The 143,816-nt window shown below is 46.8% G+C and overlaps 1 protein-coding gene across 4 annotated transcripts; it reads left to right on the plus strand.

Annotated features, from left to right (window-relative positions):
* Positions 1-22,653: 22,653 nt before the first annotated feature.
* Positions 22,654-88,175, plus strand: ETS1 (ETS proto-oncogene 1, transcription factor). Of its 4 annotated transcripts, none has more exons than XM_036353289.1 (8): positions 22,654-22,735; positions 54,665-54,784; positions 56,547-56,747; positions 60,138-60,215; positions 61,193-61,441; positions 65,685-65,945; positions 83,025-83,143; positions 84,267-88,175. In XM_036353289.1, the coding sequence occupies exons 1-8, from the start codon at positions 22,654-22,656 to the stop codon at positions 84,480-84,482; spliced, it is 1,326 nt and encodes a 441-aa protein (XP_036209182.1). In that variant the 3' UTR covers positions 84,483-88,175. The 4 variants fall into 4 exon arrangements, with proteins under 4 accessions (XP_036209182.1, XP_036209185.1, XP_036209184.1 ...); XM_036353291.1 differs by lacking the exon at positions 22,654-22,735 and adding an exon at positions 23,555-23,733 and having other exon boundaries at positions 84,267-84,482; XM_036353290.1 differs by lacking the exon at positions 22,654-22,735 and adding an exon at positions 46,358-46,385 and having other exon boundaries at positions 84,267-84,482.
* The last annotated feature ends 55,641 nt before the right edge of the window (positions 88,176-143,816 follow it).

Consider the following 143,816-nt stretch of genomic DNA (forward strand, 5'->3'; position numbering starts at 1 on the left):
GGGGATTTACCTCTCCCCCCAAATACTTTTCCAGGATATTTCGGAGGTAGTTTTAAGTGATGTTTAAACATTCGTATTATCCTTCTGCTTCTATTATACAAGACAAAAATTTCAAAAACTGTTTTAAGGAAACTTCTAGGTCATGTTTTAGGAAATGGCCAATTGGAAGAGAGCAGGTCAGCTACGAAAATTAAGCCATCGACTTTGAAAATAATCTTCTACTTCTGCTTTGGTGAGTGAGGCAGAAGGGGCCTCAGGTGAGGCATGCTGATAGGAGTAATCGACCAACAAGACTTGGGGGCCAAGGATAGAGCGTTTGAAATATTAATCTGCACCTTCTCCCATTGCTATTGGTCACTTTCTCTTTTCACTTCCTAAATTCCCATGTCTGCCTGAGTGGGCAGGTGGAAATTAGTCATTCCTCCCTCCCCCTAACAGAAGTGAAAGGTCTGCTGGTAAGGCAAGGGAATCTATGTTGTTTTTGTTGCATTATTTTTATTTTATTATTTTAAAATATATTTATATTGTTGAGAATGTTAAGGTGTCCCCATTTTCACCTCTTTGCCCCCCTCCGCCAGGCTCCCGCCCCACCCCAGGCCCTCCCTGCACTGTTGTCTGTGTTCATGGGCTATGCATATATGCATACAAGATCTCTTACCCTTTGAGATAGCATGGATAGACCTGCAGAGTGTTACGTTAAGTTCAATAAGCCAGGCAGAGAAAGACAATACCACATGATCTCACTTATATGTGGGATCTAGTGAACAAAATAAAGCGACAAACAAAATAGGTCCAGAGACATGAAAGCATATGGAACAGACTGACAGATCTGGGGGTGGGGGAGGGCAGGGCAGGAAGGGAGGGAGGTGGTGGGAAGAGTTTTGGCTGCTTTAGAACACATAATCCGCCCTAGCCGGCTTGGCTCAGTGGATAGAGCGTCAGTCTGTGGACTGAAGGGTTCCTGGTTCCATTCTGGCCGAGGACACGTGCCTGGGTTGCAGGCTCCATCCCCAGTAGGGGGTGTGCAGAAGGCAGCCTATTAATGATTCTCTCTCATCATTGATGTTTCTATCTCTCTCTCCTTCTCCCTTTCTCTCTGAAATCAATAAAGAAATATATTTTTTTAAAAACGTGTCTAACAATATGCTTTAAAAAAAAAAGAACACATAATCTTTCCCCTTTCTGGCTGTATCCTGGTTCTTTACCATATGTTTATATGTCATGTTTTGATTACTTTTTTGTAATCATTATAGACATATCTCTTTAAAGGAAAATTGTAAATTAAAGAATGGTTGGGGGAAAGGCAGTTTGGTCTCCTCATTTACTGGTTAGAGCATTGAGGTCTCGTCCATGGATATTTTTCTGTGAGTAGTTCACCTGGATATCACACAAACACCTCAAAGTTACACCTGAGCTCATCACTTTGCCCTTCTTCCGCAGCCTAGTCTTTGCCCTCTATTCTGTCTCGATGAATGACACCATCATCTACCAATCACCAGGCTAGGAAACTGGAAGTTACTATTCACTCCCTTCCTTCTGCCTTTAGGTTGCTTAAGGCCCTTTTAATTCGGAAGTGGCAGACATCTGGCTCAACCAGTTTAAGTTTAAGAAGGGAATTTGTGGACCTACAGAACTGACAAGTCCAACAGCACTCCGCTAGGACAATGAGGGCCTGATGGATAAACAAAGTAGGATTGTTCAATGCACCCCTCTAGATGGCTGTGAGAACTAGCAAGATTTGGAAATCAGCTAAGAAATTACTAAAATTCAAAACAACAACAACCAAACCCTCCAAATCCTTCAGAGCAAAGTTCAAACAATTGGTCCAGAAGGCTGTGTTCTGTTTCCTCTCACTCTAAGGCCAAGGGACTTTGCTATTTATTCCTATGTCCCCGTTGTGTGGCCAATGCTTTCCCCAGATCGGAGGATGTGATAACTATCTATATCCGGACTGTCCAAATTTGGCACAGCTCATGGAGGGGTGTCTGGTATCTTGGTCCTCAATTAGATCCCAGGTAATTCAAGGTGTTCGACTAGTTTTAGATCCTGGTTACATTAGAGCACCTTTCTTCTGTCCCTCCTCAGTGAACACATTTATTGAGCCTTTATTCTGCATGGTATAGGGGGTCCCAAAGTAGGTGTCCCACTTGTGCTCAAGTAGTATCAGCATAACTGTAAGGGAGCTGAGAGAGACAGAACCACGATGGGCAGTCAGGAGAACTCCAAGAGAGTGGGGGTGAAGGGAGACCAAAGCAACAAGGTTTCTCCCATGTCCTCTTTCTAAACGGTGTGAACGTGCATGAAGGCGGAGGGAGTTTGCCTGGAGAGGCACTCCCTTGTCCAAACTTGGGGAGCAGGATGAGGGACAGAGCCTTAGCTTTGCACAGGGGCAATTTTACTGCTGTTTAGAATGTGGTCACTCTTGCTCTGCTTTATGTATCCTCGTTCAATGTTATTCTTTCCGTATGTACCCTGTGTTGATGTTCACCTCCCTGACCCCAGGCTGGCCCCGTGTGGGCCTGCCTGCCTGCCTTTCAGAGGTGAGTGTAGACTTGGCTCATGCCTCCCAACCTGCGTGAAATGTTCCATTCGCCGCTCTGCCGCGACTCACTTCATTAGCTGGCCTGGTGTTTACAGAGCCAGGAGATAATATTTTTAGGTTCCATTTGGAGTTTCCTGGGCAGCTTCTCTCTAAGCCACTTAGGAAGTTTAGAAAAGGAGGTCATGGAAATGTTAGACGTTTTTCCACTGAACTTGGGTTAAGCAAATGGTCTTAAGATGATGTCCGTAGGCTCCACTGGGCAGACGTTACTGGATGATAGGAAATTCCTTCTTCTTTCTCTTTTATTTGTCTTGCCTTCACCTCTGAAAAGCAGAGGGGCTATTTTTTTTTTAAACAACTTTACTGAGATAACCTTTATTGATATAGAGTTCACATACTATACAATTAACCCATAAAGTGTACAAGTTAAAGTTTGTATATATATATTCACAGTACTGCACAACCATCACCACAATTGAATTCTAAAACATTTGTCCCTCCTAAAAGAAATCCTATGTACCCATTAGGAATCAATTCCATTTTCTCTCATCCCTCGCACTCCTATGCCCTAGTACCACTGGTGGAATTTTTGTCTATAAATTTACCCATTCTGGATTTCTCTTACAGATGGAGTCATACATTATGTAGCTTTTTGCCACGGTCTTCTTTCACTATTTTCAAGGCTCATCCATTTTGTAGCATATATCAGTACTTTATTCCTTTTTATCATCAAACTAGAGGCCTGATGCACAAAAATTCATGCAAGAGTAGGCCTTCCTTCCCCCGGTTGCTGGCACTGGCTTCCCTCCGGCACCCAGGACCCGGTCTTCCCTCCTCTGGCTGCCCACAGGCATCGGGACCTGGGCTGGCTTCCCTCCGCCCCGGCTTTGTCAGAAAGGACACCCAGAATGACGTCCGGAAGATGTCTGGTCTAATTAGCATATTATCCTTTTATTATTTTAGATAATATCCCATTAAATGGATATGCCACATTTTATTTATCCATCATTTGATGGACTTTTGTGTCTATTATAAATAATGCTGCTATGAGCATTCCTATATAAGTTTTTGTGTGAACATATGTTTTTTTTCTCTTGTAGAAGTGGAATTGTTGGGTCATATGGTAACACTATAGTTAACTGTTTGTGGAAGTGACAGGCAGGTTTCCAAAGTGGCTACATCATTTTAGATTCCTCATACAGCAATGCCTGAGGGTTCCAATTTCTACATGTCCTCACCAACACTTGTCATTGGGTGTCTTTCTGATAGTTCCCCTAGTGAATGCGGAGTAGGATCTCATTGTGGTTTTGATTCATATTTCCTTAAAGATTAAGGATGTTGAACATGTTTTTTTCATATGTTTATTGGCCATTTGTATATCTTCTTTGGAGAACTGTCTCTTTAAATCTTTGCCCTGTTTGAAATTGGGTTGTCATTTTACTATTGAGTTCTAAGAGTTATTTTTTTTTTTAGTCTAGATAGTTTTTTTGTTTGTTTATTTATATATATTTTTAATTGATTTCAGAGAGGAAGGGAGGGGGAGAGAGAGAGATAGAAACATCAATGATGAGAGAGAATTGTTGATTGCCTGCCTCCTGTGCACCCCTGCCCTCCCCTCCCCCCACTGGGGAGTGAGCCCACAATCCAGGCATGTGTCCTTGGCTGGAATCGAACCTGGGACCCTTCAGCCCAGTCCACAGGCTGATGCTCTATCCACTGAGCCAAACCAGCGAGGGCTGGATATAAGTTGTTGTTTTTTTTTTTATCAGATATATGATTTGCAAATATTTTCTTCCCCAATGAGTTGTCTTTCTACTTTTTTGATATAGTTTGCAATACAAAAGTTTTTAGGTTTAATTAGCCCAATTTACCTACTTTTTCTTTTGTTTCTAGTGCTTTTGGTGTTATAACTAAGAAATCATTTGCCTACCCCAAGATTATGAAGATTTACTCTTGTAAATATTGTTTCTTATAAGAGTTTATAGCTCTAGCTGTAACATTTAGGTCTGTGACCCACTTGGACTTAATTTTTGTACTTGGTGAGAAGGGGTCTTTCCTTTGTATATGAATATCTTGTTGTCCCAGTACCACTTGTTAAAAAGACCTTGAATTGAGGTCAGATCAGCTCGACTCCTGTGCTGGGCCTTGAGCAACTTATGTGAAATAATAGTAGCCAGGAAAAAACAATAGAAAGCAGCCATGATTTGTGCAACTTGTGAAGAATGCAAAAATCTGAAAATCTAGTAATGCCAATTGGTTATCAATTTCCTCATCTCCAAATAGGAACATAATTCCTTCCCCTTAGTTCCTGAATTACAATAAACCACAGCATATTTAATTTTTAATTTGCTTCAGTGTATTTTAACTCCAAGGAAAAAAATCAGCAGACTTACCTAGGAAAATGTCATCAAAATGTTATGAATTATTTGTATACATCTCATTTAATGCAAGTTTATTTGTCCAAGGCATTAATATTGATGCTATAGTTCTTTTTTTTCTTATTTTTGATAGTTTTAAAGAAGGTCACTAACAGTTGTCTGCAAGCATCTTGAAAGTATAGAGTTTGCCATAGATAAGACTCTTTCTTTTTTTTAAAAAAAATTGATATTAGAGAGAGAAAAGGGGGGAAGAGAGAGAAAGAGAGAGAAACATGGATATGAGAGAGAAACATTGATCTATTGCCTCCTGAATGTACCCTGACCCGGGATTGAACCCCAAAGTTGGGTATGTGCCCTGACCGGGAATCAAACCCACCACCCTTTGGTGTACTGGACCATGCTCCAACCAACTGAGTGACACTGGCCCGGACAACATCAATAAGGCTGTAATAGGATTAATATATTCAATTAGGGCCTCTTAAAGGAACAGCCACTATGAAGCCAGAGGAAGCAGAAATACCTCCTGTATTGGAGGTGTGGGTACGCATTATACCCAAATCAACCCCTTGGGTCCTCTTACCTTCTTTTCCTCTTTCTCCCTCTGTCAGGGGCTCAGTTGGCCTTTGGGGAAGAACTTGAGATATGTGACTTTAGGACAATGAGACCTTTCCCAGAATGTATTGTTCATGCATCTGTAATGCCATGTCCTACTCTACAGGAACACACTACTATATCATCCCAGGATACATGCAGGAGAGGAAAAAAATTAGAACTCTGTGTCTGTGACCAGCTGCTCTTATTTGTAATGCTTCCCAACATCTTCCCACTGCAGCTGCGAGGGAGCTGTGCGGCAGACACTGACCCTTTGGACCACAGGGGTGACTCCATGTCGGTTTCCCTCGCCCCTTAGTTCCCAGGGGAAGAAAGCTGAGTCCTTCCTCCCCTTTCCCTTAATCCCCAGCCCTGATTTCATTCCTTCTCTGGTTCATCCTTGAGCTCAGGCAGATGCATCGCTTCGCATCCTACTGTATCCACCTCCCAATGAGAACTTCGCTTACTGTTCCCTGTTTCGAGTGGAGATGGGTGAGAATTAATGCATCAACACTCTCTTCCCACCATCATGCCTTCCCTCCATCTCCCGCTTTCTTAGTGGGAAAATAATGACTCCGAAGGTTTATGGTACACAAGTGATCAAAGGTCTAATGAGAAATCCAACAAATGATGACAAAAGACTTGGCAGGAGAAAACCACAGTTAAAGGTCTCTGAGTGGCAGGTGAGAGATTTGGGACTTAGGAATAATTTGAAAGAGTCCAGCCAATGCGTGTCTTCAGTGTTGTGTGCAGCTGACTCGGACCAGAGTTGTGCAAAGCACTGGAGAATCTCTGCACCTTTGGACAGACATGCAGGCCGAGGGCTGGGGTCCTCCTGAACATTTCTCAGAGGGGCTGGGAGATGCCATAGAGCAGCGGTTCTCGACCTGTGGGTCGTGACCTTTGGGGGTCGAACAACCCTTTCACAGGGGTCGCCTAAGACCATCAGAAAACACATATATAATTACATATTGTTTTTGTGATTCATCCCTATGCTTTCATTATGTTCAATTTGTAACAATGAAAATACATCCTGCCTATCAGATATTTACATGACGATTCATAACAGTAGCAACATTACAGTTATGAAGTAGCCACGAAAATAATTTTAGAGTTGGGGGTCACCACAACATGAGGAACTGTATGAAAGGGTCGCGGCATTAGGAAGGTTGAGCCCCACTGCCGTGGAAGGACCTGCTTCGTGACCTTCCAGGCCAGACAAGGTAACTCACTGCTGTTATTTCAATCACAGGAAAGGAGCTGTGCACGCTCACATTTAGTTCTAAGGTTTGGCACATAAAGGTTTTAAAATGACCCACACTGAAGAACAATATAAACGAACAAACAGAACAGAAACAGACTCATAGATACAGAGAGCAGACTGGTGACCACAGAGCGGGGGGCGGGGGGAGGGAGGGTGTTAGGAAACCAGGTGGAAAAGGTGAAGGGATTAAGAAGTAAAATTTGGCAGTTATAAAACAGTCACGGGGATGTAAAGGACAACGTAGGGAGTATAGTGAATAATATTGTAATTACTATGTATGGGGCCAGGTGGGCACTGGAAATATGGGGGGGGGGGGGTGGGCGGACGGGAAACGCTTTGTAAAGTATCTGATCGTCTAAGCCAGCCGTGGACAAACTACGGCCCACTGGCCGGATCCGACCCGTTTGAAATGAATAAAACTAAAAAAAAAAAAAGACCGTACCCTTATATGTAATGATGTTTACTTTGAATTTATATTAGTTCACACAAACACTCCATCCATGCTTTTGTTCCGGCCCTCCGGTCCAGTTTAAGAACCCATTGTGGCCCTCGAGTCAAAAAGTTTGCCCACCCCTGGAAGCACTATGCTATACACCTGAAACCGATACAAAATAATATTGAATGCAAACTATAATTAAAAAGCAAAATAAAATAAACTTAAAAAATAAAATGACCCAACTCTATGAAGATCGCACGTAATGGATATCTCTTAACCTCTCTTCTAAGGAATCCCATTTGCAGAACTACCTGGCCAGCTTACCCTGAAGCCATTGGTTAACTATAACCTGCTAACTGGAATGTATTGCCATGAACTATCCACAGGGCTGCTCCGTAGAGCAATTTCCTCTTCCTAATGAGACGTGTCTTGTGTGTCTTGATTTGTTTCTATTATGCCTTTTGACATTACTCAAAACTTCAACTGGTTTGAAAGCAGCTATTTCTATCTCACCTGAAGTTATGCAACCTTCTAAGACCCTAATAATATTGTTTACCCCGTGTACTTAATTCTTGTACCCAATAACTCCACGACAGTGCTCACATTTGCATGTTTCTTATCTTATGTTCCTGCTCTTTGAAGATTATATGCATGTGATATTTCTGTTGGATCAATATGACATTCACACTTACATCCGTTTCCAGCCGCTCTGCTCTTTCTGCCATGTTTTCTACTTATCTTTGCTGGAACAGGCTATTCCTGCCATGTAGTTTATTTGATCTGTCCTTGCTGATTTAACAGGTGTGACTTTTACACGCTCCATGCTCAATGGCTGCTTTGTATTCACACATTGTCTTCATGTATTATCCTATTTTCTACACATCTTCGAGGTGTTGGGCGAGCCTGCCTTAAGGCAAGATGTTAGAATGGAGGCCCACTGTGGTGAAGGCAAGTAATACAGAGCTTCTTGCTAAGCAGAATTTAATTTTACAGCCTTCAATCCATTATGATCATTGTAAAGTGGGCATTCCTAGCAAGTTGGGGGGCTTGCCAGAGCGAAGTCACTGCCAAATGAATGGCAGTGTTTTCTCCCCGGTCTCTGGTTGGAGGTTATAAACGCTTTTGCTGATATGATGACTTATTACTGTGATGGCTACTGCATGATCATGGAATTGTCTCTGTGTCTTTCTGCCTTGATTTATCTCTCTACATTGCAGGCACCCTCAAATATAAGAAAAACACATCTCTTGAAAGTTGCAATTGTGGTGGCAAAATAACAAGGAAAGAAATGACCCCAAATGACACCATGCACAGAAATGAATTTATACAAGAGTCATCAGACATATACAAGACTTTATGATTTAGGGATTGGAATCATTCAATGACTTTGGCTTTTTTTAAAAAAAATGTTTAGGGATTTGGCAGAGTTCAAATTCTGTTTTGCCAAGTGCTTTAATTTTTTTTTTTAATGCTAATTTTGAGACCCATGATTATTTCATGGAAAATTTAAATTGAATGGGATTTCTTTGTAGTTTAGTCATTCCCTCAACAATGTAGACATCCACACAGATTGGTGAGGCTTCTTAAAACACTTGGACAGAAAGGTTTGTATGGTTTAAATATAATTAAGTTAGAGCCCTCAAAGACTGGAGTTGGTTTGAAAAGTTAAGTTCTCGAACTATTAAAAAAGATTTATAAAATGGCTGGCCTGGTCTTCAATTTTATTATTAAAAAATTGTATCTAGCCTGAGCCAGTTTAGCTCAATGGATAGAGCGTCAGCCTGCAGACTAAAGGGTCCCAGGTTCGATTCCTGTCAAGGGCACATGCCTGGGTTATGGCTTCAATCCCCAGTAGGGGGCGGACAGGAGGCAGCCGATCAATGATTCTCTCTCATCATTGATATTTCTGTTTCTGTCTCTCCCTCTCCCTTCCCCTCTGAAATCAATACAAATATATTTTTTAAAAATTGTATCTAAAAAGTGTGTGTATGTGTGTGCATGTGCATGAGATGGGACACTTTCAAATGGAGAGAACCATGTCTTAAAATACTAATATTCTTTTCCAAGGGCACAGGCCATCAGCAGGGAGGCTGGCCATAGGCCTGCTTTTACTATCTCAGGTCACATGGAACATCAAATGGTCATTTTCGTCATCCATCCTTTTATTCATTATTTCATTCACTTACTCCTTTATCTATTCTTTCAACACCGATTAAAGCAGTGACGATGTTACTATGGTGAAGTCACTGTGTTTTAAGCTGGAAATGAAAATGTGGATGGAATGTGGTTCCTGCCTTTGAAGGGCTGAGATTTCTGAGCCGTGGAGAGAATGCTCGCTCAGTCAGGGCCTTGTGCGCTGATTTGAAGCTATTTGTCCTGAGAACAGAGGAGGTTGGGGCAGGAGGGCAGGACTGTGTCCAGGAAGGGTCTGGAAATCTTCATGGGATAGGGGGCAGGGGGTGCTGTTTGCTGCAGTGTCGTGACAGATGAGTGGGACAGGTCGTCTAGGGCAGTGATGGTGAACCTTTTGAGCTCGGCGTGTCAGCATTTTGAAAAACCCTAACTTAACTCTGGTGCCGTGTCACATATAGAATTTTTTTGATATGTGCAACCATAGTAAAACAAAGACTTATATTTTTGATATTTATTTTATATACTTAAATGCCATTTAACAAGAAAAATCAACCAAAAAAATGAGTTCGCGTGTCACCTCTGACACGCATGTCATAGGTTCGCCATCACTGGTCTAGGGCTTTCCAGTGAGGCAAAGGCCTGCAAAAAGCGCACCCAAGGGTGAAGCAGTAGGGTGTGTTCAAGGGCCTGAACAAGTCCCCACTGTTGGAGTGCAGGGTCCCTCAGTGGGAAATAAGTGAGCCATGCTTGAAAGAAGGTAGACACCAATGTTGGCCTCTTGGGCTCGGCTAGGATTCTATTTGATGGGCAAGAAGACGTCTTTGGAGGGATTCATGTCTCCGTCATATTTAGAAAGTTGTGGTTGCCACGTGGTCTCTGATTTCTGCTTTCCTGTCTGATACCCGCCCGAGAAGCCCTCCCTTCCCAAGATCTGAGGGCTGCCCCTGCCCAGGACAGAGACCTGCCTGCAGCTGTGCTGTCTGCATCCCCCAGACTCTGAGGCTTCAGCAGGGAGTCTTTCAGAAAGGCTCCCCTCTGGCGGGAATGCAGCTCTTGCAAACTCATTTGGCTGGATTCTCACCAAAGATTTTTATGTGGTAACAGAAAAATTTCCTTCCCAAATAGTTTATTCATTTTTATTTTTTAATCCTCACCTGAGGATATGTCCATTAATTTTTAGAAAGAGTGGAAGGGGGGGGGGAGAGAGAGAGAGAGAGAGAGAGAGAGAGAGAGAGAGAGAGAGAGAAACATCAATGTAAGAGACACACATCCATTGGTTGCCTGCCACAGGCTTCCAGACCAGGGCTGGGGATGGAGCCTGCAACCGAGGTACATGCCCTTGACCGGAATCAAACCTGGGGCCCTTCAGTCTGTGGGCCGATGCTCTATCCACTGAGCCAACCGGCTAGAGCCCAATTCGTTTATTTTTAAAATAATATAAATTTCATCCATTCAATGAGACCGGAGGTAACTGAAGTCTGAGCTGGGATTGACGATGTGCATGCAGCATGCTCCAAGGATGCCATCTTGATGAGATGGCTTTTCAAAGGCTCCCTGCTGCTGGGAGCTGGTGAGAAGTGGAACATTGGCTTGTCTATCTCTAGGCGCTTTGCGGAGCTTTTGGACCAAGGCTAGCTCATCAGGAGACCTGCATGGGGGAGAGAGGCGTGTTATTTAATTAGCTTCACAATGGGCTGACTTGAAGGCACGTGGTGGTTTTAATGGAGGGAGATAGATGTCCTTTTTTGCAGGGCTAATTGTTGGGGAAAAGCAGGGTCTTTGTTCAGGCCCAGCATGAGGGCTCTGATCCTTTGGAGCCTAGGGCTGCCCCTGCTTATAATTTTAGACAGAGCTATTCAAGGCTGCCCTGTAGAGCAAAGAGGAACAAGAACAGCATTGTGTGTGCAGGATCCGTGCCCAAACCTCCCCAAAGTCACTAGGAAAAAAGAGAGAATGGGAGGACCCGGCCATGTGCATGTCGGAGTATTTCCCCATCATTCATTTGCTACGCTTGTTGGAAAAGGGCAAAGCGACACTTTAATCCACTTGGATTTGAGGCGGGGTGACTTAACTAAGCACCCCCAGAAAACCAATTAAGTTCACTCTCCCCCTGGGAGGGCGTTCATCTTGCCAAAACGGAACGAGCAACCAGTGTGGAGACTGATGTATATTTCATGCTGCCAGCTTCGGTGGCTGGGTGCCAGGCACTGGTCGTGCCAGAATGCAAATTGTGTAGCTGGTGCCTCTAAATAGCGCAATCTGTGTTGCTAGAGGGCAACATAAGAGCAGGGATGTGCTGACGGGTGGCGTGGGAGAGGCAAGGAGAATACCTTTCCCTGGGGCGCTGTTGGGCAATTAGTCAGCACAGGTACTTCATCAGAATTGTGGGTAGCCAGTCCAAGCTCGGAGGGAGTGCTACATGGGCCCAGCATTCTGTAACCGAATGCATGTGTGTAGCCCAACTAGAAATGGTTAGAAATCCAGGTTTGAGTACAACTTGTTAGAAAACTTTTGGCGGTCAGACAAAAGATTAGGTAAGGAAAATCTAAGATGGGATAATACAGTAAAGGGCTTTAATGAAGTGAAGGCAATGGTGCTCTGCCTAAAGGGGGTTCATATGGAGGAGGCCTCAGCCACATGGACTAGAGTAGGTACTGCACCGTGTATAAGATTCTGCTAACTCTCTGACCACCTTAAAAGCCAAATGGCGAGGCCATTTGCGTAAGATCTTATTTTGCTCAGGTGGTACAAACCACTGAGTGGGTATCAAACCTGCAACAAGAATCCAATAGTGGAAGGAATCCGAGAGGGTGCCTATACTCCTTTTTGCTGCTAACATGTAACGTAGCTGTGAACACATGATTAGAACTTCGCATCTCACGTCTATATAATCATAATCAACCGCTTTCATACAAGGGTTTGGTGTCAAGATTTGTGCAGAGTTGCAGACTCAGGCCTAAAATTAGCTTTATGACGATGTCATGATTTTAATAGCACACACCAGGGTGGGCCGCCATGTTGGAGAACATCGTACACCACAGTTTGGATGAACTTCCATGAAAATGTCATACTCACTGCATTTCATTGGTCACAAGCTTGTTTTCCAGTGAAAAACGACAGCGAAGGGATGCTGAGCACACGCTCTAGATCCGACACCGTGCAAGTCCTTGGCACACTGTTCCTTCCACACTCAGTTCAGCCCTGCGCAGTGGGCTCCGTGATCGGCTCCATTCCACAGGTGAAGAAACGGAGTCTTCCTGAGGCCAAAGGACTGGCAGCTGGGGACTGGCAGCTGGGGACTGGCAGGGCTAACCCCCAAGTGCTGCCTATCTCCTGCCGGGGCCTGTGCTCCCAATCTCTTACTTTGCCTCCTCGGTTGCTTCAGGGTTGAAGTACCTTCTCTGCAGTTAGGAAAGCAAAGCCCCTCGATAGAGGATTTAGCAAGAAACTGCAGGGCTTTGTATGGGCTATTTGGAAACTGCAGATGTTTGCAGGGGGCATTTACTTAGACATGTCTCCTTACCTCCACACTTTAGTCAATTCAGTTCAATTAAAAAAACCCAAAAAACAAACAAAACCTGCTCTCCACAACAGAACATGCTCGCTCCCTGAGACTGAGGAATGTGCTGGTCCTCTCCTGGATCTGCAGGGATTGCTGCCAGCCATCTGGTCCCCCAATGCTGTGGAATTCCCTGAAAGAAGGGCCCAGCATCTTTTTGATTTTTCAAAATTCTCAGCATGAGTTAGAAGGTCTAATTCCTGGAAAGGGATCTCTCTTGGGAACTTGCCCTGGGAGAGCTGCCTGCCCTGTGCTTCCCCCCACAGTCTGCTCAGGTCCCCGCCCTCTGCACCTCACCCTTCCACTCCCTCACCCCCCCACCCCCCCACCCCATACTCCCAGGGCATCCCTGTGGCACTTCCCACCCAGGGCCTTTCTGGGATGAAGTCTTTCAAGATGGTTTCCCAGTCTGGGGAAAACACGTGTTTCTGATCAATCTGATGAAATCCGTTTCCACGTGGAAGGAACCTCTATACTTTCTCCTGTCTTCATGTTCCGCATTGCCTCCATCACTTATGATGTCGAGCCCCGGACCCTTGAAAGGGCCGCACAGGCCAGACTGATTAAAGGGCGCCTTCTTGCAGGTTCCACACGTCAGACTTGCTTCTCTGCTCTTTACCAGCTTGAAGGAAGAAAGGTTTTTGTTGCGTAGGAGGCCATCCAGATAGATGATGTGCGCCGGGGGCTGTTCCACCCCACGCGTCATTGACAGGCTCCCTCGCAAGGGAGATGCAGATGTGGAGCGAGCACAGCTGGCTTCCTGTCAATTCAAGAGGCTTCCTCTCTTTTCGGCCCTTAAGAACAGAGACTTAAATGTGAGCTGGAATCCCAGAGAAGTTGACATATCCTTTCTTGAGGCTGTTTTTCAACCGTCAGCTTTCACTCAGTGGCATAGTTGCTGCTCAGTAAATTCGAAGTCTGAATCGTTACCTTGTTGTTTTAATGGATTTATCTTCCTGCGTTATTGATGAAACTCAGATTCTGGGCACATTTTTTCAGGATAATACATATAAAAAGAGGTCTGTCACAGCAAGATCTGTAACATCAAATGAGATCTCTGTTACTAGATTCAGCATTGGCAAAGGTAGGATTTGTATTGACTCATTAGAACCCAATAACATTGTACGGTGAAGGATGCTAAAGGTAAGATAGAAATAGATTCCTGTGTGCGGTGTTTGTAGGTGACTGCAATGTTGTACTCTCAAAGAACGTTAGATTTATGGGCTAGTAAGACATACTTACTCCATCTTTTCTTGGGCCTGTTACATGAACCGAGGTCTGGAGGAAGGGATACAAAATCATGTGTGTTCATGATCACCATCACAGCTCAGTGGCAATGGTAGACCCTAACCAAACCCATTATTTCTTTGGTTTCTATGGCTTAAGATCAGTCTGGTTTCCCATGGACACAACTCCATTGTCCATTAGCAGATATAACTAAGCGTGGAGAGGGGTAGGCTGGCACAGTCCAGCCAGCAAGAGGCTCAGGCCTTCTTTATGTGTTTCTGCACCACCTGTGAGGGGGCAGTGGCTTAGCTAACTCACCCTCCCCTCTCCATTCCTAGTCCCATGATCAGACCATCCTCTCCCTGGGGGATGCCTGCAGTATGTCCAAAGGATTCCAAAAATGCAATGCTTCTGGGACCCGACCAGTGACAGTAAAGTTGAGAAGGTGCAGAGGATTCATAACAGGCACGGGGCTCCCTATAAAATGTCTGACGCTTGATTCTTCCTCACAAAGATGGAGAAAACTGGGGTCCTTTTATGTATTCTCTTATCTTACAAATAGTGAATTCGGCGAGCACCTCTGACCTTCATGACAACCACGAAACAAAAGATTCCACTCAAAGTTCAGAAATTCCTGAAGACTGTTTCTAAGTAGCAGTCTGAGACTCTGAACGGTACGCTGTGCAAAAGTTCAGACCAACAACAGAACAGCTAGCTTGCTTTGTGGTGAGCCAAATGCCACTTTGCACTAATGATACCCAGAAATACTCAGATGAAAAAAAAACAAATATGGTGACTTCAGGTAACATTTTCCTTTACGGGGCTGGGGGGTGGGAGATGAGAGGAGCAGAGTAAAAGTTTACAAGGCCCTTTTCCGTTAGAAGAGAGTCCCTTGGTTATCTCTTTAGTTTTCAGCTTTGAGGAACTTGAAGTCTCCCAAAAAAACACAAGACAGATATCGGAGTTCAAGATCTACCTTTGGATATTAGAAAGTTATCTGTTCATTCATTAAATAATCAACATAGTTTATTGAGCTCCTCCCCTTCTTGGCTGAGCACCTTAGTTTATAATGAGGACTGGAGCTAGCCCCTGCCTTTAGGCCAGTGGTTCCCAACCTTTTTTTGGCCGTGCCTCACCTAAGCATCTCTAAAATCCTGAACAACCCCCCCCCCCCCCCCGCCCTCTGACATAGAATTCTTATTATTCAAAAAGTGAGCTCCTATTCACGTGCAGGAAGCCTAAAAGGCCACTAACTTGGTCTAAACAAGCTTCCAAAGAACATGACATCCATGAAAGAGAAAAATAAAAGAACGAAAGGACAGTTGAAGGACTGAGGAAGAAACCACTAAGAAATTGTTAAAGTAATCATATGAAGTGACATGAAAAAATAGCAAATAAAGTTTCAAAACATATAAGAGAGAACTGAAATGCATAAATTGGTCACAATATATATCTATATGCTATATAGGAGGCCCCAAGAACCATAAGAAATGCAAACAATTCACTGTGAATAACTCTTTCTTGAATTGCCCCCACTTAAAAATCAAATTGCCCCCCTGTGGGTCGTGTGCCCCAGGTTGGGAACCACTGCTTTAGGCCATGTGGGAGGCAGACTCGCAGGTTCAAATAAGCCCTGGGGGTGTGCTCAGGCTGCTGAGCACAAAGGGGGCACCTCTGGGGACGGGGAGGGGGATTCTGGAATTCTTTGCGTGCAGCAAGTGTTCATGTGGGGAAAGGCTGAGAAAGGGCCTCTGTGTTCAGTGTAGATTTTTGGCTTGACCTTCCCTTGCAGCTCCTGTGACCTGCTGAGACCCTGTCACTTCCATTCCACTCTGTATCGTTTGCCCGGTACCAGACAGAGGGCCTCCTATTGACTTGGCTCATTGTCCTTCCATCACCACTGGCCATGCAGGACAATTAAACTGGCTCTGTGAAGTATTGCATGTATCACCAGTCCTTCATTTCATTTTGGAATCGTGGGGACAAGGACACAGAATTTCTGTGACTCTACCGCCTCTTCCGGTCCCACCCTCCCCTTCCTTCTGGCCCCCGACTTCTCCTTCCACTGTTCTCAGAGGAGGTCCCTTCTACTGCTTCCGCCTACACCATGGTCCCTCTTCCTCTCAGGGACATTTCTTCTCCCAGTGCTGTCTGCTCCCTCCGCCTGGCCTCCAGCATCAAGAACAGGATGAAGAAACCCCCCACCCCACCTCCGCTCCTTCATCTCTAGGGTGGTAAATGCTAGTCCTTTGGGGCCAACAACTTGGCATTTCTAAATGAAAGGGAGAGGAGAAGGGTGAGGGGGAAGATTCCACAATAAAATTATCTTCATTTAAGATTCAGGCCACAACTGCACAGAACATCTGTTTTGAAGTCTGGTGTTGTCTGTAACCAAGAGGCGAGCAGGGTAAGATCAGGGGAGGCCTTGGCCTTCCAGCGGCAAAAACACCTGCATCCTGGGGAGGGGCCAGGATCCCGTTCCCAGGGGTGCAGCGAAGCACCATGCTAGCAGCCTGGTTCCCTGCCTCTGCCCAGTTATTTAAGAACATCGGTCCTCCTGCCATCTACGCTAATGCCATCATCCCTCTCACTCCCCCAGAGGCCAATTTAGGACAACTTACATTGGAATCCAAATTACACAATCCCCAAAGGCTCATGGGGCAGCATGCATTCTGCATGATCCCTGCCCAAGAGGGAGCAACATTCCTGGGAAATCTGCTCAGGCCCTTGCAGGAGAGCAAGCTGATGCTGGGTGTGGGGGAGCCTTGGAACCCAGTGGCTTTGCCTGGCAGCTCCCCGCCTCTTTGTGTGCGATGAGGGTACGTGATGTCTAAACTGGTAGATTCTAAAATGTCTCCTGGCCTGGTTATGGGGCCAATCCATCCCACATTGTTGGGGCTGCAGATGCAGCTGAATGGCTCATAATTACAGTCTAAGGAAACTGCAGACAGCGAGAGAGCCAACCCAGACCCCTATTCTCCTGCCAGCCCACGCCAAGCTGTCTTCCACAGGGAATGACAGTGGTTGTCCTGTCATGTGCTCGCCCAGCGACAGCACATGCGGTGCCCAGAAGACGGTTATATTTCTAGAAGCCGAGTCTGATCCTCGGCCTGTTCCTGTGCACATTGCATCCCTGCTTCGTGTCTCAACAGTGTCCGGTAACAGACCAAGCCGATTGGCAGTGGCTTCTCCGGAGGATGTGATATCTGTAAATGCAAGGAGCCCCCTGGAGAGAATTTCAATCAGGGGGTTCCTGTTTTAGTCCTGGTGTTGCCTTTTTTTCAGGCTGTGTGGCTTGGGCCGAATGGCTTACCCTCTCAAACACACACACACACACACACCCTGGTAAACAGGAGGGCTGGCCTTGCCTCTCCCTAAGAGACCCTCCCCTAGTTCTAATGTGTGACAAAGCGGACACCTAAGGTTTTATCTCCAAAGAGCCACCACAAACGTGACCTTCCTTCTTGAATGTGGACCACAGCTTTTCCGTGACTCTTAAAACCAACACCAACCTGCAGACTTCTCTCCCTCTCAGATAGGGTGGCGTTTCCCAACTGAGACCCACCCTGGTGAGTTCCCAGATCGGGAAGCGAGGAGCAGGCGTGGGGAGGACTTTAAATGAAATGTGGTCATTCAACCTGAGGGTCCTGGCTTCTCTCCAAGCCCCCCCCCCCACCCCCTCCGAGAGATTTAATGTGATTTCTCAAATATTCTACCTTATGCTGGAGCTTAATAGCAATCACAGTGATTTAATAATAACTGAGCACTCGTTCTGACCTATGGCTTTGCACGCATTTTCTCATTGAATCTTCCAAACAACCCAAAAAGGTGGGGGGTATTGTCATCCCTGCTTCTCACAGGGAGGGACTGGGGTTCAGGACTGGGGGCCTGATGTGGGCCGGCTAACTCAGCTGGTTAGGTGGGGGAGCTGGAGTTTGAACCTGAGTCTTATTCCAGAGCTTACACCACTCGTTTTTTCGTCTTGGTTTTACTATGGAGAGCTTTCCCGGCCAACAAGCCCGCCCCCTCCCCCAGTCCTCCCCTGGCCTGCCCATCCCTCTGGCCGCTTCCCTCCCAACTGCAGCTCCTCTTATCCTCATTGTTTATTGTACCATCTAAACAATAGCTAATGAGTCCGTATTACATGGCGGGGAGAGCCAGGGCTGGTTTTATCCCCTGGAACAGAGATGAGGTTGTGACACAGGAAGGTTAAGTGGCTTTGGTGAGGTCACAGAGCCAGCCTGCAGTCAGTTCTGGGTCCCCCACTCGGGTTCTTGGGTTGACCCCAAGGCCCTTTGACATCAGAGTTTAATTAAGAGAGTTATTCTCCCCCCCTCCCCTCCCCCCCAATCTCTGATTTTCCATTTTATTGCCGCTTGATGGTGGTGGACGGGGAGCCCCAGGCATCTTTCTTCCCCGGGTGCTTTTAAAGGGCTCAACTTATCAGAGAAACCACTTGCCTTCCAGTTAAGCCTTAGGAGCCTGTTTCTGTGTCAGAAGCTGTTGCCTGTTCTCAAAGAAAAACAACCACAAACTCAGGTTGTTAATCGAGGAGTTTTTCTCTCTCTCTCTCTCTCTTTTTTTTAATCTTACACTTAAACCGGTAAATTAACATCTGTGAGTCATCAGCTTGTTCTGGATTAGCCGTTAGTGGTCTGAATGTTTTTGTATTTACCTCTAATAAAGCGTACTTTAGCTGGAAACTCAAGAGATCCTTTGGTTTGTCGAAGTTCAACATTCAGGAAATTGACGACTTATTCTCGCACACTTCTGGAGAGGGGCGCCAGTCTGCTGTGTTTGAAATTAGGTGAATTTTCATATTTCTTTTAGTTCAATTTGGGGTGGAGTTGAAGGAGGACTATAAGTGACAGAGTTTATGGTTTTTTTTTTCTTTTTACATACTTCATGTTTTTTGAGGGAATTCATGTAAAAATGTGACTATTTTTTTTCTTGTACAATAATGTCTAGTTCCACACCCTTGTCCCTCAACTCCTGCAGCCTTTTTTTTTTTTTTTTTTTTTTTTTAAATCTTACTGGCATGATGTTCCTGGCTTAAACAGCTGCAGCACTTGCTGGATGTAATTCCCTAAGTCTAAGGAATGTTTAAAAATATACTTCTGTTTTCTCCCAACTGAGGGAGCAACAGAACGCCAGAGGACAGGCACAAGCTACTAGTAAAAAGTATGTCCTCTGCTGATTTGTCTTGAATGCCTTAGCAATCAGATATAATCTAGGAACAATTAGCCAAGCGGACGGCAAGGTTCAGCCGATTTTGTTTTGCTGGTGGGGAAACTGAGGCACAAATGACCTGGAGTGACATGGGGACTGGAGAACAGATGCTCCCCCCTGCCCTATGGGAGAACGGGCAGACCTGGGTGCGAAGTCACTGCCATTTTTCAAGTTCATCTTCACAGCCATAGCAGACCAAACTCACTCGATCTTTAAATTAGAGAGAGTTGGTGGCAAGCTGACGCCCACATGACCAGGAAGTTGATAATTCATCATTCAACACATATTTATGGAGTATCTGCAGTGTGTCAGGCACCGGGCCAGGCATTGTCTTTAAGGACATGGCAAGACAGAAATGGCATCTGAAGTTCATAAGGAACATTTAGGAAAATCTACTTCTGTTCTAAAGAGCATAAAATTTTCGCCCAGCTGATGTGGCTCAGTAATTGAGCCTGGACTTATGAACCAGGGGGTCATGGTTCCATTCCCAGTCAGGGCACACACCTGAGCTAAGGGCTCAATCCCCAGTAGGGGGCATGCAGGAGGCAACCGGTCAATGATTCTCTCTCATCATTGATGTTTCTCTCTCTCTCTCCCTCTCCCTTCCTCTCTGAAATCAATAAAAAAATATTTTTTAAAAAAGAAGAAAATGTTCATTAATCAAATTTGATTGGGTTAATCACATTGACACTTGGAATGTTTTAACTTGTCTGTACTAGTGCTCCTTGTCCCAAGTGAAGTTTCAACCAGAGGGTTCGATGCATAACTTCTGATAACACTGATATGATATTTATGATCAGCTCCCATAGAGATAACTTTCTGGGAGGTCTGTGGGGGCTCCTGGCTATCTCCCCAACCTGGCCATCTCCCCAACCCCATTCCTTGACTGGGATCCTCAAACATTTCGAGTTTCTGTGCTTCCGGTCTGGCTAGGTTAGAAAAGGGTGAGGACACGTTGAGTTGAAGAACTGAAGGACTAAACCTCCCTGCTGCTGGAGTGGGAAGTGTTTACAGTTTAACCAGGAAGGATTCTTAGCGAAGAGGGGGTTTGGAGGGTATTAGCAGCGGTGTTTAGGCTAGCCTGGAGAAGAAAGCTAAGGACCCCACTGGGGAAGAGAGAAAGGACGTGTTCTGAGGAAGCTGCTTTTGAAAAAAGCCAAGTACTCATACTAGAATTAACACAAAACCCAACATTTTCTTAAGATAACATCAATGAGAGAAAATTCCTCCAAGCAACACTTGATTTGCTCAGTTCTTCTGCTAATGTATTCACAGTGGGTACGGCAGGGCTGGTTTCCGATCCTTTTCTTTGGGGCTCATCTGGATGTGTGAATGCACAATTCATCCATCAGCTGTTTCCCCGGCTTTTCCCAGGATCAGAACTGCCTGTTTTTGTCATCTGGGGGCCAGCATTGTTTTCCTGTACCTTTTGGAGACACAGCTGGATGACAACAATCCTTCACAAATGAGGATTATTCCGTACAAATATTTTCCCCCCTGGTTTACTGAAGGAGGGGCATGATCTGCAGTGTGAACCGGAAGTTCAAGATTTATTTTCTATTCCTAGTTCCTTCCCTCATTTGCTGTGGGAAGCCTGCGAGTTAGAAGGCTGCAAGGAGACGAACCTGGGGTTAGAGGAAAGAAAGCAGGTGTGTTAAAACTCATGCGAGGCAGACGTTACAGCGACAGGCAAAGCTGTGGGAGTTCAACGTATGCTTAGAAATCAGGCAACAGCACTTAGTAAAAATAGCTTTCTCCGAGGTTGCTCAGAAGTTTATATTTCATCTTTTAGTGACTGAAAGAGAGCTCTGAACGTCTGGCCCTAGCTGTCTCTATGTAGGAGTAGATGTACGTACTGCTGTATCTTCTGGTTGCTAAGACCAACGATCTCCATTTATGATAAGCAATATACCAGGGGCAAATCATTAATTATTCGGGATCACGTTGGGGTGTCCGAAGTGTCTGGCATTCTCAAGTGGATGATGTCACGGGTGATGGCTCCAGAAATTCACAGCCACAGAGACACCCGGTGGCCTCTTTGGTGGTGATGGTGGTAGAGTGGGGTGGTCAGTTTCATCTCCCAGAGGAGAGCCTGTGAAAGGGACAATGGGGACATAGTTAGGGACGGAACGGTAACTTCCCCTTCGGAGTCAGCGCTGCTCTAAGTAAAATGAAGCTTATGGAAGCCCAGGACTGATTCTAGTTTGGGGGCCCTGTTCTGGACTCTCCCAATAAAACAGCAGCATGTGAGCCTCTGTTTTGGGGTGCCCAGTAGGCTGCCTTGGGCTTGAGGCTTATCCAGGGCAGGTTGGTTTTTTCTTGATTGCACGGGTGGGTTCTGAAAAGCCTATAAACAGTCCTGCTCCCTGGCTCACTAAGCAGAGGGAGCCCACTATTCCTACAGCCCTTGTGGGGACACCCGCTCGCGAGGCTCCTGCGTCTGCTCACACGCACGCCCTCCACCCGCATGCCTCACGTCCTGTGTGTCAGTCTTTGTGAATGAATGATGTACACGCACTTCCAAAACTATGCTGCCACCGGGAGGGGGCCGGAGCGGGTGACCAAGCCCTCAAGAATGCGTGGAGAATCAGGGGGACTTTCCCGAAGGTCGGGGAGACTCTGCACGCAGCCTGCTCCCCGCGGCCCCGCGCATCCGTGCCCAGGGTCCCCCCCCGCCCCGACCCGCCCGAGGCGCACCCAGCTCCACGCCTACCCCTTGGCGGCCTGACCCGGGGTCCGGGGTGCGGGGCGGGGCGCCGGCTGCCAGGAGCCCCGCCCACCTTCCTTTCACTTTGGGCGGCCGCTTCCGATTGGCTGGGAGTCCGGGCCCAGCCGCTGCCGGCCCCGCCCCGCGCCCCGCCCGCGCTCCCCCCCGCGGAGGTCCTGGGGGATGCGGTGCGGGGGGGGCGCAGACCCGGCGCCCGGCTCCGCGCGGAGAGAAACGCCCTGAAGAGGAGGGAAGAGCGCGCGCGGGAGGGAGGACCGGCGAGCGGCTCCGGGGAGCGGCGACGAGCGGAGGCAGCCGGCGGCCCAGAGGAGGGAGCGGGCGCGGGCGAGCCTGGGACCCGAGCGCGCGACTTTCCCCGCCAAGTGCCAACTTCGCCGGGAGCACCGGGCGCGCACCTTCTGCGCGCGGGAGGGGGAAAGCCGGCGGGCATTTGAGACTTTAGGGAAGAAAATCGGATTGCCCCCGTCCCTTCTCCCCTCCCCGAGACGAATCCCCATTAAAAAGCAAAAACAACAAGAATAACAGCAAACTTGCTATTATCCTGTCCGCCCTCCACTCTTGGCACCATGAAGGCGGCCGTCGATCTCAAACCGACCCTCACCATCATCAAGACGGAAAAAGTGGATCTGGAGCTTTTTCCCTCCCCGGGTGAGTGGTGACGGCCCAGACGCGCACCCCAGCTCTGGGTCGGGGTCTCCTCCACGTCTCCCCTCACGCCTGGCAATTTCCTTGCAGGCTGCGCGTTTGTGCCTGAGCGGGCGATGCTGGTGGCAGCTGGAGAGGGGCAGGGAGGAGGACTGTTGGTGGCCTGAGACCCTGGTTTGGGGGTGGTATTTATTTTCACAGCTGTGTTTTCGTGAAGAGTGGGAAACAGTTTATCGAACGTCCAGCACCCCATTCTCGCTTCTTCATTTTTTTTCCAAATGAGCAAGAACCCTCTGGCTTTTTTTTCCCTTCACGTTTGGGGAATGGACACCCTCAGCGGACATCCTTCCCCTGACTTTGCATCCCCTAGAAATGGACCTGGATGGAGGGCCTGGGCCAGCAGAGGGGGAAAGGTGTCTAACTGGCCGGCTCTCCAGGGCTTGCGTTCAAATGTCCTGCTTTCCTGAGCTCCCCTGTCACAGGTCGCTTAGCTTTCTAGCGCCTCTTTTCTGGGTGAAGGACAAGGAGATGGGAGGAGCGCTGAAATGGGCATTTTAATGTCGGGAAACACGCTGATGCTTTTCATGCAGATTACTCACTTTGGCCATTTTTCTCATCTGCCCTCGGGGACTACAGATGCCTTAGAAGAGGGCAAACATCCGAACACCCCGCTTTGGGTCTTTGGTTAGTTAGTGGGTGGTGGTGTCCTCCTCTTTGATTTGAAGGACTTGAAGAAGAAAGGGGTGGGAAAGAAATTTCATGTTGCCTTAGGCACAGTTTTTTTTTTTTTTTTTTTTTTTTTTTTTTTTTGGTGTTAAGCAGTTTCATGGAGTCTGACATTCCATTATTCCTGGAATAAATGCCGTTTAAGAAGAAAAGATGATTGCTTTTAGGATAAGGCACTGCCAGCTATCCTTTGAGATTTGTGATTTTGGAGGTGAAGTTAGCAAGATACCGAGAAAAGGCGATGCTTTCTGGAAAATAATGAACTGCAATCATGTGTAAGTGTGCATCAGCTTCTCCATTAGTTTAGCTGCTGCTCCCTGTGGCTTACCCTTCCTCGCCTCTGCCAGAAGGATTAGTTGTGCATTTTAACTCTTTCTAAATCTGCTTAAACTTTCGACACAAGCCAAGCCCATGTTTTGTCGCTTGGAGGGTCCTTTATAGATGCCAGTGAAGACAGGGCACGTCCTCCCCTCTCAGACCCCCTAACCCAGTGGTTCTCAACCTTCTGGCCTTTTAAATACAGTTCCTCATGCTGTGACCCAACCATCAAATTATTTTCGTTGCTACTTCATAACTGTAATGTTGCTACTGTTATGAATCGTAATGTAAATATCTGATATGCAGGATGGTCTTAGGCGACCCCTGTGAAAGGGTCCTTCGACTGCCAAAGGGGTCGCGACCCACAGGTTGAGAACCGCTGCCCTAACCCTCAGCCCCAGTTTGGATCCCTGAGAAGTGCGCAGAGAAGGCTCTAGCTTGTGTGTCCTCAAAGGATGGCGGTGGATGTTGAGAGCAATGCTGAGAGCCACTAGAACCAGAGACATTTCAGGCACTTAGAGCTACCACTCAAAACTGGCGTCCCTATGACAGTTGCCTTGGGGGGGGGTCCAAGGAAGCCAGAATAAGTTAGTCACAGTTGATTCAAACCATAGAGGCAAGAAGTGACAGGGTAGTGCCCTACGGAGATATACACGCAACTAGTAGGTCTTTTCCTTTAGAGTGGCTTGTTGATACGCGTGTCCATAGATTGGGTCGTGTGGGAAATACGGTGTAGCTACCAGTATGTCAGTTCACACACCTACAGTGGAGCCCAGGTGCGGGGAACAGAAGAGTCCCTGGCAACCCAAGGTTTAGATCACAGTAAACAGCTGAAGCAACTTTTAAGTAATGAAATGTGACATTTTAGAGAGTTTAAGTAGATTATGCCGTTGGTTATTGATAAAAAAACAAACCCTGGGTACATAACTTCCCTTTGTTTTTCCATCTGTAAAATGGGTAGAATAAGGCCTAATGTTACAGTCACATCCATTCAAACGAACGTTTTTATAGGCCTCTATTTATTTATTCATTTTTTTTAAAGGTTCACAAACCATGTTAGCAACATTCAATACAATAACATTTCAGCTGGTCAAAGGGATTGGGCAGTTTTCTGCCATTCACTGTAATGAGGCTGGATTTCTGGAACTCTCTTGGGGGGGAACAAAGGGAGAAACTTGAAAACACATAGATAGATTATAATAACCAAGTGTTAGTGAATTTAATTCTGGGTGTTTAGAAACATGTGTGAACATTATACCAGTGCCCCATACAGGGCAGAGGGACAGAGAGGCCCGGAGAAGGTAAGTCACTCACCGAGAATATCTAGTGAGCCTGCGGCTGGAGTATAATGAAGCCCTGTTTCTAACTTCAGCGTCCACTGGCCTTGAGCAACACTGCCAGTTACCGTTCAAAGCTCAGCAAAGAACCTTCCGTTGCGACTTACACGTGCAGGTGCAGGGATGGAAAACACGCCGGCCTGGCCGCCTGCTTTGTTGTGGGAGGAGAAGACCCTGGCGGAGCAGGGATTTGCTTTGCCCATCAGACCGTACAAGACATGTGTTTAAAGTTTAACTTCTCGCAGCAGCGTGGCTTTGTGTCCACAGCTGTGACTTAAAATATTTGTCAGAATGAGTCTTTGGGTTGTTTAGTTGCTTACGTGTGGAGACGACTGGTTTGGGATCTTATCTGGTTTAAATAGTTAAACCAGGCCCCTCCACCCACCTCCCCCCCCCCCCCGCACCCCGTCCTCTGCTCCCATGGGAGAGCTAGAGACAAGCAGAAGGGAGGCGGGGGACTGGGAAGGGGGGTAAGGACAGGAGTCCTGGATTGTTTGCCTGTGTTTGTGAATAGGACTTGATCAGGAACCTTTATTCTAGAGATGGAGACCTCCCAGCATTTTTGACAGCTTTCGGGCCCGAATTGACATGCCTGTACTTTGAAATGACATTGGAATTGCATTTTCCTTCGTCGTGGGAAGATAGACCGTGTTGATGGCAGTGTGCGACGGGCGGGCTCTTCAGATCTTAAATGGGCTAAAACAGACAAAGCTATTGAGGGTCCATGGAGCTCCCTCCCGGTGGGGACCTTGCTGGGGACGGGGTGGAGGCTGGGTGCCAAAGCAAATACATTCCCAAGCTGCTTCAGTTTTTGTCTCCTTCCTTCTCCACCTTCTTGGGGAGGTGAGTGTAATTTCCAGAGAAGAGCGAGAGCCCTAATTCTGGACGTGTGCTTCTTTACAAGAGTAAAAGGTTCGCGCCCCGCTCCCCCCATTCCGAGCAGAGGATGTCCATCCATTGGGGACCTTAAAGATAGGAAGACACTTTGTCCCTCTCCCCATCTCTCTCATCAGTCTGTGTATCTTCATCAGTGTAGACAAGAAGGAGGCAGAGTTGCCAGGCTACCAGGATCCCTTGTTCACTGTGCTTCAAGACCCCCCTCCCCACTCCACGGACCACCCCATTAGTGACTAAGGACCCCAGTGGCTCAGAGCTGGGGCTCTGGAGCCAACCTGTCTGAGTTGGAATCCCAGCTCTGCTACTTCCCAGCTGTGTGACTTTGGGCAAATGACTGCATCTCTCTGTGCTCCCGCTCCTGCATCCATGAGTGTCCTAATTGTCCTACCTCACGGGTTGATATGAGAGTTAAATCTAGGAATGTGTGCAACCTCTTAAAACAGTGCCGGACCCATAATACATTCTCTTGAACAGTTAACTAGAAAACAAGTCAACAAAAAAGGGACCCTGATTGGGGTAGAATTTTCAGGGGCCCTTGAAATGTTGGATAGGGGCTACCGCTGCATTCTGTATCTCTTTAGGTAAGAGAAGAGTACAGTTAAAGGGACCGCCTTCTCCTGCTTAGTGGAGATCTCCAGAGGGCACACATGGAGATGGGTAACTTTCAGAGGGTCTCGAGGTCTCACCTGTCAGAGCTAAAGGCACAAGGGTCGGTTATTTACTTTGGGTGATGGGCTTTGTCAACACTACCTCAGACCCAAACAGCCACCAAGACTAGAGGCCACCAGGACCTTTGCAGGGCGGATGGAAAAGTAGGGTATTTCAATTATGCAGGCTTGAGAAATGCATCGTGTCCAGTTATTATAAAGTATCTCACATTTTATTTATTTATTTGGTTGGCAGAGCTTGCATTCCTGGCATTTTTGGTTAGTTAGTATTGCTGGGTTTTTTTTTTTTGTTTGTTGTTGTTGTTGTGTGTGTGTGTGTGTGTGTGTGTGTGTGTGTGTTTTGGTTTGTGCAACTTTTTTTCTTTCTTAAAGAGACCAGACCACCATGTAGGAGATCACCTCCTTCTAGGAGACAAACCAGCCCTGGTCAGCCTCCCAGAGCCAGCTTGCTCTGAGCTCCATCGGACTCTGTGCAAACCCAGAGCTGGTTAGTGCAGGTCAGGGCTTTTCAGCAAAGCCAGGCTCCCATTTCCAAGAGCCACAGGTAGAGGCTCGGTGGCAGCACAATTAGATGCCTCTCAGGTTTGCGGAATGGCCCGGGGCTGTGGTGGCATTCCATGAGTTTGTGTTGAAGGGAGATTCTTGCATTCACCCCTACCGGGGTCTTCCTGATACAGGTGGAGCCTGCATCATGTACGTGTCATGCTAACATACAATTGCTCTTTTGCATTCTGGGGTGGGGGAGGTCTTATTTTATCTCCTTTTCAGAGGAGGAAAATGATATACAGAGAGGTGCACAATTCACCCAAGGCCACACTGTTAGAAAATTGCAAACTGACCAGCTGTTGCAGGCATTTTATGCCTAAAAATAAAAACACTGTGTTGTTCTTAGAAGCTGTGGAAATTAGAAGAGGGCCCTAGCCTGTTTGGCTCAGTGGATAGAGCGGTGACCTGCGTACTGAAGGGTCCCGGGTTCGATTCCGATCAAGGGCACATGCCTGGGTTGTGATCCCTGGTGTGGGGTATGCAGGAGGCAGCCGATCAATGATTCTCACCATTGATGTTTCTCTCTCTCTCTCTCTCTCTCTCTCTCTCTCTCTCTCTCTCTCTCCCCCCTTTCCTCTCTGAAATCAGTAAAAATATATTTTAAAAAAATAAATAAAAGAGGGGGTGACGAGAAGGCAGTGATGGTTGGTGCTTTGGGGGTTTAAAAGGTGCAGGGGTCCCAGCCACCCTGCATGACTCCGCTGAGCCCGGGACAAGAGCCTGCCCAGGCACGGTCTCCAGACCTGGCAGTCAGCTGGGCTGCTTCTGGAAGATGCTGGAAGGTCCAGCAATGTTTGCCTCCGACCACCAAGCAGAGACCCAGGGCTCTTGTTTCCCCAGTGTAGTCACTGTCGCACAGGTGGGGAGGTGATTATGTTCACTTCCAAGGTCGCATCCTTCCCCAGGCTCCTGACTCGGCTTGTTCCCCCTCTTTCATCACGGACGCTGCCCTTCCCGGCATCTCACTTACACGCTGGGTGATGAGAGACAGACCAGCAATGAGTTCACTTTCTTTCTATGGTTTTCATTGCATTTTCCTGCTTGCAAAAGGCCAGAGGTACCTACCTTTGCTGTCTGCACAGCAAGAGTCTTTTGTGTGGGTTTTTTGGGGCCTAAAATTTAGTGCTTTTTCAAAGCCTAAAATGTAGTGTTTCAAGACCATTTCACGGGCCAGGGCACACTGTTTGCAATTATTCCAGCACAAGAGGGAAAGTGAGCCCTAGGATTCTACCTGCAGACCCGCCCGCCCTCCACAGCCCATGGCTGATGGAGAAGCAGCCAGACGCCAGGCTCCTTGTCTGAGCGGAAGGTATCGGCTCCTCTACCCCTGCCCGGCGGGGAGCATTTTCTCCAAATAATCAGCGTCCTCAGGCCCACGCGGTCATCACGGAGGAATCTGTGTGTTAACAACACAGTCGCCATGTTTTTATCTGGCTACTTAGAACCTCGGATGGGATTCACCTCTCTGTTCACCACCTTGTAGGTCTCTTCTTTGCTTCTCGCTGTTAAGCTTTTCTTAACTCAGGGGTAGGAATGCCAAGACAATGCCCAAATCTATCATCTCTTCTTGTCATGCATCTACAGCTACTTTTTGCAGCTGGATTAAAGATTCCCCCTTTTTTTTTCACCCTGTCAGTAGATGTTTTTCAAATTGCATAAACTGACTCTTCCTACTTGGCCCTCTTTCTGAAGCCCCGTGTCTAGCTGTGTTACCTTTTTAATTTAATTGGGCAGTTTAGAGTCTCCATGCAGATACAGAACGAGATCGGTCTGTAGCGTAGGTTGCAGGAGATCCGATTTCGCTGGCGCGGAGCCATGCTTACAGACACACTCAAAATGTTGTTGTTCGGGCCATAAATATTTATTGATTATTTGGCCAACTTCATTCTATTTTCCAGGTGCTTTCCAGTGTCTCCTGCTGGGGTGCCAGCCTTTCCCCCGGACCCTTGAAATATGGCTTCTTACTGCCTCATCAACTTCTTTCAGTTCTTTTCTGTAGCATTTAGTTCTTTCTCTGAAAATCGTAAACTGTAGATTGGACGGTCATATAATTTGCTATCTAAACCTGAACACTTTTGACGCTGTTACTAATTGCACCGGGGCAATAGACATGAACTGGAATTCTCCCAGCAATCGAGGGTCAACTACTTAGACACGGAATTTGAATGATAATATTCTTTTTAAATATCTATTCTGAGTTGTTAATCTTAGGGTTTAGACCAGCCAAAGTAAGCTGAGAGGACCAGATGAAGAGTTTGAGGCAATGTAAGTGCAGTGTGGTTTTTCTCCCCAACCCCATAGGTTATATTTTTAAATGTTTTTGACGCATAATATAATATTTCTCAGCGCCTGAGAAACAACTAAACATCAACCTCAAACAAGTTCATTTCAAGCATCTGCAACCTCTTGGTAGCTTTGGGTTGTGATACTAAGCTGTTCACTTTTGCTTTGCAAGGTTCTGCGGAGGGAGGGAGGGAGGTAGAGAGAGAGAGAGAGAGAGAGAGCTTTTGAGTAGGTGGTGGGGGGGGATGTCATCATTACACAAGTGAAGACAATTAAAGCTGTTGTTTTGTTTTAATTCTTAGCCAAGATGAGAAGTTCTACTGTTGGGATCAAATGGGGCCAAAAAATAGAGTTTTTGTACCACGAAAGTGGGTAACACTAAAATGTAAAAGCAAGCCCTCAATTCTTTAGGGAGGGAGGAAGGGAACGGTGGATTCAATTGCAACATCCCTTTTGGCTAAAGAAGGAGGAAGGAAGAGGAATGATAACAAGAAAACAGTAAGAAAGTATAAGCAAACGAATGCAACAACAAAAGGTCATAATGAGAAAAAGGGATGAAGGGTTGTACGTGATGTTTCGTCAACTTTTGGGAAAGTCCTCCTATGGGCCAAGCATTGCCCTTGGGTGGGTTTGCCGTCTCCGGCGACCAGGTCGGTCAGCGTGGGTGCCACTCTTTGTGTAATTATTTCTGGGTACCTGTCACCCATCCCACGTGGGGTGTGTGGCTGGTCAGGAGAACTCAGACCAACTAGTCCCGGTGTTCCAGATGCTTCCATGGCTAGAGGTGCAGGAGACCACTGTTGGAATTTATGGAAATATGTGGCCATCAATGAACACTCCTATTTTCTGTGCCAGTTGGGCCCCTTCTTCCAACAGTTCATGGGTTGGCTTCAGGGAGCACAGGGGTATTTCAGAAGCATTTGCAGGAGGCCTAAGAACAGAGATAGGATGGTGTTAGGTTTTAGATGCAGAAGACAGTGTAGGAAGGATGCCAAAAGTTTGGGGTGAAAGAAAGGCTTACATAAATATGAAGAAAAATATTGATGGTAGGAAGGAGAGAGAGGAGGAAGTGTGAGACATGACCTATGTGAGAGCATCTGGAACCCCAGGATGAATTTTGCCTTTGAAAGAAGGGAGATGTTTAAGGACAGAGTAGTGTTATGGAAGAGCCTTAGGCAAGAGGTGATTTTATTTTTTTTTTTGTAGTGTTACTTTACTTCACCCTCAAACTGTTAGTTGTTAAAACCTCTGTATCAGCTTATCAGGCTAAGCGTTAAACCTCAGAGATGATGACAGGATCAATCACGTACATATTTTCAAGGTACAAATGGAAAATAAAGAAACTAGGTCAGGCCAGGCTATTCCTAAGTCTGCTAAGTGTAGGCACCTGGGTTTTGAAGTATTTAGGAACTCCTGCTCACAATTGATGAGATTTTTATGCAATTACAGTTTTGTGCTAGGATCACTTATTAGTTGTCATGTACATTTCAAGTCAGAGTGTGTTGTTGAGTCTGATTCTAAAATTCCCTTCAGAAAATGCCTCCCAGGAGATTATTCAGTAGAATTCCCCTGTGAGGTCTTTAACACTTCTAGTGTTCCTACCGTTTTCCTATCTGTTTGACATTCTTCGCCTAAGATTTAAGTTTATTCTATACATTATGCATATGTTGTCTTCTATTCTCGAATAGCAAGTAGAGGCCTGGGGTGTCAGGAGAGTTCATGGGTGATAAGGGGAGACCCGCCCGCCTTGTAGGAATAAATACTGTGTACGGAATAAATAGGATGGCCACTCCGGGGGGCCTGCCACTATCTGGAGGCCTTGATTCCAGCCCTGGCTTTGCGACTGTTTATCCCTGTGACCTTGGACCTCATGTTCTTCATGAGTCAAAGAAATGAACTGGGGCCGATGGCCTATGAGGTTGCTCTGAGCACTGACATTTTATGACTCTCACATTGAAAATAATGAAGGCCTCCAGAGAGCAGGGACTGTCGTTCAAGTGGTTGGCAACATAACCTGCCTTCTCCCCCAAATTGTGTTCATCCCCCAATTCTTTTTCATCACGATTCCATCGCCTGGGGGAATTTTGAGTGGAGCCGTGAAGGTTGCTTTTCACAGAAAGAGACTTTTGACATTGTCTGTGGCCTTGCTTATAGTGACAGACGCCCAGACACCTGCACATTGTCTGGGGGTGACCCTGGGCCCGGGGTCAGACCTTCCTCTTGGTCGCCCTCCATGAAACAGCTTCCTTTCTCCATAGGCCTCTGCTACGGTTGCAGCGGAAGGCGGCTCCAGCGTGGGCTCTGATCTGGAGGAAGGAGGTGGAGGTTGGGGGTCCGGGAGGTGAGGCAGCCGGGCCCAGCTGCATCCTCAGGGCTGAGCCTGTGGTCTGCGCAGGGAGCTTATTTCATCGAATGCACTGCCCTGTACATCAGCAGTCCCTCCTGGTTCTGCTGAAAGCCTCCTCGTGCCTCTTCCTGACATCCCCACGGAGCCAGGTCCCTGCCTCCTGTCTGTCAGAGGGGAGGGCCCGGCCCCCCTGGTTTCTGGCGGCTTAGGGAATGGTGTCTGGACCCAGGCTGCCCGCAGAGCCTGGACAGACAGGCTACCCCTGCCTTGGGCTCCCTCGCCTTCTGTCTGTCTGCCCGGGAAGCTACACGTGTGTGTTGGGGGGCGGCAAGCTTTTCAAAGGCTGCTTTTGCAGCAGTGGGAGAGCATCATCCCTCGCACGCAGGCCTTATCTGAACATCATTTTCTTGATGTTATGTCTACATTTTGAGAAAGGCCCATCACGGTTACTCTTTTCTTTCAGAAGCAGAGACCTGAGATCAGCAGGCCCGTTTGGGGGAAAACTGCCCTTGATAGTAGGGGAGAGTTTACCTACGGGTACTTCTGTAGGCTCATCTCATACCCACTCATCTTTAGCTTTGTGTTTTGTTTCTTTCCCATGAATTATTGGGTGCTGTCTTTTGACTTCGTTAACTTACTAATTTGCCAAGAACCTTACCATTTTCTCCTAACAGTCCCATTTCACAGATGAAGAAATTGAGAGGTTAAACACCTTGCCCAAGGTCACACAGCTGGGTGCTTGTTGAATTTGGGCAAATGCTGAGATCCGTGGGTGCCGATTGTGTACCAGTTCACTTAAGGCTTGGCTGGAATCGGCAGCATTGTACCACTTGACACGAGACTGTGCCATATTCGAGCCCCCTGGTAATCCTTGGAGTTGTCAACAGTTTACAAGCAGGGGGATTGCAGAGCAGCTACGCTGCTGCTTTTCCGAGGTCACATGGTACATGGCAGAGCTAGACCATGAAGCTAGATTTCTCTACACCCCCCCGACATTTCCATTCTGCCACCCACATTTTAAACATTCCTTTGACTTGATGAGCACATGGTGCATTTACTTTAATAATAGTAATAATAATAAAAATAACAACAATAATAAGCATTAGCTTGAGATCAGGACTGTCAACCAGACATCCTTTCCTCTTTTGCTAGAGACAGATTTCCCTACTTATTTTATATGTAGTCCATCCCACGCACATTAACTGAGCTCTGAGTGGGCCGCGACATAGGACGAAGAAAATTCGCTGAGTTCTCCGTGATGCCAAGGCCCCGGCCAGCCTTTCAGTAAGATGGCAAGTTAGTTCCTTCTCAAGAAGTGAAAAAACATGCCTCACTTCGAGGGCTGCTCACAGATAGGCCATTTCCCTCTGGTGGAGGCTGCCCTTGGACTTTGAGACACGCATTCGTTTTAATCCTTCGCCTTTTGAAAAGAAGTTCTGGTCCCACCTCTGCTTTCTTACGTTGAAATATATGCGCGTGGTCTTCCGTGCCTCAGTTTACTCTTTTTAGCAAACGAGGTCCACTTTAATGACCGGGAGGACCTTCAAGTAACTGCAGGAGCAGATCAGGAAAAAGAAAAGCACCCCAAACCTTTGAATCTCATACTGCATGGTGTGGGAAAGAAGCATATAAGAATTAATGACATCTTAGATGCCTGAATTCCCCCCCACCCCCACCCCCCACCCGCCCCTTGTTCGTTTCTATTTGGAGTAGGGGCATTTGCTATGGCACCAGGTACCTACACAGAGTTTAGTAAAGTTGTATTAGATTATCCCTCGAATACAATGTGTCACTTCTTGCCGTAGCCGAAGCCCTCTCCCTGCTTGTTTGCTTCACTCTGGAAGCCAGAGCAGCCCAAGGCCAAACCCCAGGTTGTTACATTGAGCAGGATCCTGTTGGCACATTGCTGTTTCCATGGGAGTGAGTGTGAAGCAGTGCCCTTGGGGGCCTCTGGATTATTGGGGAACAGGAGGTGGAATCGGGAAGCAGAGGTGGGGTTCCTCTGATTGCAGCACAAATCTCCATCTCATAGGGTTAAGTGTGCATGTTTGTGTATGGGCACTAGCTTGGATGCCAGGAACATTTAGGCTTGTAAAGCACATCTTAGTGTGTCTCCTCACACGGGTATGCAGGTTCTGGCTCATGCCCCCCTCCCCCCCGCTCCCTCCCCCACTTGGGTATAGTTTGAACATTTTCTGGACTGACAGCCAGGCAGGCCCACCTATAGGCGGCCACCCTTTTTCCTTTTAGTGCCTGGGTGAGAATTAGGGCACCTGAGTCTGCTTCTGCTCTGAGCTGCCAGGTGATAGCTGCCTCTCCCAATCTTCTCTGTGTTCCTCTGGGAAAAGGGCGCTCCCCGTGAGCGAGCTGCCTTTCTTGGGAGACAGTGGGGGAGTTCATGCGTTCACGTGGAGAAAGCGCTCTGGAGTCGCTGGGTGATGCCAGGAGTGTTATTGGATTAGCGAGAGCTGTGATTCTGAGCACATACGGGCTCTCTGAGGGTGAGTCACGTGTGCCTGTGTGTGTGTGTGTGCGTGCACACACGCAGGAAATGCATCCTTGATTTCACAGAAGATCAAGAGTTCAATCTCACACCCTTCTCACCTCTTAATGGAAACCAAAATGCTCTTCAAAACTGCTGGGTGCTTGCTTTTGGTCTCTGTATACGTCTGTGTTCAGTTGGGGGGAGAGAGAACAGTGAAACATAAGAGCGCCTACTGTGTGCCAGGCACTGAGCAAGGCGTTTCACACAAACAATCGAATTCTTCAAACAACCCTGTAAAGATAAAGAGACTGGGTCTTGGAAAGGCTCTGGGAATTTTCCCAATCAGAGAGCTTTCGGGTCACAGGTGGGAACTTCGATCCTTCCATTTACAAAACCCTGCAAACGTAGACTCTGTTCCTAGAGGAAACTTGCCGGTATTCTCATCTGAGGCTTTGATTCTTGGAACATTCTTCTGTGTGGAGTGCCTTTTAGGCTACTCATGATGTGAGGACAGGGCAGAAAACATTCAGGATATCTATAAATATCGACCATTGGGATGTGTAATAGAGAGAGAGGTTCCTCGCTCACCCAAAAAATAAGTTCACATAATGTCTACTTTGCATTTCCAGTTTCAAAATGGACAAATGAAAAGTGGCTAACTAAATTGACTGATCTTGTGCACAGAATGGGCACGCGTTGGCCTCCATTGTCCAGATTGGGAAACTGAGGCATGAAGTCAGAGCTTCCACCGGGGCTTGAGAATTCTCCAAGGAGGGGCTATTCTGAGGGACGAGTCTAGGCCTTCAGGCCACTGGATGCAATAGGAATGTTTGCAGAAAAATAAACACACACGAATGAATGATTCCGTATCAACAGGGTGCACCTGGCGTTAACCTCTGATTGGAGATTTTTTTTTAAAAAAGTAGATGTGTATGTATTTATTTGTTTCTGGACTTCTGAAGGCTTCTCAGAGGCGCTTCCTGGCTCTCTCAGGCCCTAACCCATACTGTTCTGTGATGGATGGGCTGATGGGAGACCTTTGAAATTCCAGGCTGGTTGCATTGTCTCAGAGGATGTTGAGTGCTGGGTGAGCAACACAGTGGCTTCATTTGTGAAATGAGATTGGGCCCCGGCAGCTTGGCCTGGCTTCCCAGGGTCTGATCAGCTGTGTGGTGCTGCACAGACTCCTGCAGACAGCCAGGGAGGAGCAGAGAGGAGTCCTGCCTGTTCCCAACTGCCTGGCTTTGTACGAAGAGAATATTTTCAGCGTTTTTATGGGCGGACCTATGCCAAGGAATTGATACTTGAATTTCAAAAAGGCTGGTGCAAGACATATAGTAAGCTCCTCCTCTACAAACCAGCCATGAGTCTATTTGCCAACCTTCTCACAGTCCCTCTGCTAAGGGAGCCTAAAGTGCAACTGACCTTTTCCAGTAATCCGTACTTGGTTCTTATATTCATCTGGGGCATTTGTTTATGCCACACGTTTCTCTCTATAATCTTAAAATTTAGATAACAGGAGGCTTGGAAGTCCGAGGGAAGGGATTTGCATTGGGGGGTTGCTCCCTAGAAAGTAATCTTTGTCCCTGAATCACACAGCCTCTCATTCATTATTTTGGTTACAAGATATTCCTCGCTGCAGGCACCCGGGTGCCCTGGATGGGAAGCAGCTCTGGAGGGGACACAGCCCTGGGTTTGAAGTCCTGTGCTTGCTGATTTGTCCGTAGGTGAAGTATTTAACTCCCCAAAGCCTGCCTTTTTCTAATCCTTCGTAGCGAAGAGCTGGCAGGGTTCTTGTAAGGATCCGAGAGAATTCCTGTGAAATACGTTTGCACCACCACAGGGCACGGTATTTTTATCATTATCTTGTGGGCACCGTATTTTGTACAAACGTTCAGCTGACGGGGCTGTTATTACCTCGGTGGTTGTTAAAACTGTGGTTACTGTTAACCTGGTTACTGAAAATTTTCCACTTGACACCCCCATCACCACGCGGGCCAGAGCAGGCCCTGCGGCCAGGGTCACCATGGCTTCCTCTCACGCACCCTTAGCAGCCCTGAGCGAGAGGGGGCAGGTCTCGCTCCCAGCTCGAAAGCATCCCTGGCCGCGCCAACCAGGCCTTTTACTGGAATCTTCCTTATCTGGATGTAGTTGCCTAACCGCTCTCCTCTTTGCCCTGGAGCCCTTTCTTTCCTGGGAGTGACTTGGGCATCTGAGCTTTCGCAGGAAAACTCGACAGCTGAATACAGCGAGCCGGGACTGGAACTGTGTCCTCCCTCCTGTCCCTTCCTGAGCCAGGCTGCCGTCCATGGCCAGGCCAGTGCATCCGTTCGGACCTTCCTTGTTTTCTTCCCCACACCCCTGTCCCTTCTGGGCCCCGGCCAAGGCCCCTGAGACCCTCTCCGTCCCAGCAGACTTTCCCTGAAGCCCTTTGGGGCGGAAGGCGTCGGCAGGAACCCCGGGCACCGCCGGAGGATGCCCGTTGCCAATCGCAGGGGTTGATTTACAGCCAGAACCGGGCACCTCGAAAAGGGGATCCTGTGTCTTTAAACAGCTGTGCGCCAATGTGTGTAAATGTGCTTGCTAATCCGGTGACTAATTCAGTATATTATAAAGCAGCACTGAGCTGGCTGCCAAGGCAGGGCCGAATCCCAACTGGAGTGGCGTGTAAGGGAGGCTCAGAGATGGCGCTCTTGAATTCTGCCATACCCCCCGTCCCGGGTGCGTTCCCCGAACCGGAGTCAGCACTTGTCTTCCCTGTTCCCCGTCTCCGCCTGCCCCTCTTTCCTGCTCTCTCCAGCCACAGCCACACACCACCCCCCACCCCCACCCATTCCTTAGGTCAGTTTATAGTTTATTTCTGAGGGCGGAGCCCACTCCCTCTGAGTCAGGGCCAGGGAGCCAATGGGAACTGCTCTGGGGCATTCCAGGGGACAGAACTCATAACCCTTCTTGGGAAAGAATTTTCCAAAAGATCCCTTTGGTCACAGCGTGGTGACTGCACCTTTCCCGGCTCACGTCCAGGGAGCCTGGCCGAGTGTGTGTTTGCCGGGAGCCCTGTCCTACCTGCCCTTCCTTTGTCTTCCCCCAAGGGTTGGGCAAGAAACCTCTAGAAGGAGCCAGGTGTGTTGGGGACTTCTTTCTGAAAACGCAGTGTCGCTGTGAATCAGTGCTTGGCCTGCCTGCGTGGGGGACACCTTTGGGAAGGGGGTGTCTGGGGTATCCTGCTTGTCTCTTAGAATCTGTGCCCCGCTCATCCCCATATTCATGATCCCAGAAGTGGTAGCGACCAGGTGTCTGCCTCGGGGAATGGACTCGCCTTTGCCACCAGGCTTCCCCTCCCTGGTGACCCCTGACCCCTCCTCTCCTTCACCCTGTGCACTCAGGACACCCCCTCTCGTGCGGAACCCAGCGCACACTCTTCTCCATCTCGGAGCCTCCTGTCCTAGCAGCAGCAGGTGCGAGCCTGTGGCTCTTGTCTCTCCTTCGTTTCCCTCTGGAGGGAAATGCCCAAGTGCAGGGTCCCTGTCACCCAGGCACCACCCTATTCACACTGTTGGCCCATAGCCCGTGGCTCACTGGATCGGCTTTAAATGTATTTATTCTTATGGAGACGCAATTCACGTAACACAAGGTTCACCATTTGAAAGTGCGTACTCCGGTGGTTTTAGCCCATTCTCAGAGCTGTGCAGCCATCGCTGATGTCTAACTCCAGTACATTTGAATCTCTCCAACGAGACCCCACACCCACCAGCAGTCAGTAGCTCATTTTGAGGAAAGGAATGCCGGTGGGTGAGGCTGCGGAGCAGGGGGTGTGAGGAAGTGGACCTGACAGAGCCCAGCACTGGGCCTGAGGCCCCGAGCGATGCCTGGGGGAGCTCTCTGCATTGCCCCAGTCTCTATGGACCCTTTTCCACCCCCCTTCCCTCACCCACCCGCTCAGCTTTATCCGGTGGCTCCCTTGGTTAGGTGCCACTTGTAGTGAGCTCCTGTAAGTCTGGGCGGAGATAATGAGCGCTTTCCCCAGCTCTAAGCACCGTGTTCAGACCGGAGCTGGAGGCTGTGGCGGCTGCAATTTCCTAGTGGCTTCCTGATAGGCAGAGCCATTTACCGGGAGGAGGGGGGCTGCGCACCCCAGCCCCTGTCTTTCCCACCTGATGCAGGCTGGCAGGCGTACAGTGGCTTCTGCTCCCGCCTCCTTTGGCATCCAGTACTTGTTCTCTGCTCGCCACCATGGGCCTGTCAGCCACTGATTGGGACATTGGGACATTGGGTCTGCCCGGCCACTTCTCAGCCTCTGGGGTTTGCCGCTGGGGACGTGGGGACACTGTCCGCTCTGGGCCAGCGTGGGTCAGACCCTTCGCCACAGTGGGCCTGCGAGATGATCCCAATGTAGGTGTTAGGGGCCATGAGGAGAAGCCCATTCTGAAAGGAGAGAAATAAATCTGCAGAGTCCAAAGGAGCTCACAGCTAAGTATATCTTTCCTGGAACCCTTCGTTCCCTGACCTCTAAATGCATTCGCATGTAGACCCGAGCTGCCTGGGTAGCTTCGGGACATGGCCTTTTGGAGTTGCACCTATGGCCTCATTAGTTAGATAGGTCAGGTTCAACGTATAGGCCGATGCCAAGCATTTCATGTTCTGTCTTTGGTGGGGTTTGCGGGATCCCCTCAACCCTGTCACTGTGTCTCCGTTGCCCTACCTGCAGCACAGCTGGGACTGGGGTGGAAGTTACAGAACCTTTGAATGCTATGATGGCGATCTGTTCTCGCCATCAGTGCGTTTTAGACGAAGGTCAATAGATCACTGAAGTGTACTGCCGCCTTCACTCTTCCTGGATGGGTCGGAGAGCACCTCACACTTTAGAGCCCCTCACATTTGCACAGACTGGTGTCCTACAACTAGAGATTGCTGGCTTTACCACCCCTGGTATTCCACTGGCATCTCTGCTCAAAAGAAAGGTCCTCTGTAGAGCCTGATCTTCGTGACTGAAAACTGGTAACCTGGAATGGCACCAGGTGGCATCCGGGGGCTGAAAATTCCTGTCGTGTTTGTTAGATCTTAGGATGGGTCGTTTCTCTGTGGTTCTGATGAACTAGGGGAGGTGCGGTGTTTGTGCAGAATGAAGATCCAGAGCTCGATAGCAGTGAAGATACGTATAAGTAAACAAGGTGGCGTAGAGGAAAGAAAAAAACAGCAGACAGGTAGGCACGAAGTCTAGAATTAGTAACCATGTGGCCAAGGGCAAGCTGGTGTCACCCCCTTGAGCCTATTTTCTCTGTTGGTCAAAGGAAGGGTTTGAACGAGGTGATATCTCAATCCCTTGGGGGGGGGGTGGTGGTGGTGTGGGACCAGGGGCAGAGCTGGCTCCTCCCCCTCCCCAGGGAACCGACTCTTCATTCATCCTAGTAGCCAGGGGGGCTGGGGGCGGGGGGAGCACATCCCTCCAAGAAGTTGTTCAAGTTTCATAGAAAATTCTGTGAATTCCTCTTCCTGCTTTGGCTCTGGGGAGAGCATGGTGCATCCTCTGGCCATGGTGAGGGTAGCTCAGAGGAGCAGAGACCAGTGTGACGGGGTGATAGCTGCTGCTCAAGGCCATAAAAATGGCCAAAGATGAAGAGATGTAGGGGCCAAAATGACAGATTAGGTAGGTCTAGACAAACTTGGGAGTAGCCACCGAAGATAGGTTTAGCAGTAAACTTAATGGTTTAGGGAGAATACCCATAATCCCTTTGTGGCCATCTCTCTGCACCTAAGTACCTCCTTAGCAGCTCAGGAAATGTGAGCTGGGACTCTGAAACTATTACCTAAATCCCTTAAAGCAACAGGATTCCTGACTCCTCATTACGGACATGAGTTTGGATTTACTGAACGGAGTAGGGCCTTTATTTCATGAGTTACTGAGCATCTAGAGCCTGATGCCCTGAAGTCCAGCTGCTCCATGTTAGAGCAGGGCCATGGCTTTGTGGTGCACTGAGCTGGTGTGCAGGCGCTTTTGAAGACCCTGCTAGGTGCAGAGACGGGCTGACTCATGAACTTGCCAAACACTCTGGGTGGGAAGATTTGCATCTTTGACGTCAGCCTGGCTTCAGGGTGGCAGTGTGTGTCTCTGCCTTCTCCCTGCTCCTGCCATGTGGCTCCCACGTGGTTCCCAAGACTTACACTGGAGTGATTCAGCAGGGACCTTGGAAAGGGAGAGCTTAGCCTGTTGGAAGCAGAGGTTGGGGGTGGGGGGAGTCAAGGAAGCGGCATTTCTGGGAAGTACTGGACCAGGTGGGGTGGGCCGAGCACCCACTTGGACCCTCATAGTTTGGGGTATTCAGAAGGTTTTAGCCTCCACCATCTGCTTAGCACAGAAGATGCACAGGAGTGTCTGCTGGTGGTGGCCTTGCCCATCTTACCTCAGTTATGCTGGTGGTTCCGGTGCATGAGACCACCCTACAGAGGTGAGCCCTAAACATTTGACTCCTGCACTTGTGAAGTCAGTGAGAGAGTGTGGGGTGTGGAAGGGACACGGCACATCACTCTGAACCATTCCTTGGTCGCACTGGCCCCAGCCGTGTCCAGCACACGCATGCTCTGCGCTTAAGCTTTTAAACGATAAGACATGGAAGTGCCTGACTCTGGGTCCCTCTGAATGTGGTGCCATCGCCCGCCTAGTGTCATTGCAACACCACCAACGCTGTCTACATGGAAAGGAAGACAGTGATCGTGTGTAGGTTTCTCGCTGCCCACTTAGTGTTGCTTTTCCAGGAGCAGGCAGGGAAGTTGGTGCTAGGAACTTGTAGGCAGCAGATGTCTGTATTAAGCCCCGAGTGTCTTGCCTTTGGGGGACAGTGGGACGGGATCCAGGGGGTGCAGTTGTGGCTCTCTCGGTTGCCCAGTACAGCTGAGGGCGGTTGGTGGACACTCACAAGAAGGCAGGAGTGCATGCAGCAGATGACTGCCTGGAGGGCACACTCCTGTGTCCCCACGCCTGCTTCCTGGCCCTGGCCGGCTCCTTTTCAGTTTGGATGTCTCTCAGAGGTTTGTGTGGCCACTGCTGGCCCTGTTCAGTGAGGATTAAAAATATAAGTAACATAAAAATTGCTACTTAGAATAAAATTGCCCCCTTCCCAACTTTATGAAGGAACTGTCCAAAGGGGCTGAAATAAAGCGGAGACAGATCTTCCCCGAGACACGAGGCACAAAGTCTGTGCATTTCAGCTCTCAGCCCCTATGATACTCCACAGAAGTGGGGAGGAGGAACTTGCCCAGGGAAAAGCTCTTCCGTAGTGCCCTACACATGTGTAATCAATGGCCCTGTGAGACTGCTGTTTCAGGGGCCACAGCGTTGACTTCCATCTACTGCTGAGTCCCCTGACATCCCCACCTTCCTTTGACCTCTGTGGAGAAAGGTCTTCACAGCTTTGGGCTGGGCTGAGCAGTGGTTACTGTTCTGACCTCTGGTCTTCACAGTGGCTGCATTTTAGCAGCAGCCCAGCTAACGACTTGGCTGAAGAGATCCTGTAGACGAAGGAGAAACCCTGTGAGAAAGCGGGAGCCTATTCCTAAGCAGGCGGCGTTCCTGGTGACCTCATCTTCCTCCCAGCTCGAGTCCAGTTGGAGCTGTGTGTACAGGGCAGACTTCCAGTTCCTTCTGTCTGGGACCCACAGTGGCAGATATAAATAGACCAAGACTTCGACTGCGGCCATTGTTCTCTAAGCGCCCATTGTTTTTGGGAGCAGAGTGGCTGTAGCAGTTGAGTGTTAGGCATGCTCTCTCTCTCCTCTCGCTCCTTCCTCCCTCAGTCTCTCTCTGTCTCTCTCTCTCTGTCTCTCTCTCTCTCTGACACACACACACTATGCAGAGATCTGAATCCCAGCTCTGCTGTTTTCCTCAACTGTCTTGTAAGAAACTTGAGGGAAGAACAGGTTCCACGACTGGTAGACCAGCTGGCTCCAGTGAGGCTTCTGCCCAAGTCTCTCCATGATGTATTTGTGGCCAAGACGAGGCTGTGTGGATCCAATGATAGTCAAGCCAGGAGGATATGTAACTGGTTGAGCAGCTGTAGCCAAAGGGTCTTGATTAACGTTGGTGTCTGAATGATGCATGGTCTCTGGTATTACCTTATGGGGCTCAGAGCTTGGTCATTGCCTCTTTAACGTTTTTGTCAGGGGCTCTGATAAGAGAAGGATGCCAGAAGCTTACTTAGTAAGTGGCAGATGGTGCAAAGCTCATAGGACGAAGACAGATTCATGATATAAAAATGACCTCTACATGTGGAAACATGGGTCAGAACAAGGTGAAGTTTAATACAGATAAATGTAAAGCTCTACTTGAGGTTAATAGGATTCTGGTGGTGCCGACATGGCTCATTGGCAGTGCCTGAGCAGGGGCCTGGCATGCATGGTGCATGGGTGGCTTTTGGAGGGTGGCTGTTAGAAAAGTGAGTGTTCGTCTGCACCAACAGAAGTGGGCGGAGTAGGATGGTTACCCCCGTGGCCTCATTTCATTCCTGGGAAGGGTGGGGTTCACTTAGGATGTTCAGAGGCTCTTCTTAGGAACATAAGCTTACAGGATTGCTTGGGGGTGGGGGAATGGCCCAAACCATGCCATCATGAAGGAATCAAGGGATTTTATCACCTGGACAGAAGTGATAACAGAGGGATCAGTGAAAAAGGGTGAAAAGCTGGTAGATGAGGAAATATTAAAGTTGTACCATGCGGCTTCCACCAGTGGAACTCGGCCCGATGGCTAGAACTCATAAGAAGGCAGATCTGAACTCAGTGTGTGTCATTAACAATAAGTACTGCCGTCCATCAGGGACATTCAGTGGCTGGAAGAGCAGACAGCGACTGAACGTGTTAAGTGAGGAGTTGTGAGGAGAGACCTCGACAGGCCTTTCCGGAGAGTGTGGTGGTTGTGTCCCAGGTCCTGCCCTGCCTGGATTGTCATTACTCACTAGCAGGGAGTCCTTTGTGGACGTGGAAAGCTCGGGTGGGAGATGTTTGAGGAGTGTGTTGGTCTTTTGGGATTTGTCCCTGTGCTGGGAAAACGGGCTCCTCTGTTCTTACTTTTCATTGTGGTTTCCCCGGGTTGAAATCAGACAGTTGCCCCGTGCGAATGTGTGCGAGCGCGCGCTTCCTTCTCTCCCAGATTTATTTATTAAAAGGAAACACATCTGCATGAGAAGCCTCAGAACACAGGAAGAATGTCCACTTTGTTTTTCTTGCCGCAGCACCGAGACATGGGGTTCAGCTTCCTCCGAGGCGTTTTGAAGACTGGCTTTCATCTCCAACAAGGCTCTTTCCCATTGGAAAAAAAAAATGGCCCTTTTTTGGTTTAAAAAATTATTTGTATAGTGTATAAATAAATAAGAAAGTCGAGAGAGAATTTCCCTTCCAAATGGATGGGAAAATGCTACTTTCTGAACACACCATTCACTGGGAGTAGGTTGCTGGCTCTTCCAAGCCCCCTGTGCCCCTTTATTCTGGTTTGAAATGTTCTGATAGTCACTTCCCCTGCCATTTCCTTCCTTTCCCCATTTGCTGCTTTGCCATCCCTCCTTCCCTGGTCCTCACCCAGCTCTTCCCACCGTTGCCTCTCCCGGCTCCTACCTGCCGCCAGTGGACCCTGCCCATCACCAACTCCCTCCTTGCGCTTGACCTTGTCCTTCTGCTTTTCCCGGGCAGCCTTCAGCGATGGGAGCCACACTGAAGAGGCCCGTCTCTGTGTTTGTTTCCTGCGTGGGAGGGAGAGGCAGGCCTTGAGAAAACAGTTCAAAAGTGCAGAAAAACGGTGCCGCTTCCACTCCATTTGTTTGCCCACATTTTCTCTCGCCCTCCGCCTTGCCCAGCCCAGCCTGCCTGGTGACGCTCAGGAGCCCCCACCATGCCTATCTTGGCCCTGGACCAAGTGCCCATGTGGCCGGTGCTGGGTCCGAAGTGGGGTGGAGCCCTGAGCTCAGGTGTCGCAGCTCTGTCAGCAGAGAGTCTTGAGATTGAGGTGCTTCCGTTCTCCAGAGAGAACCTTCTCTGTAGTGAACATGACGGAGACAATGAAAAGAAATATTCCTGTGCTCATTGTGAGGATTAGACTAAATACCCATCAAGATGCCAAAGCCTACTACTACAACTGGTGCCCACTTGTTTCTGCTCCCCTGCTTTGAACTCTGCCAGCAGGTGTGGGTAGGAAACTCCTGGTTTCCTGTCTGAGGGTCTGGGTGGCTCATCTTGGTTAAACCATTGAAGTTACCTGTGTGTGCCTCAATATCTTCACGTCTGTGATGAAGACAGTCCCCAAACCTGGTTGTTGTTCAGGATCATATGAGAATATGGGAGAAAATATTTTCTGAAACATAAAGTTCTACTCAGACAGCAGGACTGAAAACTATAGCTGGGGATCCAGTGAAATGAAAATGAATCTGGTTCACCCAGTCACTCGCATCACCCATTGCGAGATCTCGGGGAGCGAGGCCTCAGACCTGCCATGCGAACTAGTTGGAAGGGGGCGCTTGGATAACAGCAAGATGTCAGATGTGTCCCGCGCTCTTCTTGCGTGGGGTATCCTGTGCCATGCTGGTAGCAAAAGCCTTTGACCTTGAGAGTGTTGTAGTTGCAGGCGGGCAGGGGCTTGCCTTCCCTCTGAGGCATAGGATCTGGAGAGGACCAATCGCATGCCCGTGGCTCTCTGCCAAGCGCTGGTGGTCAGGGCCCAGGCCTCGCTTTCCTCTGAGTAACCTGCAGGCCCGGCTCTGTGTTTTCATCACACTGCTCTGGGATGCCCGGTGTGGAGGGGGCCAACGGTGATCACCCATGCAGCCATGGTTGGAACCGTGGGAAGCACTCTGTAGAAGGCTCTGCATGGTCATTTCAGAACTGCAGCTTTTAAAGTGCTCTGTTGAGGTGGGCTTCGCCTGCGGGAATCCTAATCTCAGTAGTTAAAACCTCCTTTTAAATTGTGAGCGGTTATTCATTTAAGGGCACCCGAATGACTGGGGTACAAAGGCAGCTTGGGTCTTGGCAGTTCCAGGCCTAGAGAGAAAAGGTTGGAGTCCAACACTGTGGTTTTGTTTTGTGTCCTATTGAGTCCGCGATGGCACCCTTAGTAAGTTTTAAAAACCCAAAGGATCTCAGGCCCACTGGATCCTGTAGCTGTGAGGTGTCTTCATGGCAGAACAGAGGATGCAGAATCGGTAAGAAACTAGTTTGTTCTGTTAAAACAAAGACCCAGATTCAGGGGATGTCAGTTTCCACTTATGTCTCAGAATCTCCTTTTTTCTTTTTCTTTTCATTTTCTCCGTTGTACCTGGGGAAATGGCCAGATTCCTTCTTTTTGCTCTAAGCATTGTGAAATAAAATCTTACGGGGTTTTTTAAAAAATCTTTATGTTTTACAAGATGTGTTTCAGTTCAGTTCATCACCAGCAATTTATTGAGCACCTACTTACTATGTATTAGGCTTCGGCATTTTCACGTGCATTTAATTGAACCCTCGCTGCGGAGCAGGTACAGAATCCTAGAGGACAGCATGCCCCGTCTCGCTGATCTCTGAGACCCATCTTCTGCACCTTCCTAGCTGGGGCCGCTAAGGAACTCACATGGTGAGGAGTCCTTCTGGCAGGGTCATCCATTCATTCAAATGTTTCCTCTTTCGGGCCGTTCGTTCCGTGGTGAGGGTGGGAGGTTTGAACTGTTCCAAGGAAAGAACCAGAAAGTGTAGCTGCAGGACCCAGGGGGCAGTTGTGCTTTCTGGCTCCGCTCCTGGAACGGAAGAGCCTCGCTGGGTCCTCCCCGAACACCTGGGATTGATTTGGGCTTCGCTCTGACTTTGAAACATTTGCTGAGGTGGAGGATGGTGAAGGGGGTAGGAAAGAAATAAATCCAGTGATTAAAAATAGCTTTTGCATGTCAGGTGCCTGAACGAATTTGGGAACATGCCTGCAATCCCTTTTGTCTGGCAGGTCTGAACCCCGGCGCTGCCGAATTACAACCGCTTTCATTTGTTTTTCCTGCTCCCCGACCATGTAATGGTCAAGGGCTCATTGGAACCATGTGTGAGCCTGGTGAGTCACCAGATCCTCAGGACTTCAGTGGGAATAATGTGTTAAAACGCCTTTGGGGGGCTGGGGCGGGGGTGGGGGGAGGCGAAGGGAAAAAGGGAGAGGACTGAAGTCACTTCCTACAGATGTTGAGCGCCCAGCCTGTCTGCAGGCGTCTTTCCCAGGCCTGGCTGCAGGGCTGAGGCCGGCCTCCCGGGGCAGCTAGGAGCAGGCTTTGCCTTCCGGAGGGCCACGTCCTTTGTCCTGGGGCAGCTTCCCTCTGAGTAGAGGCATTTGTCTCCGAGTTGACAGGTTGTACCCAAGCAGCCTGCGTCCCCCAGGGACAGTGTGCAGGTAGCAGAACCCAGACGGTGTGATGGGAGACAGGCTTGCGCTTTCGGTCAATTCCCTGGAGGGTGAACTGGGGATTTTCTGTGCAGCTTCTTTCTCTTTCTTTGGTGTCATTTCCTATTGGCTGGTGATGTTCAGGGGGTGGGGTATTAAGAGAAGGGCAGCCCTACCCGGGTTGGGTCAGTGAATGGAGCACTGGCCTGCAGACTGAAGGGTCCCCGGTTTCATTATGGTCAAGGGCATGCACCTTGGTTGCAGGCTTGACCTGGGAGGCAACCAATCAATGTATCTCTTCCACATTGATGTTTCTCTCTGTCTCTCCCCCTCCCTTCCACTCTTTCTAAAAATCAATGGGAAAATATCCTCAGGGTGAGGATTAAAAAAGAAAGAAAGAATAAGGAAGAAGCCCAGGGGCATGTTTCCCTGACTGATAGGAGTCTCTTTGGGGGCTCATGGTGTCCCATTATTTGGGGTCATGATGGACTGTTTGGTTGGCCCATCGAGGGCAGTGAGCCATTTTTTGCTTAGGCCTTGCCCCAGCCAAGAGTCCCGCTTGTCCCTCGTTGCTCTGTCACATCATTAAGTTTATGAAACAGAGCTGAGGGGCTGAGGAGGGCCACGTCTTCTCTCCTTTGCATTAACCTCAGCCAGAAGCATTTGGATTGCGCTAGCTCCCTCCACTGCCAACTCTGCCTGCCACATTCCTGGGGCCTGAAACAGGATTTGGGATCAGGATGTAGGAGAAAGAGGACCCTTTTCTGGTCCCTTCATTCCTAGTTCCAACCCCGTTGAACAGGCAAGAGAGACTATTGCAGAGAGTCCCTTCACATCCTTCTGAGATGGTAGTGTTTTCACTGGGAAGGCCTCTTACAGACCAGTGCCAGCTGCCCAGGGCAGTCCATGCCGGAGTCAGTTAGCAGTCACTGGCCACAGCCCCTGTTCTGTTTCTATTGACCTGAATGAGTAAAGGCATCCTCTCTCCTCCACCGGGACTTGTTCTAGGCTGTTTGGCACCCGCCTTGGGGTACTTGACAGAATCCCAGCCTTTTTGCACACTCCTGGTGAGAGCTAAGGTTCCTGGGGACCGTGAGGGAGAATGATCCCTGGGTGTCAAAGGTAGCACTCACTACCCTCCCTTGAAATCCTGTCTCTCTCTCTCTCTCTCTCTCTCTCTCTCATCCAACTTCTCCACTTTCCAGATCATGGTAGGGTCGCTTCCCCTGTGGGCCTGTGTATGCGATGTAGAGCTAGATGTCAGCGCTGTGGAGAGGAGTCCAAAGCCTTCTTTTCTTTTTCCACGAGTTTATCTGCCTCTCCTAAGCTTTCCCATGATGACTCTCCTGTATCTCAGAGATATCCCCCTCCCCCCCACACCCCCACAATGAAATATCTGTGGGTGAAATGATGTGTTGTCTGGGATTGGCTTCACAGGTCGTCAGTGTGTGTGTGTGTGGAGGAGATAACATAAAAACTGTTAGGGTTGATCGATTTGGGGTAGAGATTCATTGTATTCTTCTCTCTGCTTTGGTATGTGTTTGAAAATTGACATAATGAAAAATTTGAAACCCTATGCGGGATGTAGACACTCCCTGTCCACAGACCTCTTTTTAGCAGGGTGCCGAGTGGCTCACCCGGCGTGATCGCATTAGTGGTAACCCGTGGCTTTTGACCAGCAAACCAAGTCAAGCCCAGGGCCCGTCCCAGCGGGTGCCTCTTCCTTGTCGTCAGAATCCTGCCTTTCCATCTGTGACAGGTGCTCTTTTATCCTCCCCCATGAACAAGCTTTCTTCTTGGTTTCCTTTCTCTTTAAGAAACACATTTCAGTGAGACTCTATGTAACTAACTCACTTTATAGTATGTGCTCGGCTGCCCATGGGGGTGACTTGGAGTGACCACGGACAGGGAAGGAGCCAGGTGGGTGTGTCACCTGTGTCTCTTTGTAGGGAAGGCTCATTACCCTCAGTCCCAAGAGGGGAAAAGGTTACAGATGATTCTGCATGGCTTTTATTTACGTCTTTATGGGACCAGCCATGTGAAATTCTGGCTTTCTTCAATCCAGGAGTGGTTTTAAGTTCTTAATTATTTCCTCAAATGTATTTAATTTTCAAATAAGAACTGAAGGTCCTGGTTTTTTTTTCTCTCAGCTGTAAACATTTTAGCCTGTTTGGATCTCGGGTCGATTCCTATTTGCAGCAGCAGTGGGAGAGTAGAACATTGGACCTAAGAGTTGAAAGGTTGGGTTCCAGCCCAGCCTGGACCCTCCCAGCCCTGGGACTTGAGGCCAAGTTCTTAAACTCTTAGGATCTTGGTTCCCTCATCTATGAAATGGAATCTTGTAATGAATACCTTCCCAGGCCCCTCGGAAGTTTCAGGTTGTGAGGGTATGTGGTGTAGTGTACGGGAAGGGCTTGGTGGACATAAAGCAGTTTTCAGAGGGAAAGAATATGATTTATGCTTGGCTTTTCTTTCATGCTGCCATTGCTTGGACAATCCCCAGCAGGCACCACTAGTATCGCCATGGTCATGGCGAGGGTTTGGCCAGCCCAGTGGTTGCCTAAGACTGAAACGCTGAAGCGTGCACCCGGTCCTTAGCTGTGTCCCTCAGTGCCTCACCCTCATCCCAGATGCTCCAGTCCTTCCTGCCACTTACTTGAGGATGGAGAGAGGACGACTCTCTCAGGTCAAGAAAGCCAGATGTCTTGAACCTCTCCCAGGACAAACCCCACTGCGAGCTCAGATTCTATGCAACCCTGTTGCTCTGTGAGCCGCTCAGGGCTGAGAAGTCACATGGAACGCCCCTGACATTGAACAGCCCTGCACTTTGAGTTCCATACAAGTGAATTGAAACCTTGTTCTACATGTGAGTTAAAACATCCACCGGGCATATAGGCTTTTGTTCAGGGTGAGGCCACAGTGAAAAATAAGCAGATGTTTCCCTGCATTGAAAAGGCCACGGGCTCATTATACGCCTACGGATTCAAGGAACGCTACCTGCTCGTTTCCGTCTCCGCACTGCAGCCGCGCTAAGGCTAAGGCGGCGGGGCCTGTGTTTATGCCCTCGCTGTGGTACAACTCCTCTCAGAAACTTAGGGTGATTCTTGTAAACACTAACTCCTATTTAGGGTCCTGAAAAGTGATGTCAGTAAGAAGTCTGATATACTTGTAATGCATATATGTTCCCAGGTTCTAGTGCACTCTGCTGGTTGGAACACCCCCCTGTATTGATATAGTCAGGTGTTCAGAATTTTGAGACAGATGTGTTATGTGAACTGAAGATATCACCATGACCGTGATGAACACAAAGGCAGTTTTCGTTCTTGTCCGTAAAATGCAATCAGTTGATTTCTGTGGAGGCATTGACTGAGTTCTCGGCGCTGCCCCTTCCATTAGAAATACTTAGTACCTAATGCAAAAGGATTATAATTAGACCTGAGAGCGAGTGTGGTGAGAATAGAGATGCCTGCTTAGGCTCCCCTGTGTCAGGTCCTCCACCTGCGTGATGACTTCATGACTGTTGCTGTTCCCTGTAACTGATGGACCCGCCAGAGTCATAAACTAGCAACTTAGAGGGAATTTTTTGCGTTCACATTTTGCATGAGAAGAGTTTAATATTCACATCAGTATCCACTGTTGAATGTGATTATTCATCATTATTTAAAGGCAGTGTCACTGCTACTGAAAAAGACAATCCCTTATAGAGGATGTTTGATTTAAAAAAAAACAAAACACAACACCAAAATTCCACCCTTTATAAAAACGGCGGATAACGTTCTGACTCCCCTGTCTGAATCCGTTGGGTCCCAGGGCCATGATATGCCCTCTCCTGAGCTCAAGTCCAAAGGCAGGTGTCCCAGATGTGCGGGGGCGGCTTCCATCACTGGGCTGGGAGCACTTTTCCAGGAGATCCAGCACTTTGAGCCTCAGCCGGGGGCAGAGCCGTGGGCCCTGTGCAGCTGCGGCCGCCCACATGTGGGCCAGGCTTTACAGCTGGCATTGAGGTGGACAGGCAGAAGTCATTCCAGCTGCTTCCCTCACAGAGAACAAGCGAGACTTGGAGAGGCTGGCTCCCCGACAGGAAGCAAAAACCTACACGGAGAGTTGTGAGCCCAGAGGGCCTGTCCAGAGCCTGCTGCCGGGGTAGGCGGGGTTACAGGGAGCAGGCTCCAGGAAACCGCTTCCTCAGGCTTTCTGCTGTCCTTGGCCTTCACATGGCCCTGGCATCAGGCTGCCCACGCTGCCCTGTGAGGAGGTGCCTGGGCCTCCTGGCCAGCCTCCTCCTTCAGGTCCAGTTTGCAGCAGAAGCCTGGCTGGTCCGTTTGGCCTGGCCTGTATTTTCCACATGTGTTGTCCTGGCCAATTTCCGCCATCAGCAAAGTCCTTTTCATCGCGTCATCAATCTAACGGAGGGAACAAACGCAAAACCCACAACCCACACAGTCGAAGTTCATGGATTTGTGTTGGATGGGAGTGAAGGGAAGGAAAGTTGATTCACATTAAGAAAACACGGTGCTCGCTGGACATTCGTTGACGGACTTGCGTGTTTTGCCCCCGTGCTAGGAGTTAGGGAGGCTGCCCTTGTCCCTTCTCTCAGATGACATGCTCTCGGTTAAATAGTCTCTTTTTCTAAAGCAAAACCGACTGCTCTAAGTGGAGACATTTCTGGACCTGCCACTTAGCTGTTCTAGGGCGTGTGGAGCAGGGACAAAGGGAGAGCCTTGATGTGTTTCTTAGTGACTCATTTGATGATGACACCATTGTTTGAAGGGTTGAATGTTACATAATCAACACTGTATCCCCTCCCCTCTCCTCCCCCCCTCTAACAATCTGGGATTTTCCATCATTTTGTCAACCTTCCTGCAGGCATGTTGATTTTTCCACTAGATTTTTTTGGGCACGTCCCAGGGCAACCCAAACTCTCCACTCCCCAGATCTTCAGATCCCCGCTCTCTGGAGGGCCTGGGAGCAGCTGAGTGAAGCTGCTGTGCCTCCAGGGCAGATGGACTCTGAACTGTGTCCTGACAGCCTGGCTCAAACCTCAAAGCTCAAAGCACAAAGCAGGCAGAGGGAAGGTGCTGGCTGCCCTTCTTTCTTGTAATGCAGTTCCCTTCACTTGGACGTTCAAAAGCAACATGTCTCCTCCTTTTTTTCAAAGGTCGCCCATTGTCATCGTTTCCCTTGTATGTTTCCATGTCATTCAGCCAAGAGCACATTGCGTGTGGCCATGGAAGTTTTTGACTCGCCAGGGTTTAGAGATGGCTAGTTGAGGAACCTCCACCATGGCCATGCCCAGTACTCAGCCCTTTGGTAAGCCAGTCTCCTAGGATACCCTGGAGACACAGGCTGAGGAAGAGGACTTTGAAAATTAGTGCAATAAAGTGGGTCACTGAAGGTCACAGGTTGGCCAGGAGGAATTCTTACGACATTTCTTTGCTTATTAACTTTTTTGGGGAAATTGTGTTTGAGGTCTATTCAGGAGGTTGTAGACTCCAGCCATATTATGTGTTCTTGCTGTGAACATGGTCTGAAAGTATAAGAAGGATTGAACATTGAAGAGATAAATATGTACGTGGGTACAGAAAAGGGCGACACATGTGTGAATCTGCAGATTTTGACACCTTGTTCTTCCCTCTTACCTGCATACATCAACTTTACAGCTGTTACCTCCTATATGCACTGCAACTTTGTTTGCTTACACTATCTGCCTTGCTACTGTCCCAGTCAAAGCCACCATCATCTCTTACCACAGCTAATAACTTTAACAAGTCTACCCACATCCATTTATAGTTACCTCTTGCACAGAGCAGCTAAGGTGTCTTCTTTATATTTTCCATTTTCTAAATGTGGTGAAATAAACATAACAAAATTTGCCATCTTCATCATTTTTAAGTGGACAGTTATGTGGACTGTTGTGCACCCATCACCACCATCCATCTCAGGAGCTCTTTGCATCTTGTAAAACTGAAACTGTCCCCATTACACAGCAGCTCCCTGTTCTCTCCCTCCAGGCCCTGGCACCCACCATTCTACCTTCTCTCTCTATGGATTTGGCTCTTCTAAGTCATTCATATCATTAGTCTTTTGTGACTGGTTTATTTCACTTAACATAACGTGAAGGTTCATCCATGTTGTGTATGTCAGAATTTCCTTCCTTAAAAAGGAATTTCTTAAAAAGGAAGGAAATAGTACTGTATTGTATGAATAGTATTGCATTGTGTGCATAGACTACATTTTGCTTATCTATTTATCTGTTGGTGAACACTTGGGTTGCCTCCACAGTTTGTATAATGTGAATAATGCTGCAATGAACGCAAGAGTACACATACCCTTTTGAGACCCTGTGTGCAACTCTTGGGTATACAGAAAACTCCTAACAGTGAACATCAGCAACAAGAAAACCTCAAACAGCTTTGTGTAGAAATGAGCAAAATGTTTGAAAAGACATTTCTCCAAAGAAGATACAAAAATGGACAGTAAGCACATGGAATAATGATTAAATATTAATAATCATTAATTAACCATTAGGGAAATACAAATCATTAGGGAACATCATTACTCATTAGGAAAATATAAATTAGCATCATTAGGGAAATACAAATAAAGACTACAGTGTGATAGGGTGGCTACTATTACCCCTCCCTCCTCCCCCACCCCCCAATAAAAACACACCCAGAATGTAGTAAGTGTTGTCAAGCTTTGGAACTCCTGTGCGCTCTTGGTGGGAAATTGAAATCATGTGGCCACTTAGAGGAAAGCAGTATGGCAGTTCCTTGACAAATAAAAAATAGAATCACCATAAGGTGATCTTCTTAATGTGGTCATGTCATTCCCCTGCATCAAACTCTCACTGACTTTGTAGTCTACTGAGGATAAAACTGTAACATCCTTCATACACTCCTGGCTTACCTTCTTAACGTCATCTCAAGCAACTGGCCTCTGCCACTCTGCTGTAGCGTCAGATCTTTTTGAGGCTAAAATAGGCCAAGTTTTTCCTCCTCCCCCATCATGACCTTCATGGATGCAATCCCGTTATCTAGAATCACCGTTGTCTAATGTTAGTGGTCGTTAGGATCACCTGGATTCTGTGTTAAAAATGCAGACTCCCAGATCCACCTCTTACAGGAAGGCTGGGGAATGGCTGGGGATTGGCATTTCCAACAAATTCCAGGTGATGCCGATACAGCTGGTCTGGGGGAGCCACACTTTGAGAACCATTGGTCTCTAGAATATTCTTCTCTTTTGAGCTTCTATATATCCTTTAGATCTCAAGTCAAATGTCTCTCTCTTCGCCTAAGGGAGGCCTTCTCTGATTTCTCCAGACCAACAGGAATTCCTGTTAGACGTTCACATTTTATCTTCTCCATCTCTGGAGCCCTTCGTAACGTTTTGGACATTTAATTGTGTAAATTGTTTTTTAATGACCGTATCTCCTACCAGAATCTGATCTCCAACTTCAGGAGGAGGGGGTTACTTCTGTCTGCTTATCGGATTCCTTGCACATAGCAAGCGCTAAATAATTATTTGTTGAACGGATGAATATTATTTCCTTTTCATAGGTAGCATTAATCCTCCCTGTGAATTATGAAGGATAAATAGGGACTGTGGTGGAATTAGTAGAGCTATACAGAAAGAATAAGCATACTTTGCTAACCAGGGGTGTAGGACATTCTAGGCAAGAGTCAGTTTTTTTAAGGGGCCTAGTAAACTTTACCTGGCCCTGGGAGGCTGTTCGTAGAGTGATTTTTCAGTTTGCCTTCTCCAGACCACTCATGTCCTATTCTATTTGATGGGTGGTTAATCACCCATTTAGTTATTTTTTTAAATGGAGATATAATGGACATACATCATTATATTAATCTGGGTGTAGAATATAATGATGTACTCTTTGTACAGTACTGCAGACTGAGCCATCTCCTATTTAGTTTTGATTCTTCATGTAATGTTTTCCCTTACAGATATGGAATGTGCCGACGTCCCGCTACTAACCCCAAGCAGCAAAGAAATGATGTCTCAGGCATTGAAAGCCACTTTCAGCGGTTTCTCCAAAGAGCAGCAAAGACTGGGGATCCCAAAAGGTACGTTCTGTCCTTGGAAAAGAGGTTGGGAGCAGGCTTTGAGGAGAGGTTCGTTTTCCCACCTGCAGCGTGAGGTTGGCAGACGTGGCTGCAGCCAGCAGCTCCAGGGCGTGGCGGAGTCTATTGGAAAGTCGCCCACACGTGCTGACCTTCTCCATCTCCCGGGTTCCTCGCTGCCACCTTGGTTGTAGGGCGCTGTTCCCAAACATGTTTGCACATTAAATGCGGGATCTTCAACAACAAAAAAAAAGTCCCGAGGCTGGGCCATGTCCCAGATCGATTAAATCACAATTGCTGCAAACACCAGTGTCTTGGAACCTCAAGTGATGCCACATACAGACACTTTGGAAAAATCACGGTTTCAGAGCCGTTCCGGGCTGCCTTGGGGCGAGCTCCCTGAGCTCCATTTCTTGGAATGTCCCGATGGCTCTGTTCTTGCCCGTGTGCTGTGGTGCAATGTGTTTATCCTTGGGTGTTCTCCTCTGAAAGGGTGTATTCAGGAATGTGAGGGGACTGGGGTTGTCAGAAAGGAGAACTGACCGGGGAACACTTAAGCCTTCACGCAGCAACATTTCCTGAATAGCTGCGAGCAGGAAGAACACTGTGCTATTGAGTAAGAGCAAGGCTGCCCTGAGAGCGGTCATGACAGGCCTCCAGCCCTGTGGGAACCAGGCCCCGGACAGAGCCTGGGAGTGGATCTGCACCTTCCCCAGGTGTGCTGCTCTGCCACAGCCTCTGCCCACAGCAACGCCCAGCATCCTCTTAGGGTCACAGGCGGGATAAAGTGAATCCCCACCAGCCTGCTCCGTTGAAGGGGTGACCTTGAGAGCAGGTATGTGGGCCCTGGAACCTGCCGCCATCTGAGTTCTTCAGGTGTCCTGGCTGGTGTGGCCACGTGAAAGCTCAGGCCACGTGGGAAGATCGTGCAGAGTCTGTGCTGTGGAGGCGGGCAGTGCCAGGACTGTGATATGGACGCACTTGGCAGGGGGTGTAGTTTAATACAGGCACCTAACCATGTTGTTCTTACTAAGTACCATTCCAGTAACTGACTGTTGCTAATTGCTATGGTTAGTTCCAACCATAATTAGCTAAGATAAAAATAATTAAGAATAACAGTCTCAAGTACCCTGTAGGAGGAAAGAGCAGGGAGAGGTGAGTGTAACCGCCAGAACAAACTTGACATCGTTATTATTGCTCTTCAGGAGCTCATCTGCTCCTTGTCCCGGGCTTTACAAAAAGTCTAATGGGAGCCCTGACCGGTTTGCTCAGTGGTTAGAGCGTCGGCCTGCAGACTGAAGGGTCCCAGGTTCGATTCTGGTCAAGGGCAGGTACCTTGGTTGCGGGCACATCCCCAGTGGGGAGTGTGCAGGTGGCAGCTGATTGATGTTTATCTCTCATCAATGTTTCTAACTCTCTATCGCTTCCTCTCTGTAAAAAATCAATAAAATATATTTTTTAAAAAAAGTCTAATGGGAATTGGGCCGTGAGATGGGACAATTTGGAAAACTTGTCTGCACGGCGGGTAGAAAACATTCTCTCTGTCCGATGATTGTACTCTCCCAGCTGGCAAGCTAAGGAGGTGGGGAGGTTGAATGCGGGGAGGCGGAAGGTGCCCATGACATGCATTTGCAGGCTCGTGCTTCCCGGATCTTTCAACCAGAGAACATCCTCAGCCAAGCTCGGGTCCTGGGCGTCCTCTCCGAGGCCCGGGCTGGAGCTGGGGGCCTGACGCGCTGGGTCCTCCTGTGCTCTCTCCCCCCAGACCCCCGGCAGTGGACAGAGACCCACGTGCGGGACTGGGTGATGTGGGCTGTCAACGAGTTCAGCCTGAAGGGCGTGGACTTCCAGAAGTTCTGCATGAACGGAGCCGCGCTCTGTGCGCTGGGCAAAGACTGCTTCCTGGAGCTGGCCCCGGACTTCGTTGGGGACATCTTGTGGGAACATCTGGAGATCCTGCAGAAAGGTACCTGTGTGTGTGGGGGAGAGGCGGGAGCTCTGTGGGGTGGCTGCGAGAGTTCATATCACAGTCCTGTGATATGGCAGGCGAATGCATCCAGGTACCAGGCAGGCGAATGCATCCAGGTACCAGGCAGGCGAATGCATCCAGGCACCAGGCAGGCAAATGCATCCAGGTACCAGGTGGCGGGACATCCATGCCATCCCCTGGGGGTGCCCTGTCCCAGCCTAGAGGGTCGAAGGCATGCCAGGACAGGTGCTCAATCGACGTTAGTTTCTTTTTCTTCTCTGTATTGGAGGTGCAGATTTTAAGCTTTAGCGAGATTGCGCTCCTGAAGCTTCTTGCAAAATGGTGAGCCCCATCCTTATCTCAGACTCATGACTGTTTCAAGGAGCAGAGCTCACAGCCGGCCCCGAGGTATATTTTGTCCCTAGTAATCCCAGTGCACCCTCCCTTTATCCCCGGTCCCACGGTGCCCGGCCCTGCCCCCCAGGAAGCTGAGCGTCTCCAAGCTTGTTCATGCCACAGGCTCCTGCCCACTGGCTGGGTGGGAGCGGCAGGAGCTGGCCTACCTTTGCATCTGGAGCAGGAACCGGGGTCACGTCAGGACACGGTGTTGCAACCTTGTAATGACATGGCCTCCCCTGCTAGTCCCTTCCAACCTTTTTGGACCAAGTGACTCATGTACCACAGTCCTGGCTGGGGATAGAAACAGCAGCAGGCGGCAAACTTGGGTGTTTTTGCGCTTATTTTTCTGAATTTCTTCTTAAAATAAATGGCAGTTACCAGCAGTCAGCGGTGCCCTCCAGCTGACTGTAAGCCTAGAAGCCGGTCGCCCTCTGTGACCCAGGCCCACCCTTTCCCTGTGGTCACCGGCTCCAGCCCTTGGCGCGGACGCTGGGGGCAGGGAGCAAAAGCTCGGGGCTAGCACTTTTACTCCGTATAATACCTTCCTTTGTCTAAGGATATTTTCCACTCTGCCGTGCTCCACAGGGGCCCAAATTAGAGTCCTCTGGGCACAGAAGTGTTATCCCTCTTTCCCCTTCTCTTCAGCTTCTGCTGAAAAATAAATAAATACACACGGGCAAGAACGCGGTGGCTCTTGGCCCGGCTGCCCTGGCCGGGGGCTGGGGGCAGCTGCACAGCCTGCCCAAAGCACAGACAGGTGCCCCTGTGGCTGCACACACACCCACTCACACCTGTGGATGTGACCAGCCTGTGTATAGAGGGAGAGACATGTCAGGCTCATCACAGGACTGATGTGGCCATTTTTCCTCACCCGTGGGGCATATCAGACCGTGTCACCAGATATCTTTTGCTAACACATTCCTCTACTTCTCACCATGGTGTGGCCAGGGGCCCTGGAGTGTCAACCTGCCTCTGATCACGGTTATAATCAATACCTATATAGCACCTCCTTGTTTTCCTTTAAATATGTTGCCTGAAGGACCTACTGCAGAACAAAAATCTAATGTTAACGGAAGCATTTTCTTTAATGGTGGTCTATTTTTTGTTTTTTTTGGTTTTTAAATCTGACCTTTCTCTTGCTTTTATTCATTGAGGGGGTCTGTCACCTTCCCTAGTCACTGAGAAGTATTGACTTCATGATACACATTCTAAAGCATTTCTGATTTGAATATTTCTGTCCATTTTTATCAATGATTAAACCTTCTCTTCTAGAAAAGAAAAAGAAAAAACGAGAGAAGAAAAAAGTCAGTGTGCTTTAAAATACTTTTTTGCGTTTGGATTCCCACCTCAGTCTTGAGCCACCGGAGGGCAGGCACTGGTAGTGTCCCCATCTGCCAAGTGAGGAAAGCTTAGGTCGCTTCCTGGTCAGTCACTTCCTTGAACCTGCGCCTTCGCAATTTAATTTCCCGCCCTGTGTCCTCTGTATAATAATATGGACTCACAGGGGAGCTTCTGGTCCCCAAGAGAGGCTGGACCTAGCTTCTTGCAGAAGAGTAACAAGGGAATTCAGGAGCCTGAGGGAATGAGAGGCTGGACCTAGCTTCTTGCAGAAGAATAATAAGGGAATTCAGAGCCTGAGGAAATAATTGAGTATGTTCGAGGGCAAAGCTGGATCCTCCCGCCCCTTTTCTGCTGAGAGAGGCAGCGAGAACCCTCTGTCTTCAGGCCCTTGAAAAGCTGAGCGAGAGGTTTCTACGGAGGCTCAGTGATGAAACGAAAGCAACACAGCGCAGAAAGAACATAGCTGCTCTGGGTGCGGTGGGGTGGAAGGCCAGAGGTACAGGGGATGTTTCAATCTGATAAGCTGCTCAAGCAAAGTGTAATCACTTTATCTCAGCTGAGAACTGTTTTTCTGTGCAGGTATCAACTTGTTTTCCCAGCAGCCTCTGCTCCCAACAAGGCTATCAGATACCCGGGGAAAAATCCCAAGCACCCCTCTCTGTGCCTGATTCTGGGAAATAGAACCAGACCGCGCCACACGATGGGCAGAGGCCGGGCGGTTTCAGTCCAGGGTAGCCAGGGGGCCTGCAGGCTCCCCTTAGTTCAGCAGAGAGCCTTTCTGAGCTCAGTTACCTCCATCCGCATTCCTGTCTCCTTCCTGGGGAAGTTGGCTCCTGGCAGCAGTTTGGTTAGGTGGCTCTTCTGTGAACACACTGTTTCACCCAGTGGTGACCTTCCTGGCATCCTGCTCCTTAGCTGGGCCTGAACTTGAAGCCTGAGGGCGATGGAAAAAAGCACACAACAAAAAGCAGACCTCTGTTAGAAGAAATGGAGGCTGTAATATCTACCTGCCTGAAGAATTTTTAACAAATATATTTTTATTGACTTCAGAGAGGAAGGGAGAGGGTGAGTGAGATAGAAACATCAATGATGAGAGAGGATCATTGATTGGCTGCCTCCTTCACATCTTCATGGTGGGGATCAAGCCCTCAACCTGGGCATGTGCCCTGAACAGGAATCTAACCATGACCTCCTAGTTCATGGGTTGATGCTCAACCACTGAGCCAAGCTGTCCAGGCTAAAGATGGTAATATATTTCTGAAAAGCTTTGGAGCTGATCAGGGTGGGGACTGATTTTGGTACCTGCACAAGCTGCCCTGTAGCCTTTGATGCAAATGTGATCCACGCATGCGTCAGAATGAGGGCAGAATGCCTCCCTAGCTCATAGGGATCGCCCACTGGCGCTCTTTCCAAGATACGAAGTCCCCTTTCGCAGTCACTGAAATAGTCAACTCAGCCATACTTTTATGATCTCAGCCTTAGATAAAGCCCCAGCCAGGGTGGGCTCACAGCGCAGCTGGGCTAAGGAACATGCAGGTTTCCTAGAAGAGGGGCTGAGATCCTTGTGGTCCTTGCGTCCGAGGTCCTTTCGGGCCAAGCAGCACTCGCATAACCTCTCTGTCTCGCCCCCTCCCCGTTGTGTTGCAGAGGATGTGAAACCCTATCAAGTGAATGGAGTCAACCCCACTTACCCAGAATCCCGTTATACCTCGGACTACTTCATTAGTAAGTTCACCGGCCACGCTTCTCCCCTCCTCTTGCTCACTGGGGAAGGAACCCTGTCCCAACTGAGCTCAAGGTCCTTCATGGTAACTCTATGGCAAACCATGTTCCCTTAAACGCAGACTATTTGGTATTCGTTTTATTTTTCCCCCGCAAAGCACAAAGCTTCAGCCTGTTTGCATGTTGTCCTGACCTGCAAACTCCTGCACTTACGACCTCCCGCTGATCTCATCAGCCTGAAAGTCATGCAGAGAGCTGCGGCCATTCCTGTTGGAGCCTGTGCCCTCTGGGGCCATCGGAGGGAGATCGGGTTAGGGGTCTGGTCATGGCCCTTGTTCTCTCCCTTTTACGCGTGGATATGACAGTGTTTCTTCTGAAATCCTCCCTCGAGAGTGGGCCATGCAGCTTCAGATCTGTCCCAGATCTGGCTTTGCATCTCACACAGAAAATAAAACCTTGTCCCTTCTCATACAGGACACCCAACTGTGCCAGACAGGGGGCGGGAGGAAGAGTTAGTGTGAGTGCAGGGCTCTTCTTACCTGATGGTGTTGCTTCCAAAGGGACTCTACGGGCAGCTTTGTTTTTGTTTCATTTTCTCACTTTATTATGATTTTTCTTCTAAGAACAACACAAGTTCTATGGAGTAAGAGCTTACCAGGAGCCAGAAATGTTGGTAGGCGTTTTGCATATATATTCTTGTTTGATTTTTATCACAATGCTCCAAGCAAGATCCGATCATCCCTATTTTAGAGATGAGGAGATAAGCCACAAAAGGGAGGTATCTTGCCAAGGGCCCTAGCCATTAAGAAGCAGAGCAAGGTTAACTTGCCCCGAGGCCCTTCTTATTGAAAATATTTTCCTCTTCCTCCCTAAGGTAGTTGGCCTGTTACACATTGTGGGGCTGGTGTCAATGGGGAAGAACTGCTTGTTTTCGGTACAAAGCTCTCCCCTCTTTAATGCCACCCTCGCTCTGTTTCCAGGCTATGGTATCGAGCATGCTCAGTGTGTTCCTCCCTCGGAGTTCTCAGAGCCCAGCTTCATCACAGAGTCCTACCAGACACTCCACCCCATCAGCTCCGAGGAGCTCCTCTCCCTCAAGTATGAGAACGACTACCCCTCGGTCATTCTCCGCGACCCTCTGCAGACAGATACCTTGCAGACGGACTACTTTGCCATCAAACAAGAAGTCGTCACACCAGACAACATGTGCATGGGGAGGACCAGTCGTGGTAGGTCAGATTTCTTCTCCAGAAGCTCTTGGTTGCCAAGAGTTTCCCTAACGTTGAGCGTTTTTCAGGTCTGCTATTTCCCCCTCACTATCGGCCCTGGGGATTCCTGAGTTTCATTCAGCCTTTCCATCTGAGACTGTGTAGATAGGAAGAACTTTCCACCATGGAACTTTAGCCACTTCCATCAGCATGACAATGACCCTGGGTTCACGGTAGAATTGAAACCCGGCAGGATGACCAATCAGGTTTTGTATTTGCGTAAGGCATTTTACCAAGTAATAACTAGTTGGATGTGGTTGCTGTTTAAGTTATTTTTTATCATTTTTTTAAAAAAGAGGATTTTGCTTAAGGAGGACACAATCGAACAAAAATGGTTCAGGGGACCCTCCCGAAAGCTTCGTGGCACATGACCCTGATGCCCCAGAGCATTCTGGGTCAGACTGCCTGGAATCTGAATGACACCTGCTGCTCAGCCCGGGCTTCTAAGCTGTCTGTGAGTTTGGGAAGGTACAGGATGGTTAACCAGTAGTTTATTTGGGACCGGTCATCAGCAGCGTGGTGACAGTGTGTATTCAGCTAGAGGACCGAGGAAAGAGGTGGCTGGAGGCTTCCTTAAGAAAGTGTCCTTGTTGACATGACTTATGACATGGATAAAATATTCACGGACAGTGAATTAAATGTTCCAGAATCGAGCTGGTTGACTTTCTAAAGCAACAAAAGTGAAACACACTCGGATTTTAAGATCAGGACATGAACCCCTGGAGGGGCAGCCACCCTAGTGAAGTGTGCAGGTGTTTTTGTTGCCGAGACAAGTGCAGTCCATCAGAAGGAGGGACTTGTTCCTCCAGGAAGAACTAGCTGAGTTCTAAAAAGTCTTAAAGGATGACTGTTCCCATAGGTAATGGGAAGGAATTGCAAGCAGGAGGAGGAAGAGCAGAAAGCCCATCTGAGAGCTCAGAGGCCTTGGCTGGCTGGCCTCCTGGTGACTTCTGCTCAGTGGTTGCCCTGAGACTCTCAGGCACTTGGAGAGGGGCAAAGGCATCTTCGCTTTGAAGAGCCCCCCTTCGGCATCCTGGGCCACACACCTTGCCATCTTCTTCTAGTGTTCGGGCGTACACTTCCTCCTGGCAGGCCTCCGGGCAGCCAGCGGGCCTGCACAGGGAAAGTCCCCAGCAAGATCAGAACCTGTAATCTCTCTGCTTCGGGCCCCAGGCTGCTTGTGTTTCAGACTGAAGGGGATGGGTGGGATCAGTTTGCCTTCCCCTTTCTGACTGTTTATTTTTGGGTGCATGTCTATTTAAATACATACACAAATGGGCCTGTGGATCCTTCCCCCCCCTCCCGGGCAGGTCAGAGCCTTCGCACAGCTCACTTTCCTATGGGGCCTTTCTGTACGTCTATGTGTTGAGGCCGAGCCTGTGGGTTTGGGGCTCGGCCATGTTGTAACTTTGGGCAGAGCTGCTGTCACATGCTTTTTGGTTGCATCTGGCTTGGCATTTGTGTAATTGTCTCTGCTTCTCCTTCTCTCGGTTCTTGGTTTCTGTCCCCGCCACCCCTGCAACCCCAAACTAATAACTGTGGAGCAAATAGTGACCCGTACAAAGGGCGTGAGGTATTTCTCTCTGGCCTCATTCTCCTGCCCTCACACCAAGCTTCAGACCACACAGACTTGGGGGCCAGACTGTCCTGCCCACGGCTGCTTTCTGCACGTTAGCAGTGCTGCAAACAGGACGTGTTCCGAGGGCTGACTGATTCTGACGTGGTGTGATTGGTCCAGACTGGAAGCATCACTCTTCCCTGGTTATTATGAATAAAGCTATTCATCTGCTGCATTATAGCAAACCACGTGCTTCTCTGCCCCACCTCCTTAGACTCTGAGAGCTGTGGTTGTGCCAGGCTGTTCAGGGGGCTGCCGGGGGGTGTGAGTGCCCTGAGGTCTGCTTGGTGGAGTCAGGTCGCTTGGGAAGGACCTCGCTGAGACTCAGGAAAGTTAGCCAGTGGACATCCTTGAGGACATGTGCATCCTTGCATCAGCCCAGTAGCAAAAGCGAGTGTCTAATCTAGTTGGATTCAACCCCATTTTTGGAGAAAATGCCCGTAAACAAAGGTTCCTCGCTCCAGGATTGTGAAACGGAGCTAAAATGAAAGCAGCTCACTGCTGTAAACCGCAGCTCTCAACGGAGTTGCCTCCAGCTCATGTCTGGGAGGATGCCAGAGAGTGGCTACGTCCAGGTTAATGTCCTGCTCGCTGGGACTCCTGGGAAATGCAGCTGTCTGCTTGTGGAAACCCCGGCCTCCGTGCCTTCCCCAAAGAAATGTGGCTGATAGGGATAGACTCATTCCAGAGAGACTTTAGTATGGATATGCCCTAAGTATCGGTGACTTGGTGGGGTGTCCTCTATGAAAACATACATTCTCTTTTGTAGGCTTTTGGTGTGTTTGTCTCGCAGAGACATTGAATGACCCTTCAGACGGATAGCTTTTTATGAGATGCCATAAAATGTCCTGTTGTGTTAAAAAGAGGGTATTGCATTCTGGCTGCGGGCTGTTTTGTGGAGTCTTTTCATGTGGATTTCTGGAAGGGGCCGTTCCTTCATTTATAAAGAGTTGTGAATGTGACAGTGGACTGGGTAGGCAGGGCCCGTAACTCCATGAAGCTCTTTAGTGTGCCTTCTGGACATGACCCTTCTTTGAATGGATGGTTGGAAGAAGGGCCAAGAAGAAGTAGCTAAATGACTACCTTTGTGTCATAAGCAGTATTGGAGAGGATAAGAGGTTCAGGAAATCTACAACAGTGGAGTATATAAAAATTACATATTTAACTGAATACCCTTCTTCTGGGATTTTAAAAAAAATTAAAATCCTCAACTTAGTTTTTCCTTAGTAATTTTGGGTTGGGCACCAAAATGAAATATTTGAATTTCCTTTTTTTTTTTTTTAAACCAATCTCTACTATTAAAGAAAGGGAGAATAGGCCCAAAACACACTAGTATAGGGTTGTGTTGACCAACCTTATTCTGGAATTTAAACTTGTAGGAGATCAGCCAGCTCTGAGCAGTTGAGGGTTGACTTATAGGTATTTCTACATACAGATTTGTCACATCCTTTGCCTCGTGACTTGTGCTGAATCGAGGTGACCATTCAGTCACCCAGGATTTAATTTAGGTTGCCTAGAATGTATCTGTAAGTAGAACATAGAAAATATTCCTGCAAGCCTTTTCAAGCTCTTAGATGCATTTTCCTCCAGTGTTTGTTTGTTAGCCTCCCTTTTCAATGGCATTTTTTGCCAATGGAAATTTCTCTTGGAGCGATTATGCAATGATAGCAGCTGTTTACAACCTGGTTTGGGAAATTAATGAACTTGCATGATCTTGCGGTCAGTTCAGAATGCTTTAAGCAACTGGGAGAGGAAAGGATTTCTGACATTGCTGTGGATCTTAATAACTCTTTCATCAACTCCTTTGTTTTTTATTGCCCACGCTTCCCCCAATGAAGTACACATTTCAAGTACAAAATTGTACTTGGAGAGAATCAGCAGCATGGATTTCTGTTTAGAAGAGTGCTCGTATTTTTTTTTTTTCTTTTTTAATTCTCCTGGAAAAAAAGCATCTCATTGCTTCTTTCTCTGTTTGAAAAGACATAGAGGCAGTACTTGTATTTCATTTTAAAATAGTATTTGGAAAAAATGCTAAGAAAATAGCACTTCAGCTCCAAGGTCAAGGAAGGTCAAGCTGCTCTTAGTCGAATGGAATTTTTTTCTTATGACCAAAATATTTTGCCAAATTGGGCCTTTGGAAATTATCTCACTGGCTTGAGTTGGATTAGGGAGTTGAGTCGCACTGCTTCGATTTCTTCACTTATTCATTCAGCCCTGAGGCATCAGCCAGAAACCCCCAAGAACATGTGGCGAGTCTCAGCTTTTAGATTTCTGGCTCTAGGGTTCTTGAGGTCCCAAGCACAGCTGTCTCCTTCTGACAGGCGGGAGCAGCCCGTGGCTAGGAATCTCCATCCTGGGAGCTGGAGAGCAAGACAGCACCGTGTAGGGCAGTGGCTCTCACACGGCAGCCAGCCCCGCCCCTCCTCCCAGAGCCACCCCACAGCTCCCATCCCCCTTGGCCTCTCCCTTCTTCCATGCCTCCTGTGGGTCTGATGAGCGATCTGTCCTCACTCAGAGGGTTTTTACAGTTGTCTTTTCCCAATCCCTCCTCCCCTGCCCTCTTCCTACCTCCTCCTTCACCTCCAGGTAAACTCGGGGGCCAGGACTCTTTTGAGAGCATAGAGAGCTACGATAGTTGTGACCGCCTCACCCAGTCCTGGAGCAGCCAGTCATCTTTCAACAGCCTGCAGCGCGTTCCCTCCTATGACAGCTTCGACTCCGAGGACTATCCAGCCGCCCTGCCCAACCACAATCCCAAGGGCACCTTCAAGGACTATGTGCGTGACCGTGCTGACCTCAACAAGGACAAGCCTGTCATTCCTGCTGCTGCCCTGGCTGGCTACACAGGTAGGCGCCTGCCCCTACCTCTGAGCCTCAGTGGGCGTGCTGCTGTGGGTGGGCTCAGTGGAGGGCCCTGGGCCCGCAGTGCCAGACACCGAAGACGGCCTTTTCTTTTTGCGGGGAGTGGGGAGAAGACTCTATAAGAGGCCTGGTCAGTCCCTCAGGCCCCTCTGTTTATGAATAGCCATTGATTGGTGGAAGCAAAGAGTATCCTTCTATCCGAAGGGATCATTTCCAAGAGTGGTAGGAAAAAAACACTTATATTTTGGGTCTTTTTCCATATCTGGGGGCAGGGAACTATGTCAATTTGGCATCTCTGGAAACTCTGCCTCGTGGCTGAGCATCAGGGCTTTTCTCTAGACGGCTCTTAGGAGGTCTTTCAACATACAGAACCAGCAGCAGCATCTCTGGGAGGCATCCCTGCACCCTGGGCTCCGCTGCGGGGGAGCATTCATTGGGAGGGGCTGTTCGGATGGCAAGAGTGCCGTTGGTCACCTGAACTCTGGCAGGTCTCGGCTAGGAAACCTTCTTCCTCACTTGGCTTTGTGACTGGTTTTCTCCCAGGAGTGGAAGTTCTGGTGAGCGAAGAAAGACTGCAGAGGAAGGGAGATGTGTGTTGAGAGCTTGGGCTTTGATTGAGCATCTGGTCATAGAACCAAACAACATCTTGTCCAAATGAGCTGCAGTGGGTCTGCTGCCCGGCCCTGGAAACCTTTGCAGGGCGTGTATGGGAACTATCCAAGGAGCCTTATAGAGTCGAGGCTCAGATTCTTTCTGTTCGATGGTCGTGTTTTCTAAAAACGAGAAATTGGGTTGTGAGTGCAGCTTATGTTAGTGGATTATTCATCTGTGGCCTGGGCCTCCATTCTCTTGTCGGTTATTCCACCCTGGCCGGGTGGCCACGTGGGCGACTCTTGGCGTGCACGAAGCTAAGCAACAACATCTGTGTTTCTGTGGAGGTATCTGAAGAGTGAGCCCCATCTTCACTGTGTGTCAGTGAAGCCTCCGTTTTTATTAGAAAAACAGCTGACCTCTCAGAGCAACTCAGCTGCGTAGAGAAATCACTCCTTTTTCAGAGCTCCGGGGGGGGGGGGGGGGGGGCGGGGGGGGGGCGCCCTGGTGCTGCTCAGGGCATGCTCGGGTGCCCAGGAGTTCCGTCTGTGTTTTCAGGTAGTGACAAGGTCTCTCTGTGGAGCCAGGGGCCAGAAAGGAACTTAAAAGTTCCCCTTCTCTGCTCTTTCTACACTGTCCCCCATGGTCTTTGCTGAAAGCTCACTCATGTGTGGGAACGGGTTACTCTTGAAGGGACCCCCTTTTCCAGCTCCCGAGAGCAGACTCCTGGCGAGTTTGCCCATTCCTGTTAATGAGCCTGGGAGTGGGGAAAAGTAAATCCAGTCTCTTTCAAGATGGACCAACGTTCTGGCCTCTGTAGTTACAAGGGTAGTTGTAGGTATTTTAAGAACTAGACTCCAGTTGGATTCACTGATGGAGGGAGAAGTGCTGCTGCATTCGGAAGAGGAAGGAAGGCCTCCATGGCTGAACGATGACTTTGTGGGCTCTGGAGGTGGCAGGCATCTCCAACTGGGCACACTGGCTTCTGTTCTTGGGGTGCAGAGCAACTACGCCCTGTCATTTGCCCAAGCATAAAGGCCAAGTCTTCAACTTCCACCCCAACTTCCGGTGCACATCCTTAGCTTAGTGTCTCCTGATTAAGGATGTGCCTTTGTTCTCTCTGGCATAATCTCCACTATCACCACCATCCACATCCACAGCCACGATTCTTTTCCCACCACAGTTTCCATCATTCTCTCTTAGCTACAAACATGATTCTGTTCATTTCCATAGTTAGGGCAGCTTGGTGGATAACAAGATTAAATAAACTGACTTTAAGTCCTAAAGTTTGAGTTCTGGTCAAAGAAAACCCTAAGATTTAGGTCAGCCTTCATGGATGAGATTCTGGTAAGGGTCCATGGCCACACAGCAAAGGTCTTGTCAGTGATTCTCAACCCTCCTAATGCCGCGACCCTTTAATACAGTTCCTCATGTTGTGGTGACCCCCAATTTCATTGTTACAAATTGAACATAATTAAAGCATAGTGATTAATCACAAAAGCAATATGTAATTATATATGTGTTTTCTGATGGTCTTAGGCGACCCCTGTGAAAGGGTTGTTCAACCCCCAAAGGGGTCGCGACCCACAGGTTGAGAACCGCTGGTCTAGATGCTTCCAGACATGGTAAAAGCCCGATTTCCACCTCAAATAGGACCTTCTCAGCAAGTGCTGCCTTGTAATATTATTGGATTTCCACATGGGAGATGCCTGCAGAGCTACTAGTCAACAAGAGTGACTGAAAGGGTTTTGTCTAAGATGATTTGAGAACCTCGACAAGAATGATCTGAGAGTGGGGATCTTTCCCAGGGTCCCAGTTTTGAGGAGAGAAGGACAGAGATGACTTGGAAATTCCAAGGATTAGGAATGAGTGTGAAGTACAAATGAGGGACATGAACAGTCAAGACAGCCAACACCAAAGGCTGCCTGTGAAACTTCTCTGGCAATCCAGACTCAGGGACAAACAGATAAAAGCATCAAGAGCTCTTTTATCACAAATATAAATAATGTCCTGGAGGTCTGAGTTATGTTTGATCCCTTATTTGGATATATTGTTTTTGATAGATGCCCCCTTTCTCCTCCCTCCCTCCCTCCCTCCCTCCCTCCCTCCCTCCCTCCCTCCCACTCTCCTCCTCCTCCTTCCTTCCTTCCTTCCTTCCTTCCTTCCTTCCTTCCTTCCTTCCTTCCTTCCTTCCTTCCTCCTCTCCCTCCCTCTCTTGCCCAGCCCCTCTCTTTCAGAATAAAACATTCAATAAGTGGAAGAAAAGGGAGGGTGATTATTGATTATTGGTCTCAAAGACTAAAGTAGTCATGCGAATTAAAAAAAGTTTTTAAGGATCTTACCCATTCAGTTCTTTCTTCTTTATAATTGTAGGTTTAATTTCTCATACTATTTCAGATCACGGTGAGAACAATAGCCCAGAAAACGGAAGTCCCTCACGCTCCCCCCCAACTGTAACACACTGTGTGATTTTAGGCAAATTTACCTTGTACCCTTTTCTACTTTTAGCGAAGGAGAAGTGTTCATCCTTATCTTGGTGGTAGAAGATCTGTGAAAATGTAATTGAACCAAATCGATTAATTTAAACAAATAAGTGCTAGACGTTGTGCTAGACATAGAGGCGGGGAAGAGCTTAATGGTAGCAAATCAGTTATTTCAGCAAATGTTTCCAAGCACATGTTGAGTGCAGATAAGTTGCTAGGAGCTTTTGAGGGTTCACTATCTTGTTAAATTCAATATTAGTGTACTTGTCTGTAGACTTGAATTGGATTTTCTTACTGCTGTGGTTTCGGTGACGGCCAGGATTTGTTAGGCAGAGGGGGTGGAAAGCCCGCGCCATGGCTCTTCTCTGCTCACTGCCTGGGGAGCGTCTCCTGCCCACATTGCAGACTGATTCTAGGACAGCGGTTCTCAACCTGTGGGTCGCAGCCCCTTTGGTGGTCGAACGACCCTTTACAGGGGTCGCCTAAGACCATCCTGCATATCAGATATTTACATTACGGTTCATAACAGTAGCAACATGACAGTTATGAAGTAGCAATGAAAATAATTTTATGGTTGGGTCACAGCATGAGGAACTGTATTTAAAGGGCCAAAGATTGAGAACCACTGTTCTAGGAGGTGGGTTTTTGCTCTTGAGCCCTCGCTGTGGCCCCTTCTCATTTCAGATACATCCTAGAGAATGGAGAAGGGGAGGGAGCATGCCAAGTGAGCCCCAACACCGCCCAAAGAGCAGGCGGGGACTGGAGCACAGATGGGGTCTCTCGCTTTATGCAGACATGCTAAGATGAGCTGAAGTTTGAAAAAATGACTTAGAAGGCAGAAATCATTATATAAGTGCTGGAAACCCTTTTTATTGCTTGTAAAAGTCATGCCTACTTTTTTTTTTTTATCTCAAGTTCTGCCTCCCCCCCACAACTCCCTTAAATTTTGATTACTCCAAAGTATGTGTGGCCACACAGTAGGAGCATTTGGACCTTACATCACAATTCCTTGGCCTGAATGAAAGGATGTATGTATGGATTCTCTGAGCTGGGAGCAGGACCCATTTTCCTCCCCTTACACTAGGAGCCTAGGTCTCCATCCATATCACTTTCAAAGAAATAGATTTTATTTCCTCCTATGATGTCTGAGTTACTGCATGTACGTGTGGAAATCAGTTAGAAACTGAATTTTCACAGCTTCTTGCACAGTTACGTTCTTCCTCCAAAGATAAGAAAATTGCATCAACCTTCACTGGGCTCCCATGGCAACTTGTGAAATTAGGTCAAGATGTGGGGGCAGATAACGTGGCTTGAAAGCCTGCCTGTTAGCCGAGTTAAGAATACATCAAATGCGATGCTGGCTTCCGCCAAAATGTACCTTCTTACCTTGCTGTGAACTGCCTATAGTTGTCAAACTGATACAATCAGAAAGCTCCATTTTTCTCTTGTTGGAGGATACATTAGGAACCGCACCTAATGCAGAAAACAGTCGGAGGCAGGCGGCCCTGTGCTTTCTGGTTAGCTAGCTGATCGACCTAAGCAAAATGCTTTCCGGATTCTTGAAAAAAACACAGGCCTCTCTGGTGTTTACTGTCAGGTTCAGTAGGTCTAGAATCACATACGGGATCGTCAACTAGGATTGTCTCTTTCTGGCCCTCCAGGCCCATTTTACAGATGATGAAACTGAGGCATAAAAAGTGACTTATCCAAGGCCGCCTGATTGCAGCCTGCACAGAATGGCAGCTCCTGGATTGGATCTGAAGTGCCAGGTGCATACGAATTTTGTCTATATTAAGGAATGACAGTACTCATGGCTTATGATCTCAGTGACCTCCTCAGAGCCGATCAGGGGCCTTGTCTCCCAATAGTCACTAATTACCACTGTATGTACGTGACTTAGCAGATTGGAGGAGGGGCCAGGGCTAGTTTTTGGCTTTCATCCAGAGTTATTGGTCTGTAAATCACCTTTATCCTACTCCATTCTGGATTGCCAGGCGTTGCCACAGACAAGGAACCCATTCCGGTCCCTTCTGGGATGGCTACTAAGCCGACCTAGTGGGAATGCTCTTGTTGTCAGCATCCAGGGGTATCCCCCCCACTTTGGGTTGCCATGGTGAGTGCAGTGGTTAGGGTCTCTTTTTCACCCCGAGGTCTGAGGAAAGCTAGGCCCGAAGCTTTCACCTATAACGAAGTTAGGTTTTATAGCGCTGTGCGGGGTTTGCGACTAGAGAGTCCCCCAGTTTCCTCAAGACTAAACTGGGGACTCACTGGAATTCAACTTCCAAATATTTTGGCAGGATGCAGAAACAGGTACCGGTCTTGCAGAAAAAGACATCCCCCTTCCGGCCCTCTCCAATCGCTCTGGCCTGAAAGAAGTCTTCTTGCCACTTTGTAGAAGGCCCTGGATGGAGTTTAAAGTCACACAAGGAGACAGTCCCAACAAGCCCAGAACCTGGGCCTTCTGGCTGGCAGTTAAGTTTTAGGGGTCACTAACCCAACGCTACTGCTAAAACATGTTCTCGAAAATAAACAACTTGACTGCAGAAGGAAGTCCTTGAAAGCCCGTCAGTGCAGAATAAAACCGGAGACTTGGCAGCGAGCGCTGCCTGGAATCCGTTTTTGGGAGGAAAACGGGGTTGCAAAGTGATCTTGGTGGTGGGCCCAGGCACAAGCCACGCCCGGGAACTCGGGCATGTGCCTATGTTGCTGATCAGGAAGGGGAGCGGGGTCACCAAAGAAAATTAACAGGGCAACATGGATTTCTACAGGAGAGTCAAAAAATGCTATCCTGAGGCAGCACTGTTATGAGGGACAGCATACAGCTTTTAAATTTGGGGGTTTATTCCCAGAGCCAACCTGGAAGATAGCCTCTCTGCGGAAAGCTATAATAATAAAAGGGTAATATGCTAATTAGACCGGACAGTCAAATGACCTTTTGGACGTCCTTCCGGACGTCCTTCCCAATGAAGCCGCAGCTGTGAGGGCCAAGCCCCTTGCAAGAATTTCGTGCACCGAGACTCTAGTGTTGGGATAAGACAGAGTGAACTGACGACAGCCGAGGAGAACCAAGTGGTTGACGTGGGCACAGAGCTCAGATGCCCTTTTGTGCAGCCCACATCTTTCACAGGGATACCTGGTCTGGCAAGGGAGCTGGCCGCGGGCTTGCGGGAAGCCATCTGACTCAGCATAGAGCATCCTTGGGCAGCATTTGAGTGGACAGGAGGGAAAGAGCTAGAAATGAGAAAGGCAGCAACAGAGTGTCTCCCCATTTCTGGCTCAGAGGCCCCTTCCTTGGCAGGTGGTAGGAAGCCAGACAGACCCCTGCTCCCGAGTGGAGCTGTGCTGCCAGCCAGCGGCCCAGGAGCCGGGGGATTCCGGTCCTCTGCGCTGCTTGGGGGTAGGTCCTGAGGCAGGGCGTGCAGTGATGTGGGGGTCTCCCTGGAGAAATGGGCTACCCTGCTGCTCAGTGATGGGGCTGGTGGGGAAAACTCCTGGCAAGATCTGACCCGGGTGGGAGAAGAAGCCTCCTTCTGTTGCCTGCAGGGCAGTTTCGTGGCTCCTGCCTCCTGATTCACTTTTGGACAGTTTTTCTTCATCACCTGCCACCGGTAGAAAAGGATCACGTGGCCGGGGCCTCACTATTAAGTCTTTTTTCTAAATGTCTTTAAAAATGTGGAAATCAGAGGTTTCCTGTTCTCCATAGAGTGATGTCCATGTGACTCCTGCAGGGTGGGTGTTTGCCTGAGCCCACTCTGTCACATGGGTCTGCCTCTGGCCACCCATGCTGTTTAACCAGGATTATTCCAGGGGCTGGATCAGTAGGGTTAAGACTGTGGACTTGGGAGCCAGTCGTCCTGAGCGTGTCCTGGCTTTGTCACTGACCAGCTGTGTGGTTTTGGACAAGCTAACATCTCTGTGCCTCAGTTTTCTCATCTGCAAAATGGGAATAATAATAGTTGCTCTCTCCTAGGATGGATGAGAGAATGAAATGAACTAGTTTATGGGACGCACCCACAAATAGTGCTGGTGTATAGGAGAGTTCTCTGGGTGCCGGTTGTTACCACTGTTCCCCATATTATCCTCCAACCTGTTTGTCTTTCCAGGATCATACATGCCTTGTGGTTGGAACTATACGTTTTATGTATAGAATTCCAGTCATTGCTGGCACTCTCCTGGGTACAGCAGATAGTTAATGTCAGATTAGGTCATTTCTACTATTGAGCAGAACTCACGTGTGGGAACTCCAGCTGTTTTCTAGACTCTCTCATATCCATTACATTATTTCACCTGTCACCAGGAGCCACATGAGGAAGGTTCTGTTGTTCTCATTGTACAAATGAGGGAGTTGAAGTTCAGAGGGGGAAAGAGGACTAGCTTACAGTCGTACAGCAAACAACAAAGCAGATGCCTTTCAAAGTGTTTCACAGTGAGACAATGAGCAAGAACACATCTGATGTCGGCAGTGTATTTGTTTGGGTCTGTGGAGGAGCCGATGTCAACACCTGGTTAGACTTGCTTTAAAAGAAGGAGAGAGCAAGGGAAGGCAGGAACCTCTAGACTATGCTCAGGTGTGTTACCTGTTAAAGGACAGAGGGAAGGAAGGAGACTGGGGTGGGAAGAGCCTCTAACTGCAGCTCAATCCCTAGGAAGGTCTGGCCAGGCTGGTGGGGAATCTGCTGGTCAAAGTTGCCCAGTGGAGGAGCTCCATGTCTCTCAGAAAGGGCCCATGTCTCCAACCATGCTCAGTCCCTGGCTGGAGCAGACCCTAGGAAGCTTGACCTTGGTGGGAACATGGTGGATCCAGTCAGTTATGCTCCTTGCTGCAAGAGACCCGAGTAGCTCGTTGTCATGGCTGCTATAGGTCATGTGACCCCCATCCTACCTGACTACCAAACATAGGCTGTCAATCAGGTCAGCCCAGCTCTTCTGTCTGGCTAGTTGTAGAACAGGACTCAAGACCAAGGCCAATCCCAATGCTCCTGGTGGCCCACAATAGGATCCAGAAAACAGAGTGTTGTTGATGACAAATAGTGCATTGCCTGATGTGACTCACCTCTCCCTGAGAGATAATGAGAGCGAAAGTTCTCCTATGGTGAGTGCATGTGACAGTTTAAACACCAGACGAGGATGGGACTTGCTTGGCTGGGAAGGTGTGCAGAGGGCACAGCTCTGTGGAGTGTGTGACCTTCAGAGCCGAGGTGGGCACAGTTTCTGGGAAGGCCTCTCAAAGCTAGGTTCTCGGTCGGGCCTTCTCCACAGGGGTAGGTTAGGACATTTTCAGCTCATCCCATGAAGGTGGCACAGAAAAGGTGTTTCTTCTGCGACCTCCAGGCTCTTGTCACTGTTAATATTCCCTTTTGCTGTTCAACCCCATCTGTCTTCAATGCCTGATACTGGAGGGGTATTCAGAAATTATTTGCTGGATAAATACTTAAAAAATTCAGTGCCGGTTCACCTCCCCAAGAATTGTAAGACGCTGGATCAATCATTTCTCTCATCCTTGAGGTGCTGGGGACATGGCCCCTCGGCTAAAATGAGTTCCAGAGGCTGTGTTGAGATCAGAGAAAGGCCTGGGCGTCAGCGTTCTCAAGTCCTGTTTTCCAATCCCAATCAGTGAGCGCCTCTTTCCTTCTTCCTGTTACCTGGCTATGTGTAGGGAGACATTTCCTTCAGTTCCATTGGTTAGAGAAAGCATTGCCTTGGTGTCAAAGAAAATTCTCACCCTGTACCCTCAAATCCAAACCTAAGCCATTTCTGGTGACTTGAAAGAATGGGTTGCCTAGAAGACACCAGGAGGCAAAGCTCTAAGGAAACCCACTTCCTGACTTGAGCTTCGCTGGCTCGCTGTCCAGGTCTGTGTCTGAGGGCAGGTTGAACTTGGTTAGACGGAGCTCTTGGGCTTAGGGGAAAGAGGCAGGTGCATTTGAATACAGGCTGCCCCTTTAAGAGAGAAACAGTCTCCTTTCTCCTCCAGCCACCCCCACACACACGTGTGCTTGAACGCATGCAGGTGTGAGGAGCCTGAGCAAAAACAAGGGTCTTTTCTCCACACACTGAAGTGTGTAACTGTCACATTCTCAGGCCCTAGGGCAGATGCCACAGTGAGCCTCCCTTACCTCTGTCCCAGGTGGGGCAGCCAGGCCAGCCTGTGACCCACCAGTGGGGCCTGCTTCCCAGCCTGCCTTGGACATGGATAGCTGGGCAGACTTGTACCTCCCCTTCCCTGCATGCTGACGGGGTCCACCTCTGGGCCAAACTGCTGACGTTCGTGGGGAACGCTGCTGAACTCGGTCAGCCCTCCATAATAATCAGGCAGAGAGAGCATGCTTGGCGAGGAGCATGAATGATTAGGGAAGAAAAAGCACATTGGAGGAAAGAGGATCTAAGTCTGTCTGTGGCCAAGATTTCCCCAAACCATAAATGTCTGTCATACTTTCACTTGCAAAGCAGCTTGCATCTGCTCTTTCTGGGCCTACCTACTTTGAGTTAGAGCCAGGACTTCTCGGTTATTCCTAACGCGAGCAGATCTCAACCGGCCGCTCTTATCTGCAGTATTGAGAGCAGTTCACACTCATCTGCTTTCATCTTTTGTATGGTTTTTTTGTGTGTGTGCCTCCAAATCTCTCCTATTTTCAAAGTTGCCATATAAAAGGCCGATTTAATTCTTGGAAGAATAATTAAATTTTACCTAGTGCTTTTGCTGTTTTCTTTTGAGTTCTATCTTTTACTTGTCTTGCTTTGAAAAGTCTGCTTTGGAAATATATTTTCTATTGCTTTATTCTTCTCTTTAATTTCATTGTTGTATTTTATATTGTTCCCAACTGTTCTACACTGTAATAAACATATATATATACATACATACATATTCCCTCATGATTTAGACTTAACTTATATCTCTATGAAGTAGGAAGGAACAGGGACAGTCTAGGAATGGGAACACTAAAGGCCTGAGAGTTGAATCAGTTGCCTAAGCTCGCAGTGAATCAGGGAGAAATTTGGATCAAAGCCGTGGACCACTGACTCCCATTCTGGGCTCTCCCGAAGGCATGGGGCTATTTTAATTCTGTAGGATGCTGTCTGCAGTCATCTCAGCCCTCTGCTGCTTAACCTGCTTTATTGCTATTTTTTGATGCTTTCTTCTATCTTTTGGTCTCACGTGTCAGCAAACCATAGACTTGGCATCAGAGGTTGGTTTTCATGGCGTGTAGAGCTGTTTTCTAACTTGTTTCCATTGTTGGATGCTGGTTAGAACACCACTATGTTAATGGTTTTTCAGGTACCTATAAGAATGTCTGTTTTTTTGTGGTTCTGAGTTGAATTTTTAGAGCTTCTATCCCTAATTGCTGCCCTTGCGTGCCTAGCCATTGATAAGGGATCAGATGTAGAGGACACATTGACTGTATAGTGAGTCATTAAACCAAGGCCTGTCGGCTCCTTGTAGAATGTACTGCACATGGACCATGTAGGAGCTGAGATGAAACTGGGTCGGGGTAGAGGCAAAGGAAAGGCATACTTCAGAAGAAATAGGGAAAGGCACAGTATCAAGCAGTCCTGCCCTTCCTGTTCCTTAAAAAAAAATCTCCCCAGTTCTTTGGTTGCCAGACAATCCAGCAATAAGACCCCTTGACTTTTTCAGTCCCAGACAGAAGGGTTGTACAGCTTCAGACGGAGTTGGGTCCACAGGGCAAGAAACTGCCCGGATGTTTTCTGTTGGATTTGTCAGTAAACTCCGTTCAACAAGGACTCAATGGACATGGAGAGATTTGGGAAATTTCTCGTGACCGATCATTTAGAAGGGGGTTGACAGAAAGGGGGTGATGCTTAGACTCTGGGGTCACCCGCCCCACCCTCAGAGTCGGGAGCTCCGACAGCGAGTAGCATGAGAAGAAGACACACTGATGAACACGTGGGTGGGTCATTTCTGGAGTTGAGTGTTCTGTTTTCGCCACCATCGTTTGGCTGTGGGTAGACACCTGGGTGGCAGGGAGGGGCAGCCAGGCCCGTTCCCCTACTGCAGGAGCACCTGGCAGATGTGTGCTCTGAGGGTAGAGGCAGCCCTGTTGCAAGGGTGACCAACCATGAGAGTTTCATAGGTTAAAATAAACGTGGTGTTTGATTTGACTTTGAGAGTCAAGCTGAAGAGATTAGCTTCTCAAAGTAGCAAATGAATCCCCAAAGGACAGGAGGTGTGGTAGTTTTTATTTGGGGGAACGTGTTGATGAAACGTCGCCTGGAGTCGCCCCTGCTGTTTGATCCCAAATATAGTTTTAAGAGAGAGAAGCAATTTGAGTAGCTTTTTAAGTCCTAACACCTTTTTCGGGGGGGCGGGATTATTGTAGTCATACAGTTCAGTATATGTTTATTGGACACATGTCATGGTATGGTAAGCTTTGGTATATGCTTGCAGGGAGCAGATAAATGGAGTCATTGAACAGCAAACAGCTTTTGTTGTTGTTGTTAATCCTCACCTGAGGATATTTTCCCATTGATTTTTAGAGAGAGGGAAAGCAGAGAGAAACATCAATGTAAGAGAAACACATTGATTGGTTGCCTCCTGCATGAGCCCCGACCAGGGCCCGGGCTGGGGAGGAGTGTGTGCCCTTGACCAGAATTGAGCCCGGGACCCTTTGGTCTGCAGGTCGACGCTCTATCCACTGAGCCACACCAGCTAGGGCAGCAAGTAGCTTTTTAATGGTTGGTGTCTGTTGGTGAGGCACCGTTCTAGGCTTTGCATGTGAGCCCTTGAGCATATATTCTAGGAGTGAGGGGTGGGCGTAGAGCAAGCCATCAGGTTGGTCTTATAAGTAAACCGCAGTGGGAGGAAGCCCACCAGAGTGACTGCCCTGAGCTCACCTCCCTCTGTGTGGAAGTCAGCTCTTCTGTGTGTCAAGCACTAGGGCACAGGCGGCAGATGAGAGCTTGCAGTTGAAGTGAGAAGGCAGACCTGCAGCCCCGCCCTGAATTCAGTAGGGGTGAGTTCATGGACAAGGCAGGCAACTCCGAGCCCGGAAAATAAGAGGAGAGATATTGACAAATGACCACCTTATTGTCGAGAGCATCTTGCTAATACTTTTTCTAACACATTGCTGTGTATTTCTTTTAGTTGCCCACTTCTTGGATTCAGAGTATGGAAGCAAAAAAGCAGGGGTTTTTATTTGTTTGTTTGTCTTGTTTTTTTTAATAGCCAACTCTCATGGAGATGTATTGGCAGGCCTTCCAGTGACTGGACAAGGAGAAGGGACTTAAAATGTAACCAAAATGAGTAGGAATATTTACCTGAAGCTTTGCCTTTGGCGGGGGCGGGGGGGGGGGGGGGGGAGAAAGAAAGATTGTGGCCTTGGATTTGAAATGCCTTGAGCGTCCTCTCTGGAGGGAAACATTCTCATGGGATTGGCTGTTGGTCTGGGATGCCTCCAGGTACTCACCTGATATTTCTTCTTCTGAGTTGTATCAAGTGCTTCAAATCAGGACTGTGAATGTTATACTAGGAATTTTCCTCGTATCCAGAGCCGAGAAGAACAAAGCAGGCAGGGGAAATCCCCCCAACTGCAGCCAGAGGAGGGGGAGGAGGAGGAGGAGGAGAAGGAGGAGGCAGACGCAGGGTGTGGAGGCGCAGGGAGTTGGGGGTGTGTGTGCGGTGCCCTCCCCCCACTTCTTTGGAGAGAGACTTCCTTCTAACAGGGACCCCTCTGTTGTTGTGGCTCAGAGCTGCGACTTGAGAGGCATAGTCTGCCAGTGATGCCACCGGATTCCTGATGCGTGACACCCCGGGCAGCCTGCTGAAGGCCGCCCTTGACTGCCTGGGGCCCCCAGACAGGGACGCCATTGTGAGTCACATTTAGTCTGTGAGCTCCCTCGGCCCATGACGGGCACTATTCTTAGCACCATTCTCTGCTCCCTGGGACAAAGGTCACCGGGACCCCAGTCTGGTTGGGTGGTTGGCTGCCGCTGGGCCCAGGCATGAGAGGAGGTGCAGGAAGGATGGAGGGGGAGGCTTTGCGAAGTTAGGAGATGTTGGAGCAAGGGTGAGGGATGGAGCCCTTGGACCCTGGGGAAGACACCCAGCCACACAGAAACACCCGTGGGCGAGCCTGTTGCTCAGAGTGCTGGCCTCATCCAGTGTTTGCGCACGTCTGGGGCACACGAGGTTCCTGGACTTAGATGCTGCTGGGGAGTCTACAGAGTTAGTGTGCACCCCCAGCCCAGAGCTCCCTCCAAGCTGTGGGCCTCCAGGTGGCCCCGGATTGCCTTCCCAACCTCAAGTGTGGGCGAGACGTTGTGGAAACAGGCTCCTGTGTTAGGCTGTCCACTAGTCCAAGCCCACCCTGTGGCCTTCTTTCTGGGGGAATATTTTATGTTCTTCCTGTTCCTGCTGCTCCCATAGCTAAGAGGCCATTCAGGGCTCAGGAGCCACGGATTCCACTGTTGGTACCACGTGGGCTTTCTGGAGGGTAGGCAGTGGCCTGCAGAAAGCCCAGGCGGAGAGCCCTGGGTGCCCCTCCACTCCAGGTGGCTCACAGGGGTTTTGCTCAAGGCCCTGGGGGGGAGGAGGCAGCCGACCACCCCTGTGCTGACTTGGTTACTGCGAAGCTGAGCAGCCGACCATCCCCTCCAGGTCCTGTGCTTGCTTCAGGCATCTCCTCTCCTGCCTCTAATCCCTCTTCCTTTGGTGTCAATAGAAGGAAAGACTAGAGCTCCCTGATGTCACAGCGTGATGTTCTTTATGAACAAAGGTGTGAACTCACAGTGAGGAAAACCCCCTGCAGACAGGGCCTCACCCTGGCCCCGACCCTGTGTGCAGACACCAGGGCTCAGCTCTGCAGAGCCGGACTGGGGCCGGGTAGATGCTGCCCAGGAGGACACCTCAGTCCAGGGAATGGCACAGGCAGGAAGACCAGCCACAGGCCCTCCTCTATCTGCCACCCTGCCTCTAGGAGCTGGCTCCCAGACGGGAACTAGTCCCCTCTCTACATTAAGGCTGCCCAGCCCAGAGGTGGCCTGCGGGCTCCTGGGCCCGCCTCTCCCGGACTTGGACTTGCCCGGGTAGAAGCTGGAATTTCCTCCCCTTTCCTCCGCTTGGTATCACTAGCCTTCTCCTCCCCAGAGGGAGGGAGCTTTTAAGGTAAATGGTGGGAGGGAGAAGGAATGACATGAACAGCTAGCACAGGGGACCTAACCAACTGGACGGGAAGTGTCACCCGTGGAGGTGGACGCCAAGGTCCCTGGCTGTCCTTCGTCCTGTGGCTGCTGGGGGAGGTGAGGAAGAGAAGGTGTTTTTTTAAAAGTGGGTCCCTTTTATCCCTTGGATTCGTGTGACCAGGCAGGCCGATTCATCGTCAGGTGGTCTTCTCTGGGGTGGACGTGGTATTGAGCTATGAATGTGGGGGTCAGACTGCGTGGGTTCCATCACGGCCACTCCACTTCTGTTGTGAGTGGCACTGGCCAATGCCAGTGGGCACGCTGCACAGTTTTCTGGGCTGTGACGTGGGAAGAACAAATACATTCACAGTAGCAGCTACCCATGGAGTTACTGTGAGGAGTACGTGAGAAGGGTATAAGCATCAACACCGGTGCATAGTAGGTGTGCACGAAATCATAGCGCTTGAGAGCATTGCACTTTGCCAGGTTCTTAAAGCAGCTCCTCCCTCTGTCCTATGTCTGTGGTCTGGGGACCTGACTCAGATGAGGACAGCAGACTCCAGGGCTCATTTACATAAATTTGGGGCAGTTGATTTTTCCCTCTCTGTCTCTGCTCCGGGATCCTGGTGGGTGTATAGTCATTTTGCACTTCATCAGGAAGCCTGTTATATCACAAGGGGTTTTGCGGCTGCGTTTTTTTTTTTTTTCTATCAGAAATCCCATAGCATCTCTCAATAGAGATTTGTTTTCTTACACCTTCTGCCCGCCAGAGTGGCTTTTCAGTGGGTTCCTCACATAATGTTGCCTTTAGTCCCATGAGCCCAGGTAGGGAGTAGTCGCTGGTGACTTTAACTCAACTTATAAGAAATATGCAAATGTGTATGAGTGGCCCACCCAGTGGTTTTTCAAGAAGGGGTGGAGACGGAGGAGGATAAGGCTTAAGTCGTCCAGCACTCAGGGCTGTGTTTTCTAAAGTTCATTTGTTTTGTAGGCATTTGCTGAATCGTTTCATTCGGGGGTACGTGTAGGGTATTTCTTGCAGGAAGGTTTCAAAGAGCTCAAGGTGCATTTTTGAAGGAGGACGCAGTGATATTTCACGTGCCCTGTTTCGCGTGGGGTGTGCGGGGGAGGAGCGCTGGGCCCACCACGAGGAAGCAGTTACTGAAGGAGCGCTTCCCAGATGGCAGATCACAGCGCAGAGCAGTCGCTGCTTCCTCACAGGTGTCTGTCCAGGTGGCCCTGTGCCTGGAGCCTGACGGCCTGGACACTGGACTCAGAAGCACCGTTTTCTAACTGTGCTCCGAGCAAAGTCACGTGACTTTTCTGAGCTCCTTTTTCACAGATAGAATGGGAACAGCAAGGCCGCTGTGCGTCATGTACAGAGGAGTGGGCAGTGGACTTTAGGAGCGAGTGATGTGATGCATATGCATGGGCCTTATAGATGTGAAAGGTAGAAGAAGAGGTTACCCTGACCGATCATAGAGGACATTTCCCTTTTAGATGGAGAGGGAACCAACCTGAAGCTGGTGTTTTATTGGGTCTCAGTTTACTTTGGAGCAGATACATTTGAAACTCAGGTTAAGTGTTGAAGTTTAAAAAGTCAGGTTTTTCCATGTGAGTGGGAGCATCCCCGGCCTCCTTCATCTGCATGGGCCGGGTGCTCTTAGTCCCGCCCTGGCTTCTGAGATGGTGTGCAGAGCGCAAGCAGCACGGCCTGTTGAACCAGTATTTCTCTCTCTGGTGCACTCATGGGGCATAGGAATCAGTCAACATTGTCCTTTCTTTTTAAGATTTTCAAAATTGGTTTTTAGAGAGAGAGAGGAAGGGAGAGGGAAAGAGAGAGAATGTGAGAGCGAAAGATAACATCCATCTGATGGGTCCAGCACGCCCCCCCCCCCCCCTGCCTCAGGCCCCCAACTGAGGATTGAGCCTGAAATCCAGGCATGTTCCCGAGTGCATGGGATGACACCCAATTAACTGGGCCACAATGCCCAGGGCAGCATGGTCATTTCTGAATAAAAAGTTATCCTAAAAGGAAATCTATGTAGCAGGAATCTTGTAGCATAGATAAATTGACATTCAGAGTATGCCAGGCCTTCCAGAACTACAATAGTGGCAGTGTTGTTGGCTAAGACAGGACAGCGTGTGTGTGCGTATGTGTGTGTGTGTGTGTGTGTGTGTGTGTGTAAATTAGAATATACTGGACCCAGGAAGAATTTAATAGTCGTCACCTGACCTTCGAGGATTTCTGGGTGGCAAGTTGATGACTTGATTCTTTCCTCTCTCTGTTTGGATGCTTGCCTATGTGTGACCTGGGAGGACAGGATGGTGCTAGAGAGGAATATGATGACCCAACTAAGTCCTTGTTACAGAAGCCTAAGATCTTCCCTCTTGCAAATCAGGGGCCAAAGGCTCCCTTCAGAGAGGAGTGCTAATGAGGTTTGACTTCTGATTGGGACTCCCAACTGGCATTCCTTGGTTAATACCTTTTTTTTTTTTTACTTCTTGAGGCAAAATGACTTAATTGTAAAGGCACAAAGGACCATGCTGCCTCAGAGGATAGAGTCAGTGTTTTCTTTCTGGAGTCTGCTTAGCAAGAAATGTGGCCTGACCCTTCAGCCATTCAACAGAAGGCAGTTGCTCTATTGTCTTGTGTTTTTCTTCTCCTTTGGGTGGGAGTGTCTTCCCCTTCTCAGTCTGTGTGAGCTATAGCGCCTCCTCCCTGTGTCCTGTGTGTTGCCTGCCTTTTCTCCTGGCTGGATGGACAGGGGAGAGGGAGAGCTGGGTCCTGGGATCCGGGGCTGAGAGGGCTGGGCCTCTGGAGTAATGAGTCAATGCCTTGTGTTTCCAGGCAGTGGACCGATCCAGCTGTGGCAGTTTCTTCTGGAATTACTCACTGATAAGTCCTGCCAGTCTTTTATCAGCTGGACAGGAGATGGCTGGGAATTCAAGCTCTCTGACCCAGATGAGGTAAGGAGGGAGGGAGCCCAGAGTGCTGTGGAAGAGAGAACTCTGGAAGAGGTTGTGTGATGCCGAGGACATTTTCTAGGATTCTGATCCCAGCTCTGCCACTTGCTAGCTGTGCGACCTCCTGCAAGTGGCATAGCCCATCTGAGCCTTAGTCTCTTTACTTGGAAAACAGAGAAAATCTCTACATTGCCCATTGTTCTTGGACTGCCTAATAGGATGCACCTGGTTCTCAGGCACATAGTCATCCTTCATAAATATGAGTTGCCTTCTATTACTTAGTCCTTCTCCTGGCCTCACAGCTCTGTGAATCTGAAAGGGCTCAGACAACTCAAGAGGCTTTGGGAAAATGGGTGCAACTTGTTCATGAAGCCATTCTTTGATCCAGCAAATGCTTAGTGAGTGGTTGCTCTCTGCCATGCCCAATGCTGAGGATAAACATGGAGAGCCAACCACTCGGGTGTGGGGCACCCGAGAAGAATTGTGCCCCAGAACAGAAACCTGCATCCTGTTGATGAAGGGCAGGTGTGGCTGCAGCTCAGCGCTCCTCCAGCCCCTCACATTCCAAAGCAAGGACATTCTCTCTCTTTAAAAATGATATTTTTATTGATTTTAGAAGGAAAGGGAGAGGGAGAGAAAGATAGAAACATCAATGATGAGAGAGAATCATTGCTGGGCTGCCTCCTGCACACCCACACTGGGGATCAAGCCCACAACCCCGGGGCATATGCCCTCACCAGGAATCCAACTGTGACTTCCTGGTTCATAGGTCAATGCTCAACCACTGAGCATCCCTGGCCGGGCCAGGGACATTCTCTAAATTATACAGGGATGGAATAGAGTCTGCAGTGTTGCATTCCTTTTTCTTTTTGTAAACTTCATTATGTAGAAGTCCAGGGTCACTATTTTTCATCAACCTAGAACCAGCGGTGCAGCCATCCTTGCCTGACCCTTCAACATTGGAGGTCAGGACAGATCAGTCAGGAGACTATCCTCCATGTACATGAACCTCTTCCCGGACTGACTTGAACATCATGGGTCATCACGAATGGCTGTAGGCATATAAACATGCATATTGGATTATTTTATAGATTTTTAACCCCCCCCCCCCCATTTTTAATTTCAGGTGGCCAGGAGATGGGGGAAAAGGAAAAACAAGCCCAAGATGAATTATGAGAAACTGAGCCGTGGCCTCCGCTACTATTATGACAAAAACATCATCCACAAGACAGCGGGCAAGCGTTACGTGTACCGCTTTGTGTGTGACCTGCAGAGCCTCCTGGGGTACACGCCCGAGGAGCTCCACGCCATGCTGGATGTCAAGCCGGACGCCGATGAGTGACGGGCACCTGGGGGGCCAGGGAAACTCTGCTGAGACATTTCAAAGACCCACGTCGGCTGGACTCTTACTTTTCAATGGTTACTCTATTTTTAATTTTCCAGACTCATTTTTTTTTTTTTTTTTTTTTTTTACATTCAGGGGTGGGAGCTAAGTGAACTGCAGCTATAATCAAGTATGTGTGGTTGGCAAAGCAGAGCCAGGACTGGTGGGGTGGGTGGGACAAGAAATTCTTGAGCAAATTTGCAGGAGAGAGAGAGAGAGAGAGAAAGGTCTCCTTAGAAGCTTGAAGAATCTGGCTTGAGGGAGGACTAGCCGCGTATGTCTGATAATTTTTTAAAAATCATCCATGGGAAAAAAAAAATGTGCCTCAAGGGATGAACTCATTAGCATAAGCAATTGAGGCATCAGGGGTCATGAGATGGATGAAGGGCAATTCATTTGCTTCTGTTTTTAGGTCTGGGCGGGGCCAAAAAGAGGGAGGTGGGGTAGGACAATTTGTTTGGGGAGGGAGTGCCCAAAAACCAAGGACTATTTACCTTTTACTCTACTTTTAAAACAAAGGTGGACTTCCGTGGGGGAGGGACCAAAACTGTTTTTGTGTTGGAATTTATTTTATTAAATTTTGTGCCAGTATTTTTTTTCTTCTTAAAAATCGTCTTAAGCTCTAAGGTGGCCTCAGTATTGCAGTATCATGCAAGGTTGTTTTTATTTGCCAGCTGAGGATTCTGTCACAGCGAAAGGAAACTGTTTATATAGACCCCACTGGAAAGGCAAAGTGCTGTCACTGAGATCGGACCCCAGATCCAGGTGGCTTTATAGATGAAGGAACAAATGATGCTGATTTGGGGACAAGGGACCTGTGCATGTGAATGTCATCTGTAATTTAAAAAAAAAATGATCATCACGCCCCTCTACGTATTTGTCGTTAGTGGATTCTCGGGGTTTAGACTTAATGTTGAGCTAAGAAGCATTAAGTCTTCAACTTGAATGTATTTGGCAGCCCTGGCTGGGGAGCACAGTGAATCAGGAGCTGGGAAGGACATCAGGAGGAAGGTTGACTTGGTTCTTTTCCTATGATTAGGAATCAAAGCTGTGTGCCTGGGCATTACCCCTCGGGTCTTAGGAAGTAAGTCCCGAATGCATGTTATTCCCAACTAACACTTTATCTTTTATGTCTCATCCTCTCAGCCTCCCATACTTCTTGCTCTCTCCCCCCGCCCCCCCCCCCCCATACACACACACACTCTTATTCAGTGCAGAGAAATGTAAAGCTTTCTGATTGAGGAGTGAACGAGTGACAGCCGACATGAGTTGAAGAGCATATGATAAAGCCATTTAGACTCATTGGGTGTTTGGCGCAATGGAAATTGTGGGTGCCTAGAAGCAAAAGGTGGCTTGGCTGTCTTCCGGAGGAGAAGCGCAAGGCTTTCCTCTGAAGGACTTAGGCTAGTTGAGTGGGATGTCCATCCAGCAAGACCGTGCATGCAGAGCGAACAGTGCAGGTGCTGTTCGGGTCTTGCACTTGGACCGCTGTCGTGGCACAGGGTAAGTGAAGGCTCATAATGGCAGAAGAGAGGAATGACTAGAAGGCAAAGGAAACATAAGCACAGGAGCTTGAATAAAGACAATGAGGTGGTCCGTGAGATGTGAATATATTTTTCGTTCCCCCATAATTTAAACAATGGAGGCAGTTGTGAAGGGTAATCTGAAAATGGGGTTTTGGGTCGGGGGTTGGGGGAGGGCCAACATCTAAGTAATGAAGACAAGTTCCTAATTCAATCAGAATCCCCACCATGGCCGAGATGCCTGATTTAAAAGGGTGCGGGCCGTGGGACGGCTTTGCAGACTGCAGCGAGAGAGGAAGAGGCCGTTAAGGTGGGCTTCTCAGGGCTGGCTTCCCCAGGCTCTAGCTGAGTCACCGGAAGTGCTCACCACTTCCAGCGCATCTTCAGGAACGTGGATTGTCCACTCCAGGTCCTCTCGCAGGCCCTGACTGTCAGGAACTTAGCTCTGTGACTCTCACTGGTCAAGCAGAGCGTCTACTTGGAAGGCCAAGGCAGAATCCGCCCAGCTGTGGATTTTGATCTTCTTCCAATTGCAGGTGCCTTAATGAAGCTCTCCAGATGTTTTAGGAGCTGCTCAGGGAGGGTCGGCAGAACTGTTGGACTACATGGTTTTCTCTTAGGTTATTGGATCTTTGTTGGGCACGGGCAAAGGTGTGCGTGCATGTGTAAGTGCCTGTGTGCGTGCATGTGTATGTGCGTGTGTGCGTGCGTGAATGCATGTGTGCGTGAGTGCATGTGTGTGTGTGTGTGTGTGTGTGTGTGTGTGTGTGTGTTTGCAGACATGCAAAACTGCAGCTGAGATAAATACCTGGGTTTTCTAGGGACACCTCTCCGCATGTCAGTCACAGGCGCAGGGAGAACCAAAGGCTGGGCATCAGTCATGGCTTGCTGTTTGCAACCAGGCATACAATCACCTGCCCAACTCATCAACCTTTCCTGTTCCATTGATGCCCAGAACTCCCCTCGTGTGAGTGTCTAACCCCGGCAGCCACCCCACAGCAGCTCCGATGTAAGAAAGTGCCTCCCGAGCTCCCCAGCCCGCTTGCTCGCTGCGCCGCCTTTCTCTGCAGGTCCACCGTTTTCAGTATTTATAGATAGTTTGTTAGTTAAGACCGCTTTGTTGATCTGGCCAGATGCCTTCTTCTCCTTCTGTCCAAAGGCCAGAGACCATCCCAGGAAGAGTGGTGGGTGGTTTATACACTGGAAATGCAGCAGAATTGTTGCATTTATGCTTTTTTTTAAAAAAAACACACACACACGTTAGCTTCAGAGGAAGGATGGGCAAATCTGGTGTAGCCGGGGGAAACCCTTGTTTTCTTGGAGATGCCTTCCCCCACGTCAGTGCTGGCTGTCGGGTTCAGAGTCCCTTTGGTTCCCTTCTCCATGCAGAGGCCGCTGGGGACTTTGGTGCACGGAGCCCTGGTTGGGTGGCGATGGGGATTGGAGGTAGCATTCCAAGATCAGATGTGCTGTTCCTCACTTTGGAAGTGAGCTCTCCGGGTTTTAGAGCATTAACCTGCCTGTCTTCGTGGTGGAAACGACACCCCCTCTCTTCTAGCCATGCTGTGCATGCTGCTTTCTCTGTTGGGGTCTATATAAATGTGTTAGCTCTTACCTACATTCCAAAGAAGTTTCAAGGAACCATAAGTATATGTATCCAGATACATATATGAAAGATATATATGAAAATGGAACTATCTCTATCAGGAATACTGCCTCAGTTATTGAACTTTTTTTAAAGAATACTTTTTTTTTTTTAAGCTGAGAAATATAGGGGTAAAAAGATGTTATATTGTGTTTGACTATTTTCCAACTTGTATTTTCATATAATTTATATTTTTTAAAAAGCTGAACATTTAAAAGCAAGATAAAAAAAAAAAAAGAAAAAGCAGGTGCTTTTTAAAACTCAGAACTGAGGTAGCTTAGAGATGTAGCCATTTAAGTGTCTGTTTTGTTTTTTGTTTTTGTTTTTTAAATGCAAAAAATTTCTTATGGGGGAGTTTTGGTCTGTATTTTAGTAGCTGATGCTGGCACATCATTTTCCTGAAGAGTTTTTTATATCCTGTAGCCTGATTTCATATTGTATTTTAAACTGTGTGAAATTAAATACAAAGAAATTCCTTTATAACGATGTGGGTGTGGCTTGATTCTTTCCCTGTCCGGTGCCTGTGTGAAGCGGGACAAATGAACCAAGCACAGAAGCTCAGGAAGGGATGCGACTAGGTCTTGCTGATCTTGTTAGCTCGGGATCCTTCCAGATAAAAATGTCCAAATAAAATGAGAACTGCAATAAGAATATAGGGAAGTATGATCGATCTCCCATTCCAGTTCTTGAATACACGGTGTTATCCTTCATGAAATTTCCCTGGCCTTATCACAGCTCATTTTCTTCATGTCTGAAGGATTTAGGGCAGCGTGAAGACAATTTTTAATGACTCAGCAGATAAACATCTGATTTCAACTAGGTCAAGTTCCTGATACTAACACAGGAAGTTGAACATCTTTCCTGATGCTCTGGACAGGAACAGTTTTCTTGTTTCTTCTTCTTTTTTAAAAAATATATTTGTATTGATTTTAGAGAGGGAGGGAGAGGGAGAGAGAAACATCAACGATGAGAGGGAATCATTGATCGGCTGCCTCCTGCACGCCCCCTACTCAAGATGGAGCCCGCAACCTGGGCATGTGCCCTGAACTGGAATCGAACTGTGACCTCCTGGTTCATAGGTTGATGCTCAGCCACTGAGCTACACCGACTGGGCTCTTGTTTCTTCTGTTACCAATTTTCTCTGTGCCAATTTGGACCCATCACATCCATCTCCTTGACCCCCGTTCCTTTTTGGGGACTGAAAATTAAGAATGAGCCCCCAGCACCCTGTCATAAATACAGTCGTATCTGTAAGTGCTCTGGGGAGGAATGCTGAAACCCCATCGGCATGGTGCTTTTCTCTTACTGTTGAAACTGAGAAGGTGGATGTTTTTAATTAACACCAACATTTGCAACATGAATCCCAACTCACAGCTGGAGAGAGAATTTTTGCTGAATTGTTCACAAAGAGGGCTCTGTTTTTGGAAACTCTGCTTCTTCGGGCCTGGAGCTTGAGGTTTGCTGAGTGCCCGTTAAGCACCAACTGTGTGGTCTGGTGGTCAGGGAGCCCCATTGGCCACGAGGAGGGCTCTGACATCCCGGTCAAGCCACCACCACTCCCTCAGAGACTCGGGGGGAGATGGCCTGAGGTACTTCTGTGTTTTGTCTTCAGCTGCAAACCTGGGCAAAGTCACAACTCCTGAGCCATCCTGAGGCCACATCTGAGCTCTTCTCCCCCTACATAAACAGAACACGGAGAATAGGTTTCTGCCTTAGTCAAGGATTTGGACAGAGAGCTTTCCTTGGATGCCAAGTGGCTTTTATACCCCAAGTATCTGATTTAATGCTGAGCAGGTTAAAAGACATCAGGCATGCTTGAATGAAATCAGCTCAGTCCTCATGTTTCTCAAACTAAGAGTTCAACTGGGGAATGCTTAGACAAGTGGGCTTTGGTGATCTTTCTCTCTTTTTTAAATGATCACCCAAGGATATATTTATTGATTTTTAGAGTGAGGAAGGGAGAGAGAGAGAAACACTGATCGGTTGCCTTCCATATGTGCCTCAACCTGGGATCCTGGGCATCTAACTCACAACCTAGGTATATGTCCTGATCCGGAATCAAACCCACAACTTCTTGGTATACAGAACAATACTTCAACCAATTGAGCAACCTTGCCAGGGCTGGTGAGCTCTCTTAGTGATGCTGCTGAGAGCGCCATATTGAAGTGGTGGTGGTAAGGATTGAGGAGAGACAGTATCCCCTAAATCAACCGCAGGGTTTTGAGAAAGCAGGCTAGGGTTTGGATAGAAGGAGACACATGGAAAAGAGGAGTCATTCAAAAGAAGCTGGAGGTAAAAAATCTATAAACTTAACATGCTTTCAGGAGGTTGGGGGATAAGGCAATTGCCCAGGCTATTCTGGCTTGTCCTTGCCATGGCTTTGGAGCAAGTTGTAGCACTGCCACACACACACACACACACACACACACACACACACACACAGTCACAGTCACAGTCACAGTCACAGTCACAGTCACACATACATACAGTCACACACACAGTCACATACACACACACACTCACACACAGTCTCACACACACATACACACACACACACACAATTGAGCAACACCAGAGCCTTCCTATATAATGAAGTGTAACTATTTTAACGAAAAAAGAAAAAAAGAAGTGGAGGACCGTGATTCGTGCTTTGGATGGAATGAGGGAGGCAGTGGAGATCGGAGGTTACACACTGGCTTACACACAGTGGGCTGATCCCAGGCCATGGAGGTGCTTGGTGTGGCCTTCCAGAGCGGGGACTCAGCTATGCAGCTCAAGGGAACAGTGTAGGGCAGCACAGGGTCCTGGCTGGGTGGTCTTTGATTCTGGCACGGACACTGAGTAGAGACAATCTCCTCATTTGTCTCTAGTAGGTCAGCACCACACATTCCCACTCCTGCCTGGGACTTTGAGTTTGTCACCCCTGTGAAGAGATCTCTCCACATTCCAGGTTTACTCGGCAGGAGGTTCATCTTATTCTAGAACCTTCAGTGGAAGAGAACAGGAGGTCATCTGGTTCCTCAGAACCCTGTGACTTTTGAGCGCTGCTCTTTCCATTATACCATGCACGCTGCCACCCAAGCACTCTAAAAGGGTTCCTTTGGTGATGCTGGCCAACGGCTCACCACCCCTGGGAGCCGCAGCCCTGGCTCATAAGAGGTGAACTTCACATACCAAATAGAGGACAACGCCAGTCTTCTTTCCGTAGGAAGCTTTTCCGACCTCTGCTTTCCCCCACTGGCTGTCCTGGAAGGTAGTTTGTAGCACAGCTGTACAGATGCCTTCCTCTAGTTCAGATGCAGGGATACGTGACCCTCTGGGTAGCTAGCTGGTCCAGTGACCTGGCTAGGCCATTTTATGGGTATGTCAGTTGTTCACATGCCATTGGTTGTTCACTGTCCTCTGGGATCTCTTCTTGCTATAAGAATCCTCCCCTAAGAACAATAAATATCAGGAAAACAGGTTCCTGGCATCTCTTGCAATGAGGCAGAGATTTAAGGAGTCTGATAAAAGCAGGTGTTGATCAACTAGCGAAAAATGTAAAAGGCCTAAAGCTGAGGGAGCAAACATACCCAAATTAGGGAGGTAAGGTAGCTCTGGCCTCCCTGTCCCTGGGCCAGTGTCACTTCCTGTTTTACTCCATGTCCCAGGCCCTTTCCCCTTTTTCCATTTTCCTGGAAAATATTTCTATCCTGGGAAAACCAGCTTCATTTGATTGCCTGGCATATCTCAGTGTGCTGACGCCCAAAGTGATGATGGTGATGGTCCTCTTCCCCTAGCAACACTTGAATCAACAACAACCAGGTCTCAGGACCTGCTATGTGATCTCCAGAGACCTTTGAGTTTGTCGTCTTGTCTGTAATCTCTCATTCCTGCCACTCAGGCCCTAGCTCTCTCAGGCACAGAATTTTTACAAGGCTCTGCTGTCAGGTCAGCTCTGGGACTCCATGTGATACCCCACGGAGGAGCAAGGAGGTTTTCAGCAGCCACTTGTGGGAATTCTTGAAGGTCAAGAGATAGCCACTGCCCATCCTACACTGTCAGCCTGAGCTGCTGGTCCTGGAGAGTAGCAGGTTATTTTTAACTTTTCTACAGGCAAAACCTGAAATTTCAGCTGTGACTCTTCTTATACTTCTTCAAGAACTGTCCCCCAGATGTGCCTGTAAATAGGTAATGACTTGAAGAGGTGGCAACAGTCTTCAGAAGGCTGGGAAATGGGTGATCTCTATTCGCTTGCATTGCCTTTTTGAGTCAAGAATATTCCAAAGGTTAGGAGAGATGGGATGGAGAACCTCAAAAAGGCTTTGGGGATTTTGAAGTGTCCATGCAAACCTGTCGTTGCTCTTACAGATCTCCGGGGAAGACAAGTTCAAAACCGGACGTGTTCTCTCTACTAATCTAATTCTCAGGTATACCAATAGTTTCCCATATGTTCTGGTTTCCATGAGAGTAGGAATGTTTACTGTTGCAGCCAATGTACCTTTAGTCTGGGGTATTTATACGGATTCGAAGAAGGGTAAGAGGGATGGGGGAGAGACAATGACGAGCGTTTGGAGGACAATGGCTATTTTGTTCAGGTGTCTGTTTTCTCTATGGTCAAGTTTTCCAGATGATATCACAGAGCGTGCACTTGAACCCAAGGGGACTTACTGGTGAAGTGCCTGGCCTTTGACTGGCCTTAGACCACTGGAGTGAGGAGTACAGTCATTAGGGTGTGGCTGGAAGGCTTCCCTGAGCTCAGGTTTCTTGTTAGGAGTGGGTAGGGGTGTGGGTGGGTAACTGATGTGATTGTGAGGCATGCAAGCTGCTCTGGTCACCCATGTACAAAGCCTCTGCTCATAGCAAATTAAGGGTTATAGACATGTAAAGGAATAATTGCTATCTAGTGTAATAACAGTATGGTTTGACACCTAGGAGGAACACCTAACATGAAAAAGTTTATATCCTAAAGGTGAGTAACTTAACTAGGTGGAAAGGGAAAGTGGTAGAGGTCAAGGCCTACAGATGAGAAAGTTAATGGGCTGATAGAGAAATAAGCAGTAGTTTTGTGGAAGCAGAGCACAGGGTGCAGTGGAGGAGTGAAGAGAGGTGAGGAGGGGAGGATAGAGAGGCGATGATTCAGGGCCTTGTGGGCCGAGACAAGGCCGTGTGAAGAGTAAGGTGGAGCCCCGGGGCTCTTCCCACGTGTCCTGATGTAATCCTGTCTGTAGAACAGAACAGATCAGAGGGACAGGATAGCACCAGGAGGCCTTATTCGAAAATGATTTCATTTGCTCAGAAGAGACGCCTCTGAGAGAATCAGCAGCGAGTAGATCAGAAGTGGGTGGAACCACAGAATGGGGTGAATGGTTAGTGTGGGTGGGTGGTGGGCTCTGTGTTAGGACCAGGACGTTGGAGGTATGCAAAGATGACCATGTGGACACGGCATCACCAGAGTGTGGATCTGGAAAAACCTCAAAGTCCACCCCCTCATTGTAGAGATAAAGGGTTTATGGTAAGAGAAACTCTTACCATAGGTGATTGGTCTGAGGTCACATTGGAAACTGGTGACAGGCACAATGAGGTCTTACGCCTACGAATGCCAAGGCAATCCTATGTGTATGATGAGGGTTCAGGGCCAGTCCCTCCAAACACAGGCAAGAAAGAGTCCATTTCTTCCCTCCTCCCCTCCCTCCTTTCCTTTCTCCCTCATTCCCTCCTTTCTTTTCTTCCAACCCTTCCTTCCTCTGGGGACAAGGGCGATTTGGCTCACAAATGGATGTGACAGGCTTCCCTGCAGGACTGAAGCAGGCTGTCTCTTCTCATCATGGTGCCGCTCTGTCCCTGGAGCCTAGGCACCTGCCCCCCCCCAGGCCACAACTGCAAGAGAAAGAGGCGCTCCTTTCTCTGCTCCAGCTGCCTGCTCCTCGGCCTCCCCGGGAGCTGCCTGAGCCCCAGATGCTGAGTGATCTCTGAGGGTTATTCCCAGAATCCTGTTCGGGGGGACAGGAAACAGCAGGTGACTGAGCAGTGTTGTTCCAGCTTCCAGTCCCAGCTCAGCATTTCGTGCCATCTCTGTGCCTTGGTCTCACATTCCTTCTCCTAGACTGACAGCTCCTGCTTTTTTATGTTTTATTCTTTCTATTATTTCAATCCTTAGTCACTCTTCTCTCTCTCTCTCTCTCTCTCTCTCTCTCTCTCTCTCTCTCTCTCTCTCTCTCTCTCTCTCTCTCTCCCATTCCCTTTATTCTCCCTCTGAGTTTCCTCTTTGTCTCTCATATTCTATATTCCTAGAGAGGAATAAAAACATAAGGTATGAACTCTGACATTAAACGGCGTGGTTTTAAATCCCAGCTCTGCCACTTTTGAGCTGTGTGATCTTGGACAAGTTATTTACCCTCTCTGAGCCTCCTCTTCTTAGTCCATGAAATAGGGATAATAGCACTAACCTCACAGGATGGAGATGGTGCTTGACGCAGTGTTATGTGAGTGGGAACTTTTAGCAAATCTGAAAGGACAGCTTAAGAGAGTATTTTTCTCCTTCCTTGTGAAACACCCCCCCCCCCCCCGCCCACCCCTTTCCTACCTTCCCCACCAATCCCTGGGACAAGGAAAAGACTCAGCATTCAGGGTAAGGACTCTGGAGGCCTTGTCTGCAGAGACAGGAGTGTCTGTGTCCCGCCCTCCAGGCCCTGGGACAGGCTCCGGGTGCCAAGGCCTCCAGGCTCGCTGTGGCAGCTGCTGGCGGGCAGAGCCTGGCTCTGAGCGCTGCCAGGCGGTGCTGTTCCGCCAGCTGGAGGACTCAGCATTTTCCACGATCCTTGCTGTTTGTTTTCCTCCTCGGGCTGCCGCGCTGAGCGGGGGACTTCTGAATGAGGTCCAACAGCAACCTCGGGCTGCCCAGCGCCCTTGCCCACTGCCGAGCTCGGCCCTCCTCTGGCCTCCTCCCCTCGCAGGCAGAGGCGCCCACACAAAGTGCCATTGTACGGCCCGTCTCTGGGAGACAAATGCAAGGGGTTTCAAAATCAACGGCGAGTTATTTTTACCCGGGGAAGGGCTGACATGCCTTGCTTTTCCAGCTTGGAAACAAACCTTAAGGGATGCTTGTGCTGCAGAGAGGGTTTAATTTTCTCTGGCTTTCAGGCTGGAGGAGGGAGGCTCTGAGAGACCTGGACTCAGAGAAGAAGGAACCAGAAACCCAGGCTGCTGCAGCCCCAGTGCCCGCCAGGGTGGGGCTCTGGGGAGACCAGACTATTGCCATGTGGCCCTTCAAGTCCTCTGAGCACCCGCTTTGGTCTTCCAGACCTCACACCTCTGTTCCCGCCCCACCGCTGACCCCACCTTTCTTCATTGGCTCCTTTTCTCACCCAAATCCTGGGCCTCCTGTACCCTGTACTGGAGAAAGTCCAAACCAGGACTAGGGGGCAGGGGTCTCCTGGGGGAAAGGGCACACTCCAGGGACTACACAGAATAAGACATGGGATATGGGAGGAAACCATTAGAACTTCTATTCCTATTTATTTTCTGTCTACACATAGGAAAGAAATTTTCATTTACTGACAATGAATCGGCATATTGACCCTGCTGCCTTCCGTCAGGCTTCCTTGGGTCATTTGCATGAATTCAAAGCACTGTAGGGGACAATTGGAATTATGCAATGTTGGAGGGGTGTCTTCACTGGTGCTCTCATTTCTCTTTTCACTGTGGGCATATTATGGTGGTTTTTTGTTTTTGTTTTTAATCCTCACCTGAGGATATTTTTTCCACTGATTTTTGGAGAGAGTGAAAGAGAGGGAGGAGGGGAAAAGAGAGAAACTTCAATGTGAGAGAGACACATTGATTGGTTGCCCACTGTACACATCCCAATCAGGGCTTGGGATCGAACCTGCAACCCAACTGAGGTACATGCCCTTGACCAGGAATGGAACCTGTGACTCTTTGATTGGCGGGTTCTAACCACTGAGTACCAGCCAGGGCTATTATGGTGTTTTAAGGCTTACATATACACAATGAGTAGACTTACAAACCAGGTTATCTAATTTTAACCAAATAACTCTCACAAAATGGACAAGTGGCTTAAAATGTTTTCCGCAATGCAACTGGATCAAAGACATCAAAACCAGATTACTCCTACTCCTGGAACAAATTATTTGTCACCCACATATATAGTGAGGTTAAACCAACAATGACTTAATTAGATTTGGCCAAATAATTTTCCATGTTATTAACAGCTTATTAAGTATAAATTTACAACATTTGTCATTAATGACAACTAGTGCCCTGGGTTTTATATTACCAATCAATATTAAGACCTATTAGTATATTATGCATCTAGTTTACAAATGAGTATGCATATATTGGAGATGGTGCTTAAATAAATTTACTGATAGATGTGTAGAATCAGAAAAAAAATTGAGATGACTGGCCTAAAGGCATATTTTCTATCAGCCAGCAAGATTTCTGCTTTGGGTGAAGAAAGCTCAACATTTGAAATCAGTTAAAATCAGAGTTTAAACTTTGATTATTCCGCTTAATAAACTAAGTGGCTTTGGCGATACATGTAATTTCTCCGAGCTTTAGTTTCCACAAAATCACAATGTTGACAGGTTCTATTTCGAAGATCAATGGAATGATTCATGTTAAGTGCATAGAACCGGTCTTATCATAGAGAAATTGCTCAAGGCATGTTTTGCCGTTCACATTCTCACCTTGCTTCTGCTGTGGAACTAGGGAGGAGGAGAGGGTTTAAGATGAAGCCTAGTCCCTATGAACTCCTACTCATGACCCTCAGAGAGCATTCCCTTTGGCTGAGAAGGGGAGCCTGTGTTTTTCTAACACATCACTGATTGGCTGTTCTTGGCGCTAAGAGGACAGAAGATGTGAGAGTGTATGTGTTTAAGAACTGCTGGCTGGAGGAGGGAGGCCAGTTTAAGAACTGGCTCCCTAACAAATCTGCAGCAAATGGTTGTATGTTGGTGTTAGTCCAGTTAGCAAGGGCCATATTTTTATATCAGAAGGTCTGAGACAGTAGTGCCTCAATGGACAGTAATTAGCCTCCAATAATGCAACAGCCGAAGGTCTCAGGAGTGAGGGAGGCATGGAAACTAGGAAGCAAGCCCTGAGCCTGGGGCCTGGGCTTTGGCACCGCTCCTCTGTGCTATAAAAGAGGCTGTGTGTGTGTGTGTGTGTGTGTGTGTGTGTGTGTGTGTGTGTGGTGTGTGTGTGTGTGTGTGTGTTTGGGGAGGAGGAGTGAGGCTCCATTCTATTTTTTTTTAAATATATATTTTATTGATTTTTTACAGAGAGGAAGGGAGAGGGATAGAGAGTTAGAAACATTGATGGGAGAGAAACATTGATCAGCTGCCTCCTGCACACCTCCCACTGGGGATATGCTCGCAACCAAGGTACATGCCCTTGACCAGAATCGAACCCGGGACCTTTCAGTCCGCAGGATGACGCTCTATCCACTGAGCCAAACCGGTTAGGGCTGAGGCTCAGTTGCCTAGGAATTACACGCCGACTATGAGAGAACATCAACCAGCACGTATGGAAGCTCTTTACTCATCAGAGCCCCCCATTCCAAAAGAGAGAGCTTCAGGCACAAGTCAATGCCGGACTCCCCACCCCTTGCAAATGAACCTGGGGGAATTTTGGGGGAGTCTCTGACCATTTCAAGCTTTGAGAAAGTGATTCATGAGTGTTCCCTTCACAGTTCTAAGCTGGGAGATGCAAGGGAGAACAAGGGAGGTTTTAAAGCCCAGCGTTCAAAGCACGTTGTTAGGTCTTAAAAGAGATTCACTTCACAAGCAAACAGCCTCCTACGAAAGGCGGAGTGAGTTGGTGTGACCTGAACACGGTTGACAGCGAAACTGCTCTGGCCCACTGCTCTCTGGATGACCTCACTGGGGTGCCGTCCCGGGGTCCATTCCAGACAGGTGACCGAGCAGTGAGTCAGGCTTGCCTGGGCAGGAGGCAGCTGATACAGAGAATACACCCATTCCTGTAACCTGGCAGCCTTGACCGCTGGCCTCCGGCGAATTAGCCCATCCGGGGACAAAGCAGCCTTTGTCCTCACAGGCTGCCCACAGGTGGGAAGGAGGGAATACATTCCTTCCCTCTCCCCCCACCCGCCATGCAGGGTCCTGGATCTCCCCGACATTCTCTGAGCCACCCGCTTGTCTTCTCGTCTCAGGTCAGACTTCCTTGAGTTTAGATGAACTGCATTTGATCCCTGACTCTGCCTTCACGAATAATTCACTTGGCCTGTTTAAGGGTGAATTCCCAGAGTCCACTGTGGCAATTCCCAAGCCTGTAAACAGTGATATATTTCTGGGACTTTTCCATCCTGCCAAGCATCCTTCACTCTCTGAATTTAAAAAGTCTATCTCTGGGCCTTAATTTTCTTTTTAGAATCAAAACATGAACTTGACCTAAGCTCAAGTTGAAAGACCTTGGACACATAATGACCTGTCTGAACTATCATTTCCTTTTTTTTTTTTTTTTTGCAAAAGTTGAACAAATGGAATAATGTTATAAAGTATCTTTTAAAATACCTGAGATACAACAAATGCCCAATAAACATTAGTTTTCTTTCCTTCATCTGTTCTACAAGACAGAATCTCTCCAAAATACTTTCATTCTTTTAATATTAATTTTATGTATTTTACAGATAGGTTGTGTGTTTATTAAAATTTTAGCTAACACTGAAAAATAGAGATAATTTTAAAAATCACCTTTAATTTTTCACTATTAAAATGTTGGCATAAATTCATTCAGAATTTAAATACATATTTATATATGTAGTACTATATATACATATTTATATGTAGTACAAATATATATATATGTATTTGATACTATGCATGCATTTTTATTGAGGTAAAACAACAGTGATATTCACAAGTCTTAATTGTTCAATTTGGTAAATCTGTGTAGGCAATGCTCCAGAAAGTTCCAATATCCACCCCTTACAATCAATCATTATTCTGATTCTTATTCCAATAAGTTATTTTTGCCAGTACTTGTACTTCATAATTCATGGGGTATTGGGAAAAAAAGCTTTGCCTCAGTCAGGGAACAAAATTAGCCCTAGACTGAATGCTGTTCTACGCCTGCCTAATAAAGATTAAAAGCAAGACTCGCAAGGGCCAAACTATTTCCAAGTAACTTAGCTCACGAATATTTTTAGGAATACAAAATTACCCAACAAATCCACAGTGTCTGGTATCCAATAAAAATGATCAGGCATGCAAAGAAGCAGAAAAATATGACCCATAATAAGGAAAAATCAGTTAGTTGGAACTTTCCCAGAAATTGTACAAATAATGGAATTAGTATACGAGGATATTAAATGACAGTAACAATTTCACATGTTCAAATAGCTATAGGGAAAACTGAACATGCTAAGTAGAGATAAAAAACATATAAAAAATGATCCAAGCCAAACTTCTAGAGATAAAAACTATAATGTATGACATGAGAAGCACACTGGGTGAGACTGATGGCAGATTAACACTACAGAAGAAAAAAATTAGTAAACTTGACGACATAGCAAGCATATAGAAAAGAAAGATGGAAAATAAGATAAGCAGAGTGTCAGTAAGTTATGGGACAATTTTAAGTTCCTGAATAAACACATATCTGGAAGCCCTGAAGGGGCAGGAAGTGTGATCTAACCTTTTTTTGAAGAATTATTAATGGCTGAAATTGTCTTAAATTTGATTAAAACTATAGACTGACAGATCCAAGATATAGAAGCCCAACACACACAATTTGAAAAGCACGTTATAACCAAATTGTTTAAAACCAGCGATAAAGAAGAAACCTTAAAACTAGAAAAGAAAGACACATTTCATACAGAGGACAAAAAGTAAGAACAACAGCAGATTTCTCATCAGAAACGATTCAAGCAAGAGACAGTGTACGCCAGCTTTACAGTACAGAAAGGAAAAAAAAAATCAGTCAACCTAGAATTCTATACTTAGCGAGAATACAAAAGCAAAGGCAAAACAAAGACTTTTAAAGATATAAAATATTGAGTTTATCACCAGCAGAACTGCACTATAAGAAACCATAAAGTCTTAAAAGTTTTATAAAAAAAATAAGTATGCATGTTCATGTATGTTAACTTGACTTATTGTGATGCTCACTTTGGCGTCTTTACAATATTTAGCCTTCCTACTCATGTGCATGGCATACCTTACCTTTGTATTTTGGTCTCCTTTAATTTCTCTCAGGAATATATTTTTTTCAGTGTAGAGTTCCTGAGATTCTTTTATTAGATTTATTGTTAAGTATCTTATATTTTGTGGCAACACTATAAATGGCACTTAACATTTTTTCCCCCATTGTTTGCTGTTAGTGTATGTTTGCCTGTAGGTCTGTTGACCATGTACACACAGTTAACTCCGTAATTTGAGTGTAACTTTCTGGTAACTTTATTTTTTGTTAACTTTCACATGTCATGAACCAAAGCACTAGCTCCTAACACTTGATATAGGTTTTCCTATCTGATGCTTGCTGTCAAGATCAATAGTTAGGAAGGGGTACCTGCTAAGCGCCCTACCCATCTCACTTTTTCCATCCATTATTCCATTTTTCTTACATGATGTTAGTTTGAATAACATCTTTGGAATTTTTAGCCGTAAAACTTAGCTCTTATTTCCTCGTCTGTAAAAATCAGAATAATAGCAGTTGGTATTTTTTTTTCTTTTGAGAACTCCTCCTGTATGCAAAGCATTGTGCTAAATACATGCTTATCTGAAAATGACAGTATCCATATAGCTCTAGGGTAGCTATGAAGATTAAAATAGATGCTACATATGAAGCACAAAATCCAACTCCTGGTACAAATAAGAGCATTAGCTAAGTATTTAACTATTAATTAATAATATTACTCTACTACTACTGCTACTATGTTCTATTTTACCAAAGTGATATTGATAGTTATTGGAATTGTTGACCATTGTATGGCAATTACATGCAATGCTGTGATATTTACTTTTATATATGTCTGGCAACTATTTCCTAAGGCCAGTCTCTCAGAAGTGAGATTACTGTTTTATTTTATTTAGATAAAATTGACATACAAAATTATATGAGTTTCAGGTGTACAACATGCTGATTCTGTATTTGTATATGTTGTGAAATAATCACCACAACATGTCTGGTTAACATCTATCACCATACAATGGAATTACTGTTGAGACTCATTTAGTTGCAAGTAATAGGAGACATCTTGAGCTCTCCTAGGGAAAAATATCTATTTTATGGATTTTGGGATGAGTGATGGGCCTCTGTGACTGCCAGGAAGGCAGCTGGAACTGTGAAGGTTCCAGGCCAGGGGCTGAAAAATCACCAGGACTTCCTCTCCATCTCTTGTTTCTCCTTGCTATCCTCCTGTCCGCAGGCAAGCTTCCACTGTTTGTCTTGTTCCATATGATAGGAAACAAGTCTTGTGAAAGTCCCAGAACTTATGTGGCCTGGGTCCAGCCACATAGCAAGAAACTAAATCTTTGCCTTCTATTTCACAATTGAAAAAACCCAAGGAAAAGACTCTGATTAGTCCAGCACAGGTCAAGTGCTTTTCCCTGACCATGTAGCAATGGGAAAGACACCTTACTGCCTGGAACTTCTCTTGTCTGTAGGGCCGGCAGTGTTCAGGCAACTCACGGTTCCATTCTACTGGGTCAACGTTTATGCATGTAGCAATTTTAATGTGTATTACCAGGTTTTCTTCCAAACTGGTCTACATCGCCACTACTGGTGTGTATGAGCAACTGTTTCTAAATCAAAATAGCAACTTTCTTGTCTAGTCCATTATATCCGAGTCTTTCAAATGTAATATTCAATTCATATAATATCGGTAAGGGAGAATCTAATGTTATGTCTTTTTCCTAATGCGGAACATCTCTCCTGTATCTATAAGTCATTCCCATCCTCTTTTACTTGAGCCTCCTTTTTTGGGGTGCCCCTAATTTGGAGTGTCCTTCAAGGATCTAGGCTTAGCACTCAGGAGTTGCACCTTTTAAGAGAGCTTACCAATTCTCATAATTTCACTCAGCACTTTGTAATGTCTGTATCCAAAATCTACATCTCTTTCCTAACTGCTCTTCTATTCTGTTATTAGTACCATAATTCTTGTATTTATGGCCAGAAATCGAGATATCAATGTGGTCTACTATTTTCCCCTCCTTTGCTATAGTCACTGTCTTGCCAAGTTTGTTGGTTATGGACATAGTCATCCTTCATTTCTATCTGCTCACCATCAGTCTCTGTTATTCACATGAAAGCATAGAATGGCAGACCTTCAGCTCCCAAGTTTAGATTTTTACAATTTAGGTCACAAACAAGAATGGGCTAACTCTTTCAGCCCCAATCCCAAATGCTCTGCAAGGGTCAAGCTCCTATTTCTAGACCAGTTCAGTGTAGCTAGGGATCAGGGTCACACAGCAGAAATATGAATGGTTATCAGCCCTTCTGGTTGGGGTGTGTCGTTCCCAGAAAACAGGGACTAGAAGGACAATTCTGTCGGTGGCCATTACATGAGTCACGGGAATATCATAGGGAGAGGGTCACGTGTTACCTGAAGTCAGAATGTGGGACACAGTCTACACATTGTTGATGAATTTTAGGTTCAAATGTAGACTTCCCGAGTAAATAAAGCTTGATTTTATGCTGGAATTTTTCATATAATGATTTCATTAAAAAAAAAATATGAACATTCAAATAAAGGAAACATCATCCCATGTTCCTGGCTTTCATTGGAAAAGAAAACATCACGCCACCTGCCACCGGCTGCCTTTCCAGACACTCAAGCTCTATCATCCAGACGTGCAGTGTGTGATCGCCCTGCTGCCAAGGCCTGTGGCCTCCAGCTCCCTGTTGCTTCCCGCTGCTGGAGTGACATCAGCGCTCTGGGCTTTCCCAGATGTGAGCCCGGAGGCTCTCAGTACTCTTAGTACAAGTTGTTTTTGGATTTGGAAGAATAAGCAGACAGATCTAGACGAGGCTTCCCAGTTGCCTAATACATTGTTCCTACTACTCTAGTGGTCAAAATTCAACTCAAAGACAAAAGTTAAACTCAAGGAGTGAGTCGCTCTTTGGCTGCTAGATTTTAGGTGTTTCTATGAAGTTTTTCAGGCTGGGGAAGTACATTAAGTCCTTCCTGCCTCATGGCCCACTTGGATAGCGCTTTCACAGGGGATTTTTCCATCCAGGACTTGCTATACCATCTCATGCCTCTGGGATTATGCAATTGCTGTTGCCTTTGGCTTTTCGGTGTAGTAAGAGTCTGCTCATTTGCCAAAGTCCAGCTCAAATAGTTCCTCTCCCATGAAGTCTTCGCCCCCATTTTTAATCCTCTTCCACTTCTGCTGATAAAGCTGGTCCTTCTTAAGTGAACCCGCCACACGTTGGATCTTGACTCTTCAACAACATTTAACAAACAGGTTGAACATCTACTTTGTGCCAAGTATAAGTATTTAACTTGTACTTACATAGGATGAAAGTGTAGGATGAAAAGGCGCTGCTTCTTGCCTACGAATATCTTTTAATCTCATGGAGAGGCATGAAAGGAAAATATCATACAACAGGTTTAAGAGTTGTACATGTGTGTGTAGGGGAAGAGATGGGCAATTTTCTTCTCTACTCCTGGTGTTTCCTTTAATGTGGAAGGAGCTCCATTAATGTAACACTCCTAGTCTCTCTATGCTCCTTACTTGCTCCCCTCCAAGGAGTGATATATTTGATTGATGAGTGTTGAAAGAAGAAATTAGTCCTGCTCATAAGGGATTCATACGATTTTCTGTTAGATTATGCTGTAAATCTTACACTTGTAGGCCCTCCAGTAGGGGAGTCTGACATGGCCCATCTGAGCCTGTGTCAATATGCTAGACACATTCTGGGGGTCATTATTAGGAAGCTCCCTTGTTTAGTTGTCCAAAGATGTAAGTTTCTCACAGCTTTATGACAGCTTTATCAGTAATAAGGCTAATAGTTTGGCATCCTGTTCCATGTGCGTGTTTTTTTCTGGTCTCCCCGTCCCCATTTCTTTCAGAACTCCAGTATTATGTTCTTATCCCTCGAACCCTCCCAATAATCACGTAGACAGGTGCAGGCTGCAAAGGACTTTGGTAAATGGGATCCAGAGTGGGAATTATAGAAGTTTATAAAGAGGAGGTGATGCCCCAGCTCTTCAGTACATTAGTAGGAGTGTGCTAGGTGGTCAGGGCAGACAAGTTGTTTCTAACACAAAGGGCACCATGTCCACAGAAAGAACACAGTGATTTCATGCTAGATTGTGTCACCTGGGTGAAAGGCCTGAGGGTGTCCAGAGATGTGACTGGAGAGGTTAAGAATTAGGTCACAAAGGGCTCTGTCATGTTTAGGAATTTAGTTGTTTTTCTATCGCCAAAGGGGGAATTGGTTAAGAAATTTGGATTGAGGGATGCTATGAGGAATTTGGGTGCCAAAAATAGGATTCTAGCAGCAGTAAGAAATAGACATGGTAATTAAGACCATATGGCATTGGCATTAAAACAGGCAATGTAGACCAATGGAACAAAACAGGGAGCCTAGAAATAAAGCCATGCATATAGAATCAAGCGATCTTTGATTGGGGTACCAAGACAGTGCTATAGAAAAAGGATACTCTCTTTTACAAATGGTGCTGGGAAAATGACATATCCACATGCAAAGAGTGAAATTGTACCGTATCTCACTCCATGCACAAGAATCAACTCAAAATGGATTAAACATTTAAAAGTAAGATCTGAAACGGTAACTCCTAGGAGAAAGTGTCGTGACATTGATCTTAGCAATTATTTCATGGACACCAAAGCACAGGAAACAAAAGTAAAAATAGACAGTAGGACTGCATTAAACCACAAAGCTTTGGCCTTGCAAAGGAAACAGTCAACAGAATGAAAAGGCAATCCACATAATGAGAGAAAATATTTGCAAACGCAATATTTTACAAGGAGCTAATTTGCAAAATATATAAGGGGCTCTTACAACTCCATAGCAAAAACACAAATACGTGTAACACAATTGAAAAACAGACAAGGAACTTGAATAGACATTTCTCCAAGGAAGGCATACAAATTATCAAACAGGTATGTGAAATGTTGTGCAATATCACTAATCATTAGGCAAATAGAAACCAAAACCACAATAAGATATCATTTTAAGCCCTAGCCTGGGTTTCTCAGTGGTTAGAGCATTGGTCTGCGCACTGAAGGGTCACAGGTTTGATTTCTAGTCAAGGGCATGTACCTGGGTTGCAGTTTCAATCCTCTCCCGGTCAGGGTATGTGTGGGAGGCAACCAATCTGTATGTCTCTCTTACATCAATGTTTCTGTCTCTTCCCCCTCTTCCTCCCTTCCACTCTCTCTAAAAATCAATTAAACAAATATCCTAGGCTAGGGTGAAGCTTAACAACAACAAAAAAACACCTCACATCTGTTAGGATGGCTATTATAAATAAAAGAAGATAACAAGTATTGGTAAGGATGTGGGGAAATTGGAACCCTTGTATACTGTTAGTGGGAATGTATAATGGTGCTACTATGGAAAACAGTATGGAGTTTCCTCAGGAACTTAAAAGTAGAACTACAATATGATCCAGCAATTTACCTTTCTGGTGTAATTCAAAAGAATTAAAATCAGGATCTCAAAAAGATATCTGCACTCCCATGTTCATTATGGCATTATTCACAATAGCCAATATATGGAAACAATCCAAATTCCATTGACAGACAAATAGCTACAGAAACAATTGTGTATATTTACACAATGGAATATTACTCCAAAAGGAAGAAAATCATACCATTTGTGACAACACGGTTGGATCTGGAAGACACACTGAGTGAAATAAATAAGCCACAGGAGGACACGTACTACATGATTCTACTTATATGAGGTATCTCTAATAGTCAAACTTAAAGAAGCCAACAATAGAATGATGGTTTCTCAGGGATGAGGGAGAGAGAGGTGAAAGTTATTATTGAGCGAGTATAAGGTTATACAACATGAATAAATTCTAGACTTGCTGTACAACTTGATGCCTATAGTTAACAATACGGTGTTATACACTTAAAAATTTGCTAGGAGGGAAGATTTTCTGTTAATTGTTCTTATGTTTTTTAAAAGGAAGAAAGACAAGAGACACAAAGAAACTTTGGAAGATGATGGATATGTTTATTACCTTCATTATAGCAATGGTGTCACGGGTATATGAATATGTCCAAACTCATTAAATTGTGTACATTGAATATGTGGGTTTTTTTGTGAGTGTATCAATCATACCTCAATAAAACTAAAAAGAAAGAAAGAAGGACACTTACCTGGTGGAGGTGAGGAGATGTTTGGAGGTACGGAGACTGGTTTTTGCACTAGTCCATGTGACAAGTGATTAGGCACCAGAGGAAACAATGGCAACAGGAAAGGAGCGAAGTGGAGTTCAGTAGATAATAGCAGAGTGCACTCTGTAGGATATGGAGATTCAGTGTTAGAGATAAGGACGGGTCTATGCTGGCTCCTAGATTTCAGGTTTGATCACCTGAAAGGATGGAAAAGATGAGATGCCTGTGACCAGTGCCTCTATCTTACCAGCCAACACATCGCATCCTAATTTGCTGATAGTTCAACCTTCCCTGTTTGTGACCTCCTCAGAAAGAGGGCCTGTGACTTTCATTTCATTTCAGTGTCAGGGGTCTTGGACATTGCTTGATATATAGTAGACGCAAACACTTCTTCAATTTTTCACTAAAAAACATATAGTGCTTACGATGTGCCAGGTACTACTCTAAATGCTTTATAAATACTATTTCATATACGCTTTAGAATAATACCTACAGAATAAGTATTATTATCCTCACTTTAAATTAGGAAACTGAGGCACAGAGAGATTCATTAACTTGTCTAATGCCAAGGTAGTGGTTTAAGCTCAGACAGTCTAGCTTCCGAGATGTTGTTCTTAACCAGTGTTATACTGAATAAAGCCTGAAGCCTGCTAAGTTAATACTTCCAAAGTGACTTCTATCCACCTTCAATTGAGTAACATCTTTGAGACTCCATTCAAGTATCCCCCAACATTCCAGCATTCTCCTGAGCCCAAAAGTAGGGTTCAGAACCCCTCCTGTGCTTTCAGTGTCCAGTGCCCCTCTGTCCTAAGCCAGACCCCACCTTCCTGAAAAAGCCTATTTATTTCTCTGTCTCCCTCACTAACCTGTGAGCTCCTCAATGGCCAAGGGCTATATCTAATGCATATCTGTGGTCGGAGCACCTAGCTTTCATTGATTTGGGCTAAAATAAAAAAAGAAATGACCCAACAAGATAGACATCCAGGCGGTAGGGTGCCCAGATGCACCTTTGAGAGATGGAGTAGGAGTCGATGGGGCCTGAGGATGCAGCAGGGGTGGAGTGGGAGCCAAAAGGCAGGTAGAGCAAGGGTCTTATCTCAGGGACTAAGCCCTTCTAGTCTCATGAAGAAGGGGGTCGAGTCGGAGAATTCCCTGCCATTGAAGGCTCCAAACATCTGTTTCTCATCTTCCTGTCCATTTACGATGCTCCCTCTCCCTCCCTCTGACTCTTGGGGTTGGCTGCAGCTGGGAAGCCATGTGGAAGTAGAGTTCCCGGGAAATCACCGAGGAGGCTCCAGGGCTGTGGGCTCATTTTTCATTGGAAAGAGCCAAATCCAGCAGAGGCTGGTGAGGGCCGGTAAAGAGAGCCTGGCTGAGGATACCTGTCGGCCATGTTTCTAATCTGTACAATCAGGAGAGAAGGGTGAGGGGTGGGTGTGTCTGTGTGTGAGCCCAGGGGGTAGTCAGACCCTTCCAGGCCGCTCTCCTTAGGCAGAGTCAGAGAGTCAAGTCCTCTCCATGGCTGAGCCTGGACGGGCCTGCCTGCCCTCGCTGCCCATCCCAGCAAGAAAAGGGTGTCCCTCCAGGTCTGTGCCAAGGCTCCTGCTCCGCACTTTCTGCCCACAGACTTCACAGGGACATGACCAGGGGCAGGGAGGGCACATCCCAAAGACTTGTGGGTGGCAGCCAGATTGGAGCAGAGCAACGCAAAGGAGACAGTGAGACCACAACAGCGAAGGGACAGGAAATGCCATCTTCTGGAATCTCTGTAAGGCTGGTGGTAAAACTTGGTACTAAAGTTAGTACTAAGCACTAGTGTTGCCTTTAAGCTGCTCTCTACTTAATTTGGCTCTATTGCATTGACATTTGGTGAGAGCCAGGTTAGCGTAGATGACGCCACAGCCTGAGAAAATCATAGAGGAACCTGTGGAACCATCAGATTCCAGTTTGAGCTCTCTACTAGACATGAGAACTTTGTAGAGATCATTCAGCCACCAGGTGTTTGTTTCATCAGCCATTAAAATTCAAGCGAAGCTGCCTGGCCAGTGTGGCTCGGAGATTGAGAGTTGACCTATGAACCCAGAGGTCAAGGTTCAATTCCCAGTCAGGACACATGTCAGGGTTGTGGGCTTGAGCCCCAGTAGGGGACATGAAGTAGGCAATGATCTCTCATCATTGATGTTTCTATCTCTCTCTACCTTTCCCTTCCTCTCTGAAATCAATAAAATATATATATATTTTTAAAAATCAAGCAAAGTTGTATTAGGAATAATTAGATTTTTCTTTGAGGTTCTCAAGGGGTGGTGTTAATAATAATTCTCTATTATGAACACCACCATTTTTTGGGGGGAAGGTTTTTACTGAAACTTGAAGCATTGGCAGTTCTTTCTGAAGGACTTGAAATGATCTAGAATGGGCCTTCGTGGTCCAGGACTTGGATGGGGGCATTATGTGTAGTGTCCCCCACTTCTCAGCCCATCAAAGGCCTATTCTCAGTCTAGGGTTCTTTCCATGAATGACTTGGCCCACTGTAACTGACTGAATTTGAGACTCACATGGTCTAAAAAAAAAAAAGATTTCTGTACCACATCCAAGTGTGAAGAAAAGCCTGGGAAATGTCGTTTCCAGAAAATGTTGTTGGTTTATGAGAACAGCAGATGAGATTATTTGAAATTGAGGCCATTTCTGACAATCTAGGACTAAGGGTTCCCATTCCAATGGGCCTTTCCAATTTATATTTTAGGGTTCCAAGGAATAACCTCCTGCTTTCCACAACCTTCGCCATAGACTCCCACTGTGCCCTGAGGAGAAATGTTTCTGTGCTTCCATTGAGGGAGAGCTAATAGTTGGTGGAATTCATACTATGTGGTAAATGACTACCATCAGAGCCTGAGGGCAATGGGAAGAGAGTTTGCGAGTCTCTACAGAACTGAACTGAACCAGTAACCCCATACCCGCCCTGTAACAAAGATGCAGAGCACCAGTAGAGGGGCGTTGATTCTATTTCTAGGAGCACCTGGGGCTCTCCTCACAGCTTTGTTTGGCTAAAGCATTGCTGCTGGGACAGTTCACCTTACCTGTTCCTAGTTCCAACTTTTCTTAGAGTGAGTCCTCTCCCAGAAACCCCGCAGGGCTAATCCAGTAAACATGTTGGGTAGGCTCAACTCCGAGCTTGACAGAACTGCACAGACATGTTTGAGTCCAGCAGTGTACACATTCTAGACTGAATAGTCATAGTAACAACAACAACCAGGACATCTGATATTTGTTGAGTCCTTGTGATGCGTCAGGCATTGTGCCAATTATTCTGCATCAATTATGTTATTCAATTGTCACAACAAATGACCCCGCTTCAGGCAATGAGTGCTAGAAGGTGTCTCAACCTAGAGCAAAGTATGCTTATCACTCACCTCATTTTGCAAATGAGAAAATGGTGGCCTGTGGAGAGAGGTGAAACACCACGCCCAAACATAGTACATGGTTGAGCTTATTTGTATGTAGGATGATTGGCTGCAGAGTCTATACTCACCCCAGCTGGGTTTGCTGCTTCTGTGGACACCGAGAGCTCTGAGATGTAGGTCAGCATTTAGTTCAGGACCTCCTGGGAGTGTCACTTCACAGGCCCCTGCTACCCTAACTGCTACCCTGTTAACCAGTTGAGTTAACATAACTGGTATTTGGAGTAGAGAGCACAGGTCTCTAGGAGTTGGATGCTTAGTGTCTTTCTTCTTCCATTTTCCTGGTAACAGTTACAGGCACTATCTGTGGTTCTGGGACTTGTTAACCCCTTTCAGTGGCTGGATGTGGGTAGAAATGGGAAAGGATGAACTTGGTTATTGTTACCTATTGAAAATGGATAAAGGAGTATTGCTATTATTGAAAATGTCAGGATACAACTTCCTTTGTGCAAATGCAAAGGAAAAGTGGGGAGGGCAGGTGATTCCATCCCTCGAACGTTCCCCTCCCATTTTGATGTGATGGAAAGAATGAGAAGGCAGCGCATGGCAGAAAACGGTGATAAATGGCCCCATGTCTGGGCCAACCTCTCTTCAGGGAGAATGTCCTAGGATCAAACAGCTCAGCCAGAGGGAACTGGGTCCTTCCACAATACCCTAAGGCCCAGTGGGGCACCTCATCGTTGGCCACCCCTGTGCAAGGACCTGCTTTTGTGTTGATTATTTTGACTATTGTTTAAAATATGTTTTATTTATTGATGAGAGGAAGGAAAGGAGAGAGAAAGAGAGAGAGAGAGAGAGAGAGAGAGAGAGAGAGAGAGAGAGAGATTTTTGTTGTTCTACTTATTTATGCATTCATTGGTTGGTGCCCTGACCAGGGATAGAACCCACAACCTTGGCTAATCGGGACGACACTGTAACCATCTGAGCTCCCCGGCCAGGGCCTATTTTTATTGTTCTTCTGAACAAGTTCCATGCTTTGGAGAAGGGAATGCCCCCTTTCTTCAGTCTTCACCAAGGGTGTAGCCCCAGGGCTTCCCCTCTTCCTTTGGCCCCAATGCTCCACACTTGGGTGGGGAAAGCCCTGTTGACATTTTAGAGGGAAAAGAAGAAAGAGTGGGTGGCCTTTAGGCAATCTCTGCATCCTCAGGGCTCGGAGCCAGTTGGAGGCTCTCTCAGGCATGTGACCTGCATGTCATTGAATTGCCTTAGACGGACAAGAGTCAGGGAAGGAAGGCTCTGTGGTTGGGAGGAAGCTGCTGAGGTGGAAGGAACCTGCCTCCGGCAATGAGTTCTGGAAGGTGTGTCAACCAAAGTGACAACTGGTCAGAGAGGGCCCTTCTCAGAGGTGAGGACAGCTGGGCTTTGAAGTTGGCCAGAGGGTCCTCCACCACTGCCTGCCCTGGGGCCTGGAAGCCCGAGCTCACCTCGTTCACCTCAGGCCTCAGGAACAGGCTGGGTATCATTTTCTCCTGCCTGAGATGTGATGTTATCAGGAGTCTGCTCATACGGGTGATTGAGAAAGCTTCTATCTTGGAGTTGGAAGGCCTGGTTTTGAGTCTAGCAACAGCCGTGGGCAAACTACAGCTCACTATCCGGCCCCTTTGAAATGAATAAAACTAAAAAAAAAAAGACTGTACCCTTTTATGTAATGATGTTTACTTTGAATTTATATTAGTTCACACAAACACTCCATCCATGCTTTTGTTCCAGCCCTGGCCCTCCGGTCCAGTTTAAGAACCCATTGTGGCCCTCGAGTCAAAAAGTTTGCCCACCCCTGGCTCTAGCAAGTTTCCAAGTCTCCTGAAGCCCATCTACAAACAAGCAGATCCAGAGAAGCATTGATCAGATAGATGCTCAAACCTCAGAGGGAAGGTAGGGGAGGGTGGGGGGAAAGGGAAGAGACAAACCAATGGACTTGTATGCATGCATATAAGCCTAACCAATGGATGCACACAACAGGGGGTGAGGGCACGATTGGGTGGGTGGGGGGAGGATAATGGGGCGATAAGGACACATATGTAAGACCTTAATCAATAAAGAAAAAAAAAAGTAGTGCTGGCCATCTTGTAGGTTAGCTGCAAGACTCAAGTGAGTTTTGAATGTCAAAACCTCCTGTAAATCTATAATGGATTATTCCCATGTGAAAGGTGACCATTATTTCTACCCAAACAAGGTAGCATACTATTAGTTAGTGATGTATGTTCATTATGTTATCAGTTAATAACATACACCATTAATATATATTGTTTTAATTTTTTTTTCAAGAGAGAGAAAGATGAAGGAAGAGGGAGAGAATCATTGATCAGCTGCCTCCTGCACATCCTCTACTGGGAATTGAGACCGAAACCGGGCAGGTGTCCTGAGTAGGAATTGAACCTGTGACCTTTTGGTGCATGGAATGACACTCAACCAACTGAGCCAGGGCAGCAGTTAACATTTTTAACAGATACTGCATTAACTATTTTTCTTTCGTTTAATAAAACAAATATTTACTTAGTGACTATTGTGCGCCAGGCACGGTTCTAGGAACTGGCAATACAGTTGAGAACAAGATCCTTGCCCCCCTTCCCGGGCTCACTCTGTCCTGGGGGAGACAGCTCATGAACAACTGCATGAAAGTAACAAAGATAACCTCCGTCATTGATGGAGAGAGGAAGTAAATAATTCAGAAAATGAGGTAGAGAGTCTCTGGGGGTGGGAGCCGGCAGTTTCGGGCAGATGACTTCGGTCTGAAGAGCTGCTTTCTGAGCTGAGGCTGGGAGGCGTGCGAAACCACCAGTGTGAGGGGAGGTGATGCTCTGGGTGGGAGAAGGTCTCGATGCAGCAGCGAACTTGAGGACCAGAAGGAGGCTGGGGTGGCTGGAGCAGATCCAGGAGTGGGACTGGGGCACGAGATGAGCTTTATGGGGCTGCCAGCAGGTGTGGCCTTGGGTCCATGGTAAGAATGTCATTCATAGGGGAAGCGATTGGAAGGTTTCCAAAGGGAAGCAACGTGATCTGATTCATATTTTAGCAAGAGCTCTGCGTGTTGGTGGATAAGAATTAGAACAAGACAATGAAAATCGGGGGGGGGGGGGACTTTAAGAGAGTACTACCTACATCATCACACTGATTATCAACCCAATATAACAACCCGTTGAGGGGTGATGATAGGTGATTATCTGAACTAGGAAACAGGCCTGCGGGAGCCTGGGTAGATTTTGCGAGGCTACATTGCTAGCCAGTGGTGGAGCCGGCATCTGAAGGAGGCGGCTCTGCTTCCAGAGCTTATGTCCATAAACCTTCAGAATATCATTTCTCCCCTCAGAAGCCTTTGTAAGCTGCTGCAAGTGATGCTACTCGCTGTGGCTAACCAATGGCTGGAGGGAGCCGGATGAGGTGAGGAAAAGAGTCCAGTCTGGGCGGGGTTGGGTTGGCGGTGGGAGAGGCCAGGCAGCTGTTATTTGCATCACACTCTGGACCGCTTGGCCTCTGCTCCACCCTCCCATGGGTTTTCCCGGCTCAGTCCCAGGGTCTCCATTCCCACCACATTGTGTCCCAGCAGTTCTGTTTGTGTCGGTGCCCGGAGCGCTCCACTGAGGCCTGTGGTCACAGGATGGCTGCCCTCCACGTTCTGCCGCAGGTCGGGAGCCGTGGGGTGAACATCTGACAGCTCTGTTTTGCCATAACAGCTGTCTCCGTGGTAACAGCATGTGATATCACTGGAAAAGTGATTTGCAGGACTCCCGAGCTAAAAGGAGGGAAACAGGAGGGTGGGGCTGGAGACGGACTGGGCCGGGCCATGCCGGTGCCTGAACGGGGTTAGACACACAGGTCCCTTTCTGTGGCCCTTGTCATGTCATATCTTGTTCTAGCCTCAGAGAATCCAGATGTTCTTCGAATAGGTTCAGGCATATTGGCCCCGTCATACACGTCTCTTCATTTTCCAGCCAATCTGGCAAATGTTTGCAATAAGCTCATTCTGTGAGTCCCAGGACACCTTCGGGCTGGAGGGGTTAATGAGAACCAACCCTCCCCTGGTAGCTTCCCTCCTTCCCCTTGGGGCTACCCCGAGCCAGGCCAAGCCTAGGTCAGCAGGGCTTGCTGTGCAAAGATCTCCTAAGACAGACCAGCAGTCTTTTCTTAGAAACAGGAAATTGTCTTCAGCCAAGTGTAAATGAAGACCCAGAAACCCGAGGACTGCTCCAAACTCTCAGACAGAGAGGGCTGAGCTCCTGGCAGGGTCTCCCCAACACACTGGCTCATGAACTGGATGGAGCTCAGCTGTGGCCGCAGCCATTTCTTATTGCACTCAGACCATGTAAATGCTAGTAACAAATTCACTGAAATGCTTTCAGCCAAGTCTTTTCCCACCCTAACATATATACATACATATGAATCAAGACAAGATTATTTGTTTGCTATTTTTCATAACCTCGGAACTTATTCATTGAACAGACACTAGCACGGTTGGACAGATTACTGACAAACTTCCTAGGCTGTTATTGGAAGAGGAAAATGGAACAAAAGAAACATTGTGTTTCTTTCTAAGAATAGAAGTAGTAATAGGGGCACTGTGCAAAGGTTCATACATCCTGTGTCCTGCAAGTCTTTCTTTTCAAGAGATAAATTAATATCCCTGTGCTCCTTGCAGACTGGGAGCATAGCTGTAACTTTGCTGTGGCATCCCCAGCCCCTGACTTGATGCTTGAAATGCAGCAGCTACTCAATAAATAGTTATTAGGTAGATGAGTGAATATGCGAATGAGCAAATCAATGCAATTAGCTCTTGATTCATCGAGGTCATAATAAGTCAGCTTTGGACTGGGGAGTATTACTAGTCAGGGGCGGGTGAAGGACAGTAGGAAAGGGCAAGCGTTGGTGTGGTGGCAAAGAACTTTCTCCTGGGGGTGGTGGTGGGAGGTTAGGGAAAGGAGCCTTAGACTGAAAGTCAGAAAAGCAAGTATTAAAGCCTGATTCTGTAACCGGGTAGCTAAGTGACCTCAGAACAATTGTTCAATGTTTATGAGCCTCAATTTCCTCATTTCTAAAACAAGACTTTTAATACCTACCAATCCTAGATAATAAAAGCGTAGTATGCGAATTGTCCCCTCCACAGGGAGTTCATCCAGGAGTTCAACCAGGGGGCAGAGCCGGCCAGGGGAAGGGAGGGAGGCCCCGACTGGCAGCCAGCAGCCAGCAGCCGGCAGCTGCTAGGGACTCTACCAGTGCATGAATTTCATGCACTGGGCCTCTATTATTATCATAATTGCCTTGGAATTAAATGAGACAAGGATGGGAGAGAGCTTAATAGAGTTCCTAGCACACAGTAGGGCCCCTGCACACTTGATAAGTTGGCATTTCAGCAGCCTTGGATCTGTGACTCTATCTCTTCTAAGTGGACAATGTCATTTATTTTCCCATTGATGGAGTTCCCTATTCATTTTCAGTCAACCAGTGTCCACACGCCTCTGAGAGTTCTTTCCTTTGGGCCACCCAGCGGAAAGCCTCCCCCTGTCCCGGCTGCTGTTTCTCTTGGGCAGGTCACTTGGTCCCAGTGTTCCCAGCCTTCCCTCCGTGGTCACTGTAATTGTCAATGCACTGTGACTGAGTGAGCACTCATAAAAGCTCCAGAACGCACCCTCATGTGTTTTTGGAGCTGTGGGGTGTCAACCACTTATGAGATTTTATGCTTTTACCTAAAACCGGGCTGGGGACCAGCATTCATGACTGCGCTGGGCCCGCCCTTCCTTTATGAGCGAGGACTCATGCTGAGAGGAGACAGGCCATGGCCCCAACCCTCCCAGCTCTGTACTTTGCTGCCTATCTCTGCCACCACCTACACGGGTGCCTCAGTGACAGCCCTTGTGGGGGCAGCGCTCTCCCCCTCCCATGGCACCTGGGCTTTCCGATGAGCCTGCCAGCTGAGGGAGTGGTTTCTGTGGTGCGGTCCCCACAGCTCATTTTCCATTAGAGTCACCAGGCAACCACCAGAAAGCGACAACTCCTGACGCAAATGCTCCCTCGCCCAGCACTAGCTCAGGATCCCATTACTAAGCCTGGGCTGGCTCCAGAGCTGGGTGTGCCAGAGGCATGCTGCTTGCCAGGGTGGACCAGAGGGTCCAGGGCCCGGTTCTCAGCAGTGCTGTGCAGCTGGAGGTGGGGCCAAGGTAGTGAGATGGGGTCCGTGAGTCAGATAGTGGCAGCCAAGGCCCAAAGCAGACAGTGATTCCAGGTAAAGCAGGCTCCCTTGTCCCATGACCACTGGAGCATTTTCATTTTAGGGTGTCACTCAGGAAATAAACTGCTATACAACTTTAAAAAATGATGCTAACATCTCATTGTTATATGATGACTTCCAGTGTTCAAAGCAGATCCATTTCCACGATGAAGATGTGTTCTCCAACTAGCTGGTTGAGGTTAAGTATGGCATTATCTCTATTTTAGAGATGGGGAACTGAGGCTCAGAGAGAACTTATTAGCCATGTCAGTGAGCATTTGGTTCACTAAGATGAGCCTTAGGACCTCAACCCACATCAAGCTGTGGCTTCACTTAACTGTCTTTTTTGTTGTTAGTCCTCACTGAGAATATTTTTCCATTGATTTTTAGAGAGAGTGGAAGGGAGGGGGAGACAGAGAGAAACATCGATGTGAGAGAGACACATCGAATCGATTGGTTGCCTCCTGCACATGCCCTGGCCAGGGCCAAGGATCAAGCCTGCAACCAGGGTACATGCCCTTGACTTAAATTGAACCCAGGACTTTTCAGTCTGTGGGCTGGTGCTCTATCCACTAAGCCAAACCAGCTAGGGCAACTTTCTTCCCGAGGACTCTGCTCTTCCTTGAAATATTAGTTAATTAATCCAGTCATTCCCTTACTTATTCATTTAATAAGTAGCTATGGAGTACCTACTATGTGCTGTTATGAGTAAAGCAATGAATAAAACATCCAACCCCCTGAAACTTTGACAGGAGACACAGAGATGCATGGCATTTCAGGTGGAGATAAGAACACTGGGGAAAGGTTGGGTAGAGTAGGAGGTTAGGGGGAGCCAGTCTGTGGGTGTGTGGGGAGGCTGAGGAGAGCCTTCTAACACGTTGATGTTTAATCTGAACCTGGCAGGAGTGAGGGAGTGAGGCCCTAGTTAGTGCACGATGGCTCTTGGACATGTGCTGGACGACATCATGGATTAGGGCCTGCCCCCAGCTCTCTAGGGTTAGGTGTTGTTACCCCACTGACAGAGGAAGCACCCTCAGAGAGCAGCTAGCCCAAGGCCTACAAGTAGAGAAAGAGGGTGCCACCCAAGGTCTGTCTTCAAAGCTACGCTCTTGACCAGCGCCAGTTTGGGCAGAGGCATCTCATTAGGTGGGGAGGGGTTTGGGCAGGGTCCTCTCTGCTCATATTCCTCAAAAACATTCAGCCTTGGCCAATACCACCAAGGCGAGGTCAACCAGGCACGCCCTGACATAACAGAGAGAGTGGGCTGTTTTTGTGATTTGACTTCCTTTTGATTTCCTGTTTATAGTTCATATCAGGCACAGGACCAGAGCCTAGAGGTGATGGTCAACATCAAGGGTGTTGCAACCCCAGAGACTGGACTGATGATAGTAATGTTTCTTTACATGTCGCCGCATGCCAGGCAGTAGGTTCGATATGTTAATACATGTAGTAACTCATCAATTTTCACAAAATCCTATCTGCCACAGGTATGACTTTTATCTCCATTTCACAGATGCTGGGCTTGCGTAGAGGAACCTGGGGACGTTACAGTAGTAAGAAGTGCCTGCCTTCAATTCAGCTCACCTCTTACACCATCGCCAGCTCCTGGGGCCTGAGGGATCGGCAAGGGAACTCTCCAGTGGCAACATCTGGTGGAGAGGGGGACAGGTGAAAGGCGGAGAGACTGTGGGTCTGCTCTTTTAGCTTCATGGATTTCCGTGATACACTTAAGTGGGGTGCATTGGGGCTGGTTCTAAGTGAACCTTTTCTTCTCCAGAACTGCTCTATAGAATTATGACAAACAACCCATTTAGTTCACTAGGAACAGGGGAGAAACTCCCAACCTCCCATTAGCTTTTAATTAACTTAATTAATTAATTAGTTACTTAATTACTTGTGCATTCACTACCCAGTCAAGTCTCTGTTCATCACCTCAGTGGAGGGATTGAACAAAAAAAGAAAAAAGAGAAAAATCTCACGGATATGGACAACAGTGTGGTGATTGCCTGGGTGGGGGGTTGGGGATGAGAGGAAAGTAGGCAGAGGAGGGCATAGTGGTGATAAGTGATGATGAACTATTTGATTTTTAAATTTCTCCTTTTTTTTCTGATTATTAAAATACTAGTGGCCCGATGCATGAAAATTCAAGAGTAGGCCTTCCTTCCCTCTGCTGCTGGCACTGGCTTCCCTCTGGCACCCGGGACCCGGGCTGGCTTCCCTTCGGCCCTGGCTTCATCAGGAAGGATGCCCAGTCTAATTAGCATATTACCCTTTAATTATTATAGATAGGCGATTGGCAGAAAAATGAGAACATGCAGTAAAGGGTGAAGAAAAAGAAAGCATCCCTAATCCTGTCACTCAGAGCGGTCACCATTACCATTCTGATACCCTAGTGTTCTCACTCTCCCTAGGCCTCCCTAGGCCTCCCTAACATGTCATTTAGTCACAATGGTCTTTCACATAGAATGATGCCAGGTCACCTCTACCTTGTGGTTTGAGCTCGACCCCAGTCCCCAGCTCCACACACACAGAAACAGCTCTGGCTCAGGCTCCAGTGCCCACTGTTTTCTTTGCTCACCTCCTTGGAGCTGCACAGGAGTGTGTGCAGCCAGGCCCCGCCTGGGCCCTGTGTCTCCGGAAGGACTTTAGCTGACCCTGGGCTCCGGCATGGCCAGAGGGTGGCCGCCTCTGCTACTGAGCTATATGTTTCCCCTGACAGGAGCTCCCCTCGTCCTCCCTAGACAGCGAACACTTGCGAGCAGACAGCAAGATTCACGGCTGTCTGGCTTCTCCCATCCTCCCCCAGATGAGTCAAGGCCAGATGACAGAGCATTAGACAGACCTGAGGAGGAGCAGCCCGGGGAGCCGCAGCACGCCAAGCAGAAACGAGCACTATCTGGTCCCAGCTCGGGCCCGGGCTTAATCGCAACCACATGAGCAAAGTCAAGGCTGTAGTTGTGATTAGAACAGAGTTGCCTTTGGGAGACAAATGGGGATCAGCTGTTACCGCATGAGCAGACGTACTGTTGCGGACAGCAGCCTTTTAGCAGGAACAGTAGCTAACTTTCATTGAGTGCCTATCACTTGCCTGGCGAGGTGTTCAAGGCTCTCAGAGGATGACCTCATCAGCTCTCAGAACACACGGCAAGGGGGGGAACTATTTCTATCAGCAAGGAAATGAGGACACTGAGGCTCTACGGGGACAGGGAAGGTGCCCAAGGTCACCCAGCTAGTATGTGGTACAGGGGTAATTTGAAACCATGCAGTTTGACTCTCCGTCCTAAACCTCTCACTTGAGGTTTCATTTCAGTCATTCACTCCTTTACTCACTCATTCATTCATTCGCTAAGCATGCATACTAATTCAAGCTACTGTCATCTGTCACCTGGACAACAGGGAGTAGTAACTTCCTAAGACTTGTCTGTCTCTAATACAGAGTTTCAACCTTCACTGCACGTTACTCTCACCTGGGAAAATTTCACTACGACAGGTGCCTAGTCTCAGAGATACTAATTTAAATGAGATGTGGTCTAGACGTGCAAGATATCAATATCTATCTCCATGACTATGTCTATATTGAAGCGTCTGTATCTGTATCTCTTTACATATGTCTGTATCAGTTCTCATCGTGTCCCTCTCCTGTGTAAAACATTTTCCTGGAGAAAGGCCCACCTGCGAGCAGACAAAGGGCCCAGGTGGGGCCTGGCTGGATCCATAGCCAACACCAGGGGAACAAACCTGGCCTGGCTGCCCGGAGGATCCCAGCTGAGGCCATCTCAGACCAGCCAACCCCAGCCAATCTCAGGAGAAATGGGCCACAATCTCAGGAGGAAGCCTCGCTGCAATCCGAGCCTGGGCCATGTCAACAGAACCTTCCAGTCGATCCATAGACTTGTGAGCAACTATGAATGGTGGTTGTTTTAAGCCACAAAGTTTAGGGTTCATTTGTAATGTAGCGATAGCTAGCTAGCACACTTTAATATCACTTCCTATTTCTCTTCTAGCCTAGACCAAGTCCTCCCGCTTATCCACTCTCATAGATAGCAGCTTGTACTTGTCAATTGTAGCATTTGTGACAATTCTATCAAGGCTAAAAATTAAGTAATTGATACTTCTTTTTCTCTCTGATTAGAGTTTAAGTTCCATGAGATCAGAGACCATATCTGATTTGCTCCCTAAAATACTTCTATCATCTGGCATTGTTTTTCACATTGTAAATGCTAGATAAAATTTTCTTATCAAGCAAATGCAAGGATGAGCCCAGCTGGCCTAGCTTAGTGGTTGAGCATTGACCTATGAACCTATCCCCAGTGTGGGGCGTGCAGCTAATCCATGATTCTCTCTCATCATTGATGTTCCTATATCTCTCTCCCTCTCCCTTTCTTTCTGAAATCAATAAAAAATATATTTTAAAAAAGAATGAATGAACATATTCCCTAAACATTTAGAAAGTGCCTTCTATATAGTGAGCAATCTGCAAGATTATAAAGATATAAGCATGAATAAAGTACAGTTTAAAAGCTGGAACAGGACAAAAACATATAAACAAAAATTGTAGCCCAAGTTAATAAGTGTAGTTGAGGATGTTTTTAGTATTGAAGAGAGCCAGGTAGAGTAGTGGGTTGAATACATCTGAAGAAAATATTTTTTTGGCAAATGCTTTATGAAGGAAATATTTAGGATGATGGTTCTATATTTGATGACTGTATTGCAATGAATATTCAGGTGCCATAGTCGTACTGCCCTTGGCAATATGACTTTTCAGAATGATTAACAAAGCTTGCTAAATTTCCATACAAGACAAAATGCAATCTTCCCTTGATTCGCATAGCAGCTTCATCTATACAAAACTTAAAGTGGACTAAAGCATGTTTTAAAACTGTACAAAATTAGGTCTTAGGTGTTCATATGTACATGAAATTAAGTATTAGGCTTAGATAATTATAACTAGGTTTTCACACACATCAATGTCTGGAGGGACAATTGAAAACCACGGGAATGTGGGGTAATTTTTCGTTGCAGGGGATGGTTGTATGCATCTCGGATCTCCAGTCTTCCTGGCCACTGCACACTACATGGCAATAACTTCCTTCCAATATTGTAATACGTAAAGTTCACTCCAAATTTCTAAGGGCCTTTTACCAGCATGTAACCACATCTGCATTTAACTACCCATATAGGAAAAATGCTTGGCTAATAATATTAATTTTTTATGGAGCAGTGTTCCTTGAAAGGACTTATCCTACTCATGCAAGTGTTCTAACACTCTCAAATTACTTCGGTTTTATTGCAAAAGATGACTCATCAGATTTTCTTGAAGGAGAAAGAATGAATCTGGAACAGACTGACAGATCTCAAAGGGGAGGGGGCGGAGAGGGGGACAGCAATCACTTATATGCATATATGCATAGCCCATGGACACAGACAGTAGTGCGGTGGAGGCCTGGGGTGGGGAGGGGGCTAGGTGGAGGGGGTAGAGGGAGGAGGTATGGGGGACACCTGTGATACTGTCAACAATAAAAAAAAAAAAGAATGAATCTAGATGCTACTCCATTTCTTTCTCTGGAAGCAGATAATCTTAATATCTGTGCTGCTCATGAGAAGGATGTGGGCAGGAAGCGGCAAGCCCGCATTTTCATCTTACTGGGAACAACCCATTTCAAAACTCGGTTCATGATTCTGGGTCAATAGTAGCACAAGAACATGTAACATTTCCCGGAGACTTACTGTGAGGAGAGCAAGTCCTCATTGCATTTTATTGATGGGAGTAGTTTGGGCGAGTGAAGAATCCTAGTTGTTGTGAATTTGTAAGCATCTACAGATCATGTTAAAGGGTATATCATCAATGAACAAACATTTGAGCACCCGCCTTACATGAAATCACGGTGCTAGTTGCTTTGAGAATAAAAAGAATCCTACTAAATGCTTCTGCTCTTCAAGGAACTGAAAATTGAAATTTGGAGATAGAACAGAATTGTGCAACATTTACTGACAACACAGACTGCAGATGCCTAACGAGTGGTACAGACACTGTGATCTGAAGGATGTGTAGGACTTCGTTACCTTTTAGAGAAGGTGAAGAACATTCCCTGTTGAGGGAACAGCATGTAAAAGATTGCTAGGGAGCATGGTAGGGAAGAACATTATATGTTTCAGGCCAGCAAGACAAAAATAATGATAAAGAGGAGAAAAAGTTGAAAATGTAATCGGTATCGGGTTATATCAGGTCCTGCAGATCATGTGAGAGACTATCCTTCTTGTTTAATTTGGCCATGTGGATCAATGAATGGTAGTCGAAGGGCCAACTTAACAAATTAAGGAAATTTACTTGGGTGACTATAATATTCCATAGATAATAGTCCAATACAATCTCAAGGGTCTGCCTATTTTTTAAAATGCCCTTGAATGTATATATCTGATATTCTTGAGGGAAGCGGTCCCTTAACTGGGCATCAGAAGTCACTGTGCTCACCAGATATGTTCCATATAATGGTACTTAGTGAGAATGGGCTATGACAACATACTGATAAACAATATTGGTATCATTCTCTTTTGATTTAGAATCACATCTCTTTCAGATTTTTTTTTTTTTAAAAAAAACCTTTCCATGGTTGGAGAAAACAAGAATGAGTTTGCAATGTCTCAGCACAACCACGATTTCACCAAATGTGAGTTGTCAGGTCTGAATCATAGGGTTAATGCTTGGCTCCATTCTCCTTGGAGATTAAAGATATCTTAGAAGAGAGAACAATCTTAGAGAACAGAAGGCAATAGAAACACCAGCCAGAGAATTCCCTTCAAACTGCTGCCAAACCTTTCACCTTACCACTCTCCAGATTATTAAGAGATCAAAAGCCACTGTGGCGATAAGGGGACGGGTCAGGAACTTCTGCCGACACTGTACTGAGAAAGCTAGTGACTGAAAAACATCTGTATCCCAACAAAACTGAGATGGAATAAGTGCCTCCTTTCTCAGGGAAACGGAAGAATCAGAAAGAAGTGTTGCGGAGATAGTCTGAAAGGAGGTGAAATCACAGAGTGGATCCTCTCGCTAAAGTAGGATCAGCAACAGGGATTTGACAGTATTTTTCCAGCTTTTCTTTACTGGAGCAACGGCAGAACAATTAGGGGCGATGCTAAAATTGGCAGAATCTGTTACCCTGCAACACAAAAAGGAACTGTAGCTCTGTGAGGTGATGCATGGTAACTAAGCTTATTGTGGTAATTATTTTGCAATCTATACACATAACAAATCATTACGTGGTACACTTCAAATTAATACAATGCTATATGTCAATTATCTATATATAAAAGCCTAAGCAACCAGATGACCAAACGACTGGTCGACCTGCTGCTATGACACGCACTGACCACCTGGGGACAGACGCTCAATGCACAGGATCGGACTCCTTCCTGTCTGGATTGGGCCTGCGGGGATCAGGCTGAAACCTGCTATCTGACATCCCCCAAGGGGTCCAGGATTGCAAGAGGGTGCAAGCCAGGCCAAGAGACCCCACCAGTGCACAAATCCGTGCATTGGGCCTCTAGTATCTCAATAAAACTGGGGGGGGGGGGCAGGGAGAAAAGTGGAACATGACAAATGAAAAAAAGAGTCTTGCTTATGCCATAAGTGTACAGCTGCTGATGCAGAAATATAGGAAGTCTTGGACTAGGAAGAAAAGGGAGGATGAAAATTAATGGATAGAAGAAGTCCCTCTTAGGAGTAGGAAGAAGTTGAATGGAGCTTCCTAAGTCTCAAAAGTATCAACAATGTAAGTGGAAATCTCAGAGCCAGAAATGTAACCAGACATACTTGAGAGCTGTCCTAGTACCTACACACCCAGAGAAAAGGTGAAGATAAACCGTACACCTTAGCATATATCTTGCTAAGGTCTCCAGTTCCAAATGTTGCTGGCAAGAAAACCACAGATGGCTTTAGAGTTGAGAATTTTGTGCAGAAGTGCCTTGGTTTGGGGACAGGCACATCTACTAGTACAGTGGTCAGCAAACTCATTAGTCAACAGAGTCAACTATCAACAGTACAACAATTGAAATTTATTTTGAGAGCCAAATTTTTTAAACTTAAACTATATAGGTAGGCACATTGTTATTAACTTAATTAGGGTACTCCTAAGGCTTAGGAAGAGCCACACTCAAGGGGCCAAAGAGCCGCATGTGGCTCGCGAGCCGCAGTTTGCCGACCACTGTGCTAGTTAGTACGTGCACACAGCTGGTCTTTGCTTCTGGTGCTAAGACTCCTTCCTCCAACTTGCAAACTACATAAAGGAACTACTCTACCATCAGGCTAGTTATTTCACGGCTGGCTAGAAGAAGAGATAGAAAAAAAATTTGGCTGGACTAAAAGGAAGTCAGGCTAAGATGTTTTTGAATTTGGGTTAAATTCCAGAGCTTTAATACTCAACTACTTCGGGCAAGTTCTATCACATCTATCATGACTGGCCTGTGTCTCGTGTCAGAGGCGGCTTGTAGCGTTCTGTGGGCTCACGGCATTGAAAAATTGCTCCAAGGTTATTTCAAGGATGATTGCTTCTTTTCACATTTCTCGTTGAGATCCAACATGCCATGCAAATGATCAACACTGGCCCCTTAATTGTTTGGGGTCAGATAAAATCTGGCAGGGCAGCCATGGGCTTTGGTTTTGTAAATTGATGATTGCACAACTGGAGGAATGGGTAATAGCTCCCTCTTAAAGAATGGGTTTCTCAGCCTATGGGAACCACAAGAATGAAGAAGGCCTTGAACCGAACTGGCAGGCAGGAGTCAGATTCCTAGGAATAACACAGGGAATCGCTGGGGAAGGTCCTGACCACAACACAGGCTGAATGCCACAACTCACAGACGCTCATGTACAGTGTTGCTAACCTTCCTTCTACCTCTTCTCAGTCTTGCTCCAAATCAGAAGAGTTGGTCTTTGCTTGCTGGGTCCCTGGAAAAAATAGTTTCCCACCATTCTTTTTGTCTTTATCTTTGGGAGAGATTGAGGAGGCAGACAGAATGAGGTCTGTCTGCAGTCAGCATGACAGTGAGAGCTGTTTACATCTGTGTAAGTGTATGGGAAGGCCACTATTCACTTACCAGAACCGCTGCTCAGAAACAGAATAGGCAGATGTGGGTGAGAGGTTATGGGAGCCCCATGGGAGAGGGAGGGAGAGGGCAGGGTAGGTTCCTCTGGTCATGGTGAAGGAGAAAAGAGCTATTTGCAGAGCTCAGCCTGTTCTGAGGTTGTCTGTATAGCACAAGATTACCTTTTCTGTCCTGTCCACATTGGGAAAATTTCTCTCTCTCTTTCTCTCCCTCCTTTCCTTTCATATCTTGTTTAGCTAGTCATAAATTCGCATGATCCTTCCCTATGATCTTTTACCTTTCTTCCTTCTTTTCCCCACCATTACCCAAGGCAAAGACAGACTCATGTAGAGATCATTTAATGAGCAAGACAGTAAGGATAGGGCTCTGGGGAGGATAAGAAAATTAGTGACGAAATGGGGACCATTAGGGTCTTTGTGCTTGGTGGCCAACACCAGCTTCGCATTTCTTTCTTTTCGCTCCGCCACCCATAACCTTGACATTATGCTTTTAAATTCAAGTGATTGTTTATTAGATAAACACAGTAGCTCTTTTTACCCATCGGGGATATTTTTCAAGGATCCCAGTGGATGCCTGAAACCCATGGGGAGTGGGCCTAAGCCATCAGTTGGACATCCCCTGAGGGCTCCCAGACTGTGAGAAGGTGTAGGCCAGGCTGAGGGACAACCCCTTGCCCAGAGTGCATGAATTTTCGTGCACCGGGCCTCTAGTATTATAATAAAAGTTATGTGAATGTGGTCTCTCTCTCCAGTAATTTTCATATTTTTTAGTCCAAACCTATTCCTGAATCTATAACCATCCCTCACTTGCAGTAAATAGCTTGGTGTCACTCGTTTCAGGGAACCCTTGCTGAAATCTTCATATAGGCTCAGTGTTTTCTGAGCAACACGTTGACATAAATAGGAACACATTTTCTGTTCATGTCTTGCACCCACAAATTTAGTGCCTTTTACTTTTTCAACTAAGCACTTACACACTGTGGTTGTAACTTTTGCAGCTTGAGGTGCGAGAGCAAAGCTAGCACACATTTCTTTTTCCTTCTTCGCCATTTCATGGATAGTTTTGTTCTAACTACAGATCTTAATAACCTGAGCATACTGTTTTAAAAGTTTCCTTATCAAGTCCATAACTTTCACCTTTCACTTAAGGGAAGCATCTCTGCTTGTGTGCTTTGGGGCCATTATTAAGTAAAACCAGGTAAGCTCAGTGATACCATGGCAGGCAATCCGATACCTGAGATGGCAACTCTGTGACTAGTGGCCCTGGATGGATTCCCTGGACAAAGGGACGATTTACGTCTTGGGCAGAACAGAGAGGGACAGCACGGGATTTCATCACTACTCAGAATGGTGTGCAATTTAAAACATTTGGATTGTTTATTTCTGGAATTTTCCATTTTGTATATATTTTTTAATTTTATTGTTGAAAATATTACAGATGTCCCCCCTTTTTTCCCATTGACCCCTTCTAAACCTCCTCCCCCCCCTCCCCCCATGCCCCTGGGTTGACTACAACTGGAACCATAGAAAGGGAAACAGCCAATAATGGAGATTACTGTATGTTTTTTCTCTCACCTCCAGAGGCACACAAACTTCTCTCTGCATGTCAACCAACTGGCTAAGACATTACAGGGGTGCCTATGCACGGAGTATGTTTTTACATGCTAATATATCTAAAATATCCTTATATGTTAATATATCTGTTAAAATATCTCTACATACATGGGGCCATGCGGAGTTGGGCAGACTTGAGCAGTTACCATTGTTTTCCCTATCTCCCCTTTTCTTTTTTCAGAAGTAGGTACCATTTCATAGGCTGCTGAGCAAAGGCATGCTGGGACATCCAATGCCTTGGCCAAGGATGCTTTGAAAAAACAGTAAGGCACCTTTCACCTCTTTCCACAGATCTCCCTGATTCATAAAATGTAGGGTGAAGACTCCTACAGACTGGCCCTGCCCGGGTAGCTCAGTTGGTTAGAGTCTCATCCCAATATGCCAAAGTTGTGGGCTTGATCCCCGGTCAGGACACCTACAAGAATCAACCAATGAATGCAAAAATTAGTGGAATCGCAAATCCATGCTTCTCTCTCTCTCTCTCTTTCTTCTCTCTGTCTCAAATTAAAAAAAAAAGACTCTTAGAGACCATGGATTCTAAGCCTCCTTGTTTTACAGAAAGAGAAGCTGAGGACCAGAGAGGAAAAGCGACTTGCCCAGCGCCCCATTTACGGTAGAATGGGACTAGCGTTTAGACTCCCGACTCCTTGTCTAGTCCTATTTTTAGTTCACAGCAAAGCACTTCAGAGCCCTGGTTCCCACTCTCCAAACCCTGGTGCCGTGGGGGCGGATACGGTGACTTGACTCCCAGTTGTGCTGTTCTCACACTCATCAGCGTCTACATGGGAGACTTCGCTGCAATGCTTCTCCCTGTCTCCTGAGGTTCCTGGTTCACAGTCCAAGTTCACACCAGAGAATTCCTTCCCAGGGGCATCCGGGGTATGTCAGCAGTTTTCAGCGTGTCCGGGCCAGAGTGGCAGGACCTCGGACCTCCTGCTTCTGAGGACTCAGCTCAATCTCTGCCTGACTCAGCAGAGGTTTCTGGACTCTTCGTTCCTTGTGCCGACCAAATCTCAGATGGGCATTCACCAGGCGCGGTAGGTTGCCTCTCCGTGTCTGTAATGGGAAGGCCAAAAGAGCTGACGGTGGCCACTGAGAAAGAAAATGCACTACACATAAACACAGCATTCCCTGCTCTATAAATAACCCTAATTAAAATGAAAACACCCGCACAGTCTCATCTTGTTTTATTTTTCCTCTTGGACATCCTGGGAGGTCTTTGCAGCAGAACCTCGGGTGCTTTGCCAACAATAACCGGCTCTGAGAAAGAGAAATTTCGATGCTTCTTCAATTTTTCTTGCTAACTGGACTCTGACTCTTCTGAGGTTTCCTGCCGGTCTTTTTCCATCTTTTTTTGTTTTGTTTGTTTTATTTTTTATTCTTGATTTCAGAGACGAAGGGAGAGGGAGAGAGAGATAGAAACATCAATGATGAGAGAGAATCATTGATCAGCTGCCTCCTGCACACCCCACACTGGGGATCAAGCCTGCAACCCGGGCATGGGCCCTGACCGGGAATCGAACCATGACCCCCAGGTTCACAGGTCGACGCTCAACCACTGAGCCACGCCAGCTGGGCTCCCCTCTTGTTTTTTAAGGTGGCTTTCAGAGCCCTATCTCTGACTGTATTCCCCTCCTAAAGTTTCAAGCATCCGCCGGTTGATTTATGAAAGCAGTTCAGCGGGGCTTAATTCATCACGCAATTCAAATAGTGCCAGGAAGGTTTCCCTCGGAGGGAGGCGTGGGGCTGTTCTGGTCCCATCTTTAAAAGGGACCAGATAACCTTAGACATAGCACAGAAATCTCTTTCTTTGAGAAGCCAGTGGGAGTGCGAGACGTGGCTCAGCTGTCGGAGGGGCTGAGCAGGAGGGAGGGCACTGGGTGGCCTGGTCTCTGTACAGGGAGGGTTTGGAGATGTTGCTGCAGCCAAGCAGCCCAAGAGCAAGCTGACTGCGTGCACAGGGCTGGCTTAGGGCCCTGCCTGGGCCCACCCCTGTCCCCTGCAAGAGGGGCTGAGGTTTTCCCATGCTGCCCTTCAGGCTGGAGGGGCCATCAGAGGCCACACTGCATAGCTCTGGGGCTCAGAGAAGGGACTGGGACCAGAGAAGTCACAAAATCACCCAATTTCAAAGAAGAGTTGATACACATGTAAACTTAGAAATTATGGCCATCCAATCCCTAATGTTGTAAAATTTTGAAACAGATTCTGAGACAGTTTAGTCGCCCAAGCTTGTGTGGCTCATCGGCGGCAGAGCCGTGGCCTCCTGCCCATGAAGGGGTCTAGGTGGTCTCTTTAAAATCACACTCTGCACTCGAACGTCTCACGCCAACTTCAGATCTGCAAACACTCACACACTGCTAGGCCACACCGCTTATGGAGTCTAAATATTGAGTGCCCCTCTGGGCTTCCAAGCATCCCTTGCATGACTCTCATGTTTCTGATGACATCGACCCATCCGACTCTGTGTCTCCCACTAGCTGTAGGGATGGAAACCAGGTCACATTCATCTTCATAATGCTAGCACCTATGTTTGCTGATTCTGTTCTGGATGCCTAAGGAGATACAAAATAATGTACTAGTATATTCCCTTTATTCCAGCAGCTTACAGACTGATGGGTGGTATAAGAAAGACACCTGATCCTATCACTCCCTCACACAGGGACATCTTCAAAAATCACACTTACTGACTACAATTCAACACTTTAAGATGCTATTCAAAGGGATCCTTATCTTGGATCAAATATATATATTTGATTTTTTACAGAGAAGAAGAGAGAGGGATAGAAAGTTAGAAACATCGGATGAGAGAGAAACATCGATCAGCCGCCTCCTGCATACCCCCTACTGGGGATGTGCCTGCAACCAAGGTACATACCCTTGACTGGAATTGAACCTGGGACCCTTCAGTCCGCAGGCCGACACTCTATCCACTGAGCCAAACCGGTTAGGGCAGTATTATCTTCTTACTTCCCTTATTCACCTATATGTGGACAGTGTTAGGTTCCTGGAAAGTCCCTGCATTCCCCAACGTTAGTCACTTTCCGTATGGATCATTCATTAGACAAGATCCATGTCAAATGCTAGTTCGTCCTGATAGCTGTCATCCACAAGTGCCTTGAAAGTCCTCAGCATATTCACCCTCCCTTTCTCACACTCTCCTTACAGGCCTCTGGTATCATGGTAGCTGACTGTGTACACCTGGTTCCTTCCTCAGCCTGCATGTTCCTCACATCTCACTAGGTTTTATTGTTTTTGTTTTTTTAAATAAGTTTTTATTAATTTTTTAGAGAGAAAGTAAGGGAGAAGGTTAGGGAGATAGAAACATTGATGAGAGAGAAACATCCATTGGCTGCCTCCTGCATGCTTCCTACTGGAGAGCGAACCTGCAACCCTGGCATGTGCCCTGACCGGGAATCGAACTGGTGACCTCTTGGTTTATGGGTCGATGCTCAAACACTGAGCCACACCGGCCAGGCTCTCACTATTTTTTAGTTCATTAACTGTCAGCGCCCAGCATAAAACAATGTAAACACCATGCTCAATTCACATTTGTGGAGTAGATAAAGGTCTACCTTAGTAGACTGGGATTACTATAGATGGGGATTGTATCTTGCCCTTGCATTCTCACCACATCTCAGTCTTTCTTCCACCAGCATTGGCTTAAGCTATGTTTGTTGATTGACAGAATAACTAGTAATTACAACTTAGCATGTGGAAGTACAGAAGTAAGGAGTGTTTCTGGAAGGTGCTTGCTTAGGAAGTAGAGTTAAGCAGTAGGAACCCCAAGCTCCCTTGAGAAGGAAGGGAAGTGTACAAGGATGGGGGAAATCATAAAATGATCAATAAGGAATATTCTAAACCAGGGGTCCAGAAAAATCAATGTCGTCTGCCTTGCTGACATGCCAGTTCTGTAGAGGATGGGAAGGCGAGTGGAGAGACTGTTGGTTTGGGGCCAGAAGACTTTTGGCAAGTTGTTTATTTACCCCGAGCCTCCATTTTCTCCCCTAGAGAAGAATGATTAGTTTCAGGCCCACTGGTGAATCAGATGAAAGAATACACAAACACACGTTTGAGCTCTTTTGACATTTGATGCAGCTTCTGGCATTTCTCTTCTGTGGCTTCTCCTCCGGGGAATTTATTTTTCTTGTTTGTCCCTGCTCTCCGGGCACAGGGATTTTGTTTCCTAGTGAAAGAAATATCTGAAGGTTGATGTGCTAACTGTTGTGTTCCTTCTAGAAATTCTTAAGTAAATAATCATGGCTTTAGCTATAAAATTGTGCTGGACAACATTGTTTATGAGCCAGATGCAATCTAAATGTCTAGCTATAGAAGGCTCAATAAAATATAAAATACCCATATAATGAAGTATCACTTCATATAAACTTCAATCTGTGAGGTAAAAATGAGAGTCACATTTGTAGTGCCCATTTGCATTTACTTAATTGTTGAAGGGATTGCTGGGCATTTTTTGGTTTATTGGCTTCATGGTGGGGGGGTGTGTAAAATATATATTATACTTTATATTTATATACATACTTTGTTTTTAGTGTGCAAATATCTTCCAAGGCATGGAAGTCAAGTATAGGTGGCCATAGATTTTATCATCTAATGAAGACACTTTTGAGAGTGAAAGTTGGTGCTATCAATAATATAACCGGAAAGCAAGCATACACCCTGATTGCCACGCCCACATTAGGGACCTGCGTCTACTCTCACACACTAAGACTTCCAGCTTTCTCATTCTGTGTTCCTTATTCTTGTCAAGGCTCACTTGGAAAATACACTTGCCCTAGCCAGTTTGGCTCAGTGGATAGAGCGTCGGCCTGGGGACTGAAGGGTCCCAGGTTCGATTCCGGTCAAGGGCACATGCCTGGGTTGCGGGCTTGATCCTGGGCACGTGCAGAAGGCAGCCAATCAATGATTCTTTCTCATCATTGATGCTTCTATCTCTCTCTCCCTCTCCCTTCATCTCTGAAATCAATAAAAATATATTTTAAAAAAAGAAAAAAAGTACACTTTTATTTTGTAATGACTTTTGATTTTGTAATGACTTTGCAACAGGAAAGTTGCAAAGATAGCAGAGAGTTCCTATTTACCCCTCATCCAGTTTCCCCTAATGCTTAGCATCTTACACTGTAATCATGGTACATTTTTCAAAAGCAAGAAACCATCCTTGGTGTATTACTACTATCTAAGCCCCCAATGTTGCCAGTTTTTACAGTAATGGCCCTTTTCTTCTCCAGGATACCATGTTGCATCTAGCCATTATGTCTCCCTCGTCATCTATAGTTTGTGATAGTTTTTCTGCCTTGTTTTTTTATGATCATTATAGTTTTGAGCTGTACTGACCAGGTAATTTTTATTGTCGTTGCTGCTTTTCTCATGATTAGACTGGGGTTATGGGCTCTTGGGAAGAAGACCATAAAGGTGAAGTTCCTTCCTTATCACAATCTGTTAGGGGTTACATGTTATCAAATATGCCTTATCACTAGTGAAGTTAACTTGGATCTCTTAAGCAGTGTTTGCCTGTTTTTTCCATTGTAAAATGATCTTACTTTTTAAAATGGAATTTCAATGTCAGTGATAAAAAAAAAAATCAATATTGTTTGGGTTGATGTTTCTTTGATTTGCAAAATGTCAGGTCTATAACCCCAAAGTAAAGACTGAGGTTAACTATTGCGTTAGAGACCAAACTCTTTTTTAAAAAAAATATATTTTATTGATTTTTACAGAGAGAAAGGGAGAGGGATAGAGAGTTAGAAACATCGATGAGAGAGAAACATCGATCAGCTGCCTCCTGCATCCCCCCTACCAGGGATATGTGCACAACCAAGGTACATGCCCTTGACCGGAATCGAACCCGGGACTCTTCAGTCCGCAGGCCGACGCCCCATCCACTGAGCCAAACCGGTTAGAGCTAGAGACCAAACTCTTTCCACAACAATCATAACTGATGGCTCCTTCCATGGGACCTATCCTCTAAAAGGTGATTCCATCAAAGTTGTAGAAGGAACAGGCTGCAGACAGTGGCTGGTCCTGGAAATATGGGCAGGTCCAGGCTGGGAGTTCCATGATGACACAATTCAAGTATAATCCAGACTTAATTTTCTTAAAAAATGCCCTCTCACAATTCTCAGAGTCACTCCACACGGTAGAGGTTAGGGGAGAATGAGAACATCTGCCCGAGGTGCAGGCAATAAAAGGATGCATTTTCTAAGAAGAATTTAAAATAATAATGAAACTTACAATAAGTCCATTTTCCTTTCTATTATCACCATGCACTGGCAATTCTAAATAATATACGGCCAAGTATTCTTCCTCACGAGAGTAGAAGTCTCCCACCACCCTCTTCTATGGCAAGTTCCTGACGATTCTTGGTTAAGATGATGGATGGATTGCTCCAGCCACCTAAGATGTCTTAAAGGCTCTACGGGGCATGATGGTGAAATACTCTGGTTCTAGTCTGGCCTCTTTCATTTCCCAGATGTGTGATTTTAACCAGTTACTTATTCTACATGTTTTCTCATCCATAAAGTGAGACTCATCTCTATATTTAAAAGGCTAATATGCAAAGTGTCCCCTTTGGGTCTCATCTGAATTCACAGCCATATGCTCCTTGGTCACCTGGCTTCGTGACTTGAGCAAATTTAGCGCACACACTGAGGAGAAAGGTCTTCCAGTCCCACTTAAATTGGATGAAAAGGAGGGAAGGAGGTAAAACGTTACAAGTAAACTCTCTCTGTAAATGATCAAGAAATGTACTGTTGTTTATCAACTTTTGTTATAACATAGATTGCTACCCTATTATTTTGGCCATTAGGCATCTCAGTAAATCAAATGGAAAATTTCCAACAAACGAATAATTCCAATTTTATTGTTACATGGTCTCTTTTTTTCCTGTTGGAGGTACATAGTGAGTCCAGGATCAGTGGATAGAGAGGGAAATAGCACAGAAAAAGTAATAAGAAAAAACTAAACTCCCAAAGAGAGGTGAAGAGATAAAAAAAAAAAATGAATTCTCCCACAGAAGCAGAGAGGAGAACCTAAGAGGAATTCTGTACATGACTGAGTTGTGTACCCACTGAACTAGAGTCTGAAGCTCCCTCTTCATCCCTGATTAATGGAGTGTCCTTTCCAGTCTGCCAGGTGTCCCTCTGCCACCTGGTCACGGGCAGTTGGTGACAGAGTTAGAGCCTCCCAGGACAGGGCAGGGCTGTGGGGCTTAGCACTGAGCAGACTATGATCCAAAACGTCACTGTGAGCTCACCCTCTGGGTGTGTGCGCACTAAGTTAGAAGCCAGTCCACTGAGTCAGACCAGTAGGCAAAATGCAGCGAATGCCTATTGAAAAAGATGGGAAAGGAAGCAGACGCAAGGGCATGCCATGTATCATCCAGCTCAGCTCCCCGTTGGTCCCCTGAAGTAGAGGTAGACCCCATCCACCAGGCCAGGATCAGGAATTTTCATGAAAGGATCCCAGATAGTGTGCCTGCTTGTCAGACCCCGTGGGAGAGACCACCTGGTTCCTACAGGCAGACTTGTGTGTGTGTGTGTGTGTGTGTGTGTGTGTGTGTGTGTGTGTGTGTGTTTGATGATTAACTTTTTCAGGAAGAATAATATGTAAGGGCAGGTATGTCTCCTTTCTCTCAAGGTATGTTCTTGGGCAGCTAACACTAAAGATGAGAAGAAGGCAGGTGACTGTAGTGGTCAGATAGTTGGGCTTTGGATTCAACAATCTGTGTTTAAGGCATATTCCACCCTTAAAAGATGTCTGATCTTGAACCAATTATTCATTTCAACGTCATGTTTTTCTCATCCACACATCAAGTGTGTAAAATTAGCACCCACATCAAAGGTTGTCGTGCAGATTAAATAAAATAATGTTTGCAGTGCTTAAGATAATCCGGAGGAATTCTGACCGGCACGGAATACAGCAGAGGCGTCATTTTCTTGTTCTAGGACTCAGATGTCCATTTTTAATGTATTAGCTTTGGTTATTATAAATACTATGCCAAGTTAGAGCTATTCTTGCCTCATCTTTTTCAAATACTTTATCTGAGGTTTAGATTTGACATTTATAACTTCTCACTCAATGGAAAATTCTGGCCTCAGGGGACACTTGTGGTCAATAGGCTGGCTAAAATAAAAAATCACTGTAGAACTCTTTGAGGGACCTCAAACTTATTTTTCAGGCACATCTCATTCTGTGGTTTGATTGCTACTGGCTAGTGATGAAAATGGGACCTATTTCCAATTTAGATAAGTAACTTAACATAATAACAGGGTTAAAAAATTAGCTGGGAATTCATATAAATCAGAAGTGAATGGTGACATCAAAGAGGGCGAAGTAAAGGCAGATTGTCAAAATGGACATCTGAGAACTAGTACAAGAAACGTTGCCCCTGCTATATTCTGTTCTGGTCAGAAGAAAGATTGACAAACCAGAATAAGTTCAGCAATTTGGAACCAGTTTTACAACGGGTCTTGGAACGATGTAGCTAGGGATAGTCGAAAGAAATGGACAGACAAAACCAAGTGGGGACACTAACTTGTGTGCAAATATTTACAAGGGAGAATAACTAAGCACATTTTATTTTTTCCCCCTAAAACGAGAACTCAGATGGTTATAGTAGTTCAGTCAGGGAAGAAGTTGAACTAACATTTGGCTTAATGCAAGGGCGGTGAAGTCCTTGGGGGTAGGGACTTTTTTGGTTTGTTTACTGCTTTTCTCTGGTGTTTAAAATAGGCTTGGGCACCTGGTTGTCACTTAATAAATATTTGTTGAGTAAATGAATAATGGTTTTTCAAACAGTCAGAGCTGCCCTCAAATCGACTGGTCTTCTTTATCCTTGGAATTACCCGGATCTGATCTTTGGTGAGAAGTGATAGAAGACATCAAACGTGAAATGTGGGTTGGGCTAGGTGACCTTCAAGGCCTATACTGACCTTGAGATAGAATTATTCTGTAAACCATTGAAGGGCCCGGTACCCAGTGAACAAACATGAAGTTTGGTGCTCTTTCAAAGCAGTCTTTCAACAATTCATTTATCCCCCAACACCCCATCCCCACTCTGAGTTTGATTATAATAAACTCATTGCTGGCAGGGGTTCATTCATTAACTGAATGATGGGGATGGACTCTCTGATCTGACAAAGACACAGCTTTCAGCTCTGACTTCCATCATCTTCTCCTCAGGGTGTGCCTGAGTGGAGTCTGGCAGTCATCAAGAACAGGGACAGATACACTGTTCGCTCAGCATCCAGGATTGGTGTGTCTCTCCTTACTCTGCCCATCACCTCTCACCCCGATGGCCAGTAAAATGCCTTCAGTTCTCTGCAGAGCTGCTTGGCCCACTTTTGTCTACGCACCCCACCCCCGCACTTTTTTTTTTTTTTATCAGAGCCGGAACCAAATTCCCTAACTGGTGTGTAGACTTCGAGTATAAACACAATCCCTGGCATTAATCATGGGTAATAGAAACCAGAGATGAAATGTCACGTAGCTGGCTATCCTGTTGCTGAGTCAATGCAACCTTTAAAAAAACACACACACACTGAGAAATACAGGCACAGGCTGGGAACAGAGCATGAAAGAAATTCCAAAGAATATTTTCCTTTCTTCTCCCTTGCTTTTCTTTCTTTAATTGCGCAGGAATTCAGTAACCAGAAAAACATAAAGAATTAAAAATAGAATAAGGACTTCTAAGGATCTGCTTTAGAGTAGTATGCGGGGGAAAGGCTTTTATTATTTACATGCCATTCTTGTAGCAAGAGATTGAACTATTTCAACAAGGAAAATACACAATGTCCATCTGATGGCTGCCTCCTCACTTCACTCTCTGCTCTCAGCAGCCATGCTTCTGGGCATGTGCTGTAGTGGATAGAGAGCTAGTCTTCAAGATAGGAGGTCTGAGTTTAATTTTATTTTTTTTTCCTTTACTATTTCTGGAACTTAGGTAAATTATTTACCATCTTTCTAAGCTTAAACAAATTTTTAAAAATATTTTTTATTGATTTCAGAGAGGAAGGCAGAGGGAGAGAGACATAGAAACATCAATGATGAGAATCATGGATCGGCTGCCTCCTGCATGCCCCCTACTGGGGATCAAGCCCTCACCCTGGGCATATACACTGACTGGGAATCAAACCATGACCTCCTGGTTCATAGGTTGACACTCAATGACTGAGCCACACCGGCGGGGCCTCTTTCTAAGTTTTAGTTAACTCACCTGAAAAATAAGAATCAGAATATCCACCACACAGGATTTTAATGGGGATTTAATGACATAGTCATTTATCCAGTCTAAACCCCGAAATAAAGCAGCGACTGTCAGAGTTAATTGATTCTAGATCTGGTCTTAGTTGGGAAACATCTCAGAAGCATGAAGACTGACACTAGTTGAGAACACAACAGCCATTCTTCACCCAAACCACTCCTCCTATTACACACATAAACACACGCACACTCAACATTACAGTTGATCACATAAATGGCTCTTGTCACCTTGGTCTATGTAACTGGAGTTGAGTTTCTTGGAGCTAACACGGAGACGAATCTAAATATTTAGTAAATGCCCAGAACACGGCTTTTCTTTCTTTGAGTAAATGTGGCTATTTCTTTTACTTTCAAGAATATTTTAAAGAAACTCGTCTCACGCTTCTGAATCAAACACAGGTTTCCTTAAACTATTTGCATCTTTAATTTCCTCTTCTAGGTCTTTTGTGAAAGTTCTCTTCGTGTTCTTGTAATACTTCAGTAAGTTTAGCTCCTTACGTGTGGCTTGAAGTGAAGTGTTTAACATGATATTTTGATATAGTGAAAACAACATGTGACCAGAAAGAACAGTGTTTTGTGTTCTGATCTAAGTCGGCCATTAAGTTGGTCTTGATTTTGAGGCCCTCACTCAAGGTTTCTAGGTCTCAGTGTTTCTTATTCTGTCTCTCTCTCTCCTTTCCCCTTTGTCTCTATATTTATCTGTCTAAAATCACACACACATATTACAACCCAACCAGTGATCTAGTATACCCCTTCCAGCTTTAAGTGTGGGTGATGTAATGCTGAATTTTATACTTATTCTGTGAATATACTGAGTCAGGCAGTAGAGTCTCAGAGTATATTTACTTAACTTGACAGCCTTATAATTATTGTAACATGTCCAAATTCACTCTTTTTATTGAATTTATTGGAGTGACATTGGTTAATATAATTATGTAGTTTTCAGGTGTATAATTCTATTAATATGTCATCTGTATATTGTATTGTGTATTCACCACCTGAAGTCAAATATCCTTCCATCACGATTGTACCCTGCAAAATGATAACTGCAATTTCACTTCTAGGATGCTTCCTTATTAAAATAAACGTAACCCCAGCCAGTTTGGCTCAGTCGATAGAGCATTGGCCTGCAGACTGAAGGGTCCAGGGTTCGATTCCAGTCAAGGGCACATACCTCAGTTGCAGGCTTGCTGGGGCCCTGGTCAGGGCATGCGTAGGAGGCAACCAATTGATGTGTTTCTCTCAATTGATGTTTCTCTCTGTCTTTCCCTGTCTCTTCTGCTCTCTCTAAAATCAATGGAAAAATATCCTCAGGTGAGGATTAAAACAAATAACAAAATAAATAAAATAAACCTACATCTGACAATAAAAAGAGCACAAAGTCTTTTACCCAAGCATGTCTATTATATTACTATAAAAATAGTGAAAATTATCATTACCTAAAATAAGCAACTAAGTAAGGGGTTCAGTGATCCATGGAATATCTCAATGGTGTTTTCACACCAAAAGATGTGTGTTTTTGAAGAGCATGTGCTTAGATGAAAAGTATATTTGATGTAATAAGAAAAAAACACAGCTAGAAAAGTATATGTAAAATTGGTAATGTTAAAAATATGAATGTAATGGAAAAAAAGACTGGACAAAAATGCAATAAAATGTATAGTGAGTGATTTTGGATGGCTAGAACTTTGAGTGATGACCAGTAAAACAAGATAGAACATATCTGTATTCTTTGTAATTAAAACAACAACCATAAATGATGAATACTTTTCCAAGAGACAAATAGCATCTATTCTAAAAACTGTTCACTTTATGAGAAATCTGTCTTCCTAGGACTGGTGCTCAGGTGACAGGCGTTTAATGTAGACATTTCCATTGGTTGGGCTTCCATTCTCATTGCCTGGACTCTGACTGATTGGTTGGTGACTGAATATTACGGCTGCTCTTTACTCAAAGTGATACTCTTTTAAAAATCTACTTGTATCTATTGCTGAAGAAGCATCTGACTAGAGGAGCTACGGTTGAGACTTGATATTGCATCATCGAGGCTGACCACAGTGAGAGGCAAAATGATGAAGAGCTGGGTCCTTAAATTTCTTTGGAGAGCGGGGCGGGGGGGGGGGGGTAGGGGGGTAGGGAGTGGGGAGGGTCAATGTCATGCTTATCTATAGTGATTCCATGATGCTTTCTTATTGGCTGAGGTGAACTTAAATAGTCTATTCCCATTAGCTACTCTTTTAATTTTTTAATTCATAACTCCCCTTTAGCTTATTTTTAGTGTATAATTTAATGGTTTTTATTGTATTCACAGAATTATGCAACGATCATCTTAATCAATTTTAAAGCACTTTAAAAAAAAAATCACTCTCCCAAAGTAACTCTGTACCAATTAGCAGTTACTTCTCATTTCCCCTCACACCCTCTCCCTATAGGCTAGGAACTAGTCTTTCTCGCTATATGAATTTGCTTATTCTGGGCATTTCATATCAAGGGAACTATATGCAGTCTTCTGTGACTGGCTTCTTTCACTTAGCATGATGTTTTCAAGGCTCGTCCATGTTCAGCACATATCAGAACTTCAGTTTTTTATGCCTGTGTAACATTCCACTCTGTGGCTACACCCAAAGTGTATGTATCCATTTGGGTTGTTTCTACATTTTGGTTATTATGACTGAAGCTGCTACAAATATTCTTGTATACGTTTTTGTGTGAACACATATGTTTTTATTTCTCTTGGGTATATACCTAGGTTTTGCTGGGTCAGACCTTTTCAAAGCACTTGTGCCATTTACACTCTCATCAGCAGTGCATAAAATTCTCAGTGTGTCTACATCCTCACCAACATTTGTATTATCTATAGTTTTGATTCCAGTCATCCTAGTGAGTTGAAGTAGTATCTCATGGTTTTGATTTGAATTCCCCCAATGGTTCTTTTTTAAAATTTTTTAATTTAATTTATTTTATTGCTCAAAGTATTACAAAGGGTATTACATATGTCTCCCTTTTTCCCCCCGCCCTTGACAATCCCCTGGCCTCCCCTACCCCCCAGTGTCTTATGTCCATTGGTTATGCTTATATGCATGCATACAAGTCCTTCGGTTGATCTCTTACCCCCCCCCTCCCTCCTGCTCCCCAACCCTCCCCGGCCTATTATTATACTATTAACATATCAACTAAGGTCCTTAAACATTTTAAGACTTTTTTGAGCAACCATAGATTAAAATGAAGCAGCACCAAACCACAAATGTTAGGAGTACTGCCCTGCCAGGAGCTAGGGGAAAGGCCTTATGGAGCAGATGCAGAAGCAAAGCAAGGAAGTGATCTGATTGGCTATGGCTTACGTGGTTACCTTATTTGGGTAAACCTCGCTGGCTCTTTGTGATTGGTTGTCCTTAAATTTTGTGTTCTTGGAATATGAGTGTGTCTATGGGAATTGGCTCTGGCTTAGGTTTTGGTTTGCTTATGTGGGCAACCTAAGCATTATAGCCACCTTGGCCTAATGGCCTCCTTGTTTGATTACTTTAATAGTGCGCATACGATCATTTGTCCCGATTGGAGTTAAGAAGCATGGAATATTGCAAATATATCAGACATCCCTACATGTGGGATTGGGTGAACAGGTGGCAATCAGAGACATGGTAAGAGTTTAGCTTTAACCTATGGAGGAAAATCTGATTAGCTGGGACCTTGGCCACACGCGATGCCAGCAGGTTCCATGGAGGAAGATTCGTGTGCAAGGTATTCCCTTTAGACTGGAGCCGCTCCCTGCCAACTGGCTGATGTCCATCAGTGGTCAACACATTAGCAGACTGTGCTGGTCCAACACCTCGGCACCTGCCCCAACGGTTTGTTTGCCTAATGGCTCTTCACCAACATGGGAGGGAGAGCCACGCCTCCCTTGAACGTGCATCCGTCTTTCAGTTCCTGAGACAGCATCAGCAGCGCTGACCTTGCAGTCTGTCGCCCTCAGCCCCTTCAGATGTCAGATGGCTTGTGTGGAAACCTGGTTTGAGAACAAAAAAGAGAACAAGCTTCGAAACCTACCATTTTAAAGTAACTAACACACCAGTGAGGACAAATGATAGGACAACGGTTTCAGAGATCATGTGTCCTCACGGGCCCAGTTTGTTTAAGTCATTGGAATTAATTGTGGAGATTTTTTTTGAAGCATGCATGCCTATATTCCAATATCTGTTGATCTGATTTGGGGCAAAGCCTAAAAAATTGTGTTTTTGTTTTGTTTTGTTTTGTTTTGAATTGCTTTTTTAAAAATAATATATTTTATTGTTTTTTTACAGAGAGGAAGGGAGAGAAATAGAGAGTTAGAAACATCAATGAGAGAGAAACATCGATCAGCTGCCTCCAGCACACTCCCTACTGGGGATGTGCTCACAACCAAGGTACATGCCCTTGACCGGAATCGAACCTGGAACCCTTCAGTCCGAAGGCCGATGCTCTATCCACTGAGCCAAACCGGTTAGGGCTTGTATTGCTTTTTAATAAACTCCATCATTACCCAGGTTTCTGGAATTAAGTAGGAAGATGGATAATCGGAAACCAGCAAATAATCCAAAATTGTATCTGTTTGATTTCAGTATAAAATATAGATTATTTTTTCTATACTACATTTACATTTCATGTATATGTTGGCATAGAAACAGGAAGGAATAAATTCTCCATTTCAGGCCTACAGGGTAAAAATGCAAACTTCTTATATTTATATTCAAAGCCATCCATAGTCTACTCCATGCCTATTTTTTCAACCTCATCCCTTTCTATTTTACCACTTGATAATCTACATGCCAGCCATATTATATCACATTTCTTTGCATGCTTGTTTTCTTTCTTTATGGCTTTGCACATGCTGTTGCCTTTGCCTGGAAAGTTTCTTTCGCAGACTTGCCAGCCTGGTGATTTTATGTTAATTCTTCAAGATTCAGCTTAGTAGTCTTCCCTGTGAAGTCCTCCATGGCCCTATCTGTACCCTTACTCCAAAGTTGACCACTCTCTCCATTGTGCTATATTTATTAATTTATTATTGTATTAATATATTATTAATTATTCAAAATAAATTACTAATTTATTTTTTTCCACATTTATTGAGACTTTAGTCTATGTTTGACATTTTTCTGGGCTCCAAAGCAATTGTGACATGGCCCATTTCCCTCTTTGCTTTCTTGATATACTAGAGGGGAAAGAAAAATACACAGAAAATTGCACCGTACAGTATGTAAAGGGTTTGTTAGGGACATTTTGGGGATGCGCTGGGAGCACATGGGAGGGGCACGTCACCTATGGAAGAAGATATCATTGATGGCTTTTGGGTAAATTGACATGTGAGCTGAGCCTTGAAGGGTGACTAAGAATTAACTGGGAAGAGAGGGCAGGCGAGCAGGCTAATAGCAAAAGCAGAAACATCAGGCACATCTGGATGCAGGTCATCAGGATGGTTGGAGAGCATAGAGTGGAAACACTGCTGGGGGCGAGGAGGGCAGGAGGGGCTGGAGGGTAAAAGTGATGCGAGTCAAAGCTACAGAGGGAGGTGAAGATCCATTCCAAAACAGATATTTGTTATTCTCCATTATCCTGTCCTTTCTTTAAGAGAAAGGGGTCTTGTTTATTCAGTTTCTATTTCAGTGATTAGTGCAATAGAAATTTATGGAGGACATTTCAGAAACATTCATTGACTGACTGACAGACTGACTGACTGACTGACTGAATGAATGAATGGGCAGATGAGCTATATGGGGCTAGGATACTAACTGTGCACAGTTCACATGGGAGAAACATGCATTTTTCTCAAACCATTTGGTTGACTTTGAGAAAGGATGTTGACTTCATTCCTTTTACTCCCCATTTCATCTATTTTATTACCATATATTTCCTAAAGAGAAGGTCTGGCCAATATCAAAACAAAGCAGAGGACTCTGTTTTTAATTACCTTTTTCAAGGCCGCACTAGCCATGCCAATGCCGCCTGGGTCCAGAGCAGCAAACAGAAACATTTTTTTGTCTGTTTTTCCTTGAAAGTGCTGAACGGAGTGCATGAAGCTTATATTGATAAGGGTTGGGTTTTAGGTTTTATCTTTTAATGGGGCTGATAACATTCTAATACCTCAGCCCTCCTTGCTATCTGGAAGCTGATGGTGGGAACCATCACCAGTGTGAAGTACTGGGGGGTCGGGGGGCCTAGGTTAACCTCAGAGAAACACAAACATGAGTGGGTGGAGCGGCTGAGGTCCATGAGAATCTCTCTCCCTCTCGTTCACAGCCTGGCCCGCATGACCGGGCCTTTTGCCAGTAAGCAAAGCACTGGGTTATTTTTTCCATTGGTCAGGGGAAGTTTTCTTTCTTTCTTTCTTTCTTTCTTTTTGTGAATGAAGATAAAAAACCTTTCATTTTAAAGGGAAAGAATAGGAATTTTATTTTAGTCAAATGAGAGCCTGCTCAGAGTCCAGAACACATTGGGGGAAGGTGCTAAGCCCCTGGTGACAAGGGCCCATGGAATCCTGCCGTGGTGAGTGTACATCCCATTCCCTGCAGGGCAGCTGTGTAGCCTTTCCAAGCTCTTTCCCTCGTTGAGACTCAGTTTCCCTGACGGTAACACGGGGGAAAGTTTAGATAAATAAAATAAAATGAGTGCAAGCAAAACGCTTAGAAGACACGACTATTTTCTAGTTTCCTTCTTTGGCTCTTGAACTGAGAGAAAGGACCACATCCACTTCTCACAAGTCTTCTGTGTATTTGGGAACAAAGTCATACAAAGCTAAGCTCCCCAAGGGAAAGCATTGCACATAGAGTGTCTTATCCGGCCAGCTGATCTCCTTCACTTCAATTCAGCAAATATTTATTAAGTGTATGCTTACGCCTAAAACTGCTGGAGACGGTGGAGTTTACAGTCGGATGAGAGATGGTTACTGACTTCTGTCCTCAAGAATCCTGCTTTTTACTATCATGACAAAACCTGATATGTAGGACAGGATAACAGCGCAAGGCAAAATGTGCACATGTGTTTGTAGATAGGTGTGCATATATGTGGTGTGGAAGCTCATGCGCATAGTTGGGAGAGGTGAGAAATCAGCAAGGAGAAATGAAAGGAACTTCTTACATTTTTTTGGCTGAGGTAGGAAAGGC

Source organism: Myotis myotis, unplaced genomic scaffold, assembly GCF_014108235.1.
Source record: "Myotis myotis isolate mMyoMyo1 unplaced genomic scaffold, mMyoMyo1.p scaffold_m19_p_20, whole genome shotgun sequence".
NCBI classification, from domain to species: domain Eukaryota; kingdom Metazoa; phylum Chordata; class Mammalia; order Chiroptera; family Vespertilionidae; genus Myotis; species Myotis myotis.

Bases quoted from the DNA above. Each gene is read 5' to 3' on its own strand.
- ETS1 (XM_036353289.1), top strand. From the start codon at position 22,654: ATGAAGGCGGCCGTCGATCTCAAACCGACCCTCACCATCATCAAGACG. The intron at 56,748-60,137 runs GTACCTGTGTGT...GTTGTGTTGCAG, and splicing joins TCTGGAGATCCTGCAGAAAG to AGGATGTGAAACCCTATCAA. The intron at 83,144-84,266 runs GTAAGGAGGGAG...TTTTAATTTCAG, and splicing joins AGCTCTCTGACCCAGATGAG to GTGGCCAGGAGATGGGGGAA.